Raw genomic sequence first — 144,179 nt, 5'->3', positions numbered from 1 at the left:
GAGTGTGAGGTGAAATTGGTATTTATCGACATTTACCAATACAAATCAAATCCTGCCCAGCCTCATTATTATCTATATAGCACAGACATTATGTATCTAAGAACGTAATAAATGCTATACTGGGTCAGACCACAAACCCATCTAAATCTAATAACCTGTGTCTCACAGTGGCAGAGAGCAGGATGCTAAAGCAAAGAGTTTTTAAACAGTATTTATGCAGAATGATCCATCTCAGTGCATCTCCCCCTGCAACATCCAGCTTTCATAAGCCTAAATTTGTGGCTGTAACTCTGACATGCATTTAATACCTACTGATAGGTATTATACTTTTGTACTTATTTTTTAAAGTTCAAAAGTATCAGGATAAAATTATCAGGATACATGATATCCTATAGACAATAAAGTACTAAGTGACTGTTCAGTTACCAACTGTTTTATTTTGTTTAGAAACTTACATTTTTGGTGGGTGGAGCCACAGTCAAGGCATATGAATTACCATTCTTTATTTTGCGGACTAGAATATGTGGTTCAGAAGACGTTTTTTAAATGATTCTTTATTCCTGATCTTTTTATGGTATTCAAGAAGTGAAATATTCTTTTTAGTGTGCTGGGTATATGGTGGCTGGTTTTTAAGATGAAATGTATTGGTTATCTGAAAGGTAGCTTTAAGGAAAGTTGTATGATTTACATGCTCTGGCAGTCACTCCAAGCTTTTTCATATGTCATAACTACTAAGGCCTCTATTCATTTGCTCTGACAGGTGTTTGTTATTCTTACCAACACAACTTCATTGTATAAGGCAAGGAGGAGTTATCTTCAGCCTCTATTACATGTATTGTACATGAGTATAAGGCCTTAATTGGGATAGTGGCTTCTGTGCATCTAGTACTAACTAGCCAAATGCACCGGAAGCTATGACTTCTCCTGTATGGCCTCTCATTCAAATATTTTACCACCTAGGTTTTGTTTTGTACTGAAAAAATGCAGCATTTAAGTATAAATGAACAAGGTCCCCTGTGCTGTTACATTATCCATTGCACTTTTTTTTCCTCATCATTTCCAGGTAGTAAGTTATCCTTATTAGTTACTTAGACAGTAACCACACATGAATGGGACCACCTGATTTGCTTCTGGGCACAAATGGTGTATGTCACCATGTTTAATCCATGTTTGAAACCTGGTGGTTTTATAATAATTCAAAATTGGAAATCACAGTTATCATAAAAGTTGTTGCAGGCAGATATTTATTAAATACACATTTTTGGTCTTTCAGGTTACCTTAATGTTATGCCTTTTCATGATAACAATGACACAGCTTTCAGTATTCTATCCATGTTTACTGTCATGATTTTCTTCATTGCTGGAGATGTTCAGTTTGAGATGGAAAAACAATTGGTATCAATATTGTGAACCTCCTTTTCAGAAAAAAAGAAAGTGAACTTTATCAGTCATGGAGAGAAAAAAAATCAGCTTTCTAAAAACTGAAATTTTTACTCTTATTTTGAGATTTGTTAAGTAAAAGGGTGGACACATGAGCATTGTTCAATATACCTATTCAGTCCTACAATTTTAATTTTCACTTTTTTAATGTTTTCTTCTCAGCCAGAGGATTTAATTCATTTTCCGTTTTATTACATCTGTAAGTCATCTAGACATGGTCCAGCAATGCTGTGGGGAGGTCCCATCTTCTGTCATGAATAAAACCTTTGGGCAATGAGTGTTCCACAAAAGCTTTTACAAACCTTTGAGGACTGCTTCTCCACCCTTAGTATCACTACTCCCTTCATGTCCTCAAAGACCTGTCAGGTTATAAACAAAATGATGTCTTTGCAATTCTTTCATACTCTGAAACAGGTGAATTTTGATCCTTCATCAGGCTATACTACATACAGGGCATGTCTGCATGAGATGCTACTGTGCAGTCATTACTGAGCATTAATTTAGTACTTGTATTAGCAAGTAGCATTGGTGAATGTCTTTTAGGTGATGCTACTGTGCAGTAGGCTAATAACACTGTGCAGTAGCGTATTAGCACTGTCCACGCTGTGAGGTGCTAGTGCTCAGTCAGCATCTCATGTAGACACACCCACAGTCACTCAAATACCTCTTTAAATATCTAGGGAAAAAACTGAAACTTGCAAATCTTTGCTGGCACCATTTCTGAAATGGAGGATTGCAACAGGTAAAGGAAGTGAGTACTCCCAAAAGCATGGTCTATGAATTGCTTATACAGTTTCTTCCTTGGGCAGTAAGGACTTCTCTCTGCTACAATAATCTCATTATATGAAGTATAGATGTTTAGTAGGGCTGTGTGAAATTTTGCTGGCTTTTTCATTTTGATGCTGTTTTGACCTTGAAACAGCAAAGTTGAAATGAAACAAAGGGCTTTGAAACAGCCTCAAAATAAAACAAGGGCAGTTGAAACATTTCGAAAGTTTCAAAACATTTTGAGTTTCAAAACTGGGCTTGCCTGCAGGGAAACAGAAAGTAAGGAGAGGGAGGGGGAAGAGGGGGGAAGTGGGGGGAAGGACTGCTCTCATATTGACTATGTAGCTGGCCAGTGACTGTGATCCTTCCCTGAGGTCCCTTCCAATCCCAATGCTCTGGGGGAGGGATGGAAAAACAGCATAAAAGGTAGCACTGTTTGAACAGGTCTGCTTTCTGCCTTGGGGTCTGACAGTTACTGAACTGTGTCTTCCAACAGCTCAGGAGCATTAGACAACAAAAGCTACTACTCGCATTGATTTAAATGATTTCCTACTTGCTAGCCTAGCCTAGCCTAGCAAGTGGTATTCCAGAATACCTTTTTCTTTTATCTAGACCCTTTCATTTTATTATTATATTCATTGATTTATTCTTTTCAATTTTATAATTATATTGGATATTACACTATAGAATTTAATTTATATAGGAAGGGAGATACATTTATGTTTTATTTCTATACATTTATACCTTGTGACATACCTCACAGAATTTATATAGGAACGCAGATACATTTATATATTTGTATAAAAGCAAGACACTACGAAACACACCATGAAGCATGGTGGAAAGGCAGCTGGCAAGCCTTCAGGGATGGGTAGAAGAGGCGGTAGAGGGAGAGGTGTAAGTTCCCCCCCCCCCCCCCCCAAACTGAGATGCAGCCTCTTTCTTACAACTAGCAGGGATGAGGCTTCCACAAGGAGCAACAAGAGGGGAGCAGTGCCACTGCCTATGCCTGAGACTGCATCCCCTCCAAGAGCACTAGCCATAACCCCACCACCACCATGACAACAAGCAGCAGCAGCAGCACCATCATGACAGTTTCCTACACCCCCATTTCACTTCCCATGCTGAACCTTCCAGTGCCAGAGGAAGAACTGGAACTGGATCTGGATCTGAGTGCCCTAGCAAGGAAAATTCTGTGAAAGGAGGGGGAATCATCTGAGTTTGTGCTCCACACCTCTCAAGTTTCCCCTAAAGCCAGGTCTCCTTCCCCAGAAGGCACTTTAGAGGAGGCTGAGGTAGAGTTTGTGGAGGCAAGTGGCTCAGCTGAGTCCGCTCCTCCTGTTGCTGTGCCTCTGCCTGCTGAGGAGGGGGAAACTGCAGCATCCACACATGTACCCACACCCCTGAAGTGAGTGGGTAGTGTGGTCTAGAATCATTTTGAGCTGGCAGATGATCCCATGTATGCTATCTGCCTGCACTGATGAGCCAAAACTAGCTGGGACAAGGGAACAAAACACGTGAGCACCATGGGGATACTGATGCATCTCCACAGGCACCACCCCATTGCCCTTGCTCCTCCTCAGCCTGGCACCAGTGGGAGCATACCCAAAGGGAAGTCCCCCTCTCACTCCAAAGCCCTCCTCCCCACCAAGCAGAGGCAGGCCACCCTGGAACAGTGGGGGAAAGGAAAACAGAAAGGGGGGTGCATTGCAAGGCCAAGCAAGATCACCCAGAGCACTGGGGAGATGTTTGCTGTGGATGGCCAGCCCTTCTCCTTTGTTGAGTGGCCAGGATTCAGATGGCTCATGGCGCTCATGGCCCCGTCCTACCAAGTGCCCACATGCACCACCTTCAGCAGGACAGTGGTGCCCTCCCTGTATGAGCCATGCAAGGAGTACTTGAGGGAGAAGCTGCATGAGGCAGGTCCACAGGTGGCCTTACATTTCACCTCAGACATCTGGAGCAGCTGGGGTGGAGATCACGCCTACCTCTCTCTCACAGGGCACTGGTGTGACCAGTCAGGCTGTTGATGGGCTCTTCTTCAAGCCAAAGTGATGGATGAGTCCCGCATGGCAACAGAGATCATGGGGGCCATGAACCACTTGGTGCACTAGTGGCTCATTGGGCACGGAGAGCTCACACATGGGTTCATGGAGCCGCTGTGTGGCATGCGAGTTCCACCTCATTGTCAGGGATGCTTTGGAGGGGGACAGGGCTGCTGGTGATGGCACTAGCACCACCAGCAAGCTCATTTCCAAATGCAGGAAGGTGGTGGGTTACTTCCACTGGAGCATCAAGGAGGGCAAGATGCTGCAGGACAAACAGGCAAAGATGAACATGCCACAGCACAAAATCATGCAGGATGTGGAGATTTGGTGGAACTCCACATATCTGATCCTCAAGAGGATGGTGGATCAACAGAAGGCCATCCATGAGATGGCCTTGTTTGGGGAGATAGGGGAACAGCGGCCCCCTTGACAGAGCTGAGTGGGATACCATCTCTCAGATCTTGGTGGTCCTCAAGCCCTTCCTTGAGGCCAGCAAGACCCTCAGAATTGGCGATGCACTCCTTAACCAGGTGATCCCCATAATGAGGGAACTTCAGAGCCAAATGGGGATCAATGTTCCTGGCTGGGGCAAGCCACTGTCACCAGACGCCCAAGCACTGATGAGGTGGCTGAAGGAGGGCATCAGAAAACAGCTTGATCCCTTGAGGTCCGGTGTGGTCCATGTGCTGGCCACCATGTGTGACCTGAGGGTGAAGGGCAGAGTATGCAGCAGTCAAAGTCTGAATCAGTGGACAGAGGTGTTGGTGAAGAGAGTCAGGGAGGCAGAATGGTGGAGGCAGGGAGATGTGGAAGAGGGGGATCCACTGTCCCATGTTAGCATGCCATCCACCATCCAGTCTCCTCCTCCACCACAGGTGCTGCCAATGTGAGCCAAGGGCATGGCTTCCATGGTGGGGCCCAGAGGCACCAGACCCCACCATCAGGCAGGTAGCACTCAGGCCTTTGTGGCTGCCTACCTTGCCAAGGACGTGGAGCCACTGCTGTGTGACCCCTTGGCCTACTGGACAAACCACAGCCAGATGTGGCTAAATCTGGCCACAGTTGCCCGTGAATACCTGTCCTGTCCACTGACCAGTGTTCCGAGCAAGACGGTGTTCAGCATTACTGGGGATGTAGTGATATCCCACCATACCTGTTGGATCCTGGTTTGGTGGAGCAGCTGGTGTTCCTCAAAGTGAACCTCCCAGTGCTGGGGTTCCCCAAGTTCCACCTGCAGACAGAGAGAGTGCCACTCTCCTCACTTCATCCACACCTATTTCCTTTTTTCACTTTTTAAAAGCCATTTAATATCCCACTCTCAGAGCTGGATGGGGCACTCACTGCATCACCAGCCAGGAGGGGAAGAACATGTTCCTGCTCAGCTTCCATGCCAGGATGAACTTGGAGGTATAGGCTGGGACTATGGGGAAGGAGGAGGCCCCAGGTCTTGGGCATGATCACTAAAACTGCATTCTGCCAGGGTCAGGGAGGCCTAGTGGGGCTGCTGGTGGCGTGGCAGCCCCAGGGAATGCCAGGACCAAGGATACCCCTGGTGAAAGGTGGTTAGGAGGCACCATAACCTCCAGCTACCACACACATGCCCACAGTTCTGGCTGGGGAAAGCCCAGACCAGTCATGTCTTTGACAGGTCTAGAGCTTGCTGGTTGCAGTGGAGTTGTGATGCTCCAGATGAGCTCAGCTTAGTTGCCTGGGATGCCAGCTTTTGGATTGAAAAAACCTTCATCAGGCTGAGAAAGCACCTACAGTTGGGGGTGTGTGTGTGTGTGTGTGTGCTGTTCCTGGATGGAAGGAATAGTAAAGAAGCCAGAGGCTGGCATGCAGTGCAGGCAAGAAAGTCAGTGAGTGAAATGGAAGTGGAGGTGTAAGGGGGTGAGGTACAGGCTGGCGGCAGAGGTGGGGTATGTAGCAGTGCAGGTAAAAGTGGAGAATTATGTGGGGAGTCAGATGTCTGGTAGTTGTATTGTGTCACAATTCCACTGTCTATATTGAGTTCATGAGTTTCTGTACTTACTACCTAGGAGGCTGATGAGGTGAAGTTTATAGGCCCAGCTGTGAATAGGGATTTGTAAATTCCCTTTCAGGATCAGGCCTGAGAGATTGGAGACACAGTGTTTTTTTGTGAGAAATGTGCTCCCACAGGTAGTTGGATATTCTTGTCTTTGATAGATTTGGGTGTGCAGTTTGTAGGAGTACTGGAAATTGTTGGCAGATTTTTTGTTTTGGACTGTAGGAATTTGGCTTCTGGTGATGAGGTTAGGTTAGCAAGGTTCAGTGCTTGTTTGAATTTACAAACTACTTTTCACAGCTAGGCCTATGAAATTCACTTCAGCAGCTTCCTAGGTACAGAAACTGATGGACTCAATATAGACATTGGATTTATGACACATTACAACCTACTGGACATCTGACACATCTGACATGCCAGGTACCTCTCCATTTTTACCTCCTACCTCCCCTCCACCTCCACAGCCTGTCCCTTATCCCCTGACACCTCCATTTCTATTTTCACTGACTGGCTTTCTTGCCTGCATTGTGTGCCAGGCCATCCTCTGGCTTCTTTACTATTTCTTCCATCCAGGACCAGCAGACATACCCACTGCAGGTGCTTCCTCAGCCTGACAAAGGGTTTTTCAACCCAAAAGCTGGCATAGGCTCATCTGTGAAAGGTGGTTTGTAAATTCCTTTTGAGGATCAGGCCTGAGAGATTGGAGGCAGGTGGTGTTCTGTTCTTGTCTTTGACAGATTATGGTGTGTACTCATTCTGATGAGCAGTTGTTGCTTGGTGTCTCCACATATTTTCTGTCAGGGCACTTAGTGCTAGGATGGAGATATGTATTGCATTGTGAAGATATCTCCATACTGGAGATATTGCTGGCAGGTTTTGCGTGTCTTGTCATGGCATGGCCTGGATCCATTCAGTGTGTTTTAGGCGGTAGGAAGTTGGCTTCTGGTGATGAGGTTAGTGAGGTTCAGCGTGTGTTTGAATTTACAAACCACTTTTCACAAACGAGCCTATGAACTCCACTTCATCAACATCCTAGGTATAGAAACTCGTGGACTCAGTATAGACAGTGGAACGCTGACACACTGCAACCTGCCAGACATTCAACTCCCGAGGTACCTCACCACTTTTACCTACGCTGCTACATCCCCCTACTCCCCCCACCCTGCTCCCCAGCCTGTCCTTCACCCCCTGATGCCTCCATTTCCATTTTCAGTGACTGGCTTTCTTGTTTGCATTGCATGCCAGGCCAGCCTCTGGCTTCTTTACTATCCCTTTCATCCAGGAACAGCACACACACACACACCAACTGCAGGTGCTTCCTCAGCCTGACAAAGGGTTTTTCAACCCGAAAACTTGCTAAGATATATTTCTATAATTAAATATTAAGTTCGTCTGCTAAAACATATCAAAATAGATTGTCCCAAAGGAAAGGACCTTGTCTGTCAGTGCCATGTCCTTAGACTAATACCCCTAGCACCTGACTAGAAGGACACAGGGCCCTGGGCACCTCTAAGCCCCAGGGCTGGGGTTGTCATGGAGAGTTCTCTGGCAGCTGCTGGAAAAGAAAGAAAGGCTCGAGTCTGTGACAGTTCGGCTGCCTGAGATGCTGCTGGTGCTACTGTGCTGCTTACTAAAATATTACCTGTTGTCATTTAAAGCAGTGGACCAGGCTGAGGCTGTAGGGGAAGAGGAGGCCTCATTAGGGCACACTACCATGTCGTGCAGAGGTCCCAGTGCCCGTGAGGATGCACCTTAACACACACACAGTGTCACCCATGTCAGAAGTTTTGCTTGTCAGCAGCCTGAGGTGCAGTTTCCCAGAAACCCCTGTACCTATCTCTTTGAAACCTGGTAGACTTCATGGCCTCAGCAGGGGCTACCATGCCTGCATTTTTCACTCAGCTGTGCCTTAACACACACACGTGACATGAGTTTTGCTCTTCAGTAGCTTGAGGTACAGTTTCCCAGAAATCCCTGCACCTATCTCCATGAAACTTGATTTCATCCTCCTCTTTCATCCTCATCTGCATCCAACCTGCAGTGCAGCCTCTCTCCCCTGGGAGCTGTCCAGCACCATCTCAAGCTCAGAGACCTCTTCAGCTGCCTACCCTAGACTGACTCCTTTCCCTAGCTTGCACCCTTCCATAGTCACAGAAAACAGAACCAGAAATGAACATATCTTGGTGTCTCAAAGGGCTTTGTTTTTTGGCTTCTGGCTCATGACTCCAGCAAAAGGACTCTAAAAAACTGAAATAATGAAAGGCAATCTGAAAAATGTTAACTAAGTGGACTCCAGCCAAGATGAACTTTTCTAAAACGTCTTTGAGCATGTACAGACTAGTTGGCTTTGGCCACACAGAGATGTTTCTCCAAACTCAGAAGCCTCTGGCAACTAACTTTCTCTTTCTTTTAAGTAATCCATGTTGGGCATTCGGGGAGGCTAAGGAACCCTAGGTGCTTCTAAGCCCCATCCATTAACTGTTACTTCCTTGTGACTGAATACTAAATCTAATTTGAACTCTAACACTAGGTGCATAGCTCATATATATTTTCTGGCAAGTAGGCATACTCTCACTGTGGAACTCCAACTACAAGACAACTTAAAGTTCCTCATGTAAAAACTTCCAGCAATGTTTTTCAGTTCTTACTTGGTATCCTTTTTTCCTTCGCATTTTAAAGAGGTATTTATCAGTATTCCACTCAAGTACCTGAAAAGCAATTTCAACACAAATTCCCTCAATTTATCCCACAGTTCATACCCACACCACCAATGGCATAACCTGTTATAGCATTAGTGGGCTTTTCTTATTTTATGGTTTTAAAATGCTAGGTACAACATTCAAGGGCAGTTAATGCATAAAAATGCAACTCTCACTTGGCTGAAATCATATACACAGAGCTTCAGCCTGGAGTAAACTTGTACCTATGTGACTGAGTTAGATAAACTAAAAGCAGAGTTGTCACAATGGAAATGCTCATGGACCCCTGCAGCTAATATACCCTGGCCTTAATTTATACCTGCCATTGCCTCAGTCTTTGAAGCAATGAAACTATCTGAGGCATGCCTTAAATTGCTGTAAGCTTTTGTAACACCTCATAACAAAACATACTCAAAAATTTAAAGCCTGTTACACAGAAATTTCAGTCTGGTAAGTGTTGGTTGTAATTTCATACTGATGTTTGATAATTTATTGATTAATCCAAATCCATTCCTGACCCCAATCCCACTTCAATCATTTAAATCACAACAGTCCATTGTAGTTCATCTTATAATTTCCAGTTCTCCAAAATGGTTCAGCAAAGTCAATTGCTTAACCTTTTTCACCATGAATTCCAATACCAGAAATAATGCATGCCCAGAAGGGTAACAGTCAAAGACAGAAGTCTGTGAGACATCTAAGGTCTTTAGGGATTGTCTATGAGGGTCTGACAAGAAGATGGATACTAAAATAGTTGGTTTTAGACAGGCCCAAGATTACAGTTATTCTTCACATACAGGAAGAGAGAAAGCATGACCAAAAGGGACTCTGACCCTCTGCATTTTTCTAATATATAAACCAGGAACCAGCCAATCCACCCCTCACAGCACTATCTCACTCCAGTACACTGTTCAGCTTAGTCGAACGTTATTGCATCTTTTCCAAAATGTTCTTAATAACAGACTAGAGCAAGGTCTTTTCTTTCCTTTTACAGAAAAAGCAGACACTGGAGACTCCTTCATGGCTAAAATTCTCGTACATTTATACACTTCCCAGTCTCAGGAACTAGAAGTATGACCTCTCTTACTATAGCTGAACACTGGAAAAAATACAAACTATTAACAAAATACACCTTAGTATATTTAATTATGTCTTCATTTGCCCTTTGAAATCAATACACAAAACAGAGCTCTTTATGTGCAAGATTAATACAATATATTCAGAGTCTGAGTTATACCTAAGGCACAAGTGAAAGGGAGGAATTATTTGTTGATAAATAGGCACACATCCATTTACCAACAAACATAGACTGATCTGCAGGGAGAAATACTGGAATGGCCGATGATTCAACCTGAACTTTTAAAATATTTATACTCGTCTTGTAGTTCCTTATGAACCTCTGCTGTGGTTAATTGGAGACACTTAGTCCTATTGCTGGCCTCTCACTGTGATAAATATTTAATCACAGAGGAAAATGCTCCTTTGCAAGAAGAGATATCAGTCACTGGTTCTTGAAAATTGAACAAAGGGTGCTCTTACCTAGAAGGAACCTTTCACTCTGGTCCAGAAGTCAAGAAAGGTCCAGCTAATTATCTCTGCTGTGAACCAGCAGTCTCTCTCTGACTTTGACATTTATCCCTTCCTGTATGTGTAAATAGAAATTGAATTTAGAGCTATAGCACACTCTTTCTAGTTTATCATCACAATTTTGAACAGATGAATGATGTTCAATACGTGGCCATAATATTTTTGGTGGCTTTTAAGCATGTTGTCTATTAAGCCACTTCCCTGCTCAGAACCAAGTATGAACACCTCAGGAACTGAAATGCCTCAATAAGTCTCACAACACACTATGCTTATAGCACTGGGTAAGCTGCCTAAAACAAAGCTCGCTGTAATCCGCCACCAACAAAACCCATAATATGCTTGCTTGCTGTAATTCCTTGTCAAACAAAATCTCTCTGCCACAAACAGAAGATGGAAAAGTTGAGGATGATGCATGTCTATATTTGCAGATCTGGCAAATTCGGGCTATATTTCTAAAATGCAGAGCATCCCAGAAGGAGTTCAAACACAGAAGTGGGTGGGTGCAGCTGGGGACATGGATCAAACCAAAACAGAACCAGGATTAGAGTATTCACAATGAAGAATAACTCAGGAAATTAACATATATTGGGAGATATAAAGAAAGCAAAGTAGCGCTAAGTGGGAGAAAGGATAGAAACATTTGACTGGTTTGGAATTTTAAACTAAGTTAGTTTGTGGTTCAACATTATAATATTTAGCTAATTTACTTGTCTGGCTTTAACAACTCCATTTTCACATCTTCATTTGAACTGTTGGTTGACCAGTAAGATAGATGTTCGTATAATGTTAACAATAAAACATATCTTATTAGTCAATATATTTTTTGTACAACCCGCATTGGTATTAAACCTATGACTGAGTGAAAACAATGAAAGGAAGGTAACCCCTTTGATCCTAAATTATGCTGTAATTCATAGAAACATTGGAAAATATGGTCTTTATGGAAAGACCTCAGAAAGTCATTTAGTCCAGTTCCCTGCAAAAGCAGGATCATCTCAGTCTAAAAAAATCCTAGACAAAACAGGAGTTTAACCCATGCTTAGAATCTCTGAATGATGGAGATTGCTTCTGTGGAATTAATTCAGTTAGAATCACCCTTAATTTTCAGAGATTATCTCCCACTAGAGCTGGTGAGTGAAATTATGCTCTTAGCACTGGGGTCAATCCAAATTAACAACATAGCATTCAGTTGAGTGAATTGATTTACAATAGCATAATTGGGGACATAATTTGGATCTTTAGTTTAATATTCATTGTTCTCTCTGTGTGTTACGATGTTTTAATTGTATATAAAAGCTGTTTCAGGAAACAAACTCATCTATATTTATTGTTTCCCTTTTTCTAGCTAGAAGACACCTTTGTGTGTTACAAATATGTAAGATCTGGATAAGAAAAAATTATGAGAAAAGTTATTTTATGGATAAAGGACTTGCATAGGGAAAGAATAATATTGCAATAAACATGTTATAAATTTCTGGCTCTTATCTGTACCTCAGCCATCAGGAAATACATGTACATCCTTAATCTAAGGCTGATGGATAAATAGTTCACAATGAAGGACAGTTTGGAAAACTGCTGGTGTATATGGTCAAAGTCCATTCAAGCCTCCAAGGCTTACATGGTGAACTTGTAACAGTTTCTTTAGCCTACAGGAGATGAGGGAACAATGTGGTTATTATCAATATGACCAGCCACTTCTGACTCTACAGCCCAGATGACTAGGTGCAGGTGTACCCAATAACAGCTGGGTCGATCATGTGCAGTCTTTGCATCAAGAGCAGGATAAGGCCCAAATTCATGCCTCTGGAGCCATAGTGAGACACATGTATCACTCTGCCATTTCTCTCTTTCAGTATTAGACACCACCTGCAATGTGGTTTGTTGCTCTGTTACAATAGGCTCTGAAAAAATACCTAGGTGCCGAAAGTTTAGGATACTCACTGGCCACAAACATCTTCCTTTAAGTGATAAAACTGCAATATTACACACATCCTTTTTTTTTCCAAATTAAATCTATATTATATAGTAGAGCATAAAACCTCACCGATTTTGTTAATGAAAACTAAGTCAACAAGAGCAGCTTCATGAGGGAAAAATTATGAGGACTGGAACAGGCCACACACAGACATTGACATTGTTCATTTCCAGATAGTGGCAAAATGCAGTTTGTGGTCTACAGAAACTGAATATGGAAATTTTAGTTAATTTGTTTTGTGCTTAAACTCTGGAGAGAATGGATTGGGGGACTGTTATCCACATACATCTGGAAAAGAGTCTGTACTGCTATACTTTGTATTTCTATTATGTCTATGCCGCAGGTTTGCCACTTCCATTACTAGCTAGCAAAAGAAAAAAAAAACAAACCCAAACTGAAATTCCACTGAGCAGTGGTACAGATAAGCAGCTGGAAATCGTATATATGTCTCCATTCTCAGTTCCGAGATTTTAACACAGCCCAGCATTGCTGCAGAAAGAAAAATGGCAATTTAAAACAAAAGCACAAATCGTATGAACAAATAAGCAATGAATGCTCTTGTTTTGGCACAAAGTGAAGCAGAACTGAGTTACAGATACAATGTTTTGCTCCAAATTTGAACTTCCAGAAAATGCAGAGGTGTTTAAATCTGGAATTTTAGTCACACACTTAGAGTTTGGTTAAAAAATGGAAGGCCTAAACTTAAAAAAAGTTCAGGGTATTAGCATATGTAGTTAGATTCTAGCCTACCCTGACAGAAAATTGCTAATTTATCCTTAATAATATTGTTTTAATAAAAAAACCTAATTATTACCCATATTAAGAAACTATTTACATAACCCTATGCTTTCTGAGTTTTTCCCGGTCATTCTGTATCTCACTGTAGTGTCAGCCCTGATGGCAAAAATATGTCCCATGCCTATTCAGGGTTGAGTTCCATTGATACAGATGCTGTTTGAATATAGGAACAGAATTCAGCATGGGATCATGCTCTCTCTCACTGCTCACAATTTTTTCTGAATCATGAGTAAATGCACACTGGCACACTTTTACTTTTTCAGTGCCATATTATTAAGCACACTGAATCAACAGGAGGAACATTCAAGTATGAGTGTACTCTAGGAAATATAGCTATCAATGAAAAAAAAAATCAGCTATGCCATAATCATGCCAGGGGACTGACATGGGTCTACTTACTTTTGAGTAATGCTGTATCCTGAAAAGTAATGATTTGACAACTCTCTAACCTCTGGCATAATGAAAGCTTTAGTGCTAGCAAGGACAACTAGAAGGTAAAAAACCTTTTTGCTTGTGTGTCTACATGAGATGCTTTACTGTATAGAAGACTACATTTATTACATGGTAAAGCATCACTGTCTACATGAGCAGGAGCTTACCATGCAGTTAATTAGTCTACAGCAGTTAATTTGCTACCTTAAAATCCAGGTAGCAAATTAACTGTGCTGTTGTTACTGTGCAATAGCACACGTGTAGATGCCTGCCCAGGGCTAACTTACCATATAGCATTACCCATATAGCATTAGTTGCATGTGTAGATGTTCCTAGTGTGAGTGGAAACATTTGCCTTCAGTTGCAGGCAAGAAGAATGTTCCCACAACTAGAGGAAGCTCCATCAATCATGGAATGAGGACCATGTTTTATGTTAATAGCAAGAAATACATATTCTTGAATTCTTTATTATAATAGAACCTGGATCTTTGGCATTTGTACTTTGCTGTGGCTTTTACTTCATAGGATGCCACTTCTTCAGTCATCCAGATCTCATTAATAGTACCACCTAATGAATTAAAGAAGTAGCACCTCAGCAAACAGCTGAAGCATCTTAGCAGTCCCACATAGCTGCTTGATGAGGCTCTGTATACCCCCAGTTAATTCACAAACTCCCAGCAGATCTTAGTAACAAAAGTTCAGCCAGGTTTCATCTATGGCCAACTGGTACACAGTGCTACCTGGGTCATTTGCAGGCAAAGTACAGTCATAAAAATGCCTTTAAGCCAGTAGAAAATATTACGGTTTCCCAGGCCCCTTTTTCTACACAAATCGAAATAACTTAATGTTTACAGCATACACATCTTAGTTCTCACCAATTCCTAAGTCATCTTCAGTTGACATCATCAGCATCCTACTTCTCACCAGTTACTGCATCCTTCTCACCAGATATGGACACCTCTTTGCCTACTCACTCTGGCTTTTGTTTTGGTGTTCTGTACTGGTCTTATCAAGTAATTCTATATTTGCTGGCCTTTAAGGTACCTCAAAGACTAATCAGCTACTTTCCCAGAACTGCTGTGCAAGCCATGTATGGCAACCCTAGTTTTGTATTCACTGGGGACTACTTCAGTTCATCTGCTATCATATGTATCATATGTATATGCACTGACCAGTGATTACAATGCTAAAAATCACAGAAAATTAGGGTTTAAAGTGACCTCAGGAGGGCATCTACTCTAAGCCCCTGCCCAAAGCAAGACCATCTGAAATATATCATCCCAGCCAAGGCTTTCTCTATCCAGGTCTTAAAAACCTTCAAGGATGGAGATTCCACAGCTTCACTGGGTAACCTGTTTCCATGCTTTACTACCCTCCTAGTGAGAAAGTTCTTCCTCATATCTAACTTAAACTTCCTTTCTGCAACTTGAGACCATTGCTCCTTCTTCTGTCATCTGCCACCACTGAGAACAGTCTAGCTCCATCCTCTTTGGAACCACCCTTCACATACTTGAAGGCTGCTATTAAATCCCACCTCAGACTTCTTTTCTCCACACTAAATAAGCCCAATTCCCTGAGCATCATCTCCTCAGAAGTCATATGCCCCATCTCCTTAACCATTTTCAGCCCTCTGCTGGACTTGCTCCAATTTTTCTACATCCTTTCTATAGTGGTGGGCCTAAAACTGGACACATCACTCCAGATATGACCTCATCAGTACCAAATGAGGGGAATAATCACTTCTCTCAATCTTCTGGCAACGCTCCTACTAATATAGTCCAGTACACTGTGAGTCTTGTTCATAACAAGGCCATGCTGTTGGCTCATACTCAATTTATTGTCCACTGTAACCCCAAGGTCCTTTTCTGCAGAGCTGCTGCTTAGCCACTCAGTCCCCAGCCTATACTAGTTCATGGTACTTCTCTGTCATAAGCACAGGATTTTGCACTTGTCCTTATTGAACGTCATGAGATTTCTTTTGGTCCAATCCTCCAAATGGTCTAGGTTTGTTTCTCTGGGCATGTGTATACATTCATTAATGCACAGTAGTTACTGAGCATTTAATTTGGTACTTGTATAATCAAGTACTAAACAAATGCACAGTAACTAGAATTACAGTACAATAGCCTAATAATACTGCGCAGTAGCATATGAGCATGGTTTGTGCTGTGATTCACTACTGCACAGTGTTATTAAGCTACTCTGCATTAAGCATCTCATGTAGATGTGCCCTCTGATTCCTAGCCCTACCCTCCAGAATATCTACTCCACAGACAGTATTCAGCATGGTGTCCTCTGCAAACTTGTGAAAGGTGTACTCCCAATCCCATCTTCCAGTTCATTGATGAAAATATTGAAAAAAGCTGGCCCCAGAACTGACCTGTGGGACACTCCACATGATGCCAGCTGTCAACTAGACATGGAGCCATTGATTACTACCCTTTGATCCCAACAATTCAGCCAGTTTTCTATCCCCCTTACAGTCCACTCATCTAACCTGTACTTCCTTAGCTTAGTTGTGAGAACGTTGTGGGACACAATATCAAAAGCCTTGCTAAAGTCAAGGCATATCATATCCACTGCTTCCCCCACATCCACAGAGTATAAGCTCATCATAGAAGGCAATCAGGTTAGTCAGGCATGACATGCCCTTGATGAAGCCTACTAAGTCAAACTGGTTTTCTGCTATACTTGCTGTGGTTTCCTACTATAGTTCCCCGAGTGAGTCAAAGTCTGCTTTTCTGAAGTTGAGGGTCCTTACTTTGCTGCTCTCCATCCTTTCTTTCCTCAGGAACCTTAACTCAATCAGCTCATGGTTGCTACTGCCTAAATTTCCATCTACTACTACATTCCCCACCAATTCTTCCCTGTTTGTGAGCAGCAGGTCAAAAAAGCAGGGCCCCGAATAGGCCTCTTCAACACTTGCCCTAGAAAGTTGTCCCCAACATTTTTCAAAACTTTCTGGATTTCCTGTGCACTGCTGTATTGCACTCCCAGCAGATGTCAGCATGATTGAAGTCCCCCATAAGAACTGTGATCCAGAAACTTCTGCTAATTGGTTGAAGAAAGCCCATCCACCTCATCCTCCAGGTCTGGTGATCTATAGCAGACACCCCCCCCACTATTTCATCATTCTTATTGCTCTCCTGTCCTCACCCAGAGGCTTTCTACAGGCCTATCTCCAGTTCTATAGACAATATGTAACCCATGACTGATAGGTAGGTTCCAAGACCATGAAACTGGTATTGGAAGGAGATAAAAAGAGATGATTTGTGAGAGAACTGTGAGATGTGTAAGGAGAAAGAAGGGGAAAATAAGTGCAGAAGGGCACATGGAAAAAGTTGACACTGGGAAAAATGGACAAAAATACAACAGATTTCCACTCTATAATCTTTACTTTAAAATTCTCAATTAGTGAATCTGGCATTAAATCACCAGTGGGCATGTCTAAATGAAATGTGTTACTGTGCATTAGCATAGTTTACTGCACAGTAAGCGTGCTTCTACACGTGTGCACTTACTACATAGTAAAAACCCTTAATCCTGCTTACATTCACTATATGCAAATGCAAATGGCAAATTTAAGTGGGATTAGTTAATACGCAGAAATGTATGTGTAGACACGACCCAGGAACAAGCTTGCTTCTGTGACATCTCAGATTCAGACTCTGGGCATGTAGCAGACCTCCTGAGACAACAGGTGAGACCAGCAAATTGATGCCTCTGTCTCTCACAGAAGGGAGGCTCCAACCCCCACCACCTGTTGCTTCCTCTTGGTGGCAGTTGTCTCAATCCTTTCAACCATGGGGAGGTCTGGCCTGGCCTCTTCCACTGCTGAAATGTGTGCAAGGCTCCTCCTCTGTTTCTAGGGCTCCATATCTGTTTTCCAGGCAAACCATTGTAGGTGGGGATGAATACTTCCTCTTGCTGCCAGAGGTCACAAGCTTCCAGCATCCACTTTTCTGGGAAACTATGCTCTTTTCCTTCCCCAGCACCACCTCTAGCAGTCCTTCATCCACAATCCTAGAGGTCTCTTCCAGCATCAAATCAATGAATTCCTCATGGCAAAGGATGCTTCAGAGCCTTGCCACCTCCTCCTATGGCTCTCTTGCCTGCTCCATGAAGAAAACCACCAAAAAGCACTACTTAGATTGCAGGTACTCCCCCATCTGGCTGTTCCTGGGTGGAACCTGCAAGCCATAGTCCCCATAGTTGTAAACTAGGACCTGGGTGGAAGCCTCAGTAATGAGTGGACCTGCCTGGACAGACACTTCAGAGGTGCAAGCAGAGGAAGAGCTGGCAGAGACAATAGCTGTGACATTGAGACATTCCAGCCACGTCTCTGAGTCACTTAAATCTTCCACCTACCTCTTCATGCCCCTCTCTCCAAGCAAATCTTCCCTAGAAAATTCCCCTATAAGCAGGCCTGTTTGCTGCTCCATGGTCTTGGAAGGTTCCTTTTTCCCTTTTCTGCAGCTCCCCGGCTCAGCAACTGGTGCCTCCTGGGTCTGGGGGGGGGCAGCAGGGGTCCCCCCACAGCCAATTGCCGAGCTACGGGGGGTGGGGGGGGGGCAGCGTGCTCCTTGGAGGACCCGGAAGTACTTCCAGTTCAGTTCTGGGTTCACCGTTGAGCATGTGGGGGGCACTCCCATGCTCCTGTGGGACACTCCATCCACCCCAGCACTGCAGTGTTTACAAGCCATGCCTGGTACCTCAAGGTATGTAGAAAAAACATTTAAAGCTGTGTCTATGGCCAAATTGCAAATTCTCTGAATCAGCATTGAATCTTCAGATTCAAATTCAGCCGAATTGAATCAGGGACAGTGATCTGAATCAACGAATCGAATCACTGTCCCCAATTCAGGCCAAATCCAAACTGAATACAGCCCATTTCACACACTCCTACTATTTGCTTTCCCTGTTCTCTGGTTGTATTAATCCATATTCTAGTAAGGCCCACAAGCAGTTAAGGATCTAAGCTTATAACGTATATAACTATAATTTAATATTTAAATATGATGTCAAACACTTGTGGCCTCTTTTTAAGCGCATAAGATCTGGACAGATATACTTGAGGGTTTTGTATGCTGGTTTACCTCAGTGTACCTGAGTCTTGAGTTGGAAGCATCACCTCAAGAAGTCAGGATGTCATAAATAGGACCTAAATGAGAGTTAGAATTTCTATCCCCCAGAAGGTATCATCCTTTTTTTTTCATCCTGAAACAGAATGAAAAGATGACATTTTTTGATGGAATGGAAAGTCTAAAAGATTTTTTTCACAAGTGTCAAGATATTTCATTTTGACATTTTTGTTTTGAAATATATATCATGGCATTTCCAAAGTTGAAATGTTTTGTTTTAATTTGTTGAAATGACACAAAATACTTTGGCTTGAGTCATTGCAACATATAGCTACATTTCCTTATAAGAGTTGTTGAGGAACATGACGTCCCCCCATTTTTCTTATGGGGTAGCCTCCCTAGCCAGAGTATACTTCCTATAACACACCCAGGGACAAATGGTTACCATAATAAAACAGACCGCAGTCAGAATGAAATCAGTTGGAGATAAGCTTCTAGGAAGGAAAAGCTGTGAGATATGCAAGTGACATAAGACAGTATTACATAACAGGAAAATGAAGTTTCCTGCTTTGCTGAACTCAGTTGAAATGAAACATTTTGGATGACATTCAGAAAAGATATATTTTTTTTAATTTGGGTTAAGCCAACCTGAAATAAAATATTTTTATTTTGATTGCCCCAAATTTTGCCCTATGGAAAAAAAAATCAATGTTGTTAAAAATGCATTTTCTTTCAGGGATTCATTCCAATAGCAAAATATCTTGCCCAGGTCTAATCAGAAGGTATCTCACTCAGGTGAGGGACTATTAAATCATTGACCTCTTGCGTGACAATGAGGATAAAGGTGCCACTTAGTGCTCTTTCCCCCACAAAATGCTACTTCCATTACTGCTATTCATTATTAGTGATCTAATGGGTCATATTTAGCACTTACAAATGACCATAGTGCTCAGTCTTGCTAGTCAGACTGATCATCAGGTCTAAGACTGGAACCAAAAGAGGCCCATTTATATAGCATGCTGAAAGTGAAGACATCACCAAAAAGATGCAGCATTATACAGAGTATTCCTCTGACCTAAGGTATATCAATATGACAGAAACTTCTGGTACATCTCAAAACCATAGATAGAAATCCTGAAGGCTTAACTGAAAATTCTGTTTTCAATAACTCAGAATAGCCTCCAGACTCTATACAGATATAAAATGGTGAAAAGTCTCAACATTCAGTTCACTCTATTTATTCAACAATCCTTTAACACAAGGCTCTAAAGAAACATGGAGAGCAGGCATGAGTTTTTCTTATGAGCAAACGTATCCTTATGGTAACTATTTTTAAGTATTGTCTGTGTGGCTCTCCCACTCCCAAAAATTTAACAAGGCATCCCACACACGAAGTGTGACTAATTAGGAATCACTGCAAAACCACTCTATCAAAATGAGTATCCATTTTGAAATCAAGCTGCAGGTGTAATTCTTTATGCATACAAATTTACGAAGTTAGAATAATTGAAAATTAGGGTTGGAAGGGATCTCTGGAGGTCATCTAGTCCAACCTCCTAGTCAAAGCAGGACCATCCCCAACCAGATTATTTCAGTCAGGGATTTGTCTAGATGGGCCTTAAAAGCTTCCAAGGATGGAGATTCCACCCCCTCTCTTGGTAACCCATTACAATGCTTCACCACCCTCCTAGTGAGAAAGTGTTTCCTAATATCCAACCTAAACTTCCCTTGCTGCAACTTGAGACTATTGCTGCTTGTTCTGTCCTCTGCTACCACTGAGAACAGTCTAGCTCCCCCCCATTTTGGAACAACCCTTCAGGTAGGTAAAGGCTGCAATCAAATCCCCTCTCAGTCTTCTCTTCTTTAGACTAAATGAGCCCAGCTTCCTCAGCCTCTCAGAAATCATATACCCCAGCCCCCTAACTATATTCACTGCCCTCTGCTGAACTCTCTCCAACTTGTCCATATCTTTTCTGTAGTGGGGGGCCCAAAACTGGACACAGTACTCAGTGAACTGTCACCTCACCAGTCCTGAATAGATGAGAATAATTACTTCTCTCTATCTGTTGGCAATGCTCCTACTAAGGCAGCTTAATATGATGTTACCCTTCTTGGCAACAAGGGCACACTGTTAACTTGTATCCAGCTTATTGCCAGTTGTAACCCCCAGGTCCTTTTCTGCAGAACTGCTGCTTAGCCAGTTGGTCCCCAGTCTGTAGCGGTGCGTGGGATTGTTCCGTCCTAAGCTCAGGAATTTGCACTTGTCCTTGTTGAACCTCATGAGATTTCTTTTCGCCCAATCCTGCAATTTGTCTAGGTCACTCTGATCCTAGCCTTACCCTCCAGCTTATCTAGTACTCCACGCAGTTTGGTGTCATCCACAAACTTGCTGAGGGTGCACTCCATCCCGTCTTCCAGATCGTTAATGAAAATATTGAACAAAACACGTCCATTTGATACTAGCTGCTGAGTAGACATTGAGCCATTGATAACTACCTGTTGACCCCTATGATCCAGCCAGCTTTCTATCCACCTTACAGTCCATTCATCCAACCCATTCTTCTTAACTTGCCTGCAAGAATGCTGACATAGACCATATCAAAATCCTTGCTAAAGTCAAGATATATCACATCTACTTTACCCACATCCACGGAGGAGATAAAAGCAGTCAAATCTTCAAATATATTACATTATGATGGTTGCTCATGACTTCCTTCTTCTGAAGCACATTCTTGTAAGGGCTTGTTGTATTCCATCTGTTAAGTATCTAAGTAGTAATGATAAGTCTGAGTACAAACATATTCTACCCTGGGCAAGTCTCTGAAAAACTGTTAATGCAAAGAAGCTGGTGGGTCCTCATTGATTTTTCTGAACTAGTCTTAGGGGTAAAATGAGAGCACCTTATAAAACCCGTTGCACAAACTATGTCTATTCCATCTCAGAGGAAAGGCAGCAAGAGGGCACAGTAGCCCCCTTGGCTCTCCAGGGACCTAGCAGACCTCCTGAGGCTAAAAAGAAAGGCCTACAAAGGATGGAGGATGGGAGTCACCTCCAAGGAGGATTATTCTGCACTGGTCCGGTCTTATAGGGAGCAGACCAGGAAAGCCAAGGCTGCAACTGAACTCCAGCTAGCTTTGAGCATCAAGGACAATAAAAAGTCCTTTTTCAGATATGTGGGGAGCCGGAGGAAAAGCAGGGGCAACATTGGACCCCTGCTGAACCAGATGGGGCAACTGACAACTGACGCCCAGGAAAAAGCCAACCTATTAAATAGGTACTTTGCGTCAGTCTTTCATCAGCCCCATGAGACGCCCATGCCCGCTACAGGGCCGGGAAGTCCGAGTGAGGGTGATCCCCTGCCCTCCATTAATGCTGACTTTCTGAAGGAACATCTTGAGAAGCTGGATACCTTCAAGTCAGCCGGCCCTGACAATCTTCACCCCAGGGTACTCAAGGAGCTGGCGAGCATCATAGCACAACCTCTAGCACGGATCTTTGAAAACTCTTGGCGCTCTGGTGTAGTGCCCGAAGACTGGAAGAAGGCCAATGTGGTGCCTATCTTCAAGAAAGGGAGGAAAGTGGATCCGGCTAACTATAGGCCCATCAGCCTGACTTCTATCCCGGGGAAGATCTTAGAAAAGTTTATTAAAGAGGCCATCCTTAATGGACTGGTCGATGTCAACATCTTAAGGGATAGCCAGCATGGGTTTGTTGCAGGTAGGTCTTGCTTGACCAATCTCATTTCCTTCTACGACCAGGTGACCTATCACCTGGACAAGGGAGAAGAGATTGATGTCATATATCTTGACTTCAAAAAAGCCTTCGATCTGGTGTCCCATGATCGCCTCTTGGAGAAACTGGCCAGTTGTCGCCTTGGGTCCCCCACGATCCACTGGCTGGAAAATTGGCTCCGGGGTCAGACCCAGAGGGTAGTAATTGATGGAAGTCACTCATCGTGGTGTCCTGTGACCAGTGGGGTCCCCCAAGGCTCTGTGCTTGGACCCATACTGTTCAACATCTTCATTAATGATGTGGACACTGGAGTCAGAAGCGGACTGGCCAAGTTCGCCAATGACACCAAACTTCGGGGCAAAGCATCCACACCAGAAGACAGGCGGGTGATCCAGGCTGACCTGGACAGGCTCAGCAAGTGGGCGGACGAGAATCTGATGGTGTTCAATGGTGATAAATGCAAGGTTCTCCACCTTGGGAAAAAAAACCCGCAGCATCCTTATAGGCTCGGCAGTGCTATGTTGGCTAGCACTATGGAAGAAAGAGACTTGGGGGTCATCATTGACCACAAGATGAACATAAGCCTGCAACGCGATGCGGCGGCTAGTAAAGCGACCAAAATGCTGGCTTGCATCCATAGATGCTTCTCAAGCAAATCCCGGGACATCATTCTCCCCCTGTACTCAGCCTTAGTGAGGCCACAGCTGGAGTACTGTGTCCAGTTTTGGGCTCCACAATTCAAAAAGGATGTGGAGAAGCTTGATAGAGTCCAGAGAAGAGCCACGCGCATGATCAGAGGTCAGGGAAGCAGACCCTACGATGACAGGCTGAGAGCCCTGGGGCTCTTTAGCCTAAAAAAGCGCAGGCTCAGGGGTGATCTGATGGCCACCTACAAGTTTATCAAGGGTGACCACCAGTATCTGGGGGAACGTTTGTTCACCAGAGCGCCCCAAGGGATGACGAGGTCGAATGGTCACAAACTACTTCAAGATCGTTTCAGGCTGGACATAAGGAAGAATTTCTTTACTGTCCGAGCCCCCAAGGTCTGGAACAGCCTGCCACCGGAGGTGGTTCAAGCGCCTTCATTGAATACCTTCAAGATGAAACTGGATGCTTATCTTGCTGGGATCCTATGACCCCAGCTGACTTCCTGCCCTTTGGGCAGGGGGCTGGACTCGATGATCTTCCGAGGTCCCTTCCAGCCCTAATGTCTATGAAATCTATGAAAATTGAAAAGGAGGTGCCTTTACAGCTTGAATAGGATGGAATTCCTGGGACCCTACAGGTACATGTAGCAAAGGTGAAGGAAATGTTTCTTGAGTCAGCCATATTACATTCCACTTTCACATAGTATCACCTCCTTAGTCAAAGCCATCAGCCATAGAGAAACCACAAATGTTACCAGATGCTATTAATATCTATTATTCCACAGCAGTTCAGTTTTGTTCACCAGTTCAGATTAGATACTAAGCAAGGATCTACACAGTCTGACCCTTATCCCAATGAGCCCTGAATTATGTCCTCTGATGACTTCAAGACCATCATTGTGACTCTCAGATCTGAGGTCTAATGCCCCCCAGAAGTTGCAATATTGAAAAGTAAGCAGGACAAAGAACTTGGGTGGGTGGAAGAAGGCATAGGTTCAGTCCAAATGGCCAATAGTACCAATTCCCTACTCCTTCTGTTGCAAGGAGTGTCAGCAGACTGTTGCCACAGGCTTAGGCACCAACAAATTTTCTACACTACTGAGCACCCAGATGGATGCTGAAGGAAAATATTACTCTGATTATAAAGAGCCTGACCAATCAATAGCTTTCAGCAAGGCTCCCGATGTTCTGCCATAAAGACAACTCAGAGTCCCTTGACAGTATGTTGGTATCAAATATTTTAGAATCAACCCCTACTGTTCTATAAAAATCTCAAGTACTTCATAAGAATCACTAGATACAGGGCCAGTGGACAAAAGACTTTGACACAAAGTGAAAAGCTCACTGTGGATACTGGTGATTTTTAAGACCAGAATTTTAATCCTAGAGGAAACCCTTTCAGCTTAATCAATGCAACAATTAGTTCTCCACCACTGAAAAGCCTTCCAGCAATTATGGTCCTGGATACTCAGAACCAGACTCATCTGATTTGGTTTAAAGAGCCTCCCCCACATAAACAGGAAATTGTGGTGGCTCTGCCAGGCTTCATAGGCTAGGGTTCAGGAAGGAAATAAAGGCCTAATGAAACTGTCATTAGGAAAGAGAGAAAGCAGCCCAAAAGGCCTGTTTTCTGATAACATCTGCCACAAAAAAACTGACTGGTTAACTATTCAATATACTCTAAACAGAAACCATCCCCACAGAGTCTGAAAAGAGAAAACAATGGCCAAGGAAATGTAGCCCAGGTACACCCAGGGGTGTGCCCTCTTCACAAATGGAAGGGATAGGGTGGTCAGGCAAGAGTGCTGTGAGAGGGGCCTGCCACTTGGGAGCAGTTCCCTCTCTTCTCTATAGAGCCAGGCCTAGACAAAGTGCTTAACTATATACAAGTTTATTGCTAACCAAAAATAAATATGAATAAGAGACATTAAATATTTACAGTAGAATTAGTATGGGACATCATATACAATAACCTGCAATAAACACATTGCACTACTTTGAGGGACTACAAAACATAAACCAGGTGATTCACAGCATAGGCAAAAATTAACCCCCCTGCACAGAATGAACATTAACACTCTAGAACAGGAACGTCAAGACAATAAACACACATAAGTAACAACTTAGATAAACCCAGGTAAGTTGAGGTAGCAATGCAATAAACATACACAGGCAACAATACAGGTAAGTTCCAATAATAGGCAGTAAACACATATAGGTAATGAGGACAGATAAATCCATATAACCCCCCTTATGGAGTACCCATAACTATATTAACCTTTACAGTATGAAGCAACATCAATCAGAATATGGGGGTGTACTCAGCACCCCACATGGTGTTCCCTGGAGCCCTCCCCTTTAGGGCCCCAGGATGTGGACACGCTCCCTCCCACAATGGAGGAGGGTGGAGGCTGCAGACCCTCCTCTCCCAAGTCCACCTCCCCTGTGCGACCCGCTTCCCCAGCAACTCACGCTCCCATTCTGAAGCAGCCAATGCTTGTCCCCTGGTGGCCAGTCCCACAAGGGCCTCTCTCTGGCAGCACCTCCAGTGCCTCTTGTTGGCCTGGTGTCCCACACTGGGCACCCAGGGCACTCCTACAGGAGCTGAGCTCTTACTGGCTCTGGTTCCCTGGCCTCACACCAGGGGTCTTTCCCCTTTCTGGGCCCTGATCTGGACACCAGGGCTCCAGTTACTCAGCCTAGAGTCGGGGCTAACTTGAACAGCCTTGAGCTGCTCTTGAGGTCAGCTCTACGTTTGCTGACCTGAGCACTGTGTGGAGCCTGAGCAGCCTCGAGCTGCTCCCAGGGCTGGCTCTCCGTGCACCAAACCATGCACCGCCTACCCAGACACTTGCTGGGTTCGCAGGCTCAAGCTGCCGAGCACCTCCTAGAGTCTAAGCACCGTGAGCTGATCCATGCACTGTCGAGGGTCAGGGAGGGTCCTGAGGACGGTCTTCTCCAGAGCTTCTCTTTCCTCGCTGTCCCTCTCCCAAGCGTGCTGAGCATACTTTCCTTTTATACACTTCGTGAGTTCTGCCCTTGATGTCCCGCGGATCTGCCATTTTGCAGTCCACAGTCCGGTCTGGGAGCTCCTCTCCCCCTCCCTTCGACAAAGGGGCAGTGTCCACTTTCCCTCAGCTTGTTTCTGATTAGTGGATTTGCTCCACCAATTCGAATGGAGGATTCTTGAGCCCCTTGGAGCTCGATCAGGTAAGTCTGTCACAGAAATAATCTGAGCTCACTGTATCTTTGAATGTTGGTCAGGGTCACTAACCTTTTATACCTTCAGAGCTTTGCATGAGGGGAGACAGACTAGCCCCAACATTAATTCCCAAAAGACTCAGGTTCTCATGCCTACCTCAGAAAAGTGATGATAACCCTCACCTAGGTAATTCTGAAAGGTTTACCTACATTACCCCTTAATCTGAGGATCCCCAAATTATAATTTGGTAATGTGTCACCTCAAAAATAAAGAAAAGCTACTGCTCATGCAAACATAAGGTTAAAAAAAGTCCAGAAAAGGAAACTAGCTGGCAGCAAGAAGCCAAAAAGGGGATAAAATGGAAAAGTCTTTCTTTTTTAACATGACAACATAATAGACCAACATTTTTACCTTGAAGGGTTGTCCTAGCTCAGTAAAGGAAAGTAAATCTTTGTGAACATTTTAATAAAAATGAAGCTATTAACAAAAGTATTCAGTTGCACTCTAAAAGCACCTTTTTTCTGTTTGTAACCACTGTGCACAATTTACTGAGCCTTATCACTACACATTAGTGGAGTGCTGGCCAAAAGGAAAAAAAATGCCGAAGAAAAATCGGTATGTTTTTGGCACAAATCACCAGTTAACACCTATTCATAGTGGAAGAAAAGAAAGCTTTGAAAATGTTTCAGAAGTGAACACATGGAAAGTATTTTTGAGAGACAGGCAAATATGATAGGCAGCTTTATTGCAGGTCTTGATGTACTTAGCTGAGCTATGTGAAAGGTTTGGCTTTTCAGAATATATCTCACAAAAAAATCAAAGCTGAAACTCGTTATTTTGAAACTTTACTGTTAAAAATCGTTACATGATAATAAAATCTCATTTCTTAGACAAGGGGTCTATTTACAGTTTGATAATTATATGTAAAAGTGGTAAGTATTTTTTAAAGATACCTGTATAGGGTATGTTCAATTTACACAGAGATTTGCAGAGAGTGCCTACTAGACCCTACATTCAAAGACAGATCAGATAAACAAATACAGGAAAACAGTAAAGGGTAGTAAATACTGTATAGGCAAATTATTGAAAGGAGAATAAAAATGAAGGCTTCCAGGAAGAAATGTGAACTAAGGCATTTAACGTGGCAAGTAAGTAGTAAAAGACTATATAATAAGGCAAAGAAACTACTATGTAAAAGTCTGACAGACACTGCCACATCTAAATCTGTGTCCTCCAAAGCTGAAAATGAGAGTTTTCTCACGTCACTTCTACTAAAAAAGAGACAGGCTTTGTTAAGCTCCACGTCTTCTGAGGATCAGGTAAACAAAGACAATATGTAGCCCATGGCTGAAGGGTAGGTTCCAAGACCATGAAACTAAGAGTTGGAGGAGATAAAAAGAGATGAGAGAACTGTGAAAAGTGTAAAAAAAAAAGGAGAAAAGTTCAGAGAGGCATGTGGAAAAAATTGACACTGGGGAAAATGGACAAAAATGCAATAAATTACAACTCTATAATCTTGTCTTTAAAATTCTTAATTAGTGAATCTGGCACAAAATCATCACTGGGCACATATACATGAGACATGTTACTTCATATTAGCATAGTTTACTGCACAGTAAGCACTTGTACATGTGCATGTGCTTAGTGGGAAGTAAAAATCCTTAATAGCACTTAAATTTGCTATTTGCAAATGCAAGTAACAAATTTAAGTGGGATTAGATAATGCACGGTATCACACGTGTAGACCTGAGCCAGGAGCAAGTTTGCTCCCAGGTCTACCCAGCCACTAGAGGGCCAGCCTGAGGCCAGCCCTGGGGCTGCAGGCTAGGAGCCTCTCCTGGCCCAGTGCTGGGTTGCCTCTATGGCAGCCCCTGTCTGCAGGCTATAAAAGTCTGCAGTCATTTTGAGCCCTGGGGCACACAGACAGGGAGCCTGAGGGCACTGCAGGCCCGTGTCCCTCTGGGCAGGCCACAGCATTGCCATGTCTGCCTGCAAGCACTCCAGCACTGCTTCCTGGCATCACGCTGCCGTGCATCTGCCAGGAGATTTCTGTCCAGGCTAGCAGCGAACTGCAGCTCCTGGCCAGGTCTGTTAGCCCCCATGGCAACCTGCGGGCAACTTCTGGCCAGTAGAGCCAGCACCACCTGCCTGCAGCACACCCCCCAGCAGCCTGCCCTACGGCTGCAAATGCTGTGGGGCATAGCCTCTGCCACACAACTGCCAGTCCCTTGTTGTGCCTTTGCACTGGGCGCTACTGGCAGCTGCTGAGGGCCGACAATGCCAGGACAGCTAGGCAGGGGCCCACAGAGCTGGTGTGGGACACAGCATGGCATTCTCCTCCTCACCTAGAACTGTACTGTCCATGCCCACGCCCATGCCCTCCACCCAGGGCCCCAGCTGGACTAAAGAGGAGACCAGAAACCTTGTGGAGGCTTGGGGTGAGGCAGAAGTGCAGCACCAATTCAAATGTGGTGGGAGCTCCAATACCCACATGTATGAGGCTGTGTCAAGCTGGATGCATGAATGCAAACACAACCGATCAGTGCAGCAGTGTCACATAAGGGTCAAGGCCTTGTGGGCACAGTGGGTTGCTGTGGCTGACCACAATCATTGGTCCGGCCATGCCCATAAGTCCATGGCCTTTATGGAGCAACTGATGGACATCCTGGTGGCCAAGACCCAGGCCACAGCTGTGCTACCTTTCGCAGCACAGGTGGCCTGCCCAAGCTTCCACTCCAGCCTGGGATCTCTGGTGATGTGTCACTGGAAGAGGGCCCCTTACTCATGCAGCACCCGGTCCTGTCGAGTTCCCCAGCTGCAGTTTCCACCAGCAGCTCAGGGAGCCCTGGCCAGTGCCTATCTCACCAGCTCCACAGCCCCAGAGATAGCCATGAAGTACAACTGACCATGACACCAGCAGCTGCCAGCAGCACCAGTTCCTGCCCAGGTGGAGCCCTGGGTGGGCACCAGCATAGCACACCCCTCCATGTGAGCACACTGCCCAGAGTCAGATGCCATCACCACCGGCCAGGTCCAAGCAGAGCTGCTGTCCACACCAGCCCTGGCCACATAGTAAGCCCCACCCCTGGCCCTGGCCCCTGACTCTCCCCCACCCCTGCTTCCTGCCTGACCTGCCTGTACTGCCCTGGCCCCAAGTCATCCTCCACAGCACCCAAGGAAATGGGAGACAGTGCAGAACTTTATTGAGCAACCCATGCCCCCACAGCTAGGCAGGCACAGGCCTCTCACATGCTAAAGAATGTGTTGATACTAGTGACAATGTCCTCCTCAGTTGTGGGGGGCAGGGATGTGTAGTGTAACTACAGGTAGCCCTCCAGGAGATGGAAGAGGTTGCAGGGCAGCCTGGGCCTGCCTCCCACACCATTGTAGCTCAGGGTCCCATACCAGATAAGCACGTGTGCCCAGAGCACCATGGCGATCAGCAGCAGCAGGGCATAGTGGCTCAGGCACCCCTCATCCATGCAAACAGCTCCTCACACACTGCCTGCAACACATGTAGCAGGGGCATACTCATGGTGCAGCAGCAGCATGGCAGAAGGCTGACTCCCGGCCACCTCCCTAGAGAGGCCCCAGTGGGGTGGGCAGAGGTGCAGGCATCTCCTCATCCCAGGTGTCCAGGAGCCCTGCACCCCCTAAGCCCAGGTACCGTGGGCTGGGAAGCAGCACAGGAGAGTGGCTGGCTTGCAGGAGGAGAGGGTTGGCAGTGGGGTTTGGAGCTACAGTAGCAGGTGCTGCCAGGAGCCTCTCTTGTCCCACCCTGGGAATGGGCCAGGGGAGGCAGGCTACCTGCAGCCAGCACCCAGCGGCCCTCTGGCCCTAGGGGAGCAAGTGGGGATGGGGGGGCTCAGCCGGCAGCTGCCTCGGCCCAGGCCTGCCTGGCCAACTTATTATAGTCCCTGGACACCCATGTATGCCTGACCCCTGATCTCAGGCTGGGCAGTGCGTGAGCCCCTGGTACAGAGCATCTTATCTGATAAATGTTCCAAAATCTCACAAACAGCTTCTGTCTCATGGCTCTACAGGGCCCACAGCTGCACATGGGGGAGAGGCCACCCCTGGCATCCAGGATGGAGCCCCAGGGTTGTCACTGCCACAGACAGGGCCCTGTGGAAGCACTGGCTCTACCAGAGGAGGACCCAAGATGGGAACATCCTCCAGCAGCAGCTGGGGGTGATGTCATGGGATGGCTGGAGGATGCACAGGCCTGGTGGGCAGAGGATGTCATCCAAGAGGATGTGCAGGAGCACCAGGAGGCAAGGAAGCAGCACAAAGAAGCATGGGACCAGGCAGACCAGGAGTTCTGGGCCGAGCTCCTGGCCCTGAAGCACGAGTAGCTCCAGGTGCTGCAGGAGCAGAACGTCATCCTGGGCTGAGCAGTGCAGGCTATGGACAACACCTATTAGGTGCTGGACATTGTTCTGGCCCTGGCAGTTGTGTTCATACTGCCCACTTTCCCGCCCCTTACCCTAGCCCCACGCGCCCCATGGCAGTCGCCCTCCACCCCACAGCACACTCCCTCCTAGGCCTGGGTAGAGGTCCTTCACCACCTCCAGCTGCCAGAGGCCCCTGGCCTGCCATTTTCAAAGCAGTCTGCAGCTGTGCACTTGTGTTTAGTGACAACTATAGACTAGGGCTGTGCAAAATGGCAGTGTTCCATTTTGACTTGAGTTTTGAGGTTTCAACGGAACAACATTTTGTTTCAAATTTCATTTCTATTTGAAACCACTGTTCCGTTTCGCTTCCTTGAAACAGTGATGCTGTTTTGACACTGTTTCGATGTTTCACCCATTCACTATAATGGGGAAGCTCAAAACAGCTCTTCTCATCTGGCAAGTAGATGGAGGCCCACAACCCCAGGAGGGCTGCAGGGGCTGTGACAGTCCTCCTGGGGCTGTGGGCCCCCAATCTGCCTGCCAGATAATGGAGGGAAGCCGGGTGTTACCACCTGGGACCGGGGAAAGGGAACTGAGCACAATTGCTCAGGTCCCCTCCCCAGCGCTACAATCAGACTGGGGAAATGAACTCAGCCCAGCCTTTCCACAGCCCGATCTAGCACTGGGGATGGGAGCTCAGCACAGCTGGGCTGACTTCCTTTCTCCAGCCTGATCTAGAGCTGGGGCTGGGCACTCAGCCCAGCTGGGCTAACTTCCTCCCCAGCCCAATCTATTGCTGGGGATGGAAACTCTGCCCAGCTGGGCTTACTTCCTCTCCCCAGCCTGATCGTAGGGCTGGGGAGGGGAGCTGAGCAATTGGGTTCAGTTCACTTCCCGAGCCTGATCTCAGTGCTGGGGAGGGGAACTAAGCCTGGTCTCAGTTCCCTTCCCCTGTGCTGCGATCGGCTTCCCACAGCCCGGTAGCAGGAGGTGGGGAGAGCCAGGGCTGCGCTTCCGGCTGAGCCATATGGGGCTGCGAGCCACTGGGCATGCAGCCCTGGTTCTCCCCTGTCTCCCATCACCTGGCTGCTGGCTGCTTCGAAACTTGAAACATTTCAAAACTTTTGAAGCATTTTAACTAGCCTCATTTTGCCTCAAGGCTGTTTTGAAGCCCTTGGTTTTGATTCAATTTCAGTGTTTTGAGCTCAAATTGAATTGAAACAGTGTTGAAGTGAAACAGCCGGCGAAATTTCATACAGCCCTACTACAGACCACTTTCTTTGGCCAGGTTGGGTGAAAATTGTCACTTCTGTCTGTGCCCTTAGAGACTATACTAATAGACATTATGTTAAAAATTCCTTAGTATAGCATTACTGAATCACCAGATGGCACAGTGAAAGATAATCTTAGCAGGTCTGCTTAACTGAGATGGGCAGCTTAATTTTGGATAAATGTTTAAAGTTGTCCATATAATCAATAAGATATGTTTTTCCTCAAATCTCTGAATAGAAATAATTTCTTGCACGCACAAATATTGCCTAGAACATATAGTCAATCAAGAAAAAAATCTGTAGAATGTGCCAAAACATGAGACCTATTGTAGGGTTCCGTTTCCTGCACATGGACATAGAATTTAGCTGGATCAAGAAGTTCTTGAGGACTTTGGGCTGCAGAAAACACCTGTCCATTATATGGGTTCGGGTTGCTTTTTATTAAAATGTTTTATTTTAGAGCAGGTTTCGTTCAATAAGCTTTTACAGCCATCGAGTTACATTGGCCCTAAATATAACACTTTTTAAATTTTGTTTTTTAAATGTATATAATTCTTGATGTCAAATGTAACCTTAAGTTCTATGTTATTCTTAAAGGTAAATATTTCTGTGCTCTCAATTCTTTAGAAAAATAAATAAAAGGAAAATAAATTTAAGCCAATGACCTAGTAAATGAATGCATATGCAACAGAGAAGAAAAAATGACTCAGTGAAAAGACTGATTTCAATTTCAGCCTTCCAAAGGGATCTTTATAAACATTAAGGAACAAAATGTTTATGAAAAATGTGTTCACAGTGTCCTTCTAAATAAACTATTGGTTATACTGCTCATGCAAAACTATTACAAAAGAAACTTAATCCCCTTTCCATGTCATCTGGGCACTTGAAAACCACCCCTCTCTTTGCTTTATAATTTTCTATACTGCCTATTAAAAAAAAATAGACCCTGTCCACTAGATGCAAAGTTTTGGTCTGCTACATAAGGGAGAGTGTAGGGACCCAGGGCAGCCGGCCAGCAGCTCTCCCTGACTCCCACCCGGGCAGATAAGGGTCCGGGGCCTTAGAAGGCCGTCAGGCGGGTACTTGTGACACTTGGAGTGGAATTAATTAGGCGGACACTTATCGGTTGCAAAGCAAGATTATTTACTCACGCCATCAAGGTGGTGAATAGCGGAGGTCAGAGATACTTGGTTAGTTACAGCTTAAGATTCGAAGGTCGGTCTGCATGAAAGTCTTTGGTCGGGCAGATAAACGGAGTAAAAAATCAGGCTGGCAGGTCGTTGATTTACGTCTGATAAGGTCGAGACGGGGGAGACTGACAAGCGATCAATTTGTCAGTTATTCTCACGCATACGTTCAGAGTTTTTTCAGGTGTGTGCGCGGAGGTCTCCCGTTCTTCACGGAAGTGAAGACGGGTTTTATTTGTGTAATAGCCAATTGCTTTTCGCCATGTCATAAATTTAATTAGAATCGCCAATTATCTAGCGGTCTTCGCTAGGGTGTTATCTCACAGGGTTACTCCCTGTTTTCTCTGACCAGTTATAATGATTTATGTACAGCACAAAAGGCTAAGTTTCATTTCTAGTTAGTGTTGCAGTTATAAATCTCTTTTTGACATGCGCAGCAAAAAAAAGCGGTTACTATCATTATTGTTAACCATTAGTTAACCTAGTGCAGAAAAAAACTGTTTTGAATGGTTTTACTTGTTTGTGACATGGGCACTACTTAATTTGGTTGTGACAGAGAGAAGCTCATTGAACTGAATGTATTTGGTATAGGAAATCTCTTTGTGTCTGTAAGTGGAGTCCTATATAGATGTTAATAGAAAGATGAACCAAATGCTCATTACCTCATATGGTTTTGTGCGTCTCAGGCATAATGCTCCAGTCTACAACTACAAGGTTCCATCTGGCTGCTCAATTAGAGCCCAATGTGACAACTGCTCATCATGCAAAGGCAATCGACTAGATTTTTATGTCCCTCAACAGGCTGATTTGATTACAATGTGTATAATTTTTCTTTTTGCTTTATAGCTTGTTTATTTTGCTGTTTTCCATTTATGCCACTGAAATCTTTGGATTATTAAATGCCGTTGCCAAAGAAGAAACCGTACCATTTTGAGAGATTGATGGGTTGTGAAGGGCTACCATGTGATTCGATAGAAGCACTGCCAGAGAACAGTTATTTACCCTATGTTCAGACAGAATTTTTTAGTAGCTCTGTTATCCTGGTTTCCAGAACAATTTGAAGCTGAATATTAAAAAATAACTTTGAAACACTGTTTACCTTTAAATAACTTGCAAGTTAGCCTGCCCTTCAGTATTCTGAAGGCTTATCTTCCACCTCTGCCAGACCCAAATCTAGTTGAAAAACATTGACTGCACGCATCATCCGAGGACTCAGACAAAAAGAGTATCCAGAGATGAGGAATGCTCTTCTTAGAGCATAAAGGGTCATGAGTTTCTGACACCTAAGATACTCTAGGCCTGACTTGTCTGTTGCATGTGTCAGGCCAGTTCCCCTGACTGCAAAGGAGTTATTCTGATTTATAATGGTGTGATAAGAGGAAATGTTAGATTCTGCTTGACGTGTATATTGGTTTCTAGTGAGTTAAAAGCCATAAGAACTTTCTCCCCCTTACCTATTTCAGGTTATAGTTAGGCAGAACCACAGATAAGGTGCTGAGAGAAAATGGAGATAGCTATAAATTCTCCTGCAGTGCCCCTAAGAATGGGTAGAGATGATAGTGCCATTAAAACATGTTCTGGCTTGCAGAAGTTGAGACATATGTAGAGGGGAGGCATGAAGAAAATGTTGTACCCCCATAAATTTAATATATTAGAATATTTATGACCTTTTAACATATCCCAGGGGCCTTTTGGCAATGTTGAAAATTTCTGAAGCAGAATGCTTCTGGTGTGGCCACATAAGCAGTGTCTGCAAAAAGAAAGACAAGGAAGAAGATGCAGGGAACTACCTAAGGTATAAAGAAATACTTGGGCAATGACTTTATAAAACAAGCTCTTTCTACTATTTTATCAAGAAGTAGCTCCAGCCAGCAGCATAACCAGGGTGGGAAGGAAGAGAGGTGCGGGAGGTGAAGAGCCCCCCTAGATACACTACTGGATTCCCCACTGATTAGGGTGGGTCAAATTTAATCTGGGTTAAAGTCTCTGCTCTGCCAGATTTCTTTATGGTCTGGAATAATGGATGTAGGCTCAGATCATTAAAAGGCCTTTAGGCCACTAACTCCTATTTAGTTTCAGTGAGAGCAAGGCACCTAAATATCTTTGAGGAGCTAAGCCTAGACATGCATTAGTTCCTGCTTTTCAAGATTACACTCCTTGGGATAAAGATATGCAGCATCATGAAGTTCTTCAGTATTATTATAATGGAAGTAATATAGAAAGATAAGGGAACTGTTTTCCCAATGTCCAGCAGTTTACAGGTGGCTTGTAGATTTGGATCATTTTAGTAAATGAAGCTAACCAAAAACTTGACCATTCCTATTCACTGAGACATAAGTCAGCCTGTCAATTATATTCCTCTTTTTTCTATAGTAGTGCCATCAGACATAAAGATGATAAAAACCTCTCTCTCCTTAAACTATAGGGAAGAGGATGACATTTTTCTTCCTGCAGCTGAAGCCCAGTTGGGAAACGACTGCCTCTGGTCAAGGCATTATGTAGACAAGAGCTACAAACAGCACATAACTCAGGCTAGGAACAGAGTTTGCATATGCCTCTGAATAAACGGACTCTGTATTTGTCCTGGAACAAAAATACCCGTGGATTAACATGTACACATATCACTATTCTAATCAGGGTTTAGAGAGTGGCTGAATGCAGTGTCACTTTTCTGCCATTGATTCAGTGAATCAAACCCAAGATATTTGTACAGATTTACTTTGCAAACTTCCAGGGTAACTCCTACTACCTCTTATAAGGGAAACTTCTTTGGAATTTATCTTTCAGTCTATTTTTTCCAGGAAAGTGCTTGTTGAAGTACGATGAGTGAGCTGTTTGACTGAAGGAGTCCAGGAATAACCTGTAGAGCTTATTTTGTAGGAAGACTAAAGCCCTGATCCTTCACTGAGTTTTGCTTGTGTGGAGGACACAGATCTCATTGAATGACAAGGACCTAAAGGAAAAAAAGCAGCATTTAATAATCCAAAGACTTCAGCGGTAAAAATAGCCTGATCTAGCACAAAGAATACCTGTATGTCCTTTAAATACTGTTTCACAACACCTAAAAATACAAGGGTAACAATGGGAGCAAGACAGTCTTTTCCAAACAGCAACATCCAGACTGCTTTGCTGCATTGTACAGTTGAAATTTAATTTCTTTGCCATATGAAAAATTGAAATACTTAAGTAATAACATTCAGCAACATCATCTGCCATCTGATAGTGCACAGAAACTGGGCAATTATGTTTCGCCTCGGGTGGTTAATAGGCCCATTTCAAATTTCAGGCATTATCAGATAATAACACTGCCTGCATCCGAGTATGTTATTATAATTATTAACCGTAAAGAAACTGGAGGGGGCGGGGGGGGGGGGCGAGAGAGAAAGATTGGTTTTAATTATTTAATTTTGCAGTGCAATACAAATAAATTCATTGTTCCCCATGAGCTAAGATGCAGAGACTGAGCTTTGGCATCACTGAAAATCAAACTCAGTTCAAATAGACTTGTTTTATGAATCTGAAAACTTTTACAGTGCCATTTAGCACAATCAAGTCTCCGAGCAGTGAAATCTACCTAAAAACATTAAACTAGAATAAAAATGGTTTGGGCGCAGAAACATGGATGTACCTAACATCTGAGCACAGATTGTTTGTGATCCTATATTTACAGGTTGCTTCAGTATTTTCATTTTAAACCCGTAAATATGTATCTAAGACTTTGACTGAACCTTAGGGAGATGACTTAGAAGGGCCAGATTTTCTGCATTGACATGGAAGACAAAAGACATAGCAAAGACATGCAAAAATGATCAAGCACATGTTAACAAATGCATACATCTACACACTCATAATTAATGCATATGAGAAGTTTGGGAGGTTGTCTGGCTAAGCATCCAAAATTAATAGGAAAAAATATGTGAAAGTACAGTTTTATAAGCAGAAGTGCCCAATGGATGGTCAAAGTTGCATGAGTGGCCAACCAGGCTTCCAGGACAGCTCAATTAGAAAAAACTCAGACTTGCCTAAAGCCATTCTCAACCAGATAAGATCCTCTTCCTCAGCTCACAATTGCAGTGCAAAACAATGGAGGAACACAGCATTTGGACCTCACATCTTACACCACAAAAAATGTTCATAGCAAACAGAATATTTAGGTTTTGTAGCTTTAAGAAACAGTTTCATCCTTTTAAGAAAAGGGAATAGGTGAAGCAGAGCACTGCATAAAATTGTGATGCAGCCCAGAGAAAGTAGATGCGAAGTCTCTCAACTTTATTGCAATTCTGTGATATTTGATATGTTCCTTAAAGCCATAGCTCCTGGAATCAAGAGAGTGCATGCAAATTTCACCTTTCACTTAAATAGCAATCTTGCAGACCTTAGCACTTCACAGAAAGTTTTCCAATATGAAAGCAAATTTACTTTATAGGGCCAGAAACCAGAAGAAAATTTTTTATTTAAAAAGGAGCAAAACATTGTTTTTTTTACACATTTCATGATTTGAACATTTGAGGTTTTCTGCTGTTATGTGATCTTCCATTTTTCAAGATGTGATTTCTGAAACAGTATTTTAATTACTCTGGGTATATTACTCATAATTTCTAGTTCTCTTTGATAAAGGCACAGATGGGACATGTAGCTTTTCCTTTATGTTAGGTTATTGTAAATACAATCATATTCATCCCTTCTTCTATCATTATTCAAAAAAGCAGGGAGCTGAACTACATGAACTTGTGAGGTCCCTTCCAGCCCTATTTTCCTATGATCCCAAATCTTTCTTAAAGGGTGATGATACTCAAGAACACTACATTGTGAGTGAAGATTGCTTTACACTAAATATTCTTAACACAAAACCGCAAAAGCAAAGAAATAAGATTAAGATATTATTTTCCTACCCACATGGTTCAAAAGTAGAAGCAACACTGTATAGAAGGCAGTATGCCACAACCTTAACCCTTCTCTAATACAGCAGCAAAGTGTTTAGGCCGTAAGCTCTTTGGGGCAGACAGTCTATTTAGCCTATGCTTGTACAGAACATTGTACAATAAGTTTCTAGCCCATGACTGAGGCTCTCAGAATCTAACCTAATAAAAATAATAAGTAGTGCACGTACAGCTCAATGAAGGCAATGAGGCTATTCACATGTTTACAATTAAGACCATGTTGAAGCTCTGTGCTAGTTGGAGCTTAGGAGCAGACTGAGTGTATACATGAGATACTTGTGGTTAAGGGCTGACTGTATGATTTGTTTTGGAAACAATGAATTTCTTCAAGAGTATATTCTTTGCAAACTTGACTACTGTTTAATACATATATCATATCATAGCCAATAGGGTCCATTCTTAAGGTGCCACCCAAGACACCAGTGAAAATGCTATATAAAAACAGGCAGTCCCCACTGCATCTCTGGAATCACTTAAGACTTAGGCAGCTGTTCATGGGCTATTTGCACATTGCACACAAGAAGTTAGCTTCCACATATTCCAGATAGTGAAGATATATACTTGATTTGCCCTGAAAGTGAAATACATGCAGGAGAAATCTTAAAACACCCCTTGCCACCCACAACGTTTAAGTGAAGTGAATCTTATAAAGTAAAGCCTTTTCCTGATTTGCATAGTTAGCGTGCACACAGAGTGCCGTAATCTGGTTGAGCTAAAGAAAATGTTCCCTTATGCCTGAAGGAACAATGCTAGCTGCAGTAGTACTGGCTGAATTAATTCATAAAGCTGAAACTTGAACACTCTGAAAGTTACAGTACCTGGGGTGTCTGAAATGACATTGTCTCTCTTCGTATGTGGTGAATCTCGAGGTGCAATCACTTCTTCCCTTTCCTGTTTTCAATGGCAACATGTCAGGTTTTAAGTGCTTAAAAAGGTCTTAAATGCATTGTCCAGGTTCTTAGGTAATTGTAATGAACTAGTCAAGGATTTAAAGGCCATTTATTATGCGGCTGGTTGTCACCTCTTTCACTTGGCACACTGAGCTTAACCACAATAAAACTAAATAAACAGTATTCCCACCATTCCCTCTGCATTAAAGAAAGACTGAAAACACATTCAACCCTCCTGATGGTGGGAGAGGAGACATATTGTGGTTTAAAGACCAATACATTTTTTTAAACATATAGAACACATAAAATTCTAGTTCTATTGAAGTCAATGGCAAATAAGACAGGAATTTCATCACAAGTAATTCATTCCAGAGTTGCTGCTGTGTGAAGTCTTAACAAACACGATGCAAAAGAGAATGATAAAAAGTTCAGAAAAAGAATTAAAGCAAATAGAAAAAAAAATCAGCAGCCCTATGCTTTGACTGTAGGTCTTGTTCAGTATTTTGATTGTCAACTGTTGTAATATATATTATTACAAAAGTATCAGATAAAGTATTGGAGATTTGATTTTTACTAATACCTTGAAAGGTCATTTAAATCAGTTTGTTAACCAAACAGAAATGTCTGCTAATAGAGATGAAGCTAAATTACCCTTAGAATACTTGGGAACAGTTTGGGGGAAGCAGGGTCTTTAAGGAGGTAACCATCTCATTAAGACTATTTTTTGTGCAAGTTTCACTTAATAACCTTACTGATTTTAACAAAAGCTTTGGAAAAAATAGTTGGTGTGGTATTTCAAGTGAGCTCACTTCACATCAAGAGCTCTCTGTCACAAGCATCTCACACATGGTACATATAAACCTATCCCGGTATACTACAGACCTACATACTCGGACCATACGTATATATGCAAATATATAGATGTGCACATGACCCAGGTTCAGTTCTCAGATGTGCATATGAGTACAGCTATTGAGGCACCAAAGGTTCATACTTGGTCTGGCCTTGGATTCTGTCTCAATGGTCTGAAGGGAGGATGTAAGTTCTGGACAGCCTCCACTCCTCCATATTCCTGCCTAGGTGTATGCATCAAAGTTCATGGTGAATTTTCACATGTACACCATGATCCAGAAGGATAGATAGTTGCCTACTATATACTGACTGCATTAAAGAAAGACTGAAAACTATGGGCTCAATTTACAAAAATAATCAGAAAGCCCTGTCTACAGAATTCCATTTTCTAGTTTCCACTATTTATTAATAGAGTATTTGGAACATACATAATTTATTAAGGGGTAATTGATTTTTTTTTGGAGGCTAAGAAATTCTCTTACAGAAAGGCCATACATTCTTGGCATCACAATTTCTTGCCAGAGGCTTGGCACTTCACAACAATGAAGAGTTTTGGCCTGGAGTTCAGCCTGTACTTGTGTTATATGAACATTAGACTCTTTAATAGATCTAATGATTTCTTCATGTAGTGGAGTTTCGGCAACTGGAAAGTGAAATCCTTCTGCAAGTTACAGTTCACCAGGAAGGTGTTATGTAAAAATGCTACTGCTTAGTTCCAAATGGTCTAAATAGCTACACTTTTAAATTTTAATTTTATCTACTAAAAAATAAATTTACATGAGAAGTCAGGTTGGGCTCTACCACACCCTTCCAAGTAGAATGACAGGACAATCCTTTTTTTAATCCAGCCTTATATTTCTTTATTTTCCCCTCAAAAATTCCTTTCTCCCTGAGCAATCATAAAAACAAAAAGTCTCATTTCGGTCTATTTTCATTAAGAATTTTAGTTTGGTTTGCTTTTATTTTTCTTGGGGTGATGTGCAATGAAACACAGAGGAAACAATGCTTGTTACCAAACATAATACCCATTTCAACTGGTGCCTTTTTTATGTATGCTCATGTTTGCCTTTAATTAAGGAGAAAGGATGTTCATGATGCATTACCAACTCTATCTGATTTCTGCCAGAATCCTTAATAAATTGAATGTTTTTTTTGGAGGCTGAGAAATTCTCTTACAGAAAGGCCATACAATAAATTGAATTGAATTGATCTCTGCTGTTTGATCCCATCCATTCAGGTATAAAATGCTTTTTTTTGTTGTTCATTCAGACACTAAATCAATGGGACACATCTGAAGGTCTACTCCAAAGCTTGTTTGCTAATGCTTTTTTCCCTTTAAAGGAAGTATTTAAGAATGAAATTAAGATATTGTCAGACAGCAGGGTTGCCAACCACAATTTTTTTTTACTGACAATCTGTGAACTTTTTACTAACAACCAAACTTTTTATTATTGACATGTTTTTACAGACACATGTTTTACATTATGTAAATATAACCTTTCTTCCAAGCCCTGGAGAGCAGTAACAAGGGTCATGTTCAAATTTAGGGGTTTAAAACCAACTTTCTAATTCTGACTTGGGTCCTCACCCAGAAACTTGAGAAAATAAATTTTAACTGGGTATTCTAACATGAAAAAACTTTCCAACTTGCAAGCAACATTCAACTAAAACAGGAGAAAGGGATAAACATGCAACCTTAGAGAAAACCTGAACCATTAAACATGAAGTGAAACCCAAACAGTTACTAGTCTCTCACTAGATACAGACATTACACTTTTACTGGTATAAGTGATCAGAAGCTGGTCTACATACGCATAACAGAACAGAAGTTTGGCGCACACCAACTGGTTTAAAAATGGCAGAACCTGGTCTAAGATTTGCCTCCCAGCCCACCCCACCAAAAAGGTGTTCTGTTCTGTTTGCTACTGATCTAAACTACGTTGCTTAGAGAACAATCCCATAACTTTACAGAAAATTGCATTACTTGATTCCACCTGGGCCTTTTCAAATGTCTGTACCTAGTTTCTATCACTAGCAAACTGAGCCAGAAGAGTTACCTCCTAGTCCAGTCTGCTGGGATGGTTACCATCTAGTGGCTCTACCATCTACGCCTGCCTACAGTGATCCCCCCCAAACAGTACAACTTGGGTCCACAAACAGTAAAACAAGCAGCATTTGCTCCTGAACCTCTAAACTTGCATACTAATGAGGGCATGCACAGAAGTAATACGCAGTTACCATAGGAGAACATAACCATAACTATACCTACATAACATAAGCAGAGTAACATTAAAGAAGTGGAAAGTACAAAAATACACACACCTAAGAATTGAAATTAAGAATTATTTTAACCATGCTCAGAATCTTTCTGTTTCCTGATCATACACTGAAGCACCTGCACTGTCACCTACTCTATTAATACTTTACCCAGATCCACTTCTGATGGTCAGTAAACTCTCCAGCATAGGAGCAGACAGCTTTTTCAGATATTTGTTTTCATCACATTAACAACTGAAGAAACTCACTCAAGTTCTGCAGTTCCATGTAGAAGTGCTAATAGTGTGTGTACAAACTTTACAAGTTATGGAACTCTGTACTCCCTGACAACTGTATTGATTTGTCCAATTTAATGCCAATAGTTATCATATGGTCCATCAGTTACAAAGGCTGCCTAAATCATCAGTTTGGTAATCCACAAAGTCAATCTCATAACAATTGAGCCAGTACCTTCATCATATCTGTGGAAAATGTTTAGCTAGCGGAACTATATCTGATGGCTCTGATGATATTCTGTTTTCAGGTTTTAAAATTGCAGTAAGCTTCAAAACCTTGTCACCAATTGACATGCTTTTCTTGATTGCAATGACTCCATTCATATAGAAAGCAGTGATATCAGCCAAAAACTTCTCAACAGTTGATGGGTTATCTATTTTTTGCAACTGAAGTCTAGTTTGTGATCTGATAAATATACTTTCTGTTGATTTAAAATATGAACTGTCAAGATGATCAAAACTCATTACTACAAAACTTTGATTAACAGAAGCACTTGCGGTCATATGTAGTATGCCATTATAGTTTTCAACAGCTGATTCATCTCTGAATACAAGTCAGGTAAGAGAAAAATTTGACTGAAACAATTTGTTAAATTCTGTAAACTACTCAGAGAAAACAACAAGATGACTGAGAGAAACAAAAAAATCACATTTACAATCAGATCTTATAATTTGGTGCTAATTCTGCCCACTATAATCAAATGATCATCACTTGACTGAAAATAAATTGAAAGAGTGTCATATTGATTCACTTGCATGACTGACACATTCAAGCAGGCTGAGACATTTTGTTAAATACAACTGCAATATTTTTAGAGAATCTGCTTCTACAAACTCCTGAAACTTTTTATGCCATTGCAACTGTATGCAAAACTGCTGGATCAATTTTGCACATACCTTGTATTCATCAGTAGCACACAGCAGCAACAAGAAATGTGCAATGCATGTCAAACATGCTTAGTTGAATGTCCTTAAAATGTAAAAGTACATAATTTCTAGCTCTTATCATTACATTTGCCCTGATGGATCCAAGTATCTTTACATTACCAATTCGTATTCCATCTTCATCTTGACCTGTCCTGATTGAAGTAAAAACAGGTTCTGCTTGCTTCTTTCAGATCAACCAATCAGTAGAATTTACACTGAACTTTACCAATATCACTGTCAAAGTAAATTTCAACCATGGCCGTTCTCTTTGTTCCTGATACATCTGTTGACTCATCAACTAAGAAGGTGAAGTTACAGGATTTAAACTTATAGTTTCATAGTTGGCAGGGTCAGAAGGGACCTGAGCAGATCATCAAGTCCGACCCCCTGCCATGGCAGGAAAAAGTACTGGGGTCAAATGACCCCAGCAAGGTGTTCCTCTAACCTCCTCTTAAAGACCCCCAGGTACACAGTTCCTCATTGCCCATGTCTTAACCATTTGATATCCTTTTGTTTGCATATAACCACAATCTTTTATGATTTTTGAGTCAGGAAACCATTCTGCAACAGTGTCAGAAATGTTGTCCATCAGACTTAATAGTAAGTTCTTTCTTGCAAGAAAATTTACCAGTTTCAGTTCACATTCTGTTGCCTTTTTGTTGTGAGAAATTATTCCAGGATCTGTGTCTTGGTCTTGGCCAAAACTTGATTAATCACAAATGGAGTCTTCCTCACTGATAATAGCCTGGCATGTTTTGCACTACTAGTATGGTTGCATACATACCATATACCACTACATGCTACAGTAAACATTTTCTCACACAAGCTGCATTTAGCATTGTGCTTGTTTTCATTGACTTTGCAAATCCACACTTTGAATTCTCTATCTGTAGCCCACACAAACTGAAATGCAGCAATTCTGTCTACTTTTGCTATCTTAACAATAGGTGCATCCGCACTTTTAAGATTATCACGTGTGCTTTTCTTAGTTGCTTATATACAACACCAACATAAGTTATGGTAAGTTGATAAATACTTAGTTGGCTGCAGCTATGAGCAGATCTAGAAATTTGGAAAGGGGGTGTGGGAAATGTAAGCAGCACCCAGGGGTGGGGGAAGCCCCAGGGGTGCTCCTACCACGCTCTAGCTGGAAGCTTCTGTGAGCAATAGTGCAGGGTACCAAGTTTAGCAGATGGATTATCTGAAGTATAATCCCTCAGATTTCAGAGTTTATTATAATTAAGGACCAAGTGTCTTCTCTCTCCTTTTTTTTTTTTTTTTACAGAGGCAAGTTTTCTACTTTAGTAGTCTGCTGCTCCCTCCCCACACATCTCCCATCTCCTGTCTTCTATGTGGTGCTGAATTACAGCATTCTTGCCACAGCCACAAAGGCTCAGATAGACTGTTTAACTTCTGTGTTCTCCTAACATCAACCAGCACTGACAGCTGAAGACATTAGGGTGCTCTCTACTAAAAGCAGTCATTTGTGTCACTGCCCATTTGCCCCTCCTGCATTAGGGGGCTTTGCACGCAATTATTCTTGGTTGTATGTGAGAGGTCATAACTGTTCAGACAAAGCTCTGGAGAGCAGCTGTACTCTTTTCCCCTTTGAGGCATTCCTGCTCCCTGCCCACCCCACTCCCTCCCCGGTGTCCTCACCCTTCCCTTACCCTAGGGGTCCCCTACTCACCCCACACCCTGACACCCCAACCATACCTCACACAATGCTGCTCCCCGAGGCCCACCCCACTCAATCTGACACCTGCTGGTCCTTCTGCCTACATCTTGGCATGGACCCCAACCTGCTGGCTCTCTCCACTCCCAGCCCCATAGTTCCATCCCACCTACACCAAAGTTCCTCCCTGTCCTGCCTGGGGCTGCATACCTTCAACATGAGCACTGAACAGCCATTACAGGCAGGCAGGCGATGGCTGAACAGCCATTACAGGCAGCAGCACATGGCTTGAGTATGAGGGAGAAAGGGGCTATGGAGGCCCCCATGGGCCAGAAGGTCCTGACAGTTCCCTGCAGGGAGCTGAGCTGAGCTCCAGCTTAGACAGCTGACTCTGCTCTCTCTGTCCATCAATACTTGAATCTAGCCTCGTTCCAACAATGGATCTTCAAGAGAGCTCACTAGGTCTTAGTTTTGTATGGACAGCTAAATTTTTTTTCTTTTTCTTTTTTTCCAGACTTTGCGGGGGGGGGGGGGGGGGGGGTTGTGACCAGTTAGCAACTCTATCAGACACTCTAATGGCTAGAATAAGTGATTGTAAGGCTTAGCTCTACTCTAAACAAATAAAAAAAGACTTATAATTTCATAGAAACATTTATGTCAAGAGAATATTCCATTTGAAGTATGAATACTGAAAGGTAGGAATTATCTTGTGTTGACCTAAACATGCTACTACTGAAGACAATGTCAATATTCCCAGTAGCTGCTCTAGGATTAGAATTAGGAAAGCACCAAACATTTTTGGAATGTAACCCTAAAAGTATCAGAGTTAAGTCATGGATATCATTCCATATTTGTCAAGAATATGCAGCCATTCAAGCCAGGATGGCTGGGCAAGACAAGGGAAGTTGATTGCAAGAAAAGTAGTCTTTTTCTCAGGGTAAAAAATTAGACCTGCTTAATTAACCCAGAAAAACCTGGCAGGTTAAGCAGGTAACATGTTTAAGCCTTTGCTTTATCATGTTCATCTGGTTTCCTTAAATACTATGTGTCAAATTGACTAATAAATAATATCTTGTTTTGAAAAAGCTGTCTTGTAAAGTCATTGTGCATAGTTTCCAAGAGAGTAAGTTTCCAATGAGGAGCCCAAGCTTATTTAGATATGTTAAAGCAGGGCTGTCCAAGTCATTTGGCTGCTTAGGCCAGATCCAGACCACGAGCTAGATCCGGGCCAGATCTGGACAGCAGGCCAGATCCAGATGGCAGGCTGGATCAGGACCAGCAGCCAAGGAGTTAAGGCCACCACTCAATCCCCAGAGCCCTGGCTGCCGGAGTCCCAGTGTCAGGGTGGCCAACAACCAGAGGGTGAATGCTGCCAATTGTAGTTTCCAGCAGTGAACAAAAACACTCAGTTCTATTGGTTTTTGTGGCATTAACCTTCTGGGTATGAGCTACACTGACACTGTGGCTCTAGCAGGCACAGTGATAGGGTTGAGTTACAGTAGTACTAACTCCTTGGTTGCTGGCAGCCATGCTGATAACCCCTGTAGGCCACATGACCCAGCTCTGTAGGCTGGATCCAGCCTGCAGGCTGTATATTTAATATCCTTGTTTTAAAGGAACAATAGTGAAAAACCTGTGCTGCAATAACAGGTTACAGAGCTGCCACTTTTAAAAACTGAAGATCCAGTACAAGGTCATACTCCCAGAAATTTAACAAAACAGTGTAAAGGGACAGCATGCCCTGTATAGGTATAACATCATTAAATTATTTAATATATTAAATTTATTTTTCAATTCAGTTTTAAAATTGTTAACAACATAAAAAGAAATTAACCCTTTATGCTCATCATAAATATGGAGGTCATGTAGCTTTACGACCACAGTAGACACTCCTGTAAGAAATGTTTTCACATTAGGGCTCGTCTACATGTGCAAATACGTGGGACTAAATTTAGTGCACATTAAGATAATGCACATCAAGCAATTTTTGGCAGGTGTTTACACGTGCAGAGACTTGGGACTAAAGTTAGTCCCAAGTGTCTCAAGTGCTGCCATGTGCCCCTGTGGCCACCAGGAAAGTTCCAGCCTTGGGCCACAAAACTGCCAGCACTTGGCAGCCATGTTGAAGCCAGAGCCAGCTGTCAGCACTTGGCAGCCATCTTGGAAACTGATCCCTGGCCAGCCCTTCTCTGCCCAGGAGCTCTGTGCCTAGTACAGGGGCAACTCTCTCCTTGCTCAACCTGCCTCCCCATGCTAACTTTCTAGGCCCCCAAGCAGCCTTCCCTGTGTGGCCAGCTATGTGACCAGTGCAGGGTCACAACCAAGGACTGGGAGTCATGCAGCAGAGCCAGTTTACCAGAGGACCTGCAAGCACAAGAGAAAGCTAGGGGTGAGCACCAACAGGAAGCAGGTGGTGGCTCTGCTGCCAGAGACAGTCAGGCAGCAGCCCTTTGTAACACTTACCTGTGGCCAAGCAGCAGCTCTGGAGGGGGACAGGCCAGGCAGAGACAGCCTGTGTCCTGTCCAGATGGGCACATGGGGCCTGCTGGTCTCCTGCACAGAACAATAGTCTTGTGCAGGCTCCTGGTGTGTGTGCCCCAAGGCACAAAAGGCCATAAGCTCTTACAGTCTGCAGCTAGGGGCTCCCAGAAAGGAGCCCAGATGTGGGGGAGGAAGGTGACCAGCCAGGAATCCTGGGGCTGGGCTTAGGCCAGCCCTCTAGTGCATCTACATATGCATTGCTGCACATTACCTAATTGCGATTCACTTTGATACCTGCATTTGTGGTTATCAAATTTAGGTGCAATTAACCTAAATTAATGCATGTTAAGGACACGCACATGTAGACATGCATCCATAACGCACATTAAATTAGGGCCACAACCATGATTGCGTCTAAGCCTTCACTACTCTCCTGCTTTTCTCATCCAGCAAAATAGGCATAGGAATGAAAAAGAAGGAAGAAATTCTGCTACAGCAGAAAAGAGCCTATTTTGGCAATCCCTGTATTTACAAAAACATTAAATGTCTTTGTCAAAGTCCTGTACAGCAGTAGGCAGGTTGTGCAGAACATTTGTCCTATGGAGTCCCCCAGTATAGGCAGAATATATCCTTCCATTGCATAGCAGTCTGTTAATCTTGGAATGCTTTGTCAGCTCTGTAGTAGCCTGCATTGTTTTCTGTTTCAGAAGCCAGCAGAACCCTGCCAAAACACTTATACTTACATAAGTAGGCCTCACATATTCAGTTAACAACCATAGCTTGAAACAGAATACGGTTGTTCTAAATATACAGTCCCAGAGAGAAAGGACTAAAGGGTTCTTGAATCTAGTGAAGGCCTGATAAAATCTGATGGCAGGAAAGTAAAGCCTGACAAATTCAAGGGTTTGGATTTTGTTTTGTTTTTCCACTGCCCTCTTTTAGTAAGTGAAGACAACTTATCTACTAATACAGGTTACCAAGAGACATGATGGGTTTTCTATCTTTTAATTTCTTCATATCAAGACTGGAATGCATTTCTGGGTGATGTGCTTTAGTTGAAACAAGTTATAAAGGAAATAATGGGTGGAATCTAAAGAGCCTATAATCTACGGTTACTTCTGGCCTTAAATTGCATGCGTCTATGAATTAAGCTCTATTAACATTAAGATCTTATTTAGATTTGACAGTTAGCCAGTATATATAGGTTAGGTGTGTGATTTTTTAAAAAAAGGAATATACCATATTTTCTTGTGTACAAGATACCTTTTTCCTGAAACTGGGCTGCTGGAAATGTGAGTGCACATTATATGCAAGAAATATGGCAAAAGCAAGTCCTGCCCCTTACAAGTGAAACCAAAAGTAAAATCTTAAGCAATCCACAGGGAGCAGAACAACTGGCTTAGCTCTCTAGCTGCTGCTACTCACTTACTACAAGGAGAGATTTTTTTTCCTCCATTCTGCCTTTCAAATCAAGTTGTGTTGTATGTGAGAAAATACAATAGTCATATTACTATACTATAAAGCATCTTTACACCAGCATAACTACAATTACAGTAGAAGGGGTGGTACCCCTTTAATGATATTAGTATGAATAAGGCAAAGACTTATTTTTTGTAACTGGTACACCCTTCTATACAACACCAATTTAAAGAGGGTTCACTATTCAGACTTTGTGATGACCTGATGCAGTATTAACTCATCCATGTATTGAAGCTCAGCTTTAGCACTATACTTCATCTCATTCTTTCATTTAAATTTACCATTACACTATTCTTCAAATAATTAGACTGAAACCCACATCTCCCAAATAATTATAATCATATCAGAGACAATTGCTTTGCTGTTTTGTTTTTAAGATTTTTCCATTTATTCATGTAATTCAAAATGAAAATTATATTTTCCAATACATTCTCCTGCTGGCTCTCATTTTTTCTTCTCTCCCATTTTGTATGACAGACTTGCAGCATTGCTTTTAAGCAGACTCTTGATAATCTTCACAGTTCAATTCTGTCATGTTAGGCCCCCAAGGGTGAAACATGCTAGAATAAGGAACAAAAAGAGTGTGGTAAATATGGAACAGAAGATATTTTACACATTTGCTTAGTTTCTTTTTAAAATATTTTCTTCAACAAATTGCTTAATGTCTTCTCCCTACTATAAGTGTATTTTGTGTTGAAGTCATTTAAGAAATCCCTACTGAAGAATTTTATCTTCAAAATTAGCCATTTGGGAATTAAAATATTTAGGAAGTAATATCATAACAATGGAGTAATGTGTTAATAGTGTCATTATAGCTGTATAATTCTTGCTTTTCTCATATCCCTGGCCTGTTATCTTCTGATTTTTCATTGCACTAAATGAATTGCTATAGCAACATACCTTCAAACACATATGATTAATATTTTATATGCCCATGACTGACTAGATATTTGTTCTTGATATAGCATATTGAAAAACAAGATAGAATGCCTGCCATGAAACCACAGAATAGAAACTGATTTATGCTGTGAGAAGAATAAGTTGTAAATTGAATAAGAACAAGAGAAAATAAAATTTCATAAACCCAGAATACATGGGAGTTGATACAATATACTCTAAAGGAATTTCCTATTATCAGTCACAAGTAAAGCAACAGGACTCTGCAGTCTATTGTGGAAGTGCAGGTTAGCACTAGGAAAAGCTTCAAAGGGATCAGCTTTAGGCCATTTTGCAATTGTTCTGGAGAAATCTAGCATTAAAAGTATTTTATTATCTTTCTCAGAATCCTTTTTTTGTTGTTGTTAGAAATAAAACTCTTTTCTTCCTCCTGCCTCCTTTTGAGCAGTTTAGGATTTGATCCTCAGTGAAATGCATATGGACATGTCTTTGTACCTTCACGGTTCCTCATTAAAGTCAAGGGGCAGGACCCTCTCACCAAGTGCCATTTTATTCCACATAGCTCATGTCCCTGAAAAGCAATTAAAGTGTCTACTCTGTAACAAAGTCTTAGGGCTAAAATGGAGGTCAGCTGCAAAAAGGGATGAAGAGGAAGGCCTCCCATCCACCGCGTTAGTGTTTTTTCTGGGCTTTGAGCAGGGTGGAATAGGACTGTGCTCAGACACTGCCATCCAGATACCTCTAGTAGCATAATGTCAAGCTGTGGCCTTGAGCCCTAGGCCTTGGCCTTCCCAACACATCTACTCATCCCTGTCTGCCACCTCCTCCGCAGAACACTGGGGAAGATACAGATGGGCAGAACCCTCCATCGTGGTCTGGCCACGCACCCATTCCCTACCACTCGAGTGGCCAGCCAAGATCAGCTGACCCTTCACCTCTTCCAGTATAAACCTCTGACCCAAAAAAAGGAAGTGTCTGGACAGCAAGGCTCAACCTTGTACCTAGCTGCTGCACCCTTGACTTGTCCTGCTACTGACTCTGATGGATTCTCTGGATACCCAACCATGGACCTTTAGTTTGGCCTGACTGAACTCTGGTTTGATAGCCTGTATACCTGACCCAGCTAGCCTCCCGGCTTCATGCTCTTCCTGATCCTCTGGATCTCTGACTCAGTTCCCCAGACAGATCTCCTGGCTTCTTTACATGTAGACTCTGGATCTCAGATGCTTCTCCCAATCCTGAGGTGACCCCCAGACATAAAAGGATCAGTGGGCAAGTAGCACACAAACCCTGGGCTCTGCCTAAGGGGAAGAAGGGGGTGCTTGAGTAGAGCAGGGGGTGACTCACCATCCTGCCCCCTCGTCCACCTCCACTTTGTGACTCCAACCATCACAGGGAGTAGCAGCAGCCCAAAAGTGTCTCAGTGAGTCCAGGGTTCCCTGGGAAATAAAGTTCAGTGAAGTTCACTGCTGCTGTGGGGTGATGTCACCCCAAATACCATGAGGCAGCGTGTGCTTGTGCCCCCCTTAACATCACATCACTTTGCAACTCTCCAGATTTTGGCTAACTGAAATAAAAGTACAGGGTACAGCTGTCCTTCCTGACTAGAACATGAAGTTTAAAACATGCCCTATCACTTTCCAGTGACCAAAACAATTTGTGCATATTTTGCCAACTTTCAGAGTACTTGGCAGATCCTGTAGGCAGAATGCACATGGAATGAGAAAATGAGTTTCCCTTGTCTTTTAATCTCAGAAACATCAAGCTCTATCCATGTTTGCTTCTGTGTGAAAATGCACATGCAGCAAATAAGATGGAACAGTCCAGTGAGTAAGACAGTCCAGCAGAAGGTATTAACTGTATTCAAAACAGATTAAATTAACTTTATCCAGAGGTTGAGTGGGAAGCCTGTATAACATTTACATTCCACTTAAACTCTTAATATAACGTAAAAGCAGTGTGTGTGTCCTCTGCCAGAGCTCTCAACAGGGATGAATTCCTCCCCATAAATACTGAACAGTGCAGTGTATGGGGCAGGGCTGTACAGCAGATGTGCTGGGTGTCTAAAAACCTCTCAATTAGTTCAGCCCCTAATTCACTAAAGCCCTTGATCATGTGCTCAAACATGTCCCTTCAGAGAAAAGTATTTAAGCACATGCTTAAAAATGAGCACATATTTACCTTTCCTGTTTATTACTGTAATATCTAATCACTTATGTCAGGGGTGTCAAAGATATGGCCCATTGAGCCATATCATCTTGCCCCCGATGCTGGCCCTGAGTCTTCAGTGGACTCTCATGTCACATTCAGCAAGCGCCAGGCTGGTACTGCATGAAGAGCCAGGGACTTGGGCCACGTAGCACCTGCTCTGGGACAGGGCCAGTCCAGAACCGCACGTCCCCCACCCAATGCCAGATCAAGCACCTGCTCTGATCGGTACACGACACATGCAGTGCAATGCAGTTCTGGACCAGACAGAGCAGACACTGGATCTGTTGTATTGGGGGGAAGTGGGGGGCATGGATCTCCTGTATGCCAGATCCAGCACCCACTCTGGACCAGCTGCAGCAGGCATCATGTGAGACTCATGTCCCAGACTAGCAAGAGCAGGCACCACAGGCTCGAGATTCAGCATGTGGGGGGAAGGGGGAGGAAGGCTGTCAATCCAATCTGGCCCATGGGGCCAGCCTGCCCCATTCATCCAACCCATAGACTGGTCCCACCCCACTCATCTGGCCCACAGGCCAGATGAGTTTAACATCACTAACTTATGGCATCATTTGGCAATGGCAACTCATTTTCCAAACTACTACACAACGTTCAACAGAAACGCACCCATTTTTCTATTCTCCCCTTCCTGACTCCCCACAAGCTTTCCTCAAAACGTGACAAACTTATCACCCGTCATCTATTTGTAGCACTCTTGTAGCTCTTCCCACATCTGTAATCTTAATCTTTTGATAAGAAGAATAAAAGAAGAGTAAAGCAATATTTCTACATTTCAGGTAAAACTAATCTATTTGATAACTGTAATCCTTGCCTCCGCAGGAGAAGGTTGAGAGGAGACCTTGTGGCTGCCTATAAGTTCATCACGGGGGCACAGAAGGGAATTTGTGAGTATTTATTCACCAAGGCGCCCCCGGGGGTTACAAGAAACAATGGCCACAAAGCTAGCAGAGAGCAGATTTAGATTGGACATTAGGAGGAACTTCTTCACAGTTCAAGTGGCCAAGGTCTGGAACGGGCTCCCAAGGGAGGTGGTGCTCTCCCCTACACTGGGGGTCTTCAAGAGGAGGTTAGATAACTATCTAGCTGGGGTCATCTAAACCCAGCACTCTTTCCTGCCTATGCAGGGGGTCGGACTTGATGATCTATTGAGGTCCCTTCCGACCCTAACATCTATGAATCTATGAATAATTTCAAAGGAATGTGATATCACCCGAGGTATGAAAAGATAATTTTGTGATCATCAGGAACCATATCTAAGTGGTCTCTCTTCTGAATAGCAGCAGTTGATACAAGTCAGCAGAGCTTTCAGTTAGATATTCACACCCTGAAGATTTTTGGTTCTATTTTACTTTGATATTATTTTATGACATTCTACCTGTGGTATTTTCAACCCATGCACTTAGTTTACACCACTCTTCTCTAGGAGCTGTTAAAAGATGTGGGCTTGTCTACCCAAGGAGGTTGAACAACTAAGCTAGCAGGGAACCTGTATAATGCCCCTCACCCTGCACCATGTGAACAAACTTCTGGAATAAAAGTGGTTCTTGTGTCACTCCGGAAGTAAAAAATATCTAGCATGTTCAGCTTATTTTTTCTTCCAAAGTTAGTTGTTTGAGTAACCTTAATTGTGCATTTTCAGACTTTTTGTTCCATGGTTTCCCTTTAACCTTAATTCAGAATGTCCCAACATTTTAATGAGTTTCATATTTTCTATCTATCTACACACATCCATCCATCCATCCATCCATCCATCCATCCATCCATCCATCCATCCATCCATCCATATAAATACGTGCATGCACACAACTGTAATTTTTTAGGATTTGTAAAGATTTTAACTTGCAAGTCTGTGCTATTTTCAGCCTTAACTTCAGTTTAATTGAGTGCCTTGCCCAGAACAGAGGGCAACAGATGAATATAGCAATAGACTCTAGAGCTAGGGACAGAAATTATACGTAAACTGGTATAAGTGATCAGAAACCAGTTCAAATCTGTAACACAACAGAAGTTCAGTGCACATAAACCACTTTCAAAGTGGCCAAACCCAGTAAACCTGGATGGAACAGACTTAGCTGACTTGGGTTAAATTAATGTATTGAACTTCTGTTCCAGATCTCCTCCAGATTCAAGTTAACTCACAATCCCCCAACATCCCAGGATGCTTTGCAGGGTAGGCAGGCTAGCCTTCACCCAAACTGTCTGCTTAAGCCAAGCAGGGAGGCATGCTCTAGCACCCCTTGATCTCTGGCCTGGGCCACTGCAGGCATGTGGTTGAATTTTTGGAATCAAAAGTGAATGTCTGTTCACTTGCTTATCAGTTCAATCTACACAGCTTAGACTAACCTGTGATGAGTGAACTGATTAAGCCTTGGGCTTTTTGACTGTCTGCACTTAGCCTAGGAGAAATATCTTAATCTTTCCCCTTCCTGCTCTCCCTCCTCCCCTCACTCCCACTCCCCCACAAACAAATTGTATAGGATTGGGTTCAAATCTTCAAAATAATGGTTGCATTGAGTACTGAAGTGAATTTTAATTTTATAGGTTCAAGATACTAGAGCTAGACTTTTAGCTATTATAAATTGGCTTAGCTCCAGTGACACTCATGGAAACATGCCAAATTACATCTGCTGCAAATCTGAGCCTTTGACTTTTCACCTAGCAATTTAAAATAGGCTTGTTCCAACTAAAAAGTACAAAATAGGAGTAAGGCATAGAAGAGTGTAGTTTCCCAGCACAATCTCATTATTTTTGTCAACTTAAGTGTTTTAAGTACCAAAGTCAATGCTGATGAATTCTGCAGTATCCCCTTTCCAGTCTTTTAAATCAATTTGCCCAAGTTTCAAAACATGCTTTAAAGAGAACAAAAGTATCTTTAAAAAGCACTTCTGTAGATGCAAATCTTCTGATGGATAAAGCACCGCAGTGGGAGCAGGGAAATTGTAGAGCTACAGCACATAACTTGACATAAGCCCCTTTAGCCTTATCAAATGAGGCAGTCCTGTCAGGCATTTTTTCCAAAATCTCATTTTTACAGTAATAACTCCAGTAGTATGGCATATCATAAAGTCAAAGGAAAGGATTTTTCTTTAAGGAAGAGATTGTTTTATATCTTTCTCTTTCACTGGGCTCTAAAGTGAGAGAGAAGTGATTTAATTTTAACTGCAGTGAATGGAAGATAAAAAAAATACACTTAGAACCATGTTAGTTACTCCTGTTTGATATTAAATTCTCCTGTATAGATAATTTTCATAGATGTCTGTCATGCAGCCTCCCAAACACAAGTGGGATAAGTTACGCCTACCTGAATTCTGAAACCATAAATATATTTCATGTATGAATGTTACAGCATATTCTAGAGAACAGGTGTATCCCACAGATGCTATTTCTAAGTACAACAGAATATGGTTCATGGTTTCTTTAACTTTTCCACCTTTGTGCTAATGATATGCAGATGCCTCAAGTCCAAAGAGCTGGCTTGTGGATGACAGATCTCTATAGTTTAGTGTGAATAACAGCTCATTTTAAGGAAATAACCTAAAATGTACAAATCACAATTATGTAGCCACTTTGTCATCATACTAGCACAGCCATTTATTGCTGGATATGTGGTTTTATTTTAAAAAATAACGGGAGAGCATTCACAAATAAAAGGGTTAAGACTACAAACCAAGGGACTAAAGATATCAAAAATGATGAAGGGTATCATTAGTTTAACCCACAAGGTTTGTACAGCACCATTACACGTAATTATCCTGCTGCAGAGTAAATTAATTCACTCCAGCCAATGGGGTGAATGTGTAGATATGCAACGTTTACTTTGGAGCTAATTAGTCAGCTCCACAGTACACTTCTTGTGTAGACATGCCCACTCAGGTCTTAACTTGACATATCATCTTGACAAAATGGAAAAGGGAAGAGGCGGATATCACTGTTCAACATCTTTATCAGTGACTTGGACGAGGGGTGAAAAGCACCTTGTTCAAATTTGCAGATGACACTAAGATGTGGGGAAAAGCAAACACACTAGAAGAGAGGGACAGTAGATCTGGACAGGTTACAGGGGTGGGTGGATGAGAATAGGATGGGCTTCAATACTGACAAGTGCAAGGTACTGCACCTAGGGAGGAACAACCAGCAGCATACCTACAGGCTGGGAAACTCCCTTCTCATCAGCACAGAGGCAGAAAAGGATCTTGGAGTTACTATTGATACCAAGATGAACATGAGCCGCCAATGTGAGGACGCGGTTAGTAAGGCAAACCACACCCTGTCATGCATCCACAGTTGCATCACAAGCAGGTCCAAGGAGATGATCCTCCCCTTCTATGCGACATTGGTCAGGCCACAGTTAGACTATTGAGTTCAGTTCTGGGCACCACACTTCAGGAGGGATGTGGACAGCATGGAGAGGGTCCAGAGGAGGGCCACTCGCATGATCAGGGGACAGCAGGGTAGGCCCAACGAGGAGAAGCTATGCGACCTGAACCTGTTCAGCCTCCGCAAGAGAAGGCTGAGAGGGGATCTGGTGGCCATCTATAAAATTGCCAAGGGAGACCAGCAGGCAATGGGGGAGTCCCTGTTCCCCTGAGCACTACTGGGAGTAACAAGGAATAATGGCCATAAGTTAACTGAGAGTAGATTCAGGCTAGATATCAGGAGGCACTACTTCATAGTCAGGGCGGCTAGGATCTGGAACCAACTTCCAAGGGAAGTGGTGCTCACTCCTATCCTGGGGGTCTTCAAAAGGAGGCTAGACAATCACTTTGCCAGGGTCATTTGACCCCAGCATTCTTTCCTGCCATGGCAGGGGGTCAGACTTGATGATTTGCTCAGGTCCCTTCTGACCCTACCAACTATGAACCTATGAAACTATATATTTGGACTTTAAAAAAGCCTTTGACCTGGTGTCCCATGATGTCCTCATGGAAAAATTGGGCAACTGCAGCTTCGACTACTCCACAGTCTGATGGCTAGGGAACTGGCTCCAAGGTCGGACCCAGAGGGTGACAGTTGATGGAACAGAATCAACATGGCACTCAGTGACTAGTGGTGTCCCCCAAGGCTCCGTTTTCAGACCTGTACTCTTTAATGTCTTCATAAATGATCTGGACACTGGTGTCAGAAGCAGACTAGCTAAGTTCACTGACCAAACTCTGGGGAAGAGTGTCCACACATGAGGATAGGCTGGCAATCCAGGCCGACCTCAATAGGCGTGCAAGGTGGGCGAATGAAAACCTGATGGCATTCAATACAGAGAAATACATGGTGCTTCACCTTGGGTGCATCACACTTACAGGCTCAGCAGTGCTACACTCGCTAGCACCATAACTGAAAGAGACTTAAGAGTCATGACTGACCACAAGATGAACATGAGCCACCAATATGATAACGCAGCTGGCAAAGCAAACAAAACACTGGCTTGCATTTACCCATGCATCTCGAGTAAGACCCAGGATGTCATCCTCCTGCTGTACTTGGCTTTGGTGAGGCTGCAGTTGGAGTACTACATCCAATTCTGGGCTCCACAATTTAGGAAGGATGTGGAGAAGCTTGAAAGAGTCCAGAGGAAAGCCACGCACATGATCAGAGGGGAAGAGAACAGGCCTTATGAAGAAAGGCTGTGAGCTATGGGAGCCTTCAGCCTGGAGAAGTGCAGGCTCAAGGGTGACTTGGTGGCAGCCTATAAGTACATAAGGGGTGTGCATCAGGATCTGAGGGAACGCCTGTTCACCAGAGCACCCCATGGAATGACAACATCCAGTGGTCACAAACTCATGCAAGACCATTTCAGGCTGGACATAAGGAAAAGCTTCTTTACTGTCTGAGCCCCCAGAGCCTGGAACAGACTCCCCCCAGAGGTGGTGCAAGCACCTACTCTGGACACTTTTAAGAAATCATGAAACTGTAATGATTTTTTGAAAAATCCTGAAAAAAAGAATTCTTACTATGGCTTCAGCAAGAATTAGGATGAGATGTAGAAGGAGGGGCTTATTATACATAACACTGACTCATCCTATCTGTAACCCATGATGTTAGAACTGTTTTCTTCCAAACTGTTTGTGCTATTTCCAAATAGGAAATGACTAAAATCTTAATCTGTTTCTCCAACATCTTTGGTGGATTCATGGCAATCCACTCAGGCTCTACATTGCTAATACAGAGCTCATAAATTCTTCTCACTGCCTTCTTTCTTGATCACCCTGAACACCAGCACCATCTTGCCTGTCACTTGTGTATCTAACTTCAGTGTCATCTTTTAGTTCAGCCTCACCCTAGGTTCTCCTAGCAAGGCTTTGCCTTAGCAGAAAGAAGCCGCAATGCTTAAGATCTTTGAGATACAGCCCTTCCTAGCTCAGCCCTTCCTAGCTAACCACACAACTAAAACTCTCATTATCTCACATCTTGGCTATAACTGCATCACTTTATCTTGCCTTGACAAATGCAGCCTTACCTCTGAAAAGCTGCTGCAAAAATAAGTCTACTTTGACCAATCTCACCCCACTTTTTGCACCTTCCACTGGCTTCTTTTTCTCTATCACAGTGGTGCCCAACCTATCTACAACAATTATCACTGGCACTACTCCCCTGCCACCAGAATTCTGGACTCATGGGGAGCTTTGTGGGCTAGATGACACGGCACCACAGGCTGGATCTGCCCTGTGGGCCATAGCTTGAGCACAACTGCTCTATCACATCAAACATAAACTACTTGTTTCCACTTTCAAAGCACTCCATGGTCTCTCCCCTCTTACAAATTCTCTCTCATTTGACAGCAAGAGGTTAACACTCATGTCCAGTCAACTCAGAATGCTGGCCTCTATTATTCACTTGTTCAGTTTTCAAGTACGCATTGTACATGATTTCTCATGCTGTGGGAAAAAATGCCTTATAAGCATTTGCAAAGCTACCTCAGTAGTATTCCTCTTCTGAAGGCTATGATTCAGAAGTGTAAGAACACAGCAGGACACCTGGGACAGCTGCTACTCACAGGGGCAGTGGTGACTTCTGATTGGCACTACCACCATGATCCCTATCACATCGCTGCAGCAAAAGCTGGGTTTTTTTGCCTACCCACAGCTGTCATCACCCAGGGTAGTTGCCCCCGTCACCCCACCTTAGTAACACTACTGCAGAACACAAGCCCACACTTAACACTGGTTAGTCTGCTAGTGAGCTTAGAAAGAATGGAGCTCAGCTGAAAGGTGAGCTGCTGCTTATGACCCAGCTGCTGCTGCTTCCCCCACTGCCAAATGCCTCCCTCAATTCTCCCCACCATGAAAATTGCATTTGAAAGCAGGATGTTTTCATTTTTGCCAATTCCCCTGGCCGCTAAATTGGTGCAGATGTCACAATGCCAGATGCAGCCTGTGGGACTAGGGTGGCTGTCATAGAGGACATTCCAGTTTTCTACTACTCTGTCCTCTATTGATAGAAAACTGGACGCCTTTATGTCCTCTATTTTTCTCTTCAAGGCATCCAGTTTCATATTGATAGACAACAGAGGACAACTGGACTGTCCTCTATGATGGCCACCCTACACGGTGGGCGATAGGTTGCCAACTCCCACATTAAACCATTTTTTAACATGGGGAGGAGGGAGAGAGGAGAAGAGAGGGGAAAGGGGAGGAGAGGAAGGGGGAAGGTGGGTGGAGGGAAGGCTATTTAAAGCTCCAGCCCAATGGCAGCAGGGTCCTGCCTGGACCAAGCTAAGTATGAGGCATTGAGGCTAGCTACCACCCCATATTTCCAGATCTCTGGGAGTGCTGCTGCCCTCCTCTTCTGGTCTCTGCCCACCCAACTCTTTCCTGTTGAATGAACAGAATGATTTAAAGCAAGTATGATTAATTGATTTATGGATATTTACTTTTTATATTTTGACACATGATTTTTATTGTTTCATAGTTTCATAGTTGGTAGGGTCAGAAGGGACCTGAGCAGATCATCAAGTCCAACCCCCTGCCCTGGGTAGGAAAGAATGCTGGGGCAAATGAATTTTATAAAGCTTTTAATAGTATACTATCATTACTAAATTGTCTGCCCCTCAAACACTTGATTTTGTATAATCCTGAAAATGTAAATTGATAAAAATCTACATAAATGCTTAAAAATAAACATCTATTTTAGACCTCAAAATTATAAAAAAATAAAAATCAAATTCTGCTAAGCCTAATTATAAGATGTTTGGGGGAGGCACCATCTTTTCTTTTCTGTATTTGTATAGCTCCTGGTCCATGCCTATGACTTCCAAGCCCTACAGTAGTAAATATGATTTTTTTTAATTCCACAAATAAAGTGACACCATTTTCAACTGTCTGGTGTACTGGGAGGAGAGAAAGATGAAAACAAGTACCCATAATACTGCAAATAAGGAATCTTTTCAGCAAAGTTGGGTAGCTACTAAGAACACAGAATTGTATTAGCAGTACCTGCTAGAAAGCATTGACAATGGACTGGGAAACCCAGGCCCCTGTTAAATAGTATGGTGGATTTCCATGAATTATGGTCAAGTAAAACTTAACAGCCTAACCTGGGCCCCAGCAGCCTAACTTGGGGGTCTTCCTGGGGCTGCAGCCATGGCAGGAAGCCTGGCCAACAGCTAGAGTGTGGCTCTGGCCAGCCAGGCTCTGGTTTTGGGTGGAACATGCTGCCACCATGTGTGCCAACCCACTTTTCTGGCATGGGTGTTATTGACCCCAAGATCTCCCAGGGTAAAAACAAAAAACAATTGTGCTGCAAGGCAACAGCACAGGGAATGCTTGCATGTACGATGTGTGACACTGCTACCTCACATCTGTACTCATCTGGATGTGACCTATTTGTTCAATTCATTCTTATCAGGGAATATGTTACTCTGTGAGGGAACCCATTTCTCACATTTAGCTCAGGTAAAAAACTATTTTGACACAAAAAGGCAATTAGATAAAATCTCTCCTGGGACCTGTACCGACATGCAAGTAACCAGGGCTATTTTGCAGCAGCAGGGCTAAAGCTTCCTGTAATGGGTGACGTGGTGCTTTGCTGACCCAAGGGAAACACCAGAGAGACTATTTCAGGGGCAGGGGGTGCATCTACATGATACATTAATGGCAGAGATGCCTAATTAGCTCCACAGTAAATTCTCCGCATCTACACATGCGGTGCTATTAGGCCACAGTAAACTAATTAACTCCGCTGTAGGTTGGTACTTGTAAATTCAAGCGGAATTCAAATTCAAGTGGAATTCTTTATTGTGCAGCAAAGCAAGTGTAGACACTGACATGGATGGCTGGGGCATGGCTAACTCTGCACCGGACCTTTATGTCCCAGTCAACGACTCTGCAGCACATTGAGTGGGGTCAGAGCAGCCCCAGGCTGGCCTCGTGGGTCTCCTGCCAGACAGGGCTGCTCTGATCCAGCTCAATGTGCTGCAGTCCTGGATGCATGTGGAAATGTGGCCTGCGAGCAATAAACTCCAGTTCAATATACACCAGAGTTTATTGCTTTGCATTAATTGCACCTGTAGACATGCCCAGGGGCATTTTTGTGTTGTCTCTCTCAGTATAGGGGCTGAGCAGGTTGCTCCACTTACTAGGTATTCCAGCCTTGCTTCATGGGCTGTTATGGATGAGTGGGATCAGAACAATGATAAAGATTGGATATAAATCAATTTACTGCAAAAAAAAATTTCAAAGGGCCAATCCATTTACAGATTCATGTCAAGTTTGTTGACTAGTTTCAGCTGAAATCTAACCTTAAAGTGACTTAGAATAAGAAGACTAAAAAGGGCCAAATAACCCGGAGGGTGGGGAGGTAAGAAAAGTTTTAAGAGGTATCTTCCCCCTTCATTTTACTGATGAACAAAAATCTTTCTGCTTCAGGTTGGTGTGAACCATTTTCTTCTTGGATTTTTCAGTTTGGTCAGCGAACCCAAAAAGTCCCTTTACCCACTTTGGCAGACAAGGTTCCTTGGGTGAATTTGATATCTTTTATTAGACCAGCCCAAATGGTTGGAGAATAGTTATTAAGCAAGTTTTCGGGTTCAAAAACCCTTCGTCAGGCTAAGGACGCTGCAGCAGTTGCTGTGTGCTCTTCCTGGATGGAATGAAAAGTAAAGAAGCCAGGGGCGGGGCTGGGCTGGGCTGGGCTGGGCTGGGGAGTCAGTTGCCAGGCAGATTATAATGTATCAAAAATCCAATGTCTATGTTTAGTCCCTGATCTCTAGTATCCAGCAGGTTGATGAAATGGAGCTCATAGGCTCGTCTCTGGGAAGTGTTGTGTAAATTTCCCTTGAGGATCAGGACTGAGAGATTGGAGAGAGAGTGGCCCTCCTGTGAGAAATGTGCCCCCACCAGTAATTGGGTATTTCTGTCTTTGATGGATTTCCGGTGTGCATTCATTCTGGTGCGCAGTTGTTGTCTGGTCTCTCCTACATATCTTCCATCAGGGCATTTGGTACATTGGATGAGGTATACTACATTCTTGGAGGTGCAGCTGTAAGATCCTGGGATGCTGATGGCTCTGTTGTGGGGTGTAGTAATAGTGGAGGTGGTGGAGATGTGGGGGCAGGTTTTGCATTTCTTGTCATGGCACAGTCTGGATCCTTTTGGTATGTTCTGGGCTTGAGGAAGTTTGCTTCTGGTGATGAGGTTGGCGAGGTTTGGTGCTTGTCTGAAGGCTAGGATGGGTGGCTCTGGGAAGATCTTTTTAAGAATAGGGTCCTTTTCTAATATGGGTTGCAATTTTTTGAGGATTTTCCGTACAGGTTCAAGGGATGGGTGATAGGTCATAACCAGCGGTGTGCGATTTGTGGGTGTTTTTCTTCTGTACTGCAGCAGTTCTTCACGTGGTATCCAGGTGGCTCTTTCAAACGTGTGATATACCCCTCTGGAGGAGTGTCCTTGCTGGGTGAAAGCCTTTTTAAGATTGGTGAGGTGGCAATCCCGGGTGTTCTCTTCAGTACAGATGCAGTGTTATCTGAGGGCTTGGCTGTATATCATAGCTTTTTTGGTGTGTTTCGGGTGATTGCTGGTTCTGTGCAGATATGTATGTTGGTCTGTGGGTTTCTTGTATACTGTGGTCTGTATTTTACCCTTCTGGATACTGATCCTTGTGTCTAAAAAGGGGATGTTGGTGTTGGAGTATTCTAAAGAAAGTCGGATGGAGGGATGGTGACTGTTGAATTTCTGGTGGAACTCAATCAGAGATTCCAGGTTCTCACTCCAAATGATGAAGATGTCATCGATATATCGTAAGTACAGCAAGGGTTTGATGGTGCAGTTCTTGAGGAAGTCTTCTTCCAGGTGGCTCATAAAAAGGTTGGCATACTGTGGGGCCATTTTAGTGCCCATGGCTGTTCCCATCAACTTGAGGAAGTGTTGATTATTAAAAGTGAAATTGTTGTGTGTGAGGATGAAGTGTGTAAGCTCAGTGATATCTTTGGGTCTGTATTCTGGGTTGTAATCTTGTTCCTGTAGATATGTAAGGCAGGCTTGGATGCCATCCTGGTGTGGGATGTTGGTGTATAGGCTGGTAACGTCCATGGTGGCTAGGAGTGTGTTGCTGGGAAGGTGGTCTATGTTTTTAAGTTTCCGTAGCAAGTCTGTGGTGTCTTGGACAAAACTTGCTCTGTGGGTGACAAGCGGTTTTAGGATGGATTCAACAAAACCTGTATTTCCTCAGTTAGGGTCCCATGGTTGGATATGATAGGTCTGCCAGGGTTCCCTTGTTTGTGGATTTTAGGGAGCATGTAAAAAGTCCCTGGGTTAGGTAGCGGGGGGATCAAGGTCTGTAGTTTTTCTTGTAATCTTGGTGGAAATGATTTGATGGTATTGTTGAGTTTTTTGGTGAAAAGGGGAGTAGGATCTTCTTGTAGTTCTTTGTAGTAGGTGGTGTCAGAGAGCTGTCTCTTGGCTTCCTTTATGTAATCCTCACGGTTTAGGATGACTATGGCTCCTCCTTTATCTGCTGGTTTTATTACTATGTGGTGGTTAGATCTTAGAGATTCTATGGCCTTTTTCTCTGGTAGACAGAGGTTGTTGTGGTGGCGCGTGTTGCTGATTATTTCATTGTTCATTCTTTCCCTGAAGTAGTCAATGTAGCGATCAAGGTTAGGGTTTCGTCCACTGCGAGGTGTCCAATCTGATGTTTTTTTGGGTTTTTTGGCATTGATCTTTTCTTGAATGTTGTCAGAGGATGAGTTGTTGTTGGGAGTGGGTTCAGTTTGGTCGTGGAAATATTCTTTGAGGCGCAGGCATCAGAAGAATTCTTCTACTTCTCCACATTGAAGTATTTTATTAGGGTATTTTTCTAGACAGAAATTTAGGCCTTTAGAAAGGACAGATTTTTCAGTTTTGGTAAGCGTGTGTGTGGAGAGATTGATAATATTTGTGGGTTGGTTGCTGCTTGCAGTTTCATCAAGTCTGAGGTTGGAAGGTCGTAAGGTGTTGGTGTTGTTCCTCTGATGGTTGTTTTGTGGCTGGGGAGCTTGTTCTTGGAGTAATTTGTCCCATTTCTTCTTTTTATGTAGGATGAATGCTGTAGAAAGTTTTTCGTAGTCTCTTTGTATCCGCTGTATTTTGTCAGGGAACATGCATGGATTTCTATCTTTTAAGTTGTTGTAGTGTATGACGATTTCCTTCCTGAGTTGGTCTCTTTTGGAGTAGAGTAGGTGAAGTAGATGATTTCTAATTTTCTCTGAAGTTCTTCTGCATAGCTGTGCAGCATATTTGGAGTTGTGTGTAGTAGTCAGGGGATTGTAGATGTTTAGTCCTCGGGGAATGAAGTTGTGTTTCTTGCAAAGGCTTAGAAAATATATGTCGCTGTTGAGTCTGGCTTCTTTCTTTTTCATGTTGTACAGTTTCCATTTCAGATGGCTGAACCCCTTTACCCACTTCCACACTTATCCTCATCCCTGCCATTCTTTGGTCTCTTACTCTGAGGGATTAGAATTTATATGTACTCCACGTGTTTCTCGCCAGGCAAGGGCGAACCCCTTGCACAGCTGCCCAAGGGAGTAAAGGCTTCTTCATGAGTCTTCTGTGATGCCTTTGTGAGGCAGTTCTAGAACAACCATGCAAAGGTCATTGTAATCTGTCCCTCAGAGTTGAGTAAGAACAAGACTTTGCAGTCATAGTTTTTAGAAAGGTATGGTTCTGCCTGGAAAGAAATAGCATGACTTATTGACTTAAATTGTCTACGCAACAATTATATATCAGAAGAGAGCTCTTTTGTGCTTATCAGCAGATGCATGACATATTTATGCTCTCTGGAAAGGGAGTTCTGGCATGACAATATTTTGGAGGGCCTCTATGAAACGTGCTTAGAGAATGTGACTCTTTATTGTTAAGAAATATGGTTGATGAGAATATTGTGTCTTCGCTATTTCAGTTGTTTACCTAAACAAGAGCTGATTTATTCATGAGCTCTGGCTCTGGTCAATGGGATTTTTCAAAAGCTGGGAGCAGTGATGTAAACCTAAGTTGGTGTTGGGTAGATACATCATCAATGCACTCAATTATATATTGTTTCTATCATTAGCAAGACAGAACCAAATTTATAGATGTCAAGTCAAATGAATATTTTTGTGCTTGACTCTATATAATATATTTTTAAAGGCACTGGAAGTAGTTTGCAGTAGCCTGAACCACAGCCTTAAGGCTTAATGTCTCCTAGCCATGAATTTCAGGACTCAGGAACCAGTTCAAGAGAGAATCCCCTTAGTTGGACTGAAAGCAGAAGGTGCTAACTTTTCTAAATTTCAATGTAGCCCAAGAGGGGATACATCTCTTATGAATAGCAATGCATATTTTTGCTGTTACAAAATGTATGTGATTATTGAGTTAAAATTAAGTTACAGTGATTTTCTATGATTTCTATACTAGCATTCATCAAGATGGGAAGAAGCTGGATACACACATCCTTTTTTACAATTATTCTTGTTTCCAAACATTATTAAATCATCTTTATATTAAACAATGATTATTTCAATTATTAGATCACATTTTCAGTGATTTATTTATGTAAACTGGGTGGGCAAACCAAATCTCCTCAATCCATGGTTTGCATAAGGTTGATTTATATTTTGTTGAACATAATACAATTTTATTGCAACATGTTTATATCAAGGATATGGTCTGATCCAAAACCCAAGGGATTTTCCACCAACTTCAATAGGCTTTGGAGAAGAGCCTGCAGGGGAGAGGAATATGCACTCTATAATCATACAAGGTATTTGTACACATGCTCCAGGAGTGGGGGTGGAGAGGCAGTTTAATTAGAGCGGCTCTGAGAGTCGCTCTAATTAAAGTGCCCAGAGCGCCTCATGTATCAGTATCCTAGGCTTAAAAATTGCTGCTCGTGCATTGAATGAGCTTTATCTAAAGTGCCCCTACCACCATTTTGAAGTGCAAGGATACTGATGCTTGAGACACTGGAGGCTGCTGGAGCATGGTAATTACTATGCTCCAGCAGACTTGATTGATCAAGTCTGCTCCAATGCACTGTAATTACAGCATGTCAGAGCAGCCTTGCAGCTCATGTATCGTCACCCACAGTTAACAGTTTTTAAAGCAAGAAACACATTCCAGAGCCTCAGCCACTGAAAATCAGTGTAGCTCAGTTGGCTTCAGGGAACACATGCATGTTGCGTACTCTTTCCAAAATAAAAGGAGGAGGATGCTGATCTTTCCAGCTGAAGGCATTCATAGTTTGGAGGTAAGTATGGAGGTAAACTCCATAGTTTGGAGGTAAGGAATCTTCTCAAGAAACTCACACCTGCAAAATTACTTGCTCTTCCTGGTTGAGATAAAATGTCTTACAGTAGGTACAAAAACCCATCCTTCAACCTTACTAGGTCATTTTTCATGAAAGATGTTAATATTGTATTTTAATTGAAAATACAAATGTGTTTTATATAGCTAAGTTTTCTTGAGGTTTGGGCAATAGAGTAAAACATGACATGAAGGCACCACTGGACCATTTAGTTGATCTCCTGCTTATCTCACTGCTCCTACTTACCCTGTATTGAGCCCAATGTACTTTAGTCATATATAAGTTATCTTGTAATGTATCCAGTCCTGATCTGAAGATACTGAGAAGGGAAATTCACTATGTACTTTGATATTTAATTCTAATACTTAAATACTTTTATTGCTAAAATTTGTGCTTAACTTCTCATTGGAATTTGTCTGTCTTTAGCTTCCAGGCCTCAGATCTTGATATGCAATTCTTTGTTAGATCAAGAAGCCCTTTGGTATTGGTATTTTTCTCTCCATGAAGGTACTTACATACTGTAATCTAGTTATCTCTTTGACTTCTTTTTGATAAGCTTAAGGCAGATAAGATTTATCTCTTTAAGTCTCCTACTGCACAGCATTTCCTCTAGCCTTCAATTAATTATGGCTCTTCTTGGTACCCTCTTAAATTTTTCAACATCCTTTTTAAAAAGTCAACACCAGAAGTGAGCATGGTATTCCAGTATGAGACAATGATGAAATAAATAAGTCACCTCCTTATTCCTGTTTGGTATACTGCTTTTTAATGGATCTAAGATCACACAGCATTTTTGCCACAGCATCTTACAGTAGCTTGTGTTCAGTTGTTCGTTTGTCCACTATAGCTCCAAAATCCTTTGGCTGGTTAGGTTTCTTGGATGCAGTGCATCATTCTATAGATATAGCCTGCCTGTCTTGTTCCTTGATGTATAACTTCCCATGCTGCCATTTCATGATGATCCTTCATTGACATTTATATTTTGAAATTTGTCAATTGTCTGAATCTTAATCCATTGAAGATGTTCATCAGCTATATGACTTACTAGGTTTGAAATCAGAATGTCATATGGCACAAAGGCAAGAAACAGACATCATCAAATGAAGTGGATCAGCTGTGCCAGGATACATGTCTTGACACAGCTGATTTGCTTCATTGGGTGAAACACATTGTCCATCACGGTGAGGTGGATTTGGGTGAGTGCAGAAAGCCCTGCTTTACCCACTCAGCCAAACCCATCCCACATGATGACAGGATATGTCTTGACACAGCTGATTTGCTTCATTAGGTGAAACATGTTGTCCATTGATCCTGTGAGACAATAGGTAACATGTTACCCACTTGCAGAGATCTCCTCCCATAAATCTCAACGAACCCAAGGGTGTATCTCTGCAAGTGAGGAACTCTGAAGGCATGCAAAACTGAGCCCCTCAAGCCAGGGAGCACTGACTCAGGTGGACAGGAGTGTGTGGGCAGCTTCAGGCTGTCTGTGCTCTCATGTCATAAAGCAACTAGACATCTGTTACAATAAAGCAATTAATTTATTGCTACCTTTGGTTGCATCCACAGAAGATATGGACATCTATTTTCTGTTGCTTTGTGCTGCCATAAAACAACTATGGTGGCACAAAGGCAATTCTGTTTCTAACCTACATTAAAAGCTTTATAGAAGTCTAGTACATGTATGTAGCTTCCTTTATCAACCAAGTTTAATAAAAAAAAATCAAACTTGTTTTATCTTTCATAAAATTCTGTTCTCCCTCCCTCCCCACCAGCTGAACACTTAGGCTAGAAATAGATGTTGCCAAATTATGCAGGTCAGCTGTGCAATGATGTGTTGCAGCACAGCTGATGTGTTTCACTGGGCCAAACACACAGTTCTTTGTGTCCCACCCTTGATGGTGCAGGACAAGGGGTGATGTAGGTGGATTTGGGTGAGTGCAGAAAGCCCTGCTTTACCCACTCAGCCAAACCTATCCCACATGATCACAGGAATGAGTCTGGCTGATCAGGGGAAGCTAGACTTACTTCTGTGGTTGCTGGGGACAAGCCTGGCTGAGTGGGGAATCCTGACTTCCCTGCTCATGGAGAAGCAGCCCAAGATTACCCATGTGCTTCTCTGTAAGGGGAGAAAGCCAGGCAGGTGCTCTGGAGGTGTGGGGGCCCTCAAGCATCTGTTCAGGGTGGCTGCAGAGTGCAAACTGTTCAGGCTGCCCATACTCTCCTGCCACTGAGCTAATAGATGTCTGCCACAATAAGATGGCAGTCTGTTACTACCCTTTTGTCATGTCACTGTTTTTCCTTTCATGTGGTACAACACTGGATAGCAATGCCTATTTCCTCACAATTTGTGCTACCGTAACAATGTTTACAGTGGTACACATAGACATTAGGCAACATGTTTCCACCCTTTGGCAAAATGCAGGGTCTTAGAAGCTGTTAGACAAGCTACTTCCAAAGAATTTACAAAATCCTCTTTCCCTAAACATTTTTTTTTGCTCAGTGTTCCAGGTCCTTTCTCAGCTAGCATTTACTCCCTAAAGCAGAGGTTGACAACCTTTAAGAAGCTGTGGGGTGGAACAATCTAGCTTCAGTTATTCTGCCAGGTGGTTTTGGCAGAATATCAGCAATGGGGCGGGCAGGGGGAAGGGGCAGAAACACAGGGGAAGGGCTTTCCCTGCACCTGTGTTGAGGCAGACAGCTGAGAGATGTGCTCATGCTGCCACTATTTCTCCCAGCCCCACCTTTCTCCCCCTGGTCATCTGTAGACCCAACTTCCAGCTAGTTGGAGGTTGGACAGATGCAAAATAGATCCATTATTCCACTGCTTCTCTCCACTCTCCCACTAAAGTTTCAGCTCTCTAATTCCATGAAGTTGCTTCATTATTTCTTACGTTTGCCCCAAATAAGGAGCAGCTGCCACACCCACCCGCTTCAACAAGGCTTGTAACAGTATAGTCCTATTCTATGTTAGTTGAACTCAGTATCTGATTTTTCACCATCCTGTCAGGATTAATCATAGACACAATTAATTGTACTGGCACAGGATTACAGAAATCAATGGAAAAATTAACAGAAAATCCCAAATGCCTAAATCTAGACTGATCACTGATAAAAAAAAATGTCACGACAAATCAGACAAATCTCCCCATGTTGAGTTGCAAAGGGACCCAATTATTGAATACCCAACATACTTTAAGCTTCCAGGCCTTTCCTCTATTTAATCTAGGTCTTGCCACTATTTAGGGCCTACAGTTACATACACAAAATACAAATGACCCTCCCACACACACATATTTTGGCTCCCAGTAGAAAAATATCACGGAAAATGTTCCTCTCTACAATGCAGCCACTGGATGAAACATTGACAACCACACAAATAAAAATGTGGCAGTCATGACTACAGATGGCTCAGGAGGGAGTTAGGACAAAAATCAAAACTGAAAACATCTTCCTGCAAGCACAGAGCTTGGTTGGCCAACACAAAGAAGCTTGAACTGCCTCCAGACAAGGGTCAATAAGACTAAACTTAACATGCAGCTGTGGGGATACTCCAGTGTTGCAAACATTATGTGCAAATGTGGAGAAAACTTTCGAACTACAGAACACCTACAGGTCTGCTCCCATATAGGGGAACCAGGCACCTGCGAGGACCTTGCTAAGGCTACAGATTGAACAATAATAAGTGCAGGTTTCTAGATCCAAGTTTGAATACGGTTACAGGACATGTAAAGAAGAACCCCCACAGATTCTACCATGGCTTGAATACAACCTCTCATCTCCCAGAATTCAGCAAAGGTGTGAATCTTCCGATTTGCAGTTGATTTATGCTTGTTGTACGGCCTTGATGAGACGCAACCAAATAGACCAAATAGTCCAACCAAATAGTCTACCAAATAGACTTGGCATTGGTTTTCTGAATACACCATTTCTCCTCTAGTGAAAAGACAAAGCACAAGACAGTACAAATTCCTAGGAGACAAACAGATTGATCCTTTCCTTCTAACCCTTTCAGTTGAAATAAATATGTGGCCAGGAAAGAATGGCTTCCTCCACCACATTAGTTTTTTGTAACAATTCACTTCAACTATGGAAAGCGATCACCAAAATAAGGGAACTACTGCATGACCTCTCATCCATCTAAGATCAGGTGACAGACAACTACATCATTCTATCAAGTGACTTCATCATTAGGCAATCTCTCCCCCTTGGAAACCAGTTCACTGGATAGGAATTAAGCTGTTACATTTTAATTGGTAGAGTATTTATGGCAGTACCCCTCTATTGTTAAACCTGGGATAGCTTTCCTTAGAAATTTCAGTCCAGAGCAACAAAGAGATGGAAGGTAAAGGCCATAAACACCAGTTTTACATTCAGTATGAAGTGTGCAGTCTGATACAGCTTTCATATTTTCAAATGCATTCTCCAAACTGTTTCAGGTATGCACAGGTAGAAACATTTATTTTCTTTTTTTTTTTTAAATGAAAACCACTAAATTGCTTATTATCCAACTTTGAGGGTTTTTTCCTGCTACTCTGCTTTTCCCCCCCCTCATGCTTCCTTTTGCTCATCTTTCAACCTTCTCTCCTACCTTTCTTTTTTTTTTTTTTTTCCAGAAAAAAGAAGGACAAGATGGACTGGGAGAAAGGAGGAAAAAACACAAAACCCTAAACCAGAACAAAATATCACTGAGTTTAAATGTTCTATATTTTCTCTAAGAAAGAGTCAGGGGAATGAAAACCCAAAATTACTTCCCAAATTGCATTTATGTTCCTGACCAACTCTAGAAATTACGCTAATGTATGTTACTCGAGAAATTTCCTACGTATCTGATTTAGGTGCCTTGGCATATAAATTAGCATTCCTCACTCAGAAAAGAAAAATATAGGGCATAGCATGAAGCTAGACATCTATGTTCTTGTTTCATAGTACATACTGAATGGAAAATTTAAGCACTGTGGATGATTTTACCATATGTGCAGTGCATACTGCTGTAATACAACAGTATCAATTAAAAATGGAGAGTCAGCTGTTAACTCTACATTTTCTTGCTTTTGAGAATTAAAATAAATCACTTTCATTAAATTAAATGTAGTGACTTAATACATTTCCTTGATAGCTAATGCATTCATTCATATATTGCAGGACCCCCCAAATGAAAACATAATAAGGAAGATGAGCCAGATTAAAAATAAATTAAATGGTAAAATCAGAAAGATGGCTATTGTATGAAGTTAAAGAAAGTCTATCATCCTCCTTTCCTTCTCACAGTATAAATCTACTCACACAGTTTTGCTATAACATCAAGGTGCTGTGCAAATCTGACTAGAGACCAAGAAAATACTTTATTTTGAGTCGCTTTAAGAATGAAAGTAAAGAGAATCAAATCGTTAAATGCTTCATATTTGAGGTTGTCGCAAATATGGCTAATTAAAGGTTAAAACATGTCTAAATCTTCAAAGAGGGAAATCTAACACATACACACTATATATAGAAGACATATGAATCAATAATCTAACTGCCTGGTCTGGCTACTGTAGGTGGTAAAAATAACAACAAGGCATCCAAGATTTTCTGTTGGGGGTTTGCTCAGCTATATTTATCATTCTTGACATTTTACCCACCTATCTAGTAGACGATTCTTAAAAGCACAGCACAAAAGGACATTATTCTCAAGAGCATATTTTAATCATAGAGAAAAATGGTCAATGCGAATTCTAACAGAAGAGCTCTCTCAAGGTAGTGTGGAGGGAGCTCTATCTGTGTTCTGTGGATATGATAGAAGACTCCAGTTGCTGAGGCTGAAAACACACTTTCCCCCAGTTTAATATCTTCTTTACAGCTGTAATAACAGTGTGAGGCACTCCTCAGGACTGATTCTTTCTTCTGGTCCTAGTCGCCTGGCATGGCTCAAACTAAAAAAAGGTTTAGTAACGCATCTTATGGCCTAGGTTAATATCTACTGACCCACTGGGTTTTTCCAATATAACTGTCTTCTATCACTACAAAATGGCCCCAACCTCCTCTGCTACGCTACTTATGTTTCTTTGCTTGTTTAGTCCCTAGCTTCAAATCCTGAGGGCTGCACTGGCTTCCAACTCTTGCAAAGGGAGGGCTATGTGACCACTTAAATGCTCCTAAGGAAAGCAGACCAGGACCATGTACAGCTGCTCAGTAACTCCACAGTTAGAGCTGGCAGAGGCACAGATGAGGCTGGAGTGTTCATATGTAAACCACATTAGTTCCCATTCCTTTGACAGATTAAGGGATCTGCAGTTCCTACTTTTGAGGGCCTAGAAACCATTGCAGCTTCAGATATAACAACTACCATGTAAATTCCTTTACACTAGAGAGGGTGTGATATGAGCTTGGTGATAAGGAATCTCAGAAAGAGCCCTGCCACAAAACACAGTATTTTTGCCGAGTTAAGCATAGCTGGTGGTGTCACAGACATAAATAGTTAAGTGTTGTTGCTGTTCACTGGTCAGCCAGCTCCAAGGGCTGTAACCCACATTTTTGCTTAACATGCTTAGAGGATTTCTCGAGTCCCAGCATCATTTCCCATGGACTCCAATGCCATACAAGGCAATAGGCACGGGGCTGAAGTCCTACACTTGAGCCCCAGTAAGGCGAATGCAACTGGGAGGAGCCCTAAGAGCAGTTTCATGACTGCTACTCAGAGCTGCGGGTCTCTTTCTACTGGACTTGATCCTTGTTTCAGAAGAACAGAAGATGACAGTAGAGAACTAGCTGGACACAAATAACTTGTCAGCTTTCATGATATTAGGAGTCTGATAATAATTTCGAGTTTTGCTTATAGGCCCAGACCTTGAAGTCAAGTGAACACCTAAGAATCTTGGCTTTCCTTTAAAAAAACAGTCCTTAAGGGTTCAAGAGTAATGCTTGAAAATGTGGCCCCCTGTACGTAAACTTTAAAGACCCAAAGACTAAAAGAATTTTTTTTTTTAAATCTCTACATTGGTTGTTTTTAAAGATATTTGAAAATCTAATTTGGATGGGGCTAACTCATAACTTTAACATGTGCGACTGTCACTATACTGCATTTGCTGAATGAAAGGGTCAAGATTAGTGTTATGGGCTTCCCTCCCTCTGCTCACAACTACGCTGAAGCCTCACAGCTACTGTTTAGGAATCCAAGTGCTGCAGCCTCAAAGCACAAGATTCTGCTAGGGTTACTAACAAAGCTGACAGCTTAGATAAGCTTTCTCCTGCATGTTATCCAGAAGATAGCAAATGTATGAAAAGCAATAAAAAATGTACCCATGAAGTAGCAGTGTCACTCTTACTGCTCCAGTGCAGATCACAATGAGATTGCTTTAGCCTAAGCCCTATCAGTGTCCAGTAAAAATGAAAAACAATGTTGTAATAAATCAGCGTGAACTTCACTCCCTAGGTATCCAGTGACATGATGATGAATATCTCCACTCACATGCAATCTGCCTCTCTCAGCCAAGGTTTTTCCACCATAATATTTTCAAGCCTAAAGTCATGGTCATCAACACTTGATTAATTCACCCAGAGAAAGTTAAGATAACCCAAGGGAAATTTTTCAGTTGTATAATACAAGGCTTTAAAAAGGAGGACTTTCATAGGTCGGCCACCAATCAATCATTATTTGGATGGAAGATTCTATTCAGAATTCTCCCATGTTCCTTTTCTTCACCCTCCCCTTTACCTTAAAATTAAATCCCAATAAAAATCCTACACATTGTATCACATGTTTCAGTTTTACTGATGTCTAATAATCTCTTATTCCTGAAAAAGGGAGAAGTGGAAGAATTCTAAAATATCTCATAGTGAATTTTGTCTGTCAGGACAGTTTTCCATGTACTGTATAAATTATATATAATATGATCGTGTATTATAAATATTTATAGTACATTCACTTAACCTCAATCCATCAAATAAATTTAGTTATGTATATATAACTTTTAAAGGAGAAGAATGGCTTCCACTGGATGGGTATATCTTTTCAATATTCTAAACCCAGTCAATTATCTCAAAATCTTTTATTCTCTAAAATAGTTACATTCTGAAGGCAAAAGGGAATCTCAACACAGTCATGCATTCATACAAAGAATAAATAATTTAATGTCCCTCTTTACAGATGACCTTGTAAATTTGACTTGGTGCCGACCAGTTATTATCTAGTCATTATTATGGTATAAAATTAAAAATATGCCCAATTTACCAATATGGTATTAAATATGCCCAAAATACCAATATGGTATTAAACTTAAAATATGCCCAGTTTCTTTGCACTACGTGGGGCAAAGAAGGTTGGTAGCCCTGCAAGCTAGACAATTTTGCTAAAGCTCATCTAATTCAGCAACAGCATTTTTGCTAACTCAAGAAGTCCAAATCACACTGATTTTTCTAGTCCAAGTCACACTGACCTTATAAATGGAAGGAGTAAAGAATGAAAATCCAAGCCTGCAGTTTGGATCAGTGATAATATTAGTACTAAGAGGGAAACACCTGAACATTGAATAATTGACTGAGGATTTGAAAGGAGTGCAATGCTTGGTAGAGCAGGTCAGACATTTTCAAATGAAAAGATTTCAATTAAATAAGAAAGGCAGGAAGTTTTGTAGAAATGTAATTTAAACAAAAAATAGCTTTAAATATTCTACTACCACATGGGGAAGGGGATCAACCAGACACAGCAGATCCACAATTAAGTTTGTGTTTGGACTCCCATTCTTAACCCTATTTTTAATTCTTTTCTGAGTTTTGATGGCCAATTTGTTTGTTAATTGGAATGCACGAATAAGCCTTGAAAAAATTATCAAGGCTCACATTTGCGAGAGCCCGGCAGGACAAATTATGCTGAGGGGAAACCAGCACGGGTTCGTAGCAGGTAGATCATGCCTGACTAATCTAGTCTCTTTTTATGACCAGGTTACAAAACGCCTGGATGCAGGAGTAGGGGTTGACATCACATACACAGACTTCAAGAAGGCCTTCGATATGATATCCCATACCATACTGGTGAACAAGTTAAGAGGCTGTGACTTGGATGACTACACAGTCCGGTGGGTGGTGAATTGGCTAGAGGGTCGCACCCAGAGAGTCGTGGTGGATGGGTCGGTCTCGACCTGGAAGGGTGTGGGCAGTGGAGTCCCGCAGGGCTCGGTCCTAGAACTGATACTCTTCAATGTCTTCATCAGCGACTTGGACGAGGGAGTGAAGTGTACTCTGTCCAAGTTTGCGGATGACACAAAGCTATGGGGAGAAGTGGACACGCCGGAGGGCAGGGAACAACTACAAGCAGACCTGGACAGGTTGGACATATGGGCAGAAAACAACAGAATGCAATTCAACAAGGAGAAATGCAAAGTGCTGCACCTAGGGAGGAAAAATGTTCAGCATACCTACTGCCTAGGAAATGACCTGCTTGGTGGAACGGAAGCGGAAAAGGATCTTGGAGTCCTAGCGGACTCCAAGATGACATGAGTCGTCAGTGTGACAAAGCCATCAGAAAAGCTAATGGCACTTTATCGTGCATCAGCAGATGCATGACGAACAGATCCAAGGAGGTGATACTTCCCCTCTATCGGGCGCTGGTCAGACCGCAGTTGGAATACTGCGTGCAATTTTGGGCGCCACACTTCAAGAGAGATGTGGATAACCTGGAGAGGGTCCAGAGAAGGGCAACTCGTATGGTTAAGGGCTTGCAGGCCAAGCCCTATGAGGAGAGACTGGGGCACCTGGAACTCTTCAGCCTCCGCAAGAGAAGGTTGAGAGGCGACCTTGTGGCTGCCTATAAGTTCATCACGGGGGCACAGAAGGGAATTGGTGAGGTTTTATTCACCAAGGTGCCCCCAGGGGTTACAAGAAATAATGGCCACAAGCTAGCAGAGAGCAGATTTAGATTGGACATTAGGAAGAATTTCTTCACAGTTCGAGTGGCCAGGGTCTGGAACGGGCTCCCAAGGGAGGTGGTGCTCTCCCCTACCCTGGGGGTCTTCAAGAGGAGGTTAGATAGGCATCTAGCTGGGGTCATCTAGACCCAGCACTCTTTCCTGCCTATGCAGGGGGTCGGACTCGATGATCTATTGAGGTCCCTTCCGACCCTAACATCTATGAATCTATAAGGCATGATAAGTGACTCCCTGCCCCTCCTTGGATAATTTGAAAAGTGGAGCCTTAAAAAAAAAAATTACTTGTGCTTTTCCAGTAATTCATGATTTCTTAGCTTATATGTTTTCAATTCTATGAGGACTGTAAAATTCCCAGGTGTTGTATACAAGGCTTCTCACAGATTTGTGCCAAAGTATTTCTCATACTTGGAGCATTTTCCAAGAAAAAGAATCTTATTTATATATCATATTTATACACTGGAACCTAGGGAATAGGAAAAAAATTGGGCTCAGCTTGTTGGCTGTTTCATTGTCTAAGCAGATAATGCCTATTCACTACTACTCTCCATGATACTGGAGGATGACAAACCTTAGAGTGAAGCATTTTAACATCTGAGGTTAGTTATAGGATGAAACTGTGTTCCGGATGGAAATGCTGGTGTTGAGAGTTGCCTCAGAGCTTCACTACAGGGGCACAGTTAAGGTGGGTTGAGTTAGGTACCTTTCTATATAGAAAATAATATATACCAATCAAGCACACACAGTGTTTAAATAAAGACAGCACATGCCTGGAAAATGTCCAGCAAACACAGGATCCATAATAACTTTAAGCTACATGTATTTGCCAAGCCAACGGCATCTCATGTTATAGATACATTTCAGGGGATGGCACAAGTAATTATTTAAACATCATTCTGTTTCTAAACTGTAACTCTATCCCTTCCATGCACTGAAGCTCATGGTTTCTTTGACAAAGCCAGTACTAAATAAATAATTCATTGCTAAGACACTTTTAGGTTTAGGGAAAAAGAAAACTCTATTCTGTCAGCAAAAGTTGCAGCAATCGCCACTGTTCCAGTGCTATAAATGGCCTAACATAGACATACAGCAGCCACTTCTGCACATGCAGCACCAATTAATGTTCATGACAGAGTAATGTCCATGCATCAAGAGGCAAAAAATTCCCTAACTTCTGACTCAATCAGTCTCAGTTTTAAATAATCCGGTGCCATGTAACCCTGTATCAGTGTTACTTTACAGTCTCTGAAAAGCAGGTTCTCATAAAATTGTTAAACTGGTGCATATCAACTGCCATTGAGGACTGGTCAAAAGTGTTTGTAATCCCATAGGATTCATGCTATTTATTAGTACAATACTGATGAAAAGCAGAGACCAAGAGAATCCAGCTAGTAAAAGTTGTGCCAGAAAGCTGGAATACTCATTGTCCTTTATTAGGTACTCCTGGTCTGCACCTTCAGGAAGGAAATGGGATCCTTCAAGCTCTCTGCTTTTCTAGTCTAATCCTCAATTCCTATAATATACCTTCAGCATAACTGTTCCCATGGTCCCATTTTGGTTTACCCCCCCTCCAAGATTGGTTTACTGCCCCCTGCTTTGCAGAGCCCTTCTCACCTTGGTTGCTTGCTATGAATTTCCCAGGGCTTGTAACATTCCAGAAATTATGAAGCAGGTACTTTTGCTCTTGGGTTTATCATTATTTCCCAAGAAAAGGATCTGGACATTACACAGCCATCCTCCCTAAAAGGGCAGTAGAATCACCTTCTTGTGAACTTTACTACGTCAACAAGTAAGGACAGGAAAACCTTATTACAATCCAGCCTGCACAAGAGGCAGAGGCAAAGCTTAGTTGTAGTAGCCCAGGAGTGGAACAGAAATCAGTGTCACTCTTCCTGCTCCTTTTCTGAGAGGGAATATTGTCTTTATCAACCATTTTCTAGAATGGATTATTTCACCATCCAGGTTTGCTTTGGTGAGCTGGCTGATGCAGAGGCAGACAAAACACAGAAGCCAGGATGCGACCAGGACCTGCACACATGACCAAGGAAAGCCAAGGCATCCAGGGGAGTCAAGCTGGTGACTGAAATTAAGGACAACAATAAATCCTTCTATAGGTACACAGGGAGCACGAAAAAAAATCAAGTTTCACTGTGGCACCCCTACAGAACATGGAGGGGAAGCCCATAGTTGACCCCTGTGAAAAGGCAGAGCTGCTCAATAATTACTTTGCATCAGAATTCCTGAAATCAGGTGAGAACTGGCCACCAGTCCAGGGGCACAGAGAATACAGCAATGACAATAGTCCTCATAAAATCAGTCCAGAACAGGTGAAGATACTCTTAAATCAGTTGGACGCTTCCAAGTCATCTGGTTCAGACAACCTTTACCAGAGGGTGCTGAAAGCTGGCCAAGCTGTTTGAGAAAACGTGGAACTCAGGAGTTGTCCCTAATGGTTGGAAGAAAGCAGAAGTGGTACCCATCTTTAAGAAGGAAAATAGGGAGGACTCTGCCAACTACAGACCGGTCAGTCCGACTTCAGTGCTGGGGAAGTTCTTTGAAAAAATTGTCAAGGAGGACATTACCCACAAGCTCGCATCTGGTGGGGTACTGAGAAGCACCCAGCATGGCTTTGTAGAGGGGAGTTCATGTCTTACAAACCTGGTGTCCTTTTATGACCAGGTAACTAACCACCTGGACATGGGACAGGAGGTGGACATCATCTACCTAGATTTCAGCACGGCCTTTGATACTGTTTCCCATGAAATCCTCTCAGTTAAGTTGGAGAGTTCTGGTCTAGACCAGGCTACAGTGAGGTGAGTTGTGAATTGGCTCAGTGGCCGATCCCAATGAGTCTTGATTGATGGGGTGGCCTCATCCTGGAAGGCCATCTCCAGTGGTGTACCCCAGGGATCAGTGCTCGGGCCTGTGCTTTCTAATATCTTTATTAATGACTTGACTGAGGGAGTGATAAGTGCAAGGACTAAGTCTGTGGATGATACCAAACTGTGGGGACAAGTGGGCACATGAGAAAACAGGTCAAGGATTTAGGACGACCTTGACAGGCTGGTCCTATGGGCTGAACAAAACCAGATGAGGTTTAACAGGGACAAATTCCAGGTCCTTCATCTGGGTAGGAAAAACCCTCACCATATCTGTACAATGGGTGGTGGGGTCCACTGGCTAGCACTGCACCCAAAAGGGACCTAGGAGTGACAATCAACCAGAAGATGAATATGAGCCATCAGTGTGATGAAGTCACCAACAGAGCAAATAGAACTCTAGCGTGCATCAGCAGATGTGTTGTCAACAGATCCAGAGAGGTGCTCCTCCCCCTCCATTCGACATTGGTGAGGCCACAGCTGGAGTACTGCATCCAGTTCTGGGTACCACGGATGTGGACAACCTCAAAAGGGTGCAGAGAAGGGCCACCCACATGATCAAGGGCCTGGGGGACAGGTCCTATGAGGAGTGACTTTGGGATCTGGGACTGTTCAGCCTGAGCAAAAGAAGGTTGAGAGGCGGCTCGATAGTCACCTACAAATATGTCAAGGGAAAAGCCTCCCTATCCCCACCGGAAACATACAGACCAATGGACACAAGGAAGTCAAGGAAAAGTTTCGGCTGGACACAAGGAAAAACATCTTTTCTGTACAGGTAACTAGAATCTGGAGCACATTTCAAGCAGAGGTGGTGCAACAACCATCTCTGGTGGTCTTTATGAGAAGGTTGGACAAATACCTTGTTGAGCTCATTTGAGCCCAATTACCTCCTGCCCAAGGCAGGGGACTGGACTTGATGATCTTATAGGTCCCTTCCAGTCCTTCTTTCTATGATTCTATGAAAACAAGGACTTAGGACATTCTCTTGATCTCACTACCTATCTTTGTCCACCCAAGCATCAGAGATAGTGGGGTAGTAGCACAGCTTCTCTCCCCACACCCTAGACTCTGGAGAGTCTGGAAGAAGGGACTGAGGAGACTCCTTGGGCCAGATTTTATTCCACCTATTAGGCACATAAGTGGGTTCAGGCACTTAAGTGTGATTCTGTTCCACCCTGCTTGAAGCCTTGCATTAAAATAGTTAATGCAAAAAGTGGATGGGTCCTTCTCCACTTTGCTGCTTTTTTGTGATTTAGTCTTAAGGGGAACATCTACACGTTCATTAATGTGCTTTAGGTAATGCACATTCAATATGGTACCTCCATTTTGAAGTACTAGAAAAATGTACATTAGCCTGTTTTCATGTGCGTTAGCTAAAGAGCACTTTTTGTGACACTTAAATGCACATTAAAATAGGCTAATGCACATTAAAGCACATATGTGCCCTAAAATGAGTTACAAAAGTAGATGCATTAATACAGGGGTTAGCAACCTGCAACCTTCATAGCCACTGGATCCAGCCCACAGAGTTGAGGCTACAGCAGAATTCAGGGGCAGGGGGGCCTTAGCAGCATTTGGCAGCAGGGGGTTTCATTCACACCATGGCCAGGTGACTGGGAGCTTTTCCCAATGAAGCCAGAGGGTGGAAAGAAGTGGCAGTGGTGGCGGCAGTCTGGTCTTAGACTTGAACTGGGCCATTCCGTCACACCACCAGAAAATTAGGCTGATCACTGCATTAATGGATTTTCAGAGACTTGAATAGGATGAAACAGAATCACACCTAGGCACTAACATCCAACTAGATGTCCAATAGGTGGAATAGAATCTAGTCCCTTATGTCCCTTTATTCCAGTGCATGCACACACAATGAGACTCACAACTGAGTCTTAAAAGCTGCAAAGACATTGAAAGATTTAATTTTATGACTTAACCCATTAGTAAAACACTTCTTTTTTTTTTTCTTGGGGGATCAGAAAGCACAGGACTATACAAAGAGAATGAGAAACATAGTGAACATAGTGTTAAGCCTGGAATAAAAATGGTCATGGTTGAGGGAATGTAAATTTAGCAAGAAAGACAAATGTAACTAGGAGGGAAGTGTATTATGTCTTTATACAGCAAAAACAATCCATGTCATTCTCCACCATTGTGCATTATAACTATGATACTTAAGTGTGATTTTGTTTCTGGTGTCCAGTGACTTAGGCAATAATTTGCAATACAGTACTGTTCATTGCTTATCAGGACATAACTGTGACAGGGTGCTCAATGCATGCCTGTCACTTTAAGAGGATATGAGGCTGCAATCAGGGTTCAGGTGACAATCAAGGTACTCCTCTGACTGGCAAGGGCCTGAGCATGAAGCACATAAGCCTAGGGTCTGAGCTCATTCAGTAGTCTAGCCCTGAAAGCCACAGAGAGGGTGCATCTACACGAGACATTTTACTGTGTAGCAAATTGGTCTGCTGTGCAGTAAAGTGTCACCATGTACACATGCACAGCAATTAGGGCACAGTAGACTAATATACTGCACAGTCAGATAGTCCCGTTAGATACAAGTGGTATCCAGCAGTGCAGTAAAATTACTGCGCTTAAATGCACATGTAGACAGTAACATCGGGATTAGTTTACTCTGGCTCAAATTGAGCTGGAGTATATTCAGTCACATCAATTACATGTTAGACATGCCTAAGCCTTGTGGTCATCCAGGCTGCAGCAGGGCTCCTGGGTAACCGCTATGCTAGTGTAAGCAGCACTGGAGGTTTGTAGATGGGACTTAAGGGTAGAGGAGGTCCCAACAGGTCCAGGAGTAGAGCCTAGGAGCAAGACCAGAGCCCTGAGGCAAGGCACAGAGGGCCAGAGGCCCAGGAGGAGGGCCAGAGATTGGGGCCAGGGCCCGTAGTCCAGAGAGGGGCATAGGCAGGGCAAAGAAGCGAAGAGATCAGGGACAAGGGCCTGAAGCCCAGGAGAGGGTGGAAGTAAGAGCCTGATAGGGCAGGACCCAGTACCCAGAAGTAGCCCGCAAAGGCTATGTGCCTGGGTAGGGAGCACAGGCAGAGGTACTGAGCTTGGGAGTAGCCATGAGAGGTAAAGTGCCTGGGTACAGAAGCCAAGCCTGGAAGCTACACACAGGAGTAGTCACGCTAGGCAAAGTGCCCAGGAAGGGAGGCCCAGGCAAAGGAACTGAGGCCATGGCCCAACAGGGCTGATGAACAAAATGATTGATAACATCTGTGAGGCATGGACATGGTATAAAGGGAGGTCAGGGCCATGTTATAATCCTTTAAGGGGAAGTAGACATAATTGAATGCCCACATGAGATCAGGGGTCCCTGGGGCAGCTTCCCTTTCATAGAATCATAGAAAATGAAGGTTGGAAGGGACCTCAGGAAGTCATCTAGTCCAACCCCCTGTTCAAAGCAGCACCATCCCCAACTACATCATCCCAGAGAATGCTTTATCTACCCAGGTCTTAAAAACCTCCAAGGACAGAGATTCCACAACCTTACTGGGTAACCTGTTCCAGTGTTTTACTGCCCTCCTAATGAGAGAGTATTTTCTAATATCTAATCTAAATGTCACTTGCTGCAACTTGAGACCATTGCTCCTTGTTCTATCATCTCCTGCCACTGAGAACAGGTGTTCTATCCTCTTTCAAACTGTGAAAGGGGAGGCAAAAGCCCCCCCAACACGTCCCAAGACCCCGCCCGACGAGCCCCGGTACCCACCACAGGGACGCAGACAAGTGGCAGCTGCGGAGAAATGCCAACACAGGCTTGGAAGTTCCAGAGCTGCCTGAGCCCATGAATCGGCAAGCCCCGGGGGCAAGGCTTTGGAGAAGCGCAGGCTGTTCAAAGAGCAGCTGGAGAGGCAGTCAGCTGGCTGGGGAGAGAGGAGCAGAACGCCAGCCAGGAGACGCTTGCCGTGGAGCCAGGCAGCATTGGCCCAAGCATGGGGAGGGGAAGCTGAGCGTCTGCCAGGGAATCCTGGCAGAAGGAACAGGAAGCCCGAGCCCTGGGAACAGAGGGTTACCAGGGAGCCTCAACGAGGAAAAGCAGTCCCCCACCACGCTCAAGAGCAGAGCCACAGCTGTAACACAGAGTTCAGGTACCACAGCGGGGAGGGGCAACAAGGGACAGCTAACCCCCTTGGGCAGCACGGTGAAGAGGGAGGAACAGGAGGTGGCTGCGTCGGAGCCCCACATGGGAGTGACAAGTGCCACCAGGTGGTGGGACCAGGAGTGATTAACTCTGAGTCAGCTGGGCCCTGGGAAAGTCACACGGGGAGGTGGTCTGACCCCATGCCTGCTAGGAGGGAAGAGATGGACAAATTCCCTCCCCCATCCCAGGGGGCTAAGGGGGTCCTGGGAGAAGGAATCCCAGGTGCCCATCGGCAAATGCCAAACACATTTTCAGTTAAAGTTACAGTTACAGTCAGCCCAGGCCAGGGCAGGTTTAGCTGCCCGAAAGACAAGTGTTCGACTTGGGAGGGACTGACGGCCAGAAAGACCCAAGCCAGGTCGAGGAGGGTAACATGGATGAGGTGAGATCATCCAAGGGAAGACTACAGGGAGCAGTGTTTTCCCAGGCCATGGATGTGGTAAGGGTGGGGTAAAGGGGAGGTTTGGAGCCCCACAAAGAAGAGACCAGCATCAAGACCCCTTTGGGGCCACCGACAAGGAACAACCAACATCAAGCCCCATCAACCAACATCAAAGACATGGCAGGCGAGTAGGAGCAGCACCCAAACCATCTAGGTGGCACCAGAGCCCTCACCCTGACATCATTAGGGAACAAGGCACTGACTAGAAAGGGGCCAAAGCCTTATAACACCTACCAGCAACACAACCCCCACTTCCGGTAGTTGAAGGCTCCTATTAAGTCCCCTAAGTCTTCTCTTCTCTAGACTAAATAAGCCTAATTCCCTCAGCCTCACCTCAAAAGTCATGTGCCTCAGCCACCTAATCATTTTGTTGCCCTCTGCTGGACTCTATGCATTTTTTCTACATCCTTTCTGTAGTTGGGAGCCCCAAACTGGACACAGTACTCCAGCTGTGGCCTCACCAGTACCAAATAGAGGGGTATAATAACTTCCCTCAACTTGCTGGCAACACTTCTACCAATGCAATCCAGTATGCCATTAGCCTTCTTGGAAACAAGGGCACACTGCTGGTTCATATTCAGCTTATTGTCCGTTGTAACCCCCAAGTTCTTTTCTGCAGAGCTACTGCTCAGCCAGTCAATCCCCAGCTTGTACAAGTGCATGGGACTGTTCTATCCTAAGTGCAAGACTTTGTAGTTTTACTTATTGGACATCATGAGATTTCTTTTGGTCCAATCCTCCAATATGTCCAGGTCTTTCTGGGTGCATCTACATATGACATTACTGTATATTTATTTAGTACTTGTATAATCTGTTCATTTGTATAATCAAGTATTAAATAAATATGCAGTAACTGGAGTTACTGTGCAGTAGTGCTAGCAAATGCCTTTTAAGTGATGCTACTGTGTAGTAGCCTAATAATACTGTGCGGTAGCATATTAGCACTATTAGAGCTACTGTGCAATCAGCATCTTGTTTAGATGCACCCTCTGAATCCTTACCCTACCCTCCAGCATATCTACTACTCCCCCCAGCTTGGTATCATCTGCAAATTTACTTCCTAAGAGCTAAGAGAAACGAAGTACAGTGAGCGAGATGAAGGGGAGCAAACCTGAGGAGTGAGAGGGGAGCAGGGGCTAAGTGGCCACTGGGGTCATCGCAGCCACCCCTCAGACTAGAGCATGTAACAATAGTATATAGACTCTTCCATCACTGCTTTTTCTACTATCTTTCAGATTATCCAAATTAATGTAAGATTGGAGGGGGGAAAAGTTATCCTTTCATTTTGAAGAATAAATGAGAGGTTTGCTATAAAGATTTGCCTCACCTTACATGAGTGATGAATTGGACATAAGCCCTGAAAACTTGCACTGTGCCCTGTGATTTATTTGTATATGTCTACTCTGCTTTAAGTCTTTGGGGAGTTGTTTTTAGAAATATTTAGCAATATGCAGGTGCTGCAGGGGTATAAAAACACTCTCTCTGAATTTTATAGGCAATACATCTGGTATAAAGGGGTACTGTGCAATTATAAAGTAGTTCAGCCATTCCAGAATTATATATAGCTAAATAGAAACAGCAGAACATTACTGAGATCAAATTATAAACTATCCTTGATGTTAAGTAATAACTTAAGTCCATGTGTTCAAACCAGGGTGCCTGAAATTAGGTCCTTAAATGCATAAAATATGCTAAGCATGTGCAACTCCCACTGACTTATAGAAGAGCTATTGGTCCTCTGTGGGTGCATCTACACAGACATTTTAATGCACATTAGCCTATTTTAATGTGCATTAAAGTGTCACGTAAAGAACATGAGCTCCTATACAAATGTGGGGAGCCTGTTCCAATGTGCCGGACATTCAGTGCATTGGAGAAGACTTGATTAATTGAGTCTTCTGGAGCATGGAAATTGATGTGCTCCAGCAGCCTCATGCATCACGTGTATCAGCAGCACCATGTTTTCCTGTGCTGACAAAATGGCAGCACTGCACTTTGAAATAAAACACATCCAAATAGCTTTAGTTCAAAGCGCACTGCTGCCATTTTGTCATTGTGTAGATGTGTGTCAACGCTGATCCACATAATGTGTTGGCACTTTTAATTAGTGAAGCTCACTAATTAAAGCACCCAGCGCTGCACCAGGAGCACATGTAAAAATGCCCCATGCTTTTTACTTAATGTACATTAAAATAGGCTAATGGACATTAAGGGCATGTCCACACATGCAGGCACATTGCACTTGCAACAGCTCAAACAGAAGCAGCACAAATTTGAGCTGGAGATTTTTGCCTCAACACACATGCCTGGACAAGCACTTTGGTGTGGGGCAAATTGAACCACTTGGGGCAAAATAACCCTGCCCAGCTCCTCCTGGATCTGCAACCAGGAGGAGATAGAGGCTGGGGCCAGGACCTGTGCACAGCCGGGCTGAGCCAGGCCTGTTCAGCATGTACAGAGCCTGGGTCACACAGTGCCATGTCACTGTCAGCTGTACCTGAAGCTGGGCCAGAGCCACGTTGCCTGTTGCTGCTGGCACCACGGGGGGCTGCTGCAGAGGCAGGCATGTGGCAGGCCCCACTTGATCCACTCCACAAACCCACCCACAGATGCCACTCCCCACCTCCCCGACATCACCCCCTAACTCCTCAGACCCCCAACATCCCCCAACACTTCCCATACCCTCCATCATCCCCCAACACCCCCAACATCTCCCCGTCATTCCCCATGCTCCCCAATTCCCCCCCCGCCACTCATACCCACCCACACCCATAAACTCCCCCACCCCCACATCCCTAACTTACCCGTGACAGCACCTGGGGCAGCAGGAGCACCATAGAGACGCTCTGGCCAAAAACCAGAGCATCTCTCTGGAGGACTGACTCCTGGGTTACCTCAGGGCATGGTCCCCAACCTGCCCTGCTTTTTTCCCAGGTACCAAATGTTGAGCCCAGGCTGCAAATATGCAGCGTGGAGAACATTTTTTTGTTCCCGGCATGCATCTTGCGGTGTCTCAAAATTCTTTGAGACACCACAAGAGGCATATGCATGCTCATCTGGAAGTGCCCGAAATGTCACATAAAAAGCATGCTTCTTAGTTAATGCACATTAAGCCAAGCTAATACGCATTTTTCTAGAATCTCACAATGGAGGGTGCCTGTACATGAGCTGGGAGGTTGTTTGATTAATCGAGTTTGCTGAAGTGTGGTAATTCCAGCCAGCCCTCCCATCTAGTATATCAGCATCCCTGTGCTTCAAAATGGCACTGGGCATGCTTTAACTAAAGCCCCCCCTCCCCCCCCCAGCGCATGTGTAAAAACACCCAGAGGTACTAGATTTAATGCACATGAACTAAAGAGCATTAATGCACATGTAGATGCAAATAGAAATGTTGGCACCTAACTAGGCTACAGTTTTTTAAAATCTTGGGCCTTTTGTTTTTAATAGCAGCCTTCATGATCAAGTTAGGTATTTACCAGTTCCATTTTACAGGGGAAATTTTCACACAACTAATACACTGCTGTAGGCTTAAGTTCCAGGCTCCATAGCAGCAGCTCAGAGCAAGAAATACAGTGTCTTGCCATTCATGCTTAAGCTTCCTTGGAGTAAGCAACTTGAGAAGTTTGGATGGTACTGGCTTGGCAGAACTAACTGAAAAATGGGGGTGGAAAGGAATTTTTCAGAAATGGAGACGGTCAACAGTACGGCTGATAAAGACCTATTGGTCAGTTTGCATTATCTCCATGTCATTTAACAGCTCATGGCTAGGGAACTTGAATTCTCAAATAAGACTTTGGTTCGTTGCTCCAATGATTTTAGTTTCATTAAAGAAGATAACACTCTCACAATCATACAGTGTGGACAAACAAAAGCAATATCTCTTGCTATCAATCAAAAACAAAAGTTCTACTGCTGAGACAGCAGAATTTTGATTGGATTTAATCAGAAATCTGTCCAATTCTTCGTTTTCTTGGAGGCATTTCATTCAGATTACTGTTAAAGTGAATTAAATTAGTATTAACCTTGTCTGTGTAAATGATGCTTCAGAAAGGTAAATGTACTTTTTTGACATGCACAAAAATGAAATGATAAATTGATATGTGCAAACCTCAATGTGGACAGAGCCCTTCTAATGAGTAATTACATATGTGTAACCATGTTGATTAAGTTTGTAGACTGTCAAGTGAGCCTGTAGTGGATGAATCTAAAGAAATCAATCTTTGGACATGCTTGGAGATGAGCCTACTGATCTCATACCAGTGCTAAATTACATACTGTTAGAAATATAGTAGGTGAGATACCCATTATGTTAGCTGGGTGTGTGTCGGAGCAAATATAACAAGAAGACATGCAAATTATAAAATTGGCTCTGCATGTGCTAACAGGGATTCCACCAGTTAAACCCTATTACTTGTTAACTCTAGTTCACAATGATTCACCAAGCAGAACACGGAAAGAATATCTAATATAAAACAACAGTATAGTGTGATCTATTAAACTGAGTTTCTCTCACCTCTACTGTTTCATAACATAAGAATGGAAAAAGGCTAAATATTATTCCTACTTTGCTTCTGCCTGCTTTTGTTTTTTGCCAGGCTGTATGGTCTAAAACTATAAGTTTAGAGCCAGACTCTTCTCTTCTCTTCTCAAATTTTTCTTCTTAAAATAATTAAGAATTTTACTTTTATTCTTAAATAATTATTTTAAACTAATAGTTTACTTCTTATATTGCACTGGATTTATTTCAAGGGTTATAATAAAAAGAATGACCACTTTAAAAATAGCTAAAATAAAGGCATTTCTTTAATTAGCTCCACATATTTGCTTCATGGCAGAAAGAACAACACATTGTCTTTATGGTTTGTCCTGTGGCCTATAATACAAAGCACCAAACTAACGTTAGTTCCCACTTAAGCTGCCAAGCAGAGTATTTCACTTATACTGAAACCCTGGTGAAGAGCCTAATGCCAGAGAATGCACACACTAGGTCTGCAGTCACAATGGCTGTGAAGACTGCTTTTTACTACTGTGATTCTTAACTGTATCACCCCTATATAGATACATAACACATAAATGAAAGAACTAGAGCATAACCAAGAGAAATAAGAGTGGAGTATCATACCGATGCACTGCAGAGTACTGCATGAGCTTTATCTCTCATTAATCATTTATAACCCATGAAGTTCTAGCATTGATCTTATTTTTCAAAGCAGCAGTCACTTTCTGGCATAGGCTCCTTGTAGTTACTGCTATGCAAATAAAGAGAAATATTCAGTCTGCATTCTCTTCCATCAAAATGCCATCCCATAGTGGCACTCATACTACAGTAATGAAGGGTCTATTGGAGCCTAGATGGACTAATGCTTTACTATATATCACTGATTTATCCTTTGTCCCTACAGTCAAAATGGCTGACACTCAGGACTAATGGATTTACTTTGGGTTGGTTACAGGAATGCTCCAAGCAGCATGTCTGACTTTCATAAAACAAAAACAACAGGTTCTTCTCTCTCAAAGGTGCAATAAAAGCTGAAATGCACAAAACATTCAAATCCAACAGCAACAACACCGTGAAATCACAATTCAAGTTTTCCAGTCTACAGTCCCATATAATTTCTCTACCCCAGCATTCAGTTGCAGAAGGGCCAGCAGTTTCAACCACTTACTTACTTGAACTTCTTCAAAAATCAAATGTAACCCCTCACTTGGCCTCAGAATATTGTTTTTGTCTACAAGCATTGTTTGGCAGTTTAGGAATAAATTAGAGCAATTAGTCCCTGTTTCTTCTGCCTTATTGCTAAGACAACTCAACAGATTTTCCAAGAGAAACCAAGAAGGGAATATGAACAATAATTTTGCTGCAAACACAAAGGAAAAAAACCCAAATACAACATGGAACTATCTTCAGCCATCCATTCACTGATATCACATGCAACATATATTTTATAAACCACAGAAATAACCATACTAAGCATCAGATCATCTTGTTGCAGCTCACAGGGTAACAAATAAGAAAAGAAAAAGGTATGCAGACATGGTGAAAAAAAAAAAGAAACAAGGGTTGGGTCAGTCAGTGCATCTAAAATGTGTGATTAGCACATAGCAATAAACTCCAACGCAATTTGTGCTGGAGTTTATTTCTCCCGGGTGCAGTGGTTAGACATGTGCCAGGGAACACAGCACATTGAGCCAGGGCAAAACAGCCCTGGGCTGCCAGGGAGCCTGGGGGGACCAGCCTGCCAGCCCCAGGGCTGCTCCAATCCAGCTCAACATTCTGTGGAGGGGCTAGCTGGGACACAAGGGCACCACAGTCTGTGGCTAGCCAGCAGGCAGCCCCAGCACTGTAGCACCCTCATGCCCTAGCCAGCCTCAGTCACCATCTACATGTGTGTTTCAGCACACACAACTACTTCACTGTAAGATATTACTTGTCCCAGACAATACTATCCTACAGTGGAATTAACTCATTTACTGTGCCCTAATACAGGCGTATGTGTAGATAGTAATACTTTACTGTGGAGCTAATTAGTCAGTTGCACAATAAAAGGCACATGTAGATTCACCCAGTGTATAATAATGGACACTTTGCATGGAATAAATTCTTTTGACAGAGAGACAGAATTAGAGTATATTGCTATTCAATACAGAGAATAGACTGTTGACCTCTGAAAACCTTGTTTTTTTTGTGTGAAGATGACAATGTAACAGAGGCATTGCAAGAGTAAGACCCAATATGGTTTCAATGAAGTATGCTAAAATTGAAGCACTAATGTTTGACTGAACATATTCTTGAGCCATTTTCCAACCAGTATTCAACATGCCAGTTATTTAAACAGCAAAAAAGTGACCTTTGTAAAGTCCTCTTGTTCTGCTGACTTTAGCTTCAATAAAGTGACTTGCCTTTATCAAATATGTTTTGTCTTTGACAGTTTGCTGGAGAAAATTTAATCTAAATATAGGAAGATAATATTCTGCAGTTTTATGCGTAAATTATTTTATTCGTATTGCACTTCATCTTTTGGAGACATCACCACTTCCCTTGTTGTTGTTGGACTTCATACCATCTGTTGTTTACCGGAATAATTAGATCAAATAATCATTCAGATTTATTGGAATCCTTACAGCTCATTCAACAGATTCCCAACAAAAGTCTTAGAAATTTGACAAGGTAATATTTGCCTTTTCCTTTCCCACTGAAGTATATGTGAGTTGCCTGCTCACCCTGTAGTACTTCTCCGCATTGTCCATTGGCTTCAGAAATGGGTTTGATAGCTAACCCAGTTTCTACATCTCAAAAGGCCACTAGAGTAGGGAGGGAAAAAACAGTATGTGGCTCAGTAGTTATCTTTCTAGACAACTGAAAAGAATACCTTGTTTTTGTCTACAGAGAACCTAGGAAAGATTTTCCCTGAGGGAAGGCTTGAAGAAGTATGATTATTTAGTCTGGAGAAGAGAAGACTGAGGGAGTATTTGAATACAGCCTTCAAATTCCTAAAAGGGCAATTACAGAAAAGATGAAGATGGGTTTTCCTCTGTGGCCATAGGTGACAAGACTAGAAGCAATAGACTCAAGCTGCAGCAGATAAAATTTAGGTTGGAGATTAGGAGGAACTTTCAGACTATGAGCAACAGGCTACCTAGGGAAGTTGTGGAATCTCGAATCTCGATCCTTGGAGATTTTCAAAAGCAGGTTGGACACACACTTGGCTGGGATGGTTTAGTTGGGGGAGGACCCTGCCTTGAACAGGGGCTGGACTTTGTGAGGTCCCTTCTAGCCCTTGTTTTCTGTAAGCCTATGATGGACTAAATTTAGGATCTTGTCCAGAAAGTCATTGTCTGTAGCTGAGTCTGAAGACTTTGGGGAATAAGCAAAGCTTACTTTTCCATCTGGCAACACAAGTCAACTTATCAGTTACCTAAAGTAGGTTATGTCAAAAGCCACCACCACATGCCACAAGGTAGCCCCATTGTACTCAAATGACAGCGCCCCATTTGACTCAATGGGCATGTCCACACATGCAAGCACATGCGCTTGCAGCAGCTCAAATAGAAGTGATGCAAATTTGAGCCAGGGCTTTTTGCTTCAGCGCATGTGCTCGGACATGCACTTTGTTGTGGAGCAAATTGTGCCACTTGGGGCAAAATAACCCTGCCTGGCTCCTCCTGGATCTGCAGCCAGGGGAAGCTAGAGACTGGGCCCAGCACCTGTGCTGTCCCCACCAGTATAAAAAGCTACCCTGTCCTGGCTCCAGCAGTATAAAAAGCCACACTGGCAAGGAGCTCAGGGCTACTAGCTCTCAGGAGCTTCTGGGGCCCAGCCAATTGGTACCTGGGGACACTACCGCTTGTGCCAGCTGGACTGCTGAAGCAGCCCTGAGAGTTCCCTGCATCCTCTACCCACTGCAGCAGTCTGGCCGTGGGGCCTGCTGCCTGGCTGTGACCCACCAGACCCAGATGGGGACTGCACAGCCAGTAGGAGGCATGTGCCCCTCTGGGCTAGCTGCCAGTGGGCTGTGGTTGCAGGGTTGGCTTTTGTGTGGTACTACTGCCATTTGTGCCCCCTACCCGGCCATTTGGGCAGCTATCACCCGCTAGATGTTCCAGGTATGGTGGCCTGCTTTGAACTGTCAAAGCATGTCCTCCTAGCTCCATTTGTCCCAGAGGTCAGCCACAGCCAGATGGGTCCAAGGTGACAGCTCTGAGCAAGCAGGGTCCTGCCACTGGCCTCCCTAGCAGGAATTCTGGTGTTCCCTATTGGAAAACTGAAAAATCCCTCATAAAAAAAATCCCAAAAATCACTCAGTAAGATACCCCCAAATCCATGTTCCTCCACAAGTAAAACGAAAGACCAGTATAAAGATAGAGAGCAAGAAAGAGATGGTGATTACTTGGACAATGTTTTATTGATATATCTTACAGTGCTAAAGCAAGTCTCTTATCATAATAATAAAGTGAACTCTAAATACATGTTTCATAAATTCATGAGTACATGTTTTGCTGCGTTGCCACAGGGCTATGGCACCCCAATAGGGGGTTCGGCACTCTCACAAGGGGTACAGCCGCGCAACAGGGGGTTCAACCCCCACACAAGGGGTACAGGCCCCCAACAGGGGATTCAGCCCCCACACAAGGGGTACAGCCCCCCAGTGGGGGCCATATGGCCCCCAACAGGGCCTACCATCCCCCTTGCAAGGACCACATGCCCCACCCCAGCTCAATTATTGCCCCACCTGGCCCCATCCCCCACCAGTTCCTGCAGCCCCCCCAATGGCTGCCCTACCCAGGCCCACCCCCCCATCTCCAGACCCCCCCAATGGCTTCCCCACCCAGCCTTACCCCCCCCCCCAACTTGCACCCCCAGGCCCCATGGCTACCCTCACAACCCCAGGCACTATCACTTAAAAAAAACCCCAAAAAACAGAAAAAAACCCAGAAAAAAAATAGGGAAAAAAGCCTCTGCTTACTTGAGAAGCGGGGGGGAACGGGACTCCAGGGCCTCCTGGCAGAGCCCTCCAGGCAAAACAGGACAGTGGAGGGGCAGGAGGGGCTGTCACCTACCCCGCAGTGTGTGGGAGGGGCCCCAGTCAGCCACACAGCAGCTCCAACTGCCCGTAAGTGCCAGGGTTTTGGGGGGTTTTTTTAAGTGGGGGGGGTAGGGATGGGGTGGGCTTGGGGGAATAGGGCCAACCCTGGCAAGTTTGCAGACCAGGGAACATTTTCTTGTTCCCGCACATGCCTGTTGCCATGCCTCAAAGGGGTTTGAGGTGGGGCAAGAGGCATGTGCGCGCTTGTGTGGACATGTCCAATGAGTCCCAGCCTAACATGCCATATCTAGTGATACTGTTATAATTAACTTGATATAGCTTTGACTTATGCCACCCCTGTAAATATTTTCTGGGCACAATTTTCTGCAGTACAAAATGTGCATCTGACAGTATGTGAAGCTCATTAAATAAACGTAAAGTTGTCTGTGCCAAAGAATACAATGCTATGCTTCTGGCACCATAATATTTCTATTCTGTTCCTACTGCATCTAACACAAATGTGTTTCACCCAGTTCCCTACTGCCACTCAAAAGGGTGGAAGGCATCCAGTCTGAAAGGAAAGGGGTTTCTTTCTTGAAGGGTTAAATCAGGGTCAGGGTGCTTCTCTGTGGTATGCTGCACCATGTCAGTATGGACAGTTTAAAGGCAACACAGTTTTTGAGAAAGCAGGCATGAGTTCTGAAATGTTGAGCCTGAATTGTCAGGTTGAGGTTTACATAAAGCAGATATCTGGCAAGACTGCACATCTCCTCTGCAGGCCTCCTTTTGGGAAACAAAAAATGTCTTGGAACTTGAAGTATATGAAATAAAGAATGATTACATTTAAATGGTCAGGTCATGGAATACATCAGCAACATTACAGGTACTTTGTAATGAACTGTATAGTGATGATAAAAAAAGGAGTAAATCTGAACAATTTAGCACCCACACTATCACCTATGTTTTAGTAGATCAACATTTAAGCATATGTACCAAGCACTGGGTAACTTATCACTGGAATAGAACAGCATTGGAATTAGGCCACGCGCCACCAGAACTCAGCTATAACACTTCATAAGGGAGCTCTGACACCTTGAGAAACAATCCAGGCCTCAGTGTCACAGAATACCATCTTTTTATAGAAAATGTAGGCCTAGATATCCTAAGCTGCTAGCTACTCTCTTTTTCTCACAATGTTTTGTATGCAGTACTGTAGTCAGAGCGTGGGACTTGGGAAGAGACCAGAGGCCAAAGAGGCATAGCGGTATCAGAAGAGCTCTTGCTGGTTGACACTACACCAATAATAAAGGATAAAATTTGTCACATTATTCCACTTAGTAGAAGAACTGGGGCACACGGTTCATTTAGAGCCTAGCACTGGGCCTTATCATAAAATCCCATTTTGACACACTGGTTTTTTTCTCCCATGGAGTAGAAAACAAGGCCTCATACCCAAGAATAGAGGGATGGGCTGAACCACTTTACCTCTTGCAAGAAAAAAAGAGAAAAACCCAGTGTCGGCCTTTCTTTTTTAAAAAAATGACCTCTCACCTATCGCATTCCCTCTGTTTCCTGTGCTTTTCAGAACATGGTCCAGTATACTGACATTTCTGGAATGAACCATGGAGCCAGAGAGGAAGAAGCAGGGGGACAAAATAAGAACAAAAGCAAAGGACTGGTAGATCTACAGATGACAGCTAGAGGAAGTGAGCAGTTCCCATATTCTAGGTTTAGTTTAACCTTCACATAGCAAAAACATCCTCTCATCATTGCATTGATTAATGTGGAAGCACCAATATGTGGAAATTCAGCAAACTGACTCAGATTGAAGTTAGCCTATGAGGTTTGCCAAAGCCATATACTTTTTCACTCTCTATTTTAAAAATCATATTATATATATGAACATGTATGTGTGTGTATATATATATATATATACACACACACACATACACACACACACACACACGTGTGTGTGCATATATATAATATGAATAACAAAGATAGGCCTCTGGATATGAATAATAATATCAAATCAAATGCACATACCTATAAAGGACACACTTTCATTTCCCGTGAGGAAAGACTCAAGAACACGGCAGGTCTCAGGGAGCACTGGTACTTCTCCCTACCCCTGTCATAATTAGTTCCCCTTTTAAATCCCTCTTCTCGCTACCCACAGACTCTTCAAGCCCTGCAGCAAAGAGCTGCAGCATTCTCCTCCAAGGGGACTCCAAAACTGTAATATTATGCTATGTTAACTGACATGGAAAGGATGCACAAGGCATTCACAGAAGGAAATTCTCACTTTCCACCCCACCTGCCCAGAAGTTGAGAGCATAACCTTATCAACACTCCTAAGGTCTCTCAGCGTGACATACAAGAGCCTGAGGGTAGGTCTGAATGTAGGCCTTGCAAGTAGCAATACATGGCAATAGCACTGACAGGCATACCAACAGGCTGGAATGAAGTAAAACAGTAACATGCAATGTATAAATATCGTGTGTTTACCTTTTGCTACAGATCTTGTTTATATAGACCAGCGGTGCTCAAATTTTTGGTTCTGTGGGCCAGATCCTGTACCAGCTCAACCCTGCATGCCCAGATGCAGCTACACACTGGAGCAGCCTCAAGTGCCAGCACAATCTAGCACTCAGGGCCACTTTATCTAGCCTGTGTGGCTCCCTATGGGTCTGGAAACTTGGCAGCATGGGAGTAGCAATTAATGCTGTGCAGGCCGGGAGCAGTCCGAGGCCCTTTTTTCGCGCGGCGGGCTGTGGCCAGCAGCCCGGACACGCCGGGTCGGGGAAGGCAGGCTGCACACTAGAGTTAGGCACGGACGCTTAATGGTTGTTTAAGATTGTTTACTTACACCGTAGATGGTCGCGGTGCAGGCTGGAAAACTTCCAAGAATACTTCGCTTAAATCCTAGTTTAAGGACTCGGACAGAGCTCTGGATTCACTCACACGAAGTTTTTGAGGCTCCGTGGAACTTTTGCGCGCAGGGAAAGGGTACGTCGAGGATTTCACTCGGCGACGGGGAGAGGCTAGAGGCTGATCAGACCCCTGTTGCCTTCTTGATATTCACGCTGGGTCCAATAGGCTCCGCAGCGCTTAGAGATCTTCACGAGACGTGAAGTCTCCTCCTCCTGATGTTCATGGAGTCCTCCAACTTGGGCGGAAACCACTCAAGCCTCTTATATGGCTAGCAAGCCAATCGCTAGCCGCCACGTAGGAATAATTTAGAACTGACCAATAGTGGGGCACAAATTTAAATGCAAATGGCAGGAACTCCTTGCAACGTGCATATCTGTGCTGCAGCGAAGAAATGCACCCTGCAAAGAAAGCTACAAACAGCGGGAAAATAATTTAGTAGTGCCAAAGCACACACAAATAAAAAATATCACACCGTTGGGTTGTGACAAATGCCACTACCACTCCCCCACTGCTAAATTTCCAGACCCACAGGGAACCCCCCAAACTGGATAACATGGCTCCCTGGTGGTTAAGCACCCCTGATATAGACAGTATAGTCACTGGATGGAACACCTGTGACCTCTGCTTTATGTTATAGTAGAAGGCACTTCTCTAGGATCAGTTCTGAGAGAAGACACCCACCCCCAGCTCCCGATGAAATAAGTGGGAAGTGATGGCCCTTTGCATTTGACAGGATGGGTACACTACTAGGCAGGAGAACAGGGCAGTTTAGAATTGAGGGTTTCTTGCAAAATTTTTTGAAGACATACAAGTTTAATAAACAGGTAAAATGGAAAAACTAAGTGAAGTCCTCAAATGACCATTCCCCTCGAGAAAAGCAAGATTCTTCTGAAGATCCTTTCCCACAAAATGAAAGAAGTGTTCTGTATTACTATCTCAGCCATTCAGAAAGAGATCACTGAGAATTCATCTCATGAACTCATGGGAAAATAATCTCACATTCTTCTCAAGGTACCTCTGGCAAACTGAGAGCTGCAGTGATAAAACTACATTTGGCCTAACGTTAGAAGAAGAAATTCTCAGAGGGTGCTTAACTTGTCCTCTAGATTTTGCACACCTTCTTAAGTTGTTACCAACTTAACTTTGGGTAAAGTTGCTACACAACTTCTAAATGTATAATAAATTTCTGGTTGGTTCTTATCATGCCATTAATTGAACAAGAGGCCAGGCTAGGGCTCCCAACAACGGGGTTTGCCACCACAGCTGGGAGCCCTGTCAGTTGATCTGGGCTCCCAGCCATGGAGGTGTACCCTGATATCCTGTCAGCTGATTTGGGTTCTCAGCTGTGGGGGCACATGGTGTACCCCAGGGATGGGAGCTCAGATCAGCTGAAGGGGGGAGAGGGGGGTATATGAGGGGGGAATCATGATCCAAGTCTCCCCTTGCACCAGCAACCAGGCTCCCCCTGCACCAGCAACAAGGCATGATGGGATCTGATGCTGGGTCCCACAATCATGTCTCCTGACATGCACATATGACATGGCAAAAAGCATGATTGTGGGGATCCCATGTCAGACCCCATTGCACCTCACTTATGTGTCTGCCACAGACCTTAGATACATATTTTTTCAGGGCAAATGAAAAAGGGCTCATCATGATGATACTAGAGTTGCTAAACAGAACAGAAAGAATAGATCAACTAGCATATGCAAGTAACAAATTGCACTTTGCATGCAAGTCAGATAGGCTAGGGAAAGAAATGATACATAAACCAGTATAAGTGATTGGAAACTGGTCTAAACCTGCAACAAAGCAGAAGCTCAACACACACAGACCAGTTTCAAAATGCCCAAACCCAGTTTAAGATAGAACTGGATGGATGTAGTATCAGATTTAAATCAGTTGAGGTTAGATTGGTCTATCGAACTTCTGTGCCAGGTCCCCTTCTGAATCAAGTTAGGTGACAGTCCCCCGGCATCCCAGGATGTGTTGTAGCTGCCCCACTAGCCCCCCTCACAGAGTGAGCAGGATAGCCTCCACTTACACTCTTCTGCCCCTAGGCTGTCACAGATCCAAGGCTTCTGATCCCCAGCCCCGTGTCCTGCCTGCATTTGTCAGCCAGGCTGTATGGGGGTGGAGAGTGGAGATCCCTGCCCCAAACCCCCCCAACCTAGCCAGAACTGCTGGGGGGGTTCTCCCCTCCCCCACTGACTGATTCTGGTAGGGCTGGGGAAATGCAGTCTCACCCCCTACCAGGTGTTGTGGGGGGCAGGGGAGCATGAGAGGGAGGGGAGAATATGTTCCCCTGCTCCAGCCAGGCCAGTCAGTAGGGGATGGGAGAAAGCCCCCCACAGCACACCTCCCAGTGGCTGTGGCTGGGTGGGGGGGGGGGGGCAGGATGAAGGTCTCCACTTCCCCCCACAATTTCTCCCTTCCCTCCCCTGCCCCTAAGAGCTGGAAAGGGGTGGGGCTGTGTTCCCCAACCCATCTCAGCAGTGGAGAAGAGAAAGCACCCACAGCAGTTCTGGGGGGGGGGGGGGGGGGCTAGGGCAGGGGTCTTAGCTTTCCCCCATCCTCCCTCCTTCCACCACCACAAGCAGCTGTGGGGGGCCTGGGCTGGGGAGATATTCTCTGCTGGCTCTCCCCATCCCTGTGCCTGACAGCAGGGGGTGAGGGCATGTGCCCAGCAGCCAATCAGGCATGGCCTGCTAATCAGCTGGGCTCAGGTTCCTTCAGCAGTGTCCGACATGCTAGGAGGTGTGCAGGAGTGCCTCCAACCTGCTGACCTCAGCCAGGGCTGACACCCTTGTCCCCCCCACACACACACACCCCAACATGTGTCCTGTTCCTTCCTGATCTAGTCTTTACAACTTAGAGAAACCCACAAAGGTTTGATTGATTCCACCTTGGGGTTTTTGATGGTCTGTACTTAGCCATAGTTCTGTGCTGGTCCAAAGTTTTCCATCAAAACTGATTTTGACTGATAACTGTTGTTTTGACATAACAAGTTTCTTCAGGGGAAAAAAAAAGTGTCTTCTTTCTATGAAAAAATGTTTGTTTGATTTGAAAAGCTAAATGCCCACAAATTTTAAAAATATCAGTTTCCCCTCCCTGATTTATTTATGTATGCACACATACAGTTTGCATGTGCAAAAAACCTGGATGTAAAATGTGTAGAAACACAGCTGATAATTAACATAAAATGACCTATTTCAGGGGGTTTTTCTAAACAACACAAATACTTTTATGGGAATTTTAAGGCAAGCTTTTTCTCTGGTTGATTTATTTTAGATTGGCTAGACTTTTTCACATTTAAAATCCAAATAAAATACAATCTTCAATACAAGTCCTCTTGAATGGTAGAAAGAGAGAAACGCAATCTTCCTTTGACCATCAGAAACCAAACTAGAGGACATACATTTCATACAATTTGGGATTTTCTACTCTATATACTGCTCTTTGGCAAATTACAATTATTGTTCCTTCTCTTGAATATGCTTACCTGTGAAATAAAAATCACTAAAGAGAAGTCTTTTTATTAAAGAGGTCTATTTATCAAAATCAGAGGCAGCACCTTTAAACAGTGAATAACTTCCCATCTTTAATACTGACAACAATAAAGATGCGGACAGGAAAGCTTTCTTTACCACAGTGCTAATGTTGAAGAACAAAATTTGCCAGGTAGCATTGTGACTGTCAACCACATTTCCATGCAAGCAATAAAAACTTTAAATGGCTCAGGGACCACTGGGCTCAGCTTTGTAAAGAATTCATGAAGTGGCATTGCACAGGCATGCTACCTTGATATGATTTTCAGTGCCTGGAGCTCTCCATCTGCATCTGACCTGGCTTCTTTGTTATCCTTGACATTGATCTATCCTTGAGATACTATCTATGGGCTCAAGAGTTTGAGCTTGAAGCCAAAGCTTAAAAAAAAAAATTACTGCAGCCTCCCCCTCTCAGATTGATGGGCTAGGCATTTGGTCCCTTTGACTAATGAAAGTGGCCACTGCCTGTTTTATTTTGAAAACATGGGCTTACTGGAGCCACTGCAGCTGGTGGCTGGAAGAGAAGCAGGGGGAGGGGGTAAAGGTAGAGGGTTTAAAGAAAGAAACTGAATAATAGCAGGGCATCAAAGAGCTCTGCTAAAAATGGCCAAGAGCACTTTGTGGTGTTTGATATTGGTTTATCCAATATATTCAAGAAGAAATCCATTCCCTTTTCTTTTCCTTTTTTTCCTCCCCGTTACTGGACTTGCCAAGACCCCTCACTGTGCTTCATTTCCATTATTCTTTCCAGTCTACTTGCTTTACTACCAAGTAGCTTTTTTCTGCTCTTTTTTTAATATAGTCTAGGGTATTTTTATTCCTTCACGCTTGATAGTAATTTTCTGCAATCTCCTCTGGCCTTTGTGGCCATTTACAATGATTAGCAGTTTGCTAAAGGTAATGAGTTTCTATCTTTTCCCTTCTCTCTCTCTCTTTTTTTCTTTCTCCACCCTGCTCCCTTTCCTGGCACAGTCTTTCAGTTATTCAAAATAAACAGACAACTGCATAATTAAGAACCTTAATGCCAACAAGAAAATATAATTGAGCCTTCTAGATACTGAGGAAAGAGAGAAAGCTCAATAAGTGTTGCTACATTTTCTTTCAAGTAATGGGCTGGGATTTTTTTTTTATTATTATTCCTACTTAATTTCTGTTTAGGAACAAAAGAGTTTTTTAGAGTGAGAAAGAGGAGATGAGTGATTTTAGATTTGCATTTTCTGTTCACTAAAGGCTTACATTTTACTGAATATAAAAAACCTTTCCATCTTACAAATGAAAGCATCTGTTCAAATGAGGAAAAACACTTGAAAAAACCATCTTTTCCCTAAAAAAAAAAAAATAATTATTCTTCTAAAGCCTTTCTGCAACATTCAGAGGTCAGTAGAAAACATTTAGTGCTCATTTAAAGGTGCCCTTTCCACTCTTTGAAGCCTGCTTCTAGGCTCTAGATAAAAAACGTGTTAAACAGTTTGTTCCTGTTTCATAGAAAATAGCTTGACTCTTTGTAAAGTCAGTAGGAGCTTTTTAACTGGATCCATTTTTTGTGAAGCCTTTTTATTTGGAATGCCACATGCTGTACAGAAAGCTAGAGAAATATATTATTGTTATTTATTGCAACAGAGCCTAGAGTGCCTAAAGCAGTGCCTATAAGGACTGGGACATCACTGCAAGGCACTGTACAAATGCAGTCCTGAAAAGCACAGAGTTTAAACAGGGCAAATGAAAAGTTTAGGGTTGAATCCAGGGCACTGACACCCCACTTCAATTCCTCCTCCACTCCTGCAGTCCACTGAAGCTGAGGGTTCAATCATGCCAGAACTGAGCTTCCTGGCCCCTCTTTCCAAGCTAAGTAAGCAATCAGCAGTATTTACCATATATTGACATCCATAGAAGCTAACGGTCAGATCCTGATATCACTCCCGTTGTCAGAATCTTAGATCCACTGAAATACAGCCGTGAAGCAATTACTGAAGATGACCGGCAGAGCTAAGAACACAACCCAGGTCTCCTGAATCACAGTCTAGTACTCTAAACCAGCGTTATCCAATTGGTGGCCCATGGGCCCTGACAGCAGCCTATCCCACTGCCATGTGGCAAGTGTGTACTGGGGCCTCCACATCACCCGGAGAGCTGGCGTGGCAGAGGATAAGGAGCCATGTGCCATTGTCACTGCAGCCAGCATGGCAGCTGGGCCACTGTGGGGGGGTGGAACCAGCACAGCCCACATGATGAGGGGGAAATGCTCAGGAGGACCACCCCCTAAAGCATGTAGCCCACATTTAAGTGCCACATATATCCCCTGGCTGCATAACAAGACAAACTTGTTGCCTTCCTGTAGAATACCCAATAAACTATAGATTTAGCATTTACATGTAAATATGAATACATATACAAGTTTGCATTTCTGGATTAGCATTTATATACTCACATTATGTATACTTAGTAGGCACTGAAATGTAAAACACCCACAAATCTATGTCCTAAGGGTTGTGCCACGTAAAGCCAATGCCTTCTGTTCTGATTCTTTGCTGCGTAAGTTGACAGAAACCATCTCTACATCTCGAGGTCTGCAGCATAGAGCTCACAAGCCAAGAGGAACAAGTAAGAAGGTAGGTTTAAGCCATCTCTTAAGCCTGAATTGCTGTAGGGAATGGAGCAACTCCTCTGCATAATTTAGACCTTCCTGAGAATCTGTCTAAACTAGAGCAGCCACCCAGTGCTGCAGTTTCAGCAGCACTTGGTGTGCATGTCCCTGCATGCCAGGGCCTGCAAGGAAGTAACTGAAAGGAAGCTATGCGGCTGTTGACTGCAGTGCCTTTACTTACTAGTCGGATCCTCCTATGATCAGGTATGCAACTTCAGTCCCTTCACTCAGCATAAACAGTCAGGGCAGAGGTGCCAATTTAACCCCAAGAGCCAGGAGCTGGCAGCTTGGTATTCTGGCAATCAGTAACTTGGTAACATCTCCAGTTAGCTGCTAGTCAGCTTAGCAACCATACTTGATCCACTGAAGCCACTGGCAAAAGTCCCAGTAATTTAAATGGGAGTGGAAGGAAGTCCTTGTGGGGGAGAAAGATTGAATAGTAAGAAGATAAGGAAGACAAAAATGTAACTCCCCCAGTCCAGCCTCAGAAAGCAGGCAGTTTACCAAAGATAATAACAAGGAGCACTTCAAAAAACTTTTTAAAAAATGAAGGAAAAGGAAAGCATTCCAAACTCACCTGCTTTTCATCGTGATGACTGAAGTGCATGGTGATCTTGTATGACTGGATATGCATTATACCTATGTCCCTTTGAAGAAGTGCTTTTCCCGTCTTACAGAATCACTGAGTATTGTACCAGGCATTCTTACCTGCACAAAAGGCAACCACAGTTTCATCAGCTCAGCATCTGCCTGGTAACCTGAAGAGTGAAGGATACAGCAAAGTAGAGCTCTGCTTTCCTAATTACGCTGGCCGACAATGAAAGATCAGAGTAATGGGACCAGTTCTGACTCCATCTCTCAGAGGGGCTCTCCAGTGGAGTCCTCATACCCACAGAGATGCACAGTATCTGTATGTAAAAGACAGAATAGGATCTCATCCATACCTACCAACGTAACAGTAGTTATCCTTATAAAATGTCCCATAGAAATTAACAAAAGAATCTGTCGTTTTCTGGGGTTTTTTTCCTTTTAACCACTCCACAGACTGATTCATAACAACTCAGGATTTGCCTTGCCTCTTACACCCAGAAACTTTTTATCACAATTTCTAAAGAAGCTTATTGCACCCTAACAGGAATTTGGACAAAATAATTGGGATTATACCAATAAGATGTTTCCATGAGCACATATCAAATTCCACCTACAAGCTGCACTCAGAAAACCTCAAGAGTAATAAGGTTGTACTCATCATGAGAGCTGTTTAGAAAATAGGTGGGTTTTTATTTAAAAAAAAAAGACAAGATGAAAGAACTCCACATCTTGGTCAGACATTAACTTTTTTGACAGTGCTGAATTTTTCAAGGAGAGAAAACACTTTTTGTAAAGAAACATCTTTTCAGAGACCAAACTGTACATTGATAAACAATTTTGGGGGAAAATTTTCAACCAAGCTACTGATCATACAATATGAAATCATTCTCTCCCTTCTAAGAAAAAAAAATGGTGGGCTAAGCTACTTAGGGTTTTATCAGCTTTAGTTTCCATTTGGAGAATTATCAAAAGACAGCCAGAAAAAAAACCCTGTTCACAGTGCCACTGCAACAAAGTTTGGTGCCCGGGGGAAAGTGCGCAGTGGCAGCCCGCCCTCACCCTGCACACAGATCTGTGGGGCACGCATTCCCCACCCCCATGCTTGCCCGGGAACCTAGACAGAGGGAGAAAATCTTATTTAGGGGGGCTGAGTGAAACTTAACTTAAAGGATATTTCTCTACACACACACACACTGAACATCACACACTTACTTGCTGGGTGCTGCTCCACATGTGGCAGGGCCAGGCTGAGTTCCTGGCTGCCTGTAGGCACTGGCTTCTCATCTGTGTCTGTGTGCCCTGCCCCACTGCTGCAGCTGCCCAGACCCTGCACCCAGGCTGCCCTGCTGTCCTCTATGCTGCTACCGCTGCCCCGCATTTCGGGGAGGCTAAGCCCTGGCCTTCCGCCGCCTATGCCCAGGAGTGCACGTAGCAGCCAGAGCCACCCTTCCCCCATCCCCTCTCCACTCCCCACCAAAAAAGAGATACCTGCAGCTCCATCCTGTGCCTTGCCTTGGCTGGACAGCACTTGTTGGTGCCACTTCACTTCGGCGCCCAGGACAGTTGTCCCACTCGCCCCCCGCTTGTTACAGCACTGCCTGCTCAGCATCTCCAAAGGCCAGAGTGACATTGGCAACCTGCTTGAGGGTACTACTAGAAGGGACCATTCAGATCAGTGTATCGCCATTATCAGTGCTGAGAAACAGAATTCATATAAAATGCTTAGTATATTTCAAGAAGTACTCCACAACTACTATTTGCAGGAAAGAGGAAGGAGACAGGAAGGGTACAACTCAAATTGTAACTACCACCAACATATTTCTATTCCTTATTGCCAGTTAAAAAGACACAATTCAGTCCAACATGCTTGCTGTACTCTTGCAAACAAGAATATAAGAACAGCTAACCCTTGTAGCACTGCCAACCCAAAGACCATCGACTTCAACATATTTCTTGCAATGGGAAGGTGAGTGGGATTTGGCTTGAACTTTACATGAAAGCACGCCCATAAGCTTCTCTTATTTCTCAATGTGTGTGTAAATCCAATACTGCTTTCTCAACTGTTTTTTTTCTTTTTCTCCCCCAGCACAGTTCTAGTTTCCCAGTTTTCCCAGAATTGTCACATTGAGCTCTCCTGGCAGCACTCACTTGTATATCAAGGTCTGGCCTGTCTCATGTCACTTTACCACATGTTCATGTCTACACACACTTTAGCATTACAATAACAGAAACTTAACATACTGTAAATAAACCCTATTGTTTTAACCATCTTGTTAAGCCTATTATCATTAGCTTTAACGTCACAGAGAGGATGAACATGTTATAATTCAGACAGAATGATTTTCCTATTCTCCTACTGATTTTTTAAACACTGCTTGACCGAATAATATAACAAGTCTACAGACCAAAGTTTTCCTGGTTGGATTCTTCTAAGTCCATTCTACGCTGTCTGAGTAGAAGTAGTCTGCACAAAATAGTCCTTTTCAGAGTCTCAGCTTTCATGGATATAGTATCTCATCTGGTTAAAGGGATTTGCATTCTTTCTTCCTTGAGTCATTACAACGTATTGTCATGACCCAAAGGTCTGATTTTTTGTGTGTGCTTCGGCACTAAGAATTATCCCCGTGGGTTTACAGCTTCATTGCACGGAGGAGTTCTGCTGCGCAGAGAACCCGCGTGCAAAGGAGTGTTCCTGCCACTTTGCAGCGGTCTTTGCAGGGTGCATTTTCTTTGCAGCACAGAAATGCACGGTGCAAAGAGTTCCCGCTCGTCATATGCAAATTCGTGCCCCGCAATTGGCTAGTTCTAAATTATTCCCACGTGGCGGCTAGCGATTGGCCTGCTAGCCGTATAAGAGGCTTGAGCAGTTTCCGCCCAAGCCGAAGAGGACTCCACATCCATCTCATGGGGACTCTGAGTGTGCGCGGCAGGGTAATAGAAACCCTGTGCGTTGCCCAGAGGAGTTTGGCAGCCTGATCCACCGCCCACCTCTTCCCGTCTTCGAACGGAGCCTACTATAAGACGTATCGTAAAAGAGTTTTATGCGCGCTTGTCCTGGACATCCGGAGTTCTGTCTGCGTGGAGCCTAGCAAACTCCACGTGATTGTTCGAGTTTTGTCTGCATGGAGCCTAGCAAACTCCACGTGTGTTCGTGTTTTCTGTTGTAACCGCAACTCAAGCAAGTTCTCAGCCTGCACCGCGACCATCTCGGTGTAAGTAAACAATCTTAAAATCAACCGTTAAGTGTTTGTGCCTAATTCTAGCTTGGCGCCCGCCCTCTCCGACCCGGCCTGCCCAGGCTGCCAGCCACGGCGCGCGTGCAGAGCGACGAAAAGGGCCCGGGGCCTGACCCGGCCCGCACACGTATGTTGCTGAAATGAGTTACCAAGCAATCCAATTCACTGTATACAACACAACTATCCATAACATTGACCTCTCTACCTTTTTTCTCCCAACCTAGCTCCCAGGAAGCCTCCTCTGTCAGGCAGGGTTGAATCAAAGCAGTCTGATACATGAGGGCTCTATGATCCAATGCCATGCCATGATTTTTTCCCTAGTCTTTGTTGAGGCGGCAGCAGAGATACACAATTTGGGAACCACTGCCATAAAGGAGAACATCTTTTCTCCATTGTTGCAGAGAATACGATACATGACAATGGACTGAAATTGCAGCAAGGTAGGTTTTAGATTGGGTATCAGGAAAACCTTCTCTATTAAAACAGTGAAGCAGTGGAATAGATTACCTAGGGAAGTTGTAGAATCTCTTTCACTGGAGATTTCCAAGAAGGGGTTGGATAAGCATGGGTCTAGAAGTAGCAGTTCCTTGAATGTTTTGTGAAAAGTAACAGTTGAAAGCCCAAAAGAAGCCTCCCCTCCACCACAAACACATCGGTTGGAAATGACAAGAAGAGCTCTGCAGCCCTGAACAGGTAAAAAATGGGAAAGGACCATGCTCAGCAGCAAAAGGATGAAGCATCACTATAATTAGCTTGGTTATGAAAGAAGATTAAAGGATCTGGCATAAGTTTGTGGAGGGTACAGCACAACATAAATATGTGGAGTTGTGTTTTTTGGTCCTGAGGTTGCAGTGCGGAGGGGAGGGTGGGTTTTTTTTCCCTTGCTTGACACATGGGGCTGAGGATTTTTCTCCCTCCTGTTGCTACAGGCATCATGGAGTTTTTTTCACCTTCTTCAAAACCATTGCATGTTGGCTGGAGATTTTGACTGGGACTCAGCTGTGTAGGGACAAGCCTGGGTACTGAGGGCAAAGCAAAAGTGGTGACTTCGGGTTGCTGCCATGTTCACAATTGTTCTGGCAGGGCTACTTTTTTTCCTCACAATGCCCATCCCTTCCACAAACACAAGTTGCACTTATTGCCCCCACTTAGTTACTCCACCGCTGAGGTGTCCTGATTCTCCTGCTGGGACTAAAACACCTAAGAGTTGCTCTTCCACTGAGGTCAGACTGATTCCCACACTTGGGATCATGGAGGAATTGTATCCCTTGGTCAGAACAATATGGACTAGGGGTGGGGATTGGAGTGGAGTTGGGTTAATGAGGAGACGTTGCTTTCCTTTATAACAGGAGACATTGTCTTCTTCCTTGGATCTCTCAACTGTATTTTAATAAATTACTTTTTGTCCTTGCAGTGGCAGGACACAGATAATGACTTCATTCCCCTGCTTAACCTGCGGCAGGCTAGGCTGTTCTTGGCCTTTTGAGGCATCATGCCTCATAGTTGGGAAAGAGGGTTTTTTATGCAGTTTTAAGCATAGGTTAGATTTATACTTATATAGCAGTGATTCTTCACCAAGGTGCAAGGGCACTTTTAGGTGTGCAGACATGATTCACAAGGTGAACTCAGAGATTTCAAATAGGAAACCATAGTGTTAAAACCATTAAGACCTGTTTGGGTCCTTCTGAGATTTTTGCAAGAGAAAAAATAGCTTCATATTTCTTCTGTAGTCATAAACCAGTGAAAACTACGAGCTAGCATTTTCCAAGGAGTACCTTGAGTATCGAGAGGGGTGCTTCAAGTCTAAAAAGGTTTTTGAAAGCCGCTGTTGTGTAGAATGGTTTAATAAGACAATCCTACCTTGAGCAGAGAGACTAGATTACCCCCCAAGGTCCCTTTTAGCCCTATATCTCTGTGATTATAAGTAAAACACACAGGAAATAAGTTACAGCTCAGGTCACATTTTCTAGGCCTTTAAGGAAAAAGTGAAGGATGACACTGTGATCTTACCATGTGACTCCAGGATCTTGCGATCTAGGCTCAGGCCTGCAGTGCCTTTGCTTTAGTCCACTGCTTCCCAACCAGCGTGCCGCAGCACAAAAGTGTGCCGTCAGAAATGAACAGGCGTGCCGTAGAATTTTGCCATGGTAATGAGCTACCATAGGTATGAAGATGGGGAATGCCTTAACAGGTATGCTGCAGAACATTTTTATTAATGTAAGTGTGCCTTGGGCTGGAAAAGGTTGGGAAACACTGCTTTAATCAATGTTACCACAAGGGTTTTTGTAGACCTTTCGGGTTAAGCCTCAGGGAATGGTATCCTCTCGCATCCTGAGAGATAATCCCCTCTGGAGGCACAAGAATCACCACTTTGCTCACTCAGACAAACCAGGGAAAGAAAATTTCACCACATATATTTTACATGGATAATAAAATATCTTTAGAGATAAATGTTTTTCCAGAAAGATTTTGTGCCTTGTTATTAATTGAACCAAAAGGCCAAGGAATTACTTTTTTTTAATAGTGCTAATGTTTGCATAACAACAATAATAATTTCTAAATATGTATCTTGCTTCAGTAACTGTACATATGAACATCTGAAAAGAAAAAACAAATAATATCAGCATATAAATCACAATCAGTTAGGACTTCAGCTCCTTAAAAAAAATCTTTTTGAAGTCTTTCATGCTAAGCCTATGAGTAAAACAACAGGTCAGCATTCAGACTCCAGCTCATGGATATTTATCAAAACAAACAAAGAAAAAGGACAATAAAGCATTACACCATTTAAAGCCTGGTATTGTATCAGTTGAATAATAAATACCTCTATATGGGCTGTGTTAGTGTGAGGTACTTTCCACACACCAGGATACAAAGAGCTAGAAGATGAGCCTTGTATATGCTATAGGACATGTGAAGAAATAAATTATAATTTGAAAATCGTTATTGCAAATCCTAATATTCAGATTTATGCACACACTCTCTCCTCTCTTTTGTCTCAGAAATTTAAATGAATCACGATCTGTATTGTAGCATGTACATATGTGCATGTCCAGAATAGGAAGAAGGGGAAAAGTAATAATTGCATTTTTCTGGGCAAGATTGAGAACAATTGTTCTAGAACAAGGAAAAGAATCAAATAAGACTGAAATTTCCTTTCTGCAAAAGGTTCTGGAATGTGAAACGAGTCTGAACTGTCAGACTTCATTGTGTTGGTAAAACTTTACAATGTAGGAAGGAAGATCCATAGAGAGACAAGAAAGCCTAAAAGGTAAAAAGAGCATGTGTACTTTAAGTGGGGGAATAAAAGGTCTGTATGAAGGGGACACAAGTTATCATGTCATAAAATAAATGTGCCAAGTCTTGAAATACAAATCAAAAGTCTTGGCCCTGGCCAAGCTGGCCATCTGGCTGACCAGGAAGGAGACTCTGGCCAGGAGGGTCCCTGGGGACTGTGGGGCCTTTTTCCTGAGTTTACTCCGTTCCCACATCCAAGCAGAGTACCACTGGGTAGTAGCCGCTGGCTCTCTGGCCTCTTTTGAGAACCGGTGGGCATTGGCCGGGGTGCTCTGCTTGCTTCCTCAGAGCTTCCATTACATTCAGATATAGCAAGAAATTTTTAAAAATCATAAATATTTCATTGAATTAAAAAAAAAAAGTCCCCAAAATGCTATTCATAATACTAAAAACACTTTTAGGTTCCCAAAGTGAAATGTCATAACAAATCAAACCATTTAATTTTGGCTTGATTCAACATTAATCTGTATCTCCAGCAACTGCTTAGGTGCCTACTATGAGTTGTATCACAGCTCTTTTGTGCCCCCATTCCCCTCAATAAGTCAGATTCTTCACTGACATACCATGGTCAGATGACTTGGATGATGCACCACAGCACTGAAGCCAGAGAGAACACCTCAATGAATCATGGGAGATATAATCCAGCCAATAAAGGAAAATGGGAGTATGAAGCACATTATTTCCTTAAGGAACCATGGCAGCTTAAGAAGACAGATTTGTATCATATACATCTGATACGATGTACTTCAATTTGGTTTCAGTTCAGGTTTACCCAACTCCAAACAAAAATGAAAAATTTAAACATTTATAGCAAAATCAATTTTTTTTCCTGGGGAAAATTTTAGCTTTGCAGAAACTACATTTTCCTTTTTAAAAATATTTTAGTGGAAAATTCACAACTGTCTGCAACACTGACAAGAAATAATGACTTCTGAGAAAAAGCAAGTAAAAGGCCAAAGGCATGGGTTGCCAAACCTGCTGCCTGTGGAGCCATTTGATCCAGCCTGCAAACATGGAGCTTTGACGGCATTCACCGGGGGCCTCAGAAGCAACACTGAACACTCTCCTATGCTGCCGCAGGAAAAAACTGGCTGCAGGCACTCTCCCCATACAGCCTCAGTGAGAAGGTATGGCTGCAGCAGCAACTAGGTCCTTGAGCCCACCTGTCTCTGACCCAAGCCAAGTCATTCCAGCCCATAACCTGAAAAGTTTGTAAACTGCTGGCCAAAGGGATTTAAAGGTTTGCCTTTCAAGGGAAGGTTGAAATAAGTGGGTTCAGATTTTGGGATAGGTTAAAATGAAGAAGAAGAAAATGACTTTTCAAAATGATACAAAAAGGAAAAATGTGAACCATGGAGATAAATTCTTTAGGCAGCCACATGTGGCATGATTTGAAATAACAGGATAAAATTAAGACAAAGTCAGGATGGATATTAGGAATAGATATATCAGGTATATTTGTCTATCAACAATCTCCAGTGGAAGAGGCAGAAAACCCAACAGTTTGGGACTATTAAAGCTACACTAAAGATGAGCCACTAGAAAATATCCTAGGACATTGTCTTAGGATCTTCTAGGACATTTTCCATCTCTTATGCCTATGCCTTTATTATAAAGCTGGATAGAAAGAAACTGAAGCTGAATATTTATTTTATCTCGACAAATAAAATGATTGGTGCCAGTTGACGAATTGGCTACCAACTGCTGAAGATACGGGTATAAATAAAAGCCATTGCAGTGATTATCCCTAAGAAAGTTAGACAAGGCAAAAACTGCAAGGTGAGGACACTACCATGTGTCATCATCACACCAAAGGATGTAAACTAAACCTTAATGTCTAGTCATGACAGAAGTTCTCGATACTGACTCCACTAAATAGAGAACTTCTAGTTTGAAAGTATTAAGAACTAAGAATGGAATAAAGAAACATTTTAATCAAAATTAAACCTTTATGGGAATTGATGTATTTTTATTAAAGATCATTTCTTTTATCATTTCATCCCACTCCTTCCCCCTCCCATATTTCTTCCTCAGGCACCAAAATCCCTGGTTACATCTCTGTCCAAAAGGCCAGGAATTTTTAATGAGTAACTCCAGGAGTGTACATAGGTTAAATTCTACTTAAAGGCAAAAGTGAATGTGAAAACATAAAATCTAGAAGAATTGTACGAGTTATGGTTTTTGAGTTTGCAAAATTAAGCTATTTGCAGTATTTGAGTGAGCATTATGACTGATACCAGGGTTCTTTGCAGGGTTCTAGCAAATATTAAAGAGAGAATATGCCACAGTTTTTTAAACCAGGTTCAGTTTCATTTTTTTAAGGAGTTACTGAACTATTATAGATGCTTTGTTGATCTGGTTACAGTATCAGAGGCCCTTCACAACTGTGTCATGTACTTAAAGGAGAACAATAAACCTATAGTATATGTATCAGATTAGTTTAGCCTCAGATTAGGCCTGTAAACATTACAATTAAAGAGCCAGGCAACACTGTTCATGCAAACTGCACATGATGTGGTAGCATGCAGTTATGAAGAAGCAGAGCTATATTTCATTCTTGCCAATCTATATGGACTTGAAACTGTTTGCAGTGGCAGAACAAAATAAAACAACCCAAGCCCCGCCCATCCCACCATGCTCTATGTCAAGAAACTGAGGAATGTAAAGAAGTAGACTCGGGGAACTACTAGTACCATGATCTGCTCTAATTTGTTTTAAGGGCCATAATCCAATTCCTTGTTGCTAGCTGCATGGGCAATACTAGTTTCCACTGCTGAATTTCCCTTGTGTTTGGCGACACTTCTGCATGACAAAGGAGAGAGGGGGAGAAAAATCCATGCAGCCCCCATCAGTCAAACAGACAGAAAATTGAGGAAAGAGCAGAAGTTGTTTAGGACTGTCTAGCAAGTGACAACTGTTTTATTGGCAGGAAGCCATGCTAAGCATGCTGTGCCTTTAAAATAGGTGTCTATGTGGGGCCTGGAATATATTCAAATCAGGTTGCATCAAAAGCTGTTCCAGCTACTTAGAAATCACTTAGGATAATTAAAAGAAACCTCCAGAAATCTGTTTTTGTCTCTCAGTAACCAGACAGAACAAAAAAACCAAAAATCCAGAAATGATTCAAGGTCAATTTTAAGGTATTACTTACCTTTTCTGTATTTAGATTATACTTAAAATGCACATAGTATAGTACAAAGTCACTTCAAACAGTAATGGACCAAAAGCACTGCAGAAGACATGGACCCTTCCAAATACAGAAGTACTAACCATTGTTAAATTGGATTTTAAAATACATACAGGGACAGATTACGCAGAACAGTGAACAGGCAAAAGCCACACTAGACAGGCAAACTATCAAGTTCTGGCCTCTCATTCACCTTGCCTCCTCCTTAGATTGGGGTATGCTGGCCATGTATATCATGCATCTTCAAACCCAGTATATGAATGTTCTCTAGGGTGCAGATACACACATAGAAGCAACTACCCTTAACTGGGCACCATATATTACACACTTTAATATTAGGATTTTCACAATACCCTCAGAATCTTCATACAACCTCAATCCAGTTTCTTAGCTCGTAAGAAAGGTATAGATATGTGGAGGGAAGATAATTTAGTAAATGTAAATTAAGTTTGTTCTTCCCAAATTTATTTTGTTTGCAAAGTGTGCATTATTGAAATTGATAACCTGAGCAACAACAGGCGAAAGAACAAGAGCAAAAACAAAACTTGCCCAAGCATTCAGAACTCCAGCAAAGCAGCTCTGTTCAAACTTCCAGCCACACAACTTCATTAAAAAAGCCTGTGGAAGTTGTAAAACTGGAGCACTGGTAGACTTCTGGGATCCCTTGTTTAGATAGGTAAGTAATAACTTTGACCTGCTTTGCAAACACAGTGAGAGCCCACAACTCTTAATGCAGTATATCTTTTTGGATGCAAACTAAAATATATACTAGTAATTTATAATCTGAAACGCAACACAGAGCCCTTTTCTCCCCAGCACCACCTGGGGTGACGAGGAACAATGGTAATAAGCTGATGGAAAATAGGTTTAGGTTAGAGATCAGAGGGCAATATTTTACAGTTAGGGTGGCAAAAATCTGAACCAACTTCCCAGGGAGGTGGTCCTCGCTCCTACCTTGGACAAATTCAAGAGGAGGTTGGATGATCACCTGTCTGGGGTCTTGTGAACCCAGCATTCATTCCTGCCTGTGGAGGAGGTCAGGCTAGATGATCTGTTCAGGTCCCTCCTGACCCCAGCTACTATGAAACTATATGTGTGTGTGTGTGTGTGTGTACAATTAATATTTCAGTTATGAGTAAAGAAAATTGCATTAAAAGCTGCATTATAAAATCAACATCCTTCTCAGAAATCCCAACCTGATGTATATAGTTTAGAAATTGCTTCAGTATCAATACCTAGAATTAATGCAGGGAGATTAATAATATAATCAACATATTCAATTCTTTCTACTGGAACGCAGGAAACTTTACAGAGTTGATTTTTCAAAGCTGAAGTATTGCATAAAGGTAACATGAATACCTGTGTATGTGTGTGTTACTCTAACCCTGTTACTCAGCCAAGGGGGGGGACAGAGGCAGGGACCAGGAAGAAAGAGAGGCCATGCAGCAGTGAGCCAGAACACTGTCCTTTTAAGAAGAAAATGTAGCCAGGGGCATGAGGACACTCCATTTCCAGTCCACTGTATTATTCTACAAATGCTATGAATTAAAGAAATAGAAGTGGCTAATCATTTTAAAAATTAATTAAAAAATTAGACTGGTCTGTGAAAAGGAGGAGGAGGCTGGCAATGGGCAGCTCAGAGTGTCCCCAGGCTCATCAAAAGCCTGGGTGGAAGCTAAAAAGGAGAAAGGGGAAGAAGCGAGAGGTCTGCCAGCTGGGGAATGGGAACTCCCAGAGGCCGTGCAGGTACACGGGAGTCTTATCTTGCAGACTGCTGGGAACTCCAGGGGCTTGGAAGCTGAGAGTCTAGAAGGAGAAGCTGGCAGCAGTGGCACAGCCCAACCAGTGATACTTGGATGCTAGAAGTGAGGGGTAGTGTTTTCTTTTTTGTGTGCGTTTCTCTTTAGGAAGCATTGGCTCAGGTGTATGGGATCCTGGGAAAGGCAGAAGGTTTTTTTATGCAAGGCAGAGTGCGGGAGGTCATGCTGAGGTGCCCATGAGGTGCAATGAGGGATAGAGCCCTGCCCCAAGCAGGGCTGATGCCAGAGAACACCTGGAAAACTGAGAGGGGCTGCAGCTCCTAAACCAGGTCCTGCACCTGAGGCAGACAGAGCCCAGCTAGAGGGAAAAGGGGTCGAGGCCAAGGAACAGCTGAAACCAGAATAGGTGTTTACAGAAAGCAACAGACTGAAGTTAGCAAAGTGGGAAGCCTCCTAAATGTGATGTTGGACAACACCAGCAAGGCATAGGCATGACTTTGCACATGGCAGGTGGTCACGATTAATGCCTTTAAGGCACAAAGTTGAATGGTGGTCCTGACAAGGATGATACCCCCCACCCTGATCCCTGCTTCTCATGGATGGTAGCATGCAAGTTTGGGAGGCCACATACTGCACAGGGCACCTGGATGCAGCCAGCCTTTGTCATGTTAGCCTTCAAAATCTTTAAGAACTTGACATTAAGACCAAGTTGTGGCAGGTGAGATTGGAGGTGGAGAATAGACTGGGGAAGCCTAGAGGCTGCTTTAATCACCCTGCCTTAGTTACATTAGTGATCTCCAAAGTGCTGACATTCCAAATAAAATTCTCATTGGAGTCAACGCCATAATAGGAAGTTTAAATATCCTTGAACTGAACCACTGTATTATTCTACAAATGTTATTAGTAAAAGAAATTAAAGTGGCTCATAATTTTAAAGATTAATATAGCAAACTAAGGAGAATTAATGTGTGAGTAAGCAGGCTACACATTTTTAATGAACTAGTATATAATGTTCATGCCCATTCTTTTGGGGGATGGGGGAATACAAAATGGGGGGTTGATCAAAATGAAATTTGTGAATGACATTAAAAGATTTTATTTCCATTCTCCTGTGTCTCTTCAAACTTTTTCAAATTGCTTTAAATATAATTTTTTAAACTTTGTTTTTAAACCTATCTCCAATGGAAACAAGGGTTGAAAAGATTTAAAAGTTAAATTTCTTCCAAAAAAACCAAGAATTTCATTTCCAAATATTTTCATTTACAAAAACCACAAAAACATTAAAAAAACAAATGTTCCTCAAAAAAAGTTTGAAAAACATATTTTCCCCTTTCTTATAAGGTTTAGTTATATGCAAGATATTCAAATATGACAATGTAACAAGCTAGTTATTTCAAATCATCAACCATTCAATTTATATTTACTTCATTATTTAAAAATAATTACTGTAAATTTCATATTAGAAATATCAAGAATAAAGTCCAAACAAGCAATTAGGCTGTGAAATCATTTCCTTTAATGAGATGCTGGAAGCACTATTGCCTAAACAATTTAAACTAGACTGGAAAAAGCACCTTAAAATATACAAATGCACAATTCTTTACTGACAGATAAATTAGATGAACTTCTACTCCTTGGCCATCTTAATTTCTATGCCTACATGTTGACAAATCACATAACCAAGAGTTTCAGACTATGCCCTGTATGTGCTTTGGAATAGTCAATGTATATACTACAACAGCATAATTTATTCTAAATGGCTTGTTAAATAGTTACAACTTGTCAACAACCTCTAAAATTACATTTATTCAACTCTGAGGGCTGTTCATTTTATTAGATATGGTTTCCTGAGCATGTCTAAGCTATTTATAATAAAACGGCCAACTTTTACAATACAGTATGTGTATTTTCTCTACTCCGTTATATATTATAACTTCCATGTTCTGTAAATGCTTTGCAAATTATTTGTACAAATTTTAAAGTTGCTATGTGCTACCCACCACATTGTTATAACTATACCGTTTACTCCTTATAATTTGTATACAAACTCAATGACAGTGAGAGAGCACATGAGAGGAGGCATGGTTACTACCAAGGAATCTGAAATCAAGTATTGAGGATGGCACAATATATACTTGAGGAAACTAGTGCAAAAAAAGCTATGTATTCAATGGACAATATAACACAAAAGGCAAAGTCTGGCCTGCGGGTTGGATCAGGCCTGCAGAGGACTACATTTCCCAACAGCCCCTGCCCGCGTCACTGTGGTTTGTTTCCATGGAGACCCCAGGAGTAGTGGCACTGTGACAGTGCGGGGCCAGAGTTTCCATGGAGACTGGCCTCAGCAGTGCTAGCAGGGCACGTGGCAAGGTGAGGAGCTTGGATCTTGTGGCAGTGACAGTGTGGTCTAGGGCTGGGCCACACCTGTGATCTGCTGCCCACACCCCCCAGGCAAGGGTGTGCAAGCAATGGATTGTGGCTCTGCCCCAGCCCTGGACCATGCTGTCACCACCGCAAGATCCCAGCTCCAGCCCAGGAGCAGCTCCCTGCCCAGTTGCGTGCCCTGCCAGTGCTACTGGGGCTGATCTCCATGGAAACCTGGGCCCTGCATTGTCATGGCGCTGCTGTTCCTGAGGTCCCCATGGAAACCAGCCACAATGAGCAGTCATAGGCTACTTGGAAATAGAGTCTGGCTACCAGCCAGATCCACCATTTTGCCTACCCCTACTGTAGTCCTCTCAACTATTGCTGCATAACTTATCCTTTCCAATCCATCTATACAGCTAAGTTTTCTCATCCCAGCTCTCATGTAAAATATTACTCCAACACCTTTTCCTCTGGGCGTAAGAAATGCATTTTGCCATACTCATATCCACTCAAGATGCAGCTACAAAGATTATTTTTCAACCCTTTATCTTTTACATAAAAAATAAGCCACTTCTCTTCAGTTTCAAGGCCTTTCATAACCCATCCTCATCTTTCATTCAGTATTCAAATATTGACTCCCACTTCCAAGAGGTTGATAATCAATCACAGCCTCCCTCATATACTTGTTACATTTTCAAACATGGTCTTATGCTGCCCTTCATGCTTAGGAGGAGTTCCATGTAAACAGCAAAAAAACCTACTTCATTATCCTCCTTCAAACTTTCCTCTGCCATGAAAGCTACAACCATCTTGACAGGCCTGAGTGATGAGCAGGATAGTAGTGCTGATCGCAGTAATCGAGAAAACAAGTGGGGGAGGAAGACTGACAATCATTAAGCTGATGCTATGCCAAACCCACTCCCTATCATGGAAACAATGGAAACATTGTCTAATACGTTTTGTTGTATTCCCATGTCTACAGCCATCTGTTGCCTCTTACTATATACAGTAGGGCTGTGTGAAACAGCAGCATTCTGCTTCAACTTCCATTTTGACATTTCAAAAGAACAGTGTTTCATTTCAAGTTTCATTTTGTTTCGAAAGCACTGTTCTGGTTCATTTTGTTGAAATGGTTTTGCTGTTTCAATGCCATTTCAATGTTTTGCCCATAGGCTATAATGGGGAAGCACCAAACAGCTTATAACTTTGTCATTTCCTGCCTGGTTTGGATGGAACATGCAGGGATGGTAGCCTCTTTTGAGGGCATGAAGCCTGCCAAGTTTCAAGGAGATAGGTGTATAAGTTTCTATGAACCTGCACCTCAAGTTGTTGACCAGCAGGAGCCAGGGAGCAGGAGCAGCATCCTATGATCCGGCAGCCCACACCCCCTGGAGGAGTCCAGAAGAGCCCCCAAAGCCCTCCTGGGGGTGCGGGTGAGCCCCCAATCTGCCTTCTGGATGACAGGAGGCTGGTGCTGTCCGCTGGGGCCAGTGGCAACACCAATCTTCCTAGCACGGGCTGCTCCCAGCGCCGGTCCCAGCCGGCAGCAGCAGCCTCCTGTCATCTGGCAGACAAACTGGGGACTCACCCACACCCCCAGGAGAGATGTGGGGGATGTGTTGGACTCCTCCTGGGGGCATGGTCCCCTGATATGCCTGCCAGATGACAGGAGGCTGCTGCTGCCGGCTGGGACCAGCACTGGGCACAGCCCACACCCAGCACTGGCAAGATTGCTGCCGCTGCTGGCCCTAGGCAGCAGGCACAGCCTCCTGTCATTTGACAGGCAGACTGGGGGCCCGCCTGCACCCCCAGGAGAGCTGCGGGGACTCCTCCTGGGGTTTCAGGCCCTAATCTGCCTGCTTGATTCCAGGAGGCTGCTCCTGCCGCCTGGGGCCAGTGGCAGCACCAATCTTCCCAATGCTGCATGTGGGCTGTGCACAGCGCTGGTTTCAGGTGGCAGGAGCAGCCTCCTGTCATCTGGCAGGCAGATTGGGGCCCGCACCCCCAGAAAGTGTCTGGCAGAGCCCTGCAGCCTTCCTGGGAGTGTGGGCAGGAGGCTGCTGCTGCCACCTAGGACTGGTGTTGGGCATAGCCCACACTCAGCATGGCTCCATGGAGCTGAGCCCGGTGGCGGGAGGCAAAGTGCAGCCTAGAGCTGTGCTCCACTTCCCCCCACAGGGGTTAGTTCCCCAGGGTTGCGAGCCACCGGGAGCTGAGCCTGGTGGCAGGAGGCGCTTCCCCCACTGGGATCAGCTCCCCAGCACTGTGGGTAACTGGTTAATTCTCTATTAACCAGAATTTCCAATATCCCCCAACAACCAAAATCTTTGCTGGGTCTACATGGCATGTACATCAAATATTTCTGTTATTTACATTAGTTAGTGCTGATAGAGGAGCTGCTGGGAGTCTGTGGGGAAAGGGGCCAAGGGAGGGGAAAGGGATCTGCGTAGGGCAGGGAGGGCTGCCACTGTGGGCCAGGCCTGGTATAATTATCAGATAACCGGAATTTTTAGGTAACTGGCACCCCACTTACCCTACAAAGATGCAACAAAAAAGATTGTCATTGCCCCAAAGAGTTAATCATCTGAGTACAGTAAAAGCTTTGTTATCCGGCATGAGTGGGGTATCTAGCATAATGGGGTCTTGGTCATTTACTAAGGTTCCTAGGAGTTATGGTATTATTACTGTGGTTGTTGTTAGTAAAGCATTATTGTTATTTTTTGTAGGCACCAGAGGGGAGGGACCAGCCCTGCTGTGAAGCAGAGAGCCCCACCCAGACATGCCGGGATGCTGGGGGAGTCTGGTTTATCTTAAACCACCAAGGGGTCTGGGACAGACATTGTATAAACCGGTTTGAGCCAAATCAGTTATATCTTATACTACATTCAACAAGGTTTATCTCAAACCAGTTTCAGCTATTTTTAAACAGGTATATGTGCACTGAACATCAGTTCTGTTACAGGTTTAAACCAGTTTCTGATCACTTAAACCGGTTTATTTGTACAGAAGACCCTCGTAATTCATGGGGGATATGTTCTAGAGATCCCAGCGAATGGGGAAATCCATGAATACTGTAGTGCATTCATAAATGTTGTCTGTGTTCATGAACGGCGCATGCCCCTGGCAGCTGGGGGAGCACAGCAGTGGGAGCCTGGCAGCGGCAAGCATAGAGCTCCCGCAGATGCTGCTGGCACTGTAACAAGGTGTCATCATGCAGTTCTGTGAATATTCGAAACCACAAATGCCAAATCCTCAAATAGCGAGGGTTTCCTGTAATGTCTGCCCGTAGCCTAGGAGTCCAAGCAGGCAGTCTGGCTCTGCAGGCAGCAGAGGGAAGAGCTCCTGCCCAAGAAGGTTGCACAGCAGTGCCTGACTAGCAGTTGAACTATGCAGGCATGGGTAAACCAGGTGACTGCCTGGGGTCTGGACAGAAAGGGGGACCAAAAATGGTAATTTTTAATGAGTATTATCATTATCTCTGGCAAAGGGGGGCCTGATACTAAAAGTTCACCCAGGGCCACCAGAAGTCTGGGTACAGTGCTGCTGGGAAGGTGTTGATGGCTCTCTCAGGAATACAACCCAGGGTACAAAAAGGTTTTGTCATACAGCCAGTGAGCTGGCATTTAGGTTTGGACCTGGTGTGGGGTTAGTTTGTGTGGGCTTACACTTTTTTACTGGTTTATACTGGAAGACTGGGTTGGGAATGTAAAGGCTGAAGGAGGCTGCAGGGCTGGCCAAACAGGCTGGAAGCAGGGCCAGGGAGCCCAGAACCAAAGTAAGCATGACAAGGGCCGCAGCCCAGAAGCCAGGTCTGACAGTGGGCCTGGGCTAAAAGGCTCAGCATGATGAGAGAGGCAAAGGCTGAGAACGCTGAGGTCCCAACAAAGGAGGGTGATTGAACCATGGCATCTGGGAGGCATGGGCCTGGGCACAGGGGAGGTTGGAAGTCAAAAAATTAGCCCTTAAGGCTACAGATGCCTTGTGGGGTACACACAGGCCAGGAAGGCCCATCCTGAGGAGCAGGTATAGGGACAAGCGAGGTCCAGGATGGACCAGCTGGCTAAAAGAATGGATGAGGGCTCACTTGGGAACCCTAGGGCAGCCTCCATTTTTACAAACCAACTCATTAGATCAAGGCATGGTAGGCAAGGGAAAAGGAAAGCCAGAGTGAGTGCAAGGCTCCCCAGCCACCAGGGGCATAACAGCTACCCTGGAACCAGGCTCTTGCTACATATACACACACGGGTAATACATCAGTACACATTAACATAGTGTAAATGTTTGTTCTAACCTTTTTACCAGGTGGCAAGAGATTATTTGTTTCATTGTAAGTATAGGAAACATGTTTTTAAAGTAGGCATACAAAACCTTTCCTGCTATAGTAAAAAGGTAAAAGGAAACATCCATAACCACTTAAGGTAGGTTGCTGACTAAGCGTGGGCATCATAAACATTCACAAATATAGACACAAAGAGGAAGAGAATTTTTTAGGTAGGGAAATAAAAGGAAATAGTGAAATAGACATTGTTCAGAAAAGATTGCTGAGAATACAATATGTCAACCCACAGAATAGTCTCTTATGGGAATTAAAAGAGGCCCCATCACTTATAACTATGGCAGCCACAATACTAGAAAATGTACTGAAAAAATAATCTTGTGTTGATATAATAAACTAGTAGATCTAATTAGTGTTATACAATATTGAGTTTCAGATTCAAAACTGGGATGTGGGTTCCAATTTAGACAACAATCTAAACCCAACAGGTATTCTCTTAGCCAGTTTTATAATTCCATTTCTCCTATGCATACTTATGTTTCAAGAACACATACGCTTCAAGGTATGAAGATCAGTTATGAGTACAGCTCTGCTAGCTGAGAACTTTGAGCCTCTGAAATGTATTTAACTTTTTCGGACCTCTAGAATTTATAAAATAACATACTGCAGAAAACAGCGAGTGTATCCAGCAAATGAGACATTCTCTTTGTTTCACTGTCCCCATCATTTCTAAAGAGAGAAAGAAAGAGCAAATCCATGTGCCTATTTAAGTGAATTAACTCACAGAAACCATCAACTGCTTTTGGTAGCACTAGTTTTATAAGATGTGAATTTCATTTCTCTTGAGAATAATCAGAATGATTCCATTCTGCATATAGAGCTAGCAGAGCATGGCACACACAGTAAATACATAGACCAGCATTTCACTATTGGACTCTGGCCTTCCTATATGATCCAGCTGCTTTGTTCTACTTCAGCAGTACAAAACATGTTAACCCATGCTATTTAGCTGGGTAGTAGAAGCTTCACCCTGTAAATCAGAATTCCTTGGTGACAAAGCATCTCCTCTTGTTTCCAATGTAGGAGACATCCTTAGGGAAAATGGTAGCCAGAGTGTGCCCACACCCAAATGCCAGAATTGGCAGTTGGGACCACGGACCATAAGCCATAAACCAGAGTCCTGAGGTTGCCATAATTTGTGCCAAGACTGAGCTGGTTCCCAGATGGCCTTAAAATTAGAGAAGCATAATGTTAACCTAAAGCCTCCTTTCCCTCCCTAACTCTAGGCTTCCATCGAACAAACTCCACTGGATCATGAGATTCAGACCTATCTTTATTTTCATATCGTGATATTTCATTTGTGTTCTGGGTATCAGTGTAGCTTCCCTGGAAGTTTTTAAATAATTATTTTAAAAGTTAATTATACCCAGCAAAGATGTCATGTGCAAATAATATTGAGTTTCACTGCTTAATTTCCTACACTTTTGTTAGGTTGGTTGCTTGGTTGATTGTTTTATTTTTTATTTTTTTTTTGCTTTATTTTGTTTTTTGTTGATGGTTATATCTGGGAATGCTTGTAAGAGGCATATTAAAAAAAAAAAAAAAAAAAAGGATAGGCAATGGGCCACCACTCTGTAAGTGGTATAGAAACAGTTATGTGAAGTTAAGTGTTCCACAACTTAGTTTCTCAATTTTGGCTGACCTAACATTTATTGTACATCGAAGGAAAACTTCTTAAGAAATTAAAAATAAAATCAAAGGCAAGTAAGTGTTAGAAATTTCATAGATTTCATAGACATTAGGGCTGGAAGGGACCTCGGAAGATCATCGAGTCCAGCCCCCCGCCCAAAGGGCAGGACGTCAGCTGGGGTCATAGGATCCCAGCAAGATAAGCATCCAGTTTCATCTTGAAGGTGTTCAATGAAGGCGCTTGAACAACCTCCGGCGGCAGACTGTTCCAGACCTTGGGGGCTCGGACAGTAAAGAAATTCTTCCGTATGTCCAGCCTGAAACGATCTTGTAGTAGTTTGTGACCATTCGTCCTCGTCATCCCTTGGGGCGCTCTGGTGAACAAACATTCCCCTAGATACTGGTGGTCACCCCTGATAAACTTATAGGTGGCCATCAGATCACCCCTGAGCCTGCGCTTTTTCAGGCTAAAGAGCCCCAGGGCTCTCAGCCTGTCATCGTAGGGTCTGCTTCCCTGACCTCTGATCATGCGCATGGCTCTTCTCTGGACTCTCTCAAGCTTCTCCACATCCTTTTTGAATTGTGGAGCCCAAACCTGGACGCAGTACTCCAGCTGCGGCCTCACTAAGGCCGAGTACAGGGGGAGAATCACGTCCCGGGATTTGCTTGAGAAGCATCTATGGATGCAAGCCAGCATTTTGGTCGCTTTACTAGCCGCAGCATCGCATTGCAGGCTCATGTTCATCTTGTGGTCAATGATGACCCCCAAGTCTCTTTCTTCCATAGTGCTAACCAACATAGCACTGCCGAGCCTATAAGGATGCTGCGGGTTTTTTTTCCCCAAGGTGGAGAACCTTGCATTTATCGGCGTTGAACACCATCAGATTCTCATCCGCCCACTTGCTGAGCCTGTCCAGGTCAGCCTGGATCATCCGCCTGTCTTCTGGTGTGGATGCTTTGCCCCAAAGTTTGGTGTCATCAGCAAACTTGGCCAGTCCGCTTCTGACTCCAGTGTCCACATCATTAATGAAGATGTTGAACAGTATGGGTCCAAGGACAGAGCCTTGGGGGACCCCACTGGTCACAGGACACCACGATGAGTGACTTCCATCAATTACTACCCTCTGGGTCCGACCCCGGAGCCAATTTTCCAGCCAGTGGATCGTGGGGGACCCAAGGTGACAATTGGCCAGTTTCTTCAAGAGACGATCATGGGACACCAGATCGAAGGCTTTTATGAAGTCAAGATATATGACATCAATCTCTTCTCCCTTGTCCAGGTGATAGGTCACCTGGTCGTAGAAGGAAATGAGATTGGTCAAGCAAGACCTACCCGCAACAAACCCGTGCTGGCTATCCCTTAAGATGTTGGCGTCGGCCAGTCCATTAAGGATGGCCTCCTTAATAAACTTTTCTAAGATCTTCCCCGGGATAGAAATGTTTGGAATGTATTTGAATAGTCATGAAGGAGGTATTTATTTTGTTTTAATAGTGGAAAATAGATTAATTCCAAAGTTTCTTTACCATAATGTGTCAATGGCACCCAAACTGTGGGTCACAACATCAGTGGTTCACAATATCAGCCAAGGGGGTTGTAGAAGCAGGGGGCTGTGTGGGTTGGGAGTGAGGGGCCATGCTAAGGAAATGGGGGCATAAATGCAGTAATGCTGAGGAAAAAAAAGTTTAGGAAGCACTGATCTATGGTATTGGATTTTTAATATTCAACACCATTCATGATTTGCACAGCTCACTTTTCACATGCTCATTATGGGAAGAGAAATTTTCAACCTTATGACAGATTTTGGCATATCCCTGTTTTGTAAGCAAGATCTGAAAACAGTAACACAAAAAAGATCTATGATATCAGATAAGCTCATCTTCTATTGTATGGGAGACCAAATAGAGTATTCTATAGTAGGTGAATCAAGAATGGGAGAAACACATATTTTAGAGAAGGTTTAGCTAAAAATTACCTGTTAGGATCTGTCAGTACCTCCTGCCTGCCACCTAAAACATTCCTTTTTAGTGATTCATTGAATTAGCATTTAATTAATTAACACTTGAATATAAACTGCTATTCAATAAGCTGTTTAAACAAATGGAAGATTTTATTTTGGTTTGTTTTAATGAATTTAGTGTCCCTGGAATCTGTTTGATTTGACAGCCCTGGAAGCAATGGTCTTCTGTTTAGAAATACTGCTAATAGCATAGACAGCTGCTGTGTAACCATCCCAACTCAATCATAACTTAGAAGGACCTTCCATTATAATGGCAGATAGCTTGGTATTTGTGTCTGTTTGCCTTTCTCCAGCAGCTGACAATAAGTCCCAGCAGTGTGGGCAGCATAGTAGTCTGACCACCCTCACAATAGAAAGCAGACTAAGGTCAGCAACTCATTTTGGCTTGGCTACTTGAACAGTTGTCATAACTTTAATTCACTACTGACTTGTAACAAACTTTAACAGTGACACAGCAGTAAGCAATCACATTTGTTAATAATCCCGGAACCAATCTATCCTTCACATGCTCTTGCAGACATAGATTCAAGTTTCAGGTCTTATAGTATAAAAGCCATTATCCATGGTGATGATAAAAAATACTGTTCAAAGAGACTAAATGGCTTTACAATAATATGACCGATGCTATTATATAAAAGGCAAGGTTCTTTGAGTATATGTGATATCTTTTATTAGACCAACTGAATCTAATAATAATTTTACTCAGTCTAATAAAAGATATCACATCCACTCAAAGAACCTTAACTGCCTATGTCCTTAGACCAACATGGCTACAACCAAAATCCCAGCATTGTATATAAAATAATTTTCAGTATCTTTTATTGCCCGAATATTAAGACTTGCTGGGCGTATGTCAAATTGGACCTGGTTTGATGTTGAACAGAATCAGTGTCATAATTCAAAAATCCCTTGAAGCCAATGGTAGTCCTTCCATTGATTTCAAAGAGGTTGAAACCAGACCCTGGGAGAAATAAGACTTCAGAAAGACTACTGAAATAATACAAATGGTCTAAAATGAACAGGAGGACTGGGATCACAAGGTAAAGTGCTACTCTGTATATTTACCTCCTATATGGTTGATCAATGACTCTATGAACCAGAAAATCTCAGATCAACCATATAGGAGGTAAATATTAGGGATGTACGAAGCGGGCCCTATTCGATTCAGATTCGGCCTGAATCAGGGACAGAGATTTGATTTGTTGATTCAGATCCTCGATTCGATTCGGCCAAATCCGAATCTGAAGATTCGACGCCGATTTGGAGAATCAGCGATTCGGACATAGATGCAGCTTTAAATGTTTTTTCTATATACCTAGCAGTATAAGTAGCAGGCCCAGCTTGTGATGACTGTGATGCTGGGGTACATGGAGTGTCCCACAGGAGTGCAGGGGGGCCTTCCACATGCGCAACAGTGAACCTAGAAGTGGACCGGAAGTACTTCTGGTCCACTTCCGGGTCTGCTGCCAAACACATTGGGGAGCCCCCCACGCTTCTGTAGGATGCTCCATGCGCCCCAGCATTGCAGCACTAATGAGCCCCTGCTACCTAGAGGTATGTAGAAAAAACATTTAAAGCTGTCTCTATGTCTGAATCTCTGAATCTTTCCAAATCTCTCCTAATCAATTCCAAGGGTTCTGATTCAATTTGTAGAGATTAAACGGTCCTCTGATTCAATTCAGATTTGAAGATTCAGCCACCGAATTGGGCCAAATCTCCGCCAAATCGAATCAGGGACCGAAGCGTCGCACAGCCCTAGTAAATATACAGAATGGCGCTTTACCGTGTGACCCTGGTCCTCCTGTTCATTTTAGACCATCTGTATTATTCCAGTGGTCCAAAATAGACTTCAGACTGTTTAGCTGAACAAAAAGAAAATTGCTTAACAAACAAAAATACCCAGGTGATATATGTCAGGGTAGCACAAAAGGAGTCCAGCTCAGAGACACAAAAAGAATATGCCTCTAGCAAGTGAAATCTGTCTGTCTGATTTAAGAACTATACTTCCCCCCAATCCCCATACCCGATTCCCCCCCAAAATCCCAAAAAGCAAAGCTTTATACAGACATATCATACACAAAATAACAGTCATTTTGGATCACATTTTCCCCATAATGTAAAGCAGTTTTAAAACATTTTTTTTTAAATAGCAATTGACCCTTCCAGACAGCAAATCTGTAAGGCCTAAGCATTGAATGTTTTCTAAGAGGCCTAACCCTGACAATTTGGATGCTGAATGGAAGAACACAAGTGCAAATATCACCATTCACATTGACAAAAAGTCAAGGTTTCAGCTTGTTCAATAATCAGAAGTTTTCATAAAAACTGCTTTATCAGGCCAATGTTCACAAAGCAAAACGCAGAGGATTTCCTAGAGCCTTAAGCACTTTCAGATTATCTTCTGCACTTAGTTTCATGTTTGTGACACCAACAGCTTAATTTGGCTGCAAGGATGTAAAAGAGGTTTTTACAGGGACATTTATTTTTGGACCAACTATTAATTTTGCATTACATTTTGGTATAAATTAGAGTCACTCCACTGACTGATAAATAGCCCAATATACAGAATTTCCAGCTGAGTTCACACACAGGTATCTCTGGGCACATCTACATGTACTATAAATGCACAGCAATAATCTCTGGTGCATACTACCCTGGAGTTTATTGCTCCTGGGTGCTACATTTACACATACGGCTGGAACCACAGCATGTAGGGCAGGCCCAGCTGGCAAGGGGCTGGGGGGAAGGGATCAGCCTGCCAGCCCTGGGCTGCTCCAACCTAGCTTAACATGCTGCAGAGGGTCTGACTGGGGCATGAGGGTGCTCCAATGCAGGGCTAGTTGGCAGGCAGCCCCCACACTGAAACACTCTCGTGCCCCAGCATCTACATGTAAAGCGCTGTGCACCAAAAAACTCCTGTACGAGTTTATTAGTTTACTGCAGCCTAATTGGGACATATGTGTAGACACAGATGTTTACTGCAGAGCTAATTAAGCATGCTCTCTACTAAAGCAGGGATAACACTCCTTCATCCAGTGTTAAAGTTGGATCCAACTTGCTGAATTTGAATCATTTGCAGCTTATTCACACATAACAATTTTGGGTGGAGGGCCGCTTACTGAGTTTTGGCAAGCTGTCAAGGGCCGCGCTGGTATCCCCAGGTGCCCCATCCCCTGGTCACCATCTTTTGACTGGAAGTCCAACCCCCTAACCCCCGACCTTTGCCACCAGAACTCCCTCCCCTTGCCCCTGGAAATACTCATTTCAGCAGGGGGGGTTGCCATCTTAGAACCAGAAAAATACCAAATTGTATTCTAAAAATGGAACATCTACAACATACATTAATTTGATTTTAAAAACATTTTTGTCCTGATTTACATGCGTTTGTGTAGTATATGCAGAGGTGATTGCACAATAGCTTAAAATGAAGTCTTACTCTTATATATTGTGGGGGGGCATGGGGATAGGTTTGTGGGGGGCTGTTAGTGTGTGGGTATGTGGGGTGTGGGAGCATATGTGTGTGTGTGTGTGTGTCAGGTGTGGGTGGGTATGGAGTTTGTGGGGGAAATGTTTGTGGGGGGAGGGTGGCTGAGGTGTGTCAGGGGGTTTGGGGTTCTGTGTGTATGACAGTGTGAGGATGGTATGGGTGCATGTGTTTGGTGGGGTGTGTGTGGGACTCGCCCTATGAACACACTTACTCCCTCACTGCACACACAAACAGACACATACATACATACATAGAGTCTCTTTCTCGCTCACACAGTCTCTCTCTCTGTCTCTCTCACATACACACACACACTCCAGGGTAGATTTGAAGGCACTGGCTCATCACACATACACACACAGGGCAGGGGATGGACACACACACATGCACTTCTCTTTCTCCCACACACACAACCAAACGCCCTAGGGTGGATTTGAAGGCACTGGCCTGTCACATGCGCGCGCGCGCGCACACACACACACACACACTTCTCACTGTCTCTTATACACACACACACCCTGCCTCATTTCTCTCTGTCTCTCTCCTCCTCCCTCATCTCACAGACAGATACGCGCACATAGACACACCTTCCCACTTCTGGCCCTGTGCTCCGGCTGCAGCCACGTGGCGCTGGAGCAGCCTGAAAGCTGTGGCAGGCAGAAAGTTCCAGTTGGAGTAGGAGGGGGATGGGGGGCAGGGTCGGGCTGGCCTTGTTCCTGGCTCCTGCTGGCTCTCCCTGGGTCCTGCTGTCGCTGGCTCTTGTCATCTTTGACAGGCAGCCAGAAGCAGATAAATATACATTTTCTAAAAATGTTTTAGGTGCCCTACAGGCTGGACAGAATGGCCTGGCAGCCTGGATCTGGCCCATGGTCTGCATTTTACCCTCCCCTGAATTAAAAGGTACCAGCTGCTGCCCTTTTGAAAAGTTCCCCTTTTGAAAGGGCTCCAAATTCCTGTGTCCACACCCTAAGCAGCATGACTTTGAGAAACCCTATTAAAACATGGCATGAGAAATATAGAAAATACAAAAGACAAAATGTATTTCAGTCAAACATTAATCAACATTTCATTGTTCAGTATTGCCAGTCAGGGTGTCTGAAATACATTAAACAGAGTTTGTGAGAACAGTGACAGAGAAGAGTGAATTGATGATCCTCTAGGAAGTTTCATGGTAGCAGCATGAGGAAAGTAAGTGTTGTTCTACACAGTCACAAGGTCTTGTCATGCAAAAGAACTATGGGAAAATAGCAGACCTTAATGTCCCAAAGAATCTCATGGTGCAACCTACAGATTAATATGTGAATGAAACAGATTTACAGGGAAGAAGGTGTGTTATCTAAAGAGATCAAGAAGATTTTCTTCTCCTTGTCCTTTGGGAGAATTATGCAAAGTTAAACAGAGTTATAAAACAAGGAGACAGAACCTAGTGATCAATAGAGAGAACAACTTATTAAAAGAGGAGTGAAAACCCTTTCTACCAAAGAGAGAATCAGTGTGCTGGGACTCCTGGCCACTGTTTATGTCTGCTTCAATCACAGTTTACAATTTATTATCGTCAGCTCCACCATAATGAAACTCTTCAGCTTTGAGAGTTAAATGCTGGAAAATATCACTGGCAGGGGACAAGAAGAGAGCAAAAACAGGGTCTTGGGAAGAAAAAAAATGTCTGGGATTGCAGTATTCATCATATGCATTTACTTGGCTGATTTACAGAATGATGCAAGGAGAGAGATAGCAGTTACACTAATGCTGGCACATTTACTGACCACGATTAATGAGTTGTGATCAAGACAGACATGAGCAGTTTCACAGCAAACAGATTTCATTGTTCATTAAAAGTTAGAAAATGCTTCTTCTAAGAAACCTGCCAGCTGTGGCCAAGAAACTGTCAGCTGGTGTTATCAATATTGCCTCTCAAGTCTTGATCCATTGCCCAGAAGTCCACTGGGTGACCTTGATCTCAATGGCTTGGGGTGGTAAAATAATATCTATAAATAATGCATTAAAAGTATCTTTACATGTTGGCAGAGTTGTATTTCCCAGATATTTTATACTATTCCAAGTTACTTTTTATGATGCTTTCTTAATGTGCTGTACATTTTGCTTTAACAGCTTTAATATGGATTTATCCCCTCATTAAATATATGATTTTAATAATGACTTGTCTCTTCATCAAATGTGATCTGAAAAACAACAGTTGGTGGGTGCAAGGGAAAAAATCGTTTTAGAGATATCAGATAAAATGTTGGCAACTTTACTACTTCTTTTTTTAATGCTGTTTATTGTGAGGAAGCAACTTGCAACCTAATGGTGCTTTTTATATAATCTGATGTTTCAAAATCCTTTACAAAGCATTTAATTACATATACAAGACTACATAATACAGCTATATGCAATTATGCACAAGCAAGGATGTAAGATTTGTCTGGCAAATGCTGTAATCATTACATTCTCAATAACTTTTCATATAGCCTCAGGCCTAGTAGAAGTTACTGTATGCAACTGGCCTACTTTTTTATTGTTGAATGGGGGTGGGATGGTTTCCTATAACAGAATGGTTTTTACACATTAGTCTATAAGGACGTTTTTACATATGCTCTGAGGTGGGGGGGGGGAGGGGGCTTTAATTAAAGCGGCTCCGATGCTGATACACAAGACATGGAAGCTGGCTGGACCACGCTAATTGGCAAGCTCCAGCAGACTCGATTAATCAAGTCTGCTCCAACACGCAATTACAGAGCTTCAGAGCAGCCTCCTAGCACGTTTACAGGTACCTTAAGTTTTGCCAATTTGTATGTCTACAAACCCAACTCCTAATATTTGGGGCCACTGTTTTGCAGAAGTCACAACTTCAGCTTAATTTAGTGTCACTTATGGATGATAATCAGGCCCAAGTTGCATTAAAGGCACAACAGCTGAATACTGAAGCTGAAGCTGTTAGTGATCATTAGCAAACATTTTATAATTCTATGAATAAATGTGTTGGCTCCCTCATAGCTCTATTCCACTAACCAACTTTACTCTCACCACCCTCCTTTGTTCTGTCAATGGTGCAGAAATACGCAGCCTATCTTACAGGTTTTGGCTATAGGGTTTCCCCTGGACCTTTCTCTTCTTTCATATTCTCTCTATGATTCTATAACCAGCTCCAGAGATCTTCCACTAGCCCACTCCATCAATCAAACCCTTTTGTCACCAAGGCAGACTTTGCCATTTGCTACCCTGGTTCCTGCCTCAACCACAGAGACTCCCCATTGCTACCCATGCAAGTATATCAATGGACAAATGCTCAACTTACTGACAGGTGGTTCCATGGCAATCACACCAAACAGAAAAAAAACAAATTAAGAGAATGTCTCCAGCATGCCTTGCCACTTTGTATACATACAGTGCTGTTACCCTAGAGGCATTTCCAACCCCTATCAAACAAGCAATACAATCTCCAACTTTCTCCATCTCCCAATTGTTCAAAACCATAGCAATAACCTCATAGACTTTTATGTGATGCACATATCTATGAGATAGTCCACTGATTTGGAAAGACTTTTCATTTAGAAACTGTGAACTTCTACTGTACTGTATGAGCTAAATGCCAGATGGATTAATGCAAATGCAGGAGGAGACCCATGAGTCTCTAAATTGCCTGGTTAACAGAGGGTATCAGAGAACTATGTTTGAGAATGGGTTGTTAGAGAAGCTAGCCCCTATGTTCAGGAGCCCTACAGCAGTTCAGATCTCTACGAACATTAGCAGGCATTGAACCATAGGACCTGGGACCTAAAACAACAAGAAACCCAGCACTTGCACTAAAGGGCAAAGGTAAAAGAGGCATAAATCAAAACAATTGTCTGTGATCTAGTCTAGTCTAGTTCTTCCATGAAGACAAAAAGGCCCACTGTTTATGCTGGGTTCCAATTGCATTTCTTAATAGTATGTCAAATAAATTGTCATCACAATGCTTACCTTACCATTGCTGTATTGTTTTGATTATAGGTCTACCTTTCTTTTTCTTCCAAAAATGCATAAAAATTGCACTGGAATCACCTATAACCAGGCCTTTTATGGTCTTTATGTTTGCATCTGCAGTATTTTTGTGCAAGCAATGATTTTATCAGAAATTTCTTTTCATGGTCATTTGATTCTCCCATAGGATTTTGTGTTGCCAACCGCAGTTCAAGACCTTTATTGGTACTTATCAATTATATTAAGAGAAAAGCTGTTTTCTCCTAAAATTGAACCTGCAAATGATATACACAATATGTATTTTTAACAATTGTTTTTTTCCAGCCTTCTCATAGTAAAGAAAGACACACATTTCATTTCATAGTGAAAACCACTTTCCCACTCTCCCAAAATGGCTCAGGAGAAGTATCAGACACCAGTGTCATGTGGAAGAGTCATAATTATCCTTGCACTTTTTCAAAAGAAACCTCTGTAGAAAATTCAAGCACTTCATGAGGTTTGATACAGATTTGGAACTGATCTTTCACAGAAAACAGATTTTTTTTTTATTATTATTGAATCTGTCCACTCCTGTTAAAATGAAATGGAAAACCTGGCACAACCTTAACCATAGAAATGTTTCTGCCTGAATAAAACTCACTTTATATTAAATAAAGTAAGAACTAAGAGCCCGTGTATGGATATGTATATTTAACATAAAATATGTATTAATTGACATAATCATATTGATGAATGAAAACACTCAATTACTGTTTTGCCCCATATCCTTTAAAAAAAGCTCAAGGTTATAGACCAATGTGGTAAATCAGACTCAGATGAATCGTCCCACTGAAGCCACTGCAGTTAGCTAAGAACTACCCATGTCATTACATTTATGCATTAATGGGCCCTGTGATTTTGCACACATGCCCCAGATAAATACAAAACACAGTCTTACTATTTATAAAATCATAGAAAAGCAAGGCTAGAAGGGACCTTCAGAGGTCATCTAGTCCAACCCCCTGCATAAGGCAGGATCATCCCTATCCAAACCATCCTATACAAACCCATTGTCTAACCTACAAGCAAGCCTACGCAGTCAGCCTCAAACACAGCCACAAGACATAACACCCTAACCTGCCGCAGGTAAAGCAGTGCTTTGCTGTAGCAAGTTTGCAGCATTTTGAGAGGTCCAAGGGGGAGGGCTATGTCCCCAGCTATAGAGGTTGCTGCCCAATTTGTATTTCTCCACTCCTCCAGTGAAACTTCCATCTGAACACAAAAGCACTCACACAGTTCAATGATAAGTGACAGTGAAAAAAGTCCCTGGTTTAATGTGGCTCAGTATCTCCCCTCACTAGCTTTGTATACTTCCCTCTGGTACAGAGACAACGCACATGGCCACTTTACTGGAAGTTTTGGTGCCAGATTTTGGGGCCACCTGCCAGGATGATTCTTTGGGCCTCTCCTCCCAACTCATCTGGTTAATTTCACACGAAGAACAGAATCGGGTAGAGCCTCCAGATTCCCCACAGCTTCTTCTGTGGTGAACATACAAAGCCCATCTGCTTGCACTGGGGTACACAGACAGTGGTTCCAACTTTTACATGACAAATTTCTAAAGCAAACAGAGAGTGGTGAGATCCCCATCCACTGGAGAAGGAGCTACGTGTGCTTTTGTGATTCTGAAATTATTTTTCCTTCTCCTTTCTTCCAACTATTTATCTAAAAGATCTAAACTTTCCAGTCACTTTAATAAAAGAAACTTGTGATTAGTGTAACAATATCTCTTTCCTTTCCCCACCCTCACTAGGAAAATGACAGCAGAAAATATTCAAGTGTAACTGCTTTTCTCAAAGGCAGTCTCAATGTGACAGTAACTCACATATCCGCCTCCTGCCTTGGCATGAGGCACACTGCAGAGAAGAATGTGTGTCCCTGAGCTGCACGGTATCAATGAGTACAATACATATGCAAGATTGATGACACCCATCTTATCTGCTTCTCTACACCAGTTCTTTCTTTTGATGATGAGAGCTGCAAAATAGATTTTTATCTCTCTGCTGCAGGAGGTTTGTGAGAGGCCAACTCATTGCATCTTATTGGCCAGCATAAGCACAAAAATGGGGGCAGCAGCAGACAGGAAAAGTAACAGTCACACTTTCATGGTTTTTTGTTTTTATTCCTGTACCTGATTAAACTAACGGCCTAATATGTGGCCTCTGATATGTTAATACACACTGCCAAAAAGCTGGTTAGATGTTTTATGAACCAGTCAAGGAAAACGATCAGGTAACTGGCACTGCACCCCCCTCCCCTTTATTTTATTTTTTCTTAATCTCTAGCTGCTTGGTTCAAAATAATCAAGCTAATCGCATTTCCCCCCCTGCCCCCAACACACGTTCTATAGCAGTGTCACCTTATAGCAGTGCAATATATCACACCACCGCACTGTTATGTCAATATACTGGTATAGCAGGAGGGCTACTAGATCCCCTGGCTGGAATGCAAATCTGTATGACTAACTCAATCAGAGGTGAGAATACCACCCACAAAAATACCAAACTACCAGTGCTACTGTTGATGCATAAAACACAGTATGTTTGCAAGCAAGAGCAGCAGCTTTGCTGTAACCTTGGCCAACCAGCAGCACAAGTGCTTCTGTTTCTTCAGAGAAGGACAATGTATCATCCTGTACAGGGATGCTGTATGATTGTATGATTCTCACATAACAATAAATTGCTTCCTAATTAACATTTGTAGAAGAAAAACCTGAAAAAAAATGTTTGGGGGGGGGGATAATATATGAGGAAGATGTGTGGAATTTGGTATATAACAGCTTTTCTGAATGAGCCTTCTACAGCACAAAAACTGTATTTTATTTTATTTTTTTTTCGCCTTATAGCTCTAGGCAGGAACTGCTTGGGGGAGGGGAGAAGTCCAAAGGACCATTTCATAAACTGGGGTGCTACTGCCATCTAGTGTGATGATGTCTGCTGCCCAATGAAGCAGTAATTTATAGGACTGCTGTTAGTCTGATGCAAAGCTGAAAGCATGGGGGAAGGGATAGAATCTTGAGTTCAGCAAACCTCAGAGCAAAAATGAAGTCATGGAGACAAGCCACGTTAATACTTTCCACAAATTAAAACAACAATTATAATTTATGATGAGCGAGATGTGGAGATTTTTTTTTTTTTAAAGTTTGGGGAGTGTTATTATATATATTTGATTTTATAAGTACTTTATGAGTAGCAGATGCGGTGGTAGATCATTTAATGCCCAGTTTTCTATCCTTCCTGATGGAATATGGTAAAAAATGTCCATTGCCAACTGTGAAAGAGAGCCAGAATATCCTAACTTAAAGTTACTTGCAAGGTGACTCAGAAAGGTCTCACCAGAGAAGGCACAAATGTAGGGGACATAACTACTTCAACAGAAAACACTCAAGTTATAGGCCTACTCTGCACTGGTAAAGCTTTGACTACATCCACACTGAGAATTCCTCTGGTGGTCCTCCTTTTTGCCAGCTGAGTTCACCTTTGCTGAATGGATTAAGACCAAAACTAGTGTCAGGTGTATGCAGCCACTCTTGTAGCTGATAACTCCAGTAGCACACCAGCTGCGCAGAGCAAGCAAACCTGCCAAAAAGGAAGCATGCAAAAGCATAGGTACTCTGGGGGCTTGGCAGGGTAGCCAAGTGGAGGAACTACAGACAGTGCTAAATGACGTGCACTCACAGACCTGGATTATATTCAACACCAAAGAATAATAAATCAGTTGGGACAATGATCTTAATCTGTATATTGGATAAGGACAACCACATGGTTGCTCAGCACCCTAAACCCCACATTTTGGTATTTAATCTGATTCTGACTAGGAAAGTAGCTAAATGCATCTTTCCTTCAAAACCAAAAATGTCACACAAGCCCAAATGGTGGTTTGACCTTACAGTTAATACCAGTGCCATGTTGTCAATAAACATTAAACAACCCCAAACCTGAGAAATTATAACTCTAGGGGATGAAATAGTAAGGATTTGATCCTGGCACCTTGATTACATTTAATAAGACATAATTAATTGGGATAGTTACTTAGACATCAGCAGTGTCCCAGTGCTAAGGAACCCATTCCTCTGGGGCGAGTAAGTAGACTGAAGAAACATGGGGTTTAAGAACCAGAAAAAACTCTTTCAGTGCCAAAGCCTCAGCAAAGAAACTAGACGTACGGCCTCCTCATCTACATGCCCAGCACTGTTTCAGCTTCCCTCCTCCCCAAGCAGACTCATGTCTCCTCCTACTCTTACCACCTTGCTCCAGAGTAGTTACATTCCTGAGTAAACGTGCCTTGGAGTTTAATGCCCATATATAATTGAGAAAGGGAAGCAGGTGATTGGGAATGTAGCAGGTTATGTCACAATGTGGGATTGGTTGACATTTTTTAATTACCAGTGCTAATGTTATTATCTAAATGTAGTTTACATAAAAATTTAGATCACCCCAGTGAGGGGTGACAGAGAAAGAAAGGACATAGTTATCACAAGTGACTCATCTTCTTGAAATGCAGATTTTCAGGTCTTTTTGTAGCCTTCATCAAGCCCAGCCTTTTATTAGTGTCTGCTGAGTTTTTTCTATATATATCCACCATTGTCCAAGTGTTCAAATGTATATCTCTTACCAGCTTTTGTTTCTATGCTGTCAAGTCTGAATGAATCCCAGCTAATGAAACTTTCATAGCTGTGTTCCTGAGGGTTTGCAATTTGGTGAGCTGCATGCTTGAAAGCTGTTTATTTTCCTTTTTATTTATTTTCTCTTTTATTCTTTTCTTCATTTGGGATTTAATACCAATGGTTAGAGATTTTTTTTTTAAATCTGATTCACTCTTGAGCCCCAATCCCAGCAAGATGTAAGGGCATGTTTATTTTAACCAGTGAATTGTACCACTGAAGTCAAAACAATGTGTAAATTTTTGCAAGATGGGGGCTGTATGCTGCAAAATGAAGACTTAAGCCCACTTTGCTATGTGGAGTGCTACTTGGGAATTTGCAACTGACTGCCTGGTATTTTGGAAAAAAACCTTTGCAAATCATAACATTTTCACACACTTTAGTCTATTCCTCTGAAGAAGCATAATGAAAATTTGTTACCTGTTATTCAGCCTTCTACCAAATCATCCAAGCAGGCTAGAGTCACAATGCTATGTGACATAGGCAAGCAATCATATAACATGAATAACAAATTACAACTGCTGACTATTTGAAGCAAACTGTTTACAAACCACCAGCAGGCTAAAAATTATTTACTGAAACTATTTGGCAAATGACTTAGGAAGAACTAAAACATTCACTAAAATCAGGATTGATTCTCAACACACTTGCAAATCAAGACTGGGCACAATATACAGAATGCACAGCTCAACCAGCTCTTGTTAGGCTAGGCCAGCATGCAGCAATGAGGAAAAATTTTGCTAGCACCATTTTTAAAACACATATCCTGAAAGAGGCATACATGACATCTATTCATTTCCTTCTCTGAAACCCTGGGCAGGGAAATGTTTATTTTAAATGACACTCGCTTCATTTTGAGGGTGCTTTCCTTAAATGAATGCACATGGGACTATGATAAAGCTGACATGTAAATGAGACTTACCTTTTACTCCGCTTGTTTTTCTTCTCCAAATTCCTGCTGTGTGCATAGTTTGCCACATCTTACCCCAAGACAGAAAGCAAATGATTATTTTGTTTATATTTGCTCTGGCTTCATTGATTTATTTAAACAAAGGGAGCTGTTTTGCTTGAGAAAGACTTCTGAAGTAAATTGGGAGGACATTGGATTAGCTATGTCCTGTAAAGACCCGATATGGAGCTGAAGCTGAGCTAGCGAACTGGTTGCAGGGAAGAAGGAAGCTACAAAAAGGGTTAGAACAGTAGACTGGAGCAGGATAGTGCTGTGAAAGTCATGAAGTGCCAGATCAAGCAAAGCAAAGGATCTGGAAGAGCCTCAGTAGGAAGGAAAAAATATAAGTATCCTTGGCTTTTCAGGAAACTATGAACACCTGTCTGAAAGGTATTTTCTTTCACTGATTTGCATTTTCTCCCACAATGTTAATAAATATCTTGCCTATCTATACCTTACAACCAACCTAGCTGTTTCCAGCCTTCTGCTTAGAGCTTGGCCTGACATCAAAGATACATAAGAAATGCCATGTGAGGATTCATAGAAATTAAGCTAAATTTTGAAATTGGGTGAAGTCCAATCTAGAGGTTAAAACACAGGGCAGGAAGTAAGGGGATCTGGCTACTATTTCTGCCACAGACTTGGTAGGAGACCATAAGCTAGTTCCTTAACTTCTGTGTCTGTTTCCTGTCTGTAAAAAGGGAGATACCGATATTTACCACTTCACAGGAGTGTTGTTGGACTTAACTAACCATATAAAGACTACTGCATTACACAGGTGGAAGGCTCAGTGCAAAGGCAAAACCGTTAATTAAAACAGAGCTGTCACAAAATACTGTTGCTACTAGAGGGATATGTGGTGATACACCTGGCAATAACATGGCTGTTCTAAGTTTGCCATAGTAGACAACCATTAGGAGTTTGCTTGTTTTTTAGTTTTCTTGTTTTCCAGGACCCATATAACCAAAAATCACACATACATACTGGGAGGTGGGGAAGAGGGGGAAAGAGAGAGTGTGCACATGTACCCAATTACCAAAGACGGCAGGAAATGGGAAAGAATAAACAAAAGTGAAAGAAATGAAAGCAACATGCTGTTAAAAGCCATCTTATTCTACCCAGCCTTACATTCACCCCCCTGGACCTATTTTAGTAAGCCTGATTATTTAATATATTGTGTGCTCTGTTGTTTGATTTATCAGACCTTTATTGCCTTGAGAAGTATGAAAACCTCTCTCTCAGAATACAAGAAAGTTTTTTTATTATCTCCCTGGCTCTCTTTGGTGCTTTCTTAGGGAAGCTATTTCTGGTGCAGACTGATTGAAAAGTGCTGCTGTCCCCCACATGGCTGCTGGTTTGACACTTTTTGACATTTCTAAACAACTCATAGTCATCCTGCCAACTCCCTACTGCTTTCTAAACCTTTTTAATCCTGCAGAATGCAAACTAATCTATTGAGAGGAGGAAAACAAGACTGGCCTGGGCAGCAAAGCTGGAAATGTCAGAGAGGTGGAAAAGATAAATACCTGCTAGCAAAAGAACAGATACGGAGGGGAAGAAATGGGAGGTGGGGGGAGGGAGCTATGCAGTATAGCCTGTTAATGTTATCTATTGTATAAAACCAAGCAGTATATTATCCAGTTGAATTGTGTAATATCTACATATAGAGAAAGATGGTTCAGAGACAGGCACAAAGAGCGCTTAGCCATGTAGAACCTCCCCCTTGGGGGAAATTCTAGCTGCTTAGATGTAGGGACCTAAGTATTGTTAATGAAAGTTTTCAGTAGAAGATCCAAAAGCCTTTATTAGTATTATTCTGTCATGCCTGATCCTTTTGAATGGAAAGTTCAAAGAATCAAGCAAGTCTTAACTTGATTTTTGATCTTCCAGCTGGTATAGTGTGTGCTTGGAGAGGATAAATGTCCCAAAACACCATCTTTTCCACATAGTAGCATAACTAGTGGAGGTGAAAGGCACCAGCCCTGGCTTAGAGGGGGTACTGAAATGGTGCCCTTCTCCCCCTGGAGTCTTTGCTATGTGAGGGGCAGCCCCATGCTGCCTGGATGTAAGAGCTGGGTGCAGGGACGCAGGGCAGGAGCAGCGTGGTCCGCAGGCAGGTAAGATCCCCACTCCCTCAGGGAAGTTTATCCCAGGGCACCAAACTTGAGAGTTAGTTATGCCTCTGTCTCCACACACTTCTTCAAAAAGTTCAATTGGCTACTCACCTCCAAATATAACACTCTACAGCTCCTCTTGTAATTAACTGTCTGAATTCCTTGAATTTCACTTTTGTTGTATTGTGGCCACAATTTTATCCCCGTAAAAATAACTGCGCCTGCTTTTGCTTGCCTGAAAATTCATTGCCAGAATAAAGACTGCTATTCCGAGTCAGGTAACTGAATATGTATACACATGGATTCTCCCCTGCCATTCAGTGCAGGCACAAACATGTAAGCACAATTAAAGTCAGGTCCACAATTGTGCCTGCAAGAGACCTGATTTAAAAATAATATACTGGGGCTGGGTCCTTAAACCTGTCTGAACCCTTGTGTGCCCCTTCTGCTTAATGTGCTCCTTCCCAAGTCAAGCTCATTCCAGTAACACAACTGGCTTCCCCTTACTGACTTCCAGTTACCCCAAGGCCTGTTTCTCCTTCTCCCCAAACCAGCACTGTTCCTCCACTGGGAACAGCCAACATGCAGCTGCAGTTAGGACAGGTGCAGACATAACATTTCTTCCACGTTAGGTGGTCAAAAACTGGTCTATACCTGTAACAGAACAGAAGTTTGGAGCACACAGACTGGATGGGGGGGAGAACAGAGGCCCAAGCCACAGCCCCCCAGTCCTGCCCTAGCACAGGTGGGGTATTCAGTGGCTTCCTCTCCCTGCCACTGCCCTTCCAAATACCACTCCTGTCCTTGCTGCTTGACAGAGGCATCCTGGGGTGCCCAGCACATCTTGCCAGCTGCTGCTGTTGCCAGGCTATGGAAGGACATGCCAGGTGATCGGGACAGGAACACTCCATAGAACGAAGGATCAGGCCTCACCTTCTGGCATGGACCTCCTGGGCTGCCTGATGCATCTTGCTGGAGCTTGGCACCAGTGGCAGCTGGTAGAATGCCTTGAGTGGCCTGGCCCGGGCAGCAGACCTGATCCTTCCTCCTATGGAGCACTTCTATCTCTGCTGCCTGGCACAGGCCTCCCAGGCTGCCTGTCATATCTTGACAGCTGCTGCTGGTGCCAAGCTCCAGAGGGATATACCAGGCAGCCCAGGGGGTCTAGCACTGGGCAGTGGGGGCAGGAGCACTCCATAGAAAGAAGGATTGGGGCTCTTGGAGCCCAGTCCTTCCTTCTGTGGCATCAGACCACCCCTTATTGGCTGTCGGGTACACCCCCCCCAAGCCCCTGCTGTCACTGCAGGCCCTTACACATGCCCAACCATGGCATGTGGAAGGAGGGAACCCCAGGGGGTGTCACCATGGCATGCCCAGCAGCCCAGCTGGCGGTGGTAGGGGAGGGTATGCCATGGTGGCCACCTCTGGGGCTATCCTGGAGGCCTGAGGCTGGCATGGGGTAGGGTCCGCAGTAGCAGCAGGGAGGTTGTAGCTATGTGCCTGGCAGCCAATCAGAGATGGCCCCCACTTGCCTGCCCTCAGCAATCTCCAGCATGCAGGAGCGCCCCCAACCTTCTGGCCTTAGCCAGTGCAGGCATTTGCGTGCTTTCCCCCACCAAAGGGTGAACGTGAGTTTTGTTGGCTCCCGATCCACTCTACATGGGTTCCTCTAAGCTCTGTAGATTGGGCAGATTCTGCCTTGGGCTTTTTGAATGTTTTTATTTAGCCCTAGTCCAGCAGGCACTTTTCTGCAGCTGTGTGCTAGCCAGTCAGCAAATCTGTCCCACCCCCTCACCTGTCTGACATTCTAAAATACTATAAAACTACCTGAGTCAAAAATACTACGTGAAGCATATGGTAGGGAAAGAAAGCAATCTATTTTCCAAGTTCTCTGCTTCTCCAGTTACAAATAAAACACACCAAGCAAAATTTCAGCTGCTATCTAATCTCTTTGCTTCTACTACAGAGACATTGCTTAAAAAAAAAAAAAGCAAAAGAAGAAAAAAGATACTAACACATGAGCAGTTATAAAAGTAAACCACCTGGATATTAGCTTGGGTTGCACTGAGAATAGACCATAGCTGTAGTAGTGTAACTGGCGGGGGAGAGAGGGAAGGGAGAATGAGGGGGCAAGCAAGGCACCAGCCCTAGGCATCAGCTTCAGGAAGGGGTGCAAAAATAGCAGCCACTGCTGCCCAGCCACCCCTCAGCATAGGTATATCCCCTTTGAAGACAGACAAGACATACTCTTCCAAAGTGCTTACTCTCTGCTACATCTGAGCAAAGCTGCTAGTAGCAAACTAATAGGAAAACATTACAGAACAAGAAAGGAATTATAAGCTTCATGTCTGCATCTTTCATAAAAGCTTGATTTCCTATTATGCCTTTCTCTATGAAAAAAATCAATGATGACCAGATGGCACTCTAGGGTTTTTGAACTTCTCCTTAAGAAATTAAAATGTGAATCTCTACAAACCAGTGTAAGCCAGCTACCTAAATTGAAAACTTGTCACTAATTTTTCTTAAAGGTTGCAAGCTATGCAATATAGGGCATTCCTATGCCTCTTCTGCTACAATCCTGAATATCTGCTCCTTTGCTCCCACACAGTGGGCATGTCTACATGTGCTATTAATGCCCTTTAAGTTTACTTTACAGTAAAATAAAGTGCAGTAAGCTTGCCCTGGGAATGCATCTACACGTGTGCCCTCGGAGGTGTGGATTTGCTTCTAATGGGGGTAGGCAGATCCAGGCCTGCTCCTCCCCTGCTCTGCCCCCCTGCAGCAGCCAGAGGGAGCTGCAGGCTCTGACTTCAGCTGCCCAGGTGCCAGGGGAACTCATGGGGCAGACAGCCTGGCAGAGGGCTCAGAGAGCAGGCTTAGCCTAGCAGGGGCAGATTTAGCCTGGCAGGGGATGTTGTTCCAGGAGCCTGTGGCCAGCAGGCCATGAATGCTCCCCCCATCCTCCCCAGCAGTGGAGGACAGGACACTATATCCACAAGGCACTCACAGATCACCTCCTCCTCTGCCCCCCACAGTTGGGTACCTGGGTGCCTGCCCATGGACCCCAGGCTCACAGAGCAACCCCGGACCATGCACACTATGACAAGTTTCAAGCAACAGTCCTTATTTCCCTCCCAAACAATAAACTCCCTCCTGCCCTCCCTCCCCATCAACAGACCCCACCCTAACCTCACCACCCACCACCAATAAAGCACACTTCTCTACATGCAACTATGTACAACAAGGTGTTGTGTGCCCTCTTGGGATGGGGGTGGGGACAGGGGAGTGAAAGCACCTACGAGGTGGATCCTGGGGTGAGGCACCCAGCACTTGGCACCCCAGCCTCTGGCCACATCACTGCAGGTGTGAACACCTCAATGAGGCCAGTAGGCTAAGGGCTTGGCTGAAAGCGAGAGCAGCTACCATCCAGGCTACTCAGCCTGCTCCTCCTCCACCACCATGGGGCTGGGGCCAGCTGGACCCATTGTGGGCAGCTCCTGCTCAGGGGCCGCATGGCACCTGGGTAAGCAGTGCTGGGCAGCCCAGGTAGGGGGCCA

The 144,179-nt window shown here is 43.3% G+C and overlaps 1 long non-coding RNA gene across 1 annotated transcript; it reads right to left on the bottom strand.

Moving 5' to 3' along the window:
* Window positions 1–49,457: 49,457 nt before the first annotated feature.
* On the bottom strand, window positions 49,458–105,336 carry LOC132249094 (uncharacterized). The gene is made up of 3 exons (XR_009460493.1): window positions 105,069–105,336; window positions 103,698–103,897; window positions 49,458–49,643 (listed from the first exon to the last, which is right to left on the bottom strand). It is a non-coding gene; the product is annotated as an uncharacterized LOC132249094 (long non-coding RNA).
* Window positions 105,337–144,179: the final 38,843 nt, after the last annotated feature.

This window comes from Alligator mississippiensis, chromosome 3 (assembly GCF_030867095.1).
Source record: "Alligator mississippiensis isolate rAllMis1 chromosome 3, rAllMis1, whole genome shotgun sequence".
In the NCBI taxonomy this organism is placed as follows: domain Eukaryota; kingdom Metazoa; phylum Chordata; order Crocodylia; family Alligatoridae; genus Alligator; species Alligator mississippiensis.
Note: the sequence above shows the minus strand (reverse complement) of the source record. Positions and strands in the feature narration are given on the sequence as shown.